Source organism: Syngnathus scovelli, chromosome 2 (genome assembly GCF_024217435.2).
Source record: "Syngnathus scovelli strain Florida chromosome 2, RoL_Ssco_1.2, whole genome shotgun sequence".
Taxonomy (NCBI): Eukaryota; Metazoa; Chordata; class Actinopteri; order Syngnathiformes; family Syngnathidae; genus Syngnathus; species Syngnathus scovelli.
Window position 1 is genome coordinate 19,304,846 of NC_090848.1, and position 121,896 is coordinate 19,426,741.

The 121,896-nt window shown below is 41.1% G+C and overlaps 6 protein-coding genes across 8 annotated transcripts in view; 4 read left to right on the forward strand and 2 right to left on the reverse strand.

Annotated features, from left to right (window-relative positions):
• Positions 1 to 1,815, reverse strand: part of krt18a.1 (keratin 18a, tandem duplicate 1) — a 4,893-nt gene extending 3,078 nt beyond the window's left edge. Inside the window, exon 1 of the mRNA XM_049754033.1 lies at positions 1,331 to 1,815. Coding sequence (XP_049609990.1) covers positions 1,331 to 1,729 — 399 coding nt within the window. The 5' untranslated portion in view covers positions 1,730 to 1,815. The remainder of the gene's footprint in view (positions 1 to 1,330) is intronic.
• A 34,700-nt stretch (positions 1,816 to 36,515) lies between these two features.
• krt8 (keratin 8) lies at positions 36,516 to 41,561 on the forward strand. Its single transcript, XM_049754023.2, has 8 exons — positions 36,516 to 37,011; positions 38,391 to 38,599; positions 38,860 to 38,920; positions 39,274 to 39,369; positions 39,522 to 39,686; positions 39,801 to 39,926; positions 40,002 to 40,266; positions 40,748 to 41,561. Exons 1-8 carry the CDS (start codon positions 36,616 to 36,618, stop codon positions 41,032 to 41,034), a joined length of 1,605 nt encoding a protein of 534 aa, XP_049609980.1. The 5' UTR covers positions 36,516 to 36,615; the 3' UTR covers positions 41,035 to 41,561.
• Positions 41,562 to 54,240: 12,679 nt separating this feature from the next.
• Positions 54,241 to 58,886, forward strand: krt5 (keratin 5). Its single transcript, XM_049754022.1, has 9 exons — positions 54,241 to 54,849; positions 55,826 to 56,034; positions 56,114 to 56,174; positions 56,278 to 56,373; positions 56,539 to 56,703; positions 57,059 to 57,184; positions 57,276 to 57,496; positions 57,588 to 57,640; positions 58,052 to 58,886. The coding sequence occupies exons 1-9, from the start codon at positions 54,364 to 54,366 to the stop codon at positions 58,282 to 58,284; spliced, it is 1,650 nt and encodes a 549-aa protein (XP_049609979.1). The 5' UTR covers positions 54,241 to 54,363; the 3' UTR covers positions 58,285 to 58,886.
• Positions 58,887 to 59,213: 327 nt separating this feature from the next.
• Positions 59,214 to 67,194, reverse strand: zgc:171775 (STKc_p38 domain-containing protein). Its single transcript, XM_049754042.2, has 12 exons — positions 66,985 to 67,194; positions 65,628 to 65,757; positions 64,621 to 64,679; positions 64,305 to 64,416; positions 63,879 to 63,908; positions 63,442 to 63,489; positions 63,040 to 63,154; positions 62,885 to 62,956; positions 61,714 to 61,793; positions 61,526 to 61,604; positions 61,055 to 61,228; positions 59,214 to 60,364 (listed from the first exon to the last, which is right to left on the reverse strand). The coding sequence occupies exons 1-12, from the start codon at positions 67,116 to 67,118 to the stop codon at positions 60,303 to 60,305; spliced, it is 1,095 nt and encodes a 364-aa protein (XP_049609999.1). The 5' UTR covers positions 67,119 to 67,194; the 3' UTR covers positions 59,214 to 60,302.
• Positions 67,195 to 71,329: 4,135 nt separating this feature from the next.
• plxnb1a (plexin b1a) lies at positions 71,330 to 111,433 on the forward strand. Of its 2 annotated transcripts, XM_049753970.2 has the most exons (39): positions 71,330 to 71,607; positions 88,449 to 88,511; positions 88,864 to 89,740; positions 89,846 to 90,088; positions 91,059 to 91,241; positions 92,431 to 92,559; positions 94,679 to 94,779; positions 94,874 to 95,006; positions 95,651 to 95,807; positions 96,318 to 96,426; positions 96,756 to 96,864; positions 97,106 to 97,861; positions 98,406 to 98,504; positions 98,627 to 98,749; positions 99,057 to 99,150; positions 99,276 to 99,445; positions 101,006 to 101,157; positions 101,225 to 101,330; positions 101,722 to 101,858; positions 101,956 to 102,129; positions 102,453 to 102,672; positions 102,756 to 102,998; positions 103,412 to 103,588; positions 103,780 to 103,928; positions 104,037 to 104,137; positions 104,211 to 104,428; positions 104,543 to 104,721; positions 105,244 to 105,310; positions 105,543 to 105,689; positions 105,961 to 106,135; positions 106,285 to 106,388; positions 106,574 to 106,658; positions 107,101 to 107,273; positions 107,419 to 107,579; positions 107,774 to 107,921; positions 108,291 to 108,355; positions 108,924 to 108,999; positions 109,179 to 109,253; positions 109,864 to 111,433. In XM_049753970.2, exons 3-39 carry the CDS (start codon positions 88,874 to 88,876, stop codon positions 109,966 to 109,968), a joined length of 6,510 nt encoding a protein of 2,169 aa, XP_049609927.1. In that variant the 5' UTR covers positions 71,330 to 71,607; positions 88,449 to 88,511; positions 88,864 to 88,873; the 3' UTR covers positions 109,969 to 111,433. The 2 variants fall into 2 exon arrangements, with proteins under 2 accessions (XP_049609927.1, XP_049609928.1); XM_049753971.2 differs by lacking the exon at positions 97,106 to 97,861.
• A 1,349-nt stretch (positions 111,434 to 112,782) lies between these two features.
• si:ch211-220i18.4 (SRSF protein kinase 3) lies at positions 112,783 to 120,833 on the forward strand. 2 transcript variants are annotated; one of them, XM_049754032.2, is made up of 12 exons: positions 112,783 to 113,032; positions 113,853 to 113,947; positions 114,401 to 114,509; positions 115,487 to 115,574; positions 115,675 to 115,762; positions 116,251 to 116,357; positions 117,143 to 117,305; positions 117,559 to 117,635; positions 118,210 to 118,317; positions 118,619 to 118,688; positions 118,778 to 118,870; positions 119,488 to 120,833. In XM_049754032.2, exons 1-12 carry the CDS (start codon positions 112,926 to 112,928, stop codon positions 119,670 to 119,672), a joined length of 1,290 nt encoding a protein of 429 aa, XP_049609989.1. In that variant the 5' UTR covers positions 112,783 to 112,925; the 3' UTR covers positions 119,673 to 120,833. The 2 variants fall into 2 exon arrangements, with proteins under 2 accessions (XP_049609989.1, XP_049609988.1); XM_049754031.2 differs by lacking the exon at positions 112,783 to 113,032 and having other exon boundaries at positions 113,508 to 113,947.
• The last annotated feature ends 1,063 nt before the right edge of the window (positions 120,834 to 121,896 follow it).

A 121,896-nucleotide genomic window follows, 5' to 3' on the forward strand; every position in this document is an offset into this window, starting at 1 on the left:
CCAAGTAAGCAGATACAATAATATACCACATTATTAGCATTTTGGACCAAAAGGAATGTAGAAAACAGATGTACTTTGACTTGCACTATAAAGTAAAAGTATAAAGTTAATGGCATTTAAGTGGATTTTGTATGTTCTTGTCCAAAGATCTTCATTCTATGATTTTACCATATCATACACTTTCTTATTAAAAAAATGTTCAATAAAAAAGTAGGTCAATTGTTTTTTAGTCCCATTGGAAAAGTGAGCGACACACAAGAGCTACTGACTTCATATGTACATTTCAACAGACTCATGGTTGGCACTGTTTACTTTGGGAAAGCGTACAGTAGATAAATGGGGGCATCCAGGTGGAAAAGCCCAAGAGCCAATGAGCAACTGCCACAGAGTCAACTGCTGCCAAACAGGATATTTAAGACAACAGGATGGGGGCACGTGATTTGCATAAAGATGGTGGTAATAGAGGTCAGGGTAGTGTGTGTTTGAGTGTTAAAGCTTGCGTGTGAGCGTCTGCAGTGGGCCGTTGACTTTAGCGCTGTGTGGTTGTTGTTGAAGTTAGAGTCTGTATTTTTTCAGATGGGGGTTGAATAAACCGTAAAAAAAAAAAAAAAAAAAAAAAAAAAACACAATGTTTTTACCAACCTGACCCCATGATATTTGTGTTGCTGCCTGTATGGAACTGTAGGTTCTCTTTGTTTTCCTTCCCAATTCTGTTTTACTACTTAAGGCTTTTACTCACTGGATTGAGTGAGTGAGTGAGTGAGTGAGTGAGTGAGTGAGTGAGTGAGTGAGTGAGTGAGTGAGTGAGTGAGTGAGTGAGTGAGTGAGTGAGTGAGTGAGTGAGTGAGTGCTAAATAGCAAATGGAAAATTGATACACAATATTGCACATTGCAGTGAATTAAAATAACTAAAGTGAGTGTTTTTATCCCTGAGGCTTTATAGTTATTTCATTTAATCTTCATTTTACGGTCTCTGTGACCTGTCCTGATCTTTCTCCCTGCTGTTTCCGGTCCAGCCCCCAGTTCCTGGCCCACAGAGGCAGAGGGGTTGGGGTTGCTGTTGAAGAGGTGGGGGGGGGGTCTTTGCCATGGACCCACTGGAGGCCAGTCTACACTGTCTGCTAGGTATTCACTGCTGATTATTAACACCGACCGCTTAAAGGTTTCTCACAAAAACACATTCTCACGATTCTTCTCAGCTAATGTCTGACACTTGGTTTCATTCATTCATCTCACCAATGACCTGGCAGCTCCATCCAGCATGGTTTTAGCTTAAAGGACATAAAGTACATTGCCCAAATTCATCCTTCCTTAAAGTACATTGCCTCACCTTCCTCCTCAGGTCATCCAGGATGACCTGGTACTTGCTGTAGTCTCTGAAGTCCGGTCCACTCTTGGCCAAGGCCTCCTTGATCTTAATTTCCAGCTTCTGGTTGGCCTGCTCCAGGTTTCTGACCGTCTCCAGGTAGTTGGCCAAGCGGTCATTGAGGTTCTGCATGGCAAACTTCTCATTGCCCGTGATGTTGCTTCCGCTCCCGGACACCTGGATGCTGCTGGAGAAGCCCCCTCCTATTTGTCCCATTCCCGCTACCTGCCCACTGCGCTGACTGGATGAGATGCTGACACGGTTCCCCCCGGCACCACCGTGGATGGTGGGGGCCCTGTATACAGAACCTTTGCCAGAGGACGTGGTGCGCACCGAGTATGTAGTTTGCTTGGAGGTTTGCATCTTTGCTGGAGAGACTCAAAGAGTGAGGCAGAGGCTGGGTTAGCTGAAATGGGATCTCACAGACACAAGGCAGAAAGAGAGGGCCGCTAAACTATATAAACCTTTTGGGCCCTCAGGTCCGCCCATCAGACCACTCCCCCTCACCCATAGTTACCTCCTCTTTTCCAACGGCCAAAACCGCAGCAGTGCTTCCAGCATGCCTCTGTCCTTTACAGTTTGTCCCAAGTTGGTATATCCATCGTAGCCCTGCCATTTTGAATAGTTTATATCTTTATGTTCATGTGTCAACATGTATCAACTGAAAAAAGAGCTATTCTCTATAGAGTCATTCATTACTTGTCAGTTTTGAACAATAAATAAACAATAAAGCAGCATCAGTCCTTGTCTTAAACTTGCCTTTTTTTTTACACATAAGATAAAATAATATTTTAAATTCTGTTACTCCGCATAAGCCACACACAAGTACACTGCAAACACCATTAAGTCCAAAAATTAATAAAGTATCTAAGAAAAAAGCTACTTCACTTGCAACTTTATTAGCATATATCTAATATACATATACTTATATTATAAGTGTTTACAAGATAACTACTTCACATGCAACTTTATTAGCATATAATTATTTTTTTGTTGAATTGGCCCAAATATATTTTTGTGTTGTTGTTTATCTTTATGACACACATTCTTCACTGGTATGGGATTGCGAAACAACCATTACTCAAGTTGTTTCTCGATCCCATTTAGTCAGCTGGGTCACATCCCGTAAATTCATGCCACACCCGCCAAAGGTCACTCAGTTTTGATTATGTCAGAAAATAAAGAAGTGTATTGCAATGAACTTCTGATCATCAAAATTCTCATGAAACAGCTCAATTTGGAGAAATACAAGATGTTTTAGCAAATACTTGCGACATTGAATATATTGATAAAATTCAACAAAATATTTTTAAAAGATTTTTTGCTGTAGTATTGATTCCATCCTATTTTTGCAGTATTGTATTGAAAAAACAAAGTCAATGCCATCATTGACAAATCGACTTCAGCTTGGCTTTCATCTTATTACTATTGATTTAATAAATTTGAAATCACGTCAGATCTATAGCAGGGGTGGTCCAAATCCAGTCCTCAAGGGCTGCTGTCCTGAATGTTTTACATGTCTCCCTCGTCCATCATCCCTTATTCAAATGATTAGGATTGTTATCAGGCTCCTTCAGAGATTGCTGATGAGCTGATCATTTGAATTGACAGTTGGACAGAGTTGATGTAAAATGGGCAGGAACAGTATCACTCAAGTATCATGATGCAGGATTCCAATAAAGATCCAAAAGGCAGGAAAGGGTTAGGGTTGAGTTTTGATCAAATGAATCTTCCACCCTAACTATACATATGTACATTCAACCAAAATGAGTGCGTGCTCGAGAACCCAACATCTTGTAATCTGCACATTTTTAGGCGTGTTTACACTTGATATGTTTTGCTGTTTAGTGTGCTTCATCCGGGTGAAGATGTTATCTCACATCTGAGTATGAACACTACTTGAACCAAAGAAATGGACTAGTCTTTGAACATGACTCCATCAAATCTATCCTTTTAATCTTTTCTATGGACTGGCAATTGCATAGCTGCTTTTGATTTCATCTGTGTGGAATTTCCAGTCAAGTGCTGGGTAGATTTGAAGGCTGCATCAAGAACTGGTTTAAAAAGATATAAAATATAGCTAGTGTAGACTTCAGATCACCTGCAATATTAAGAGAAACACTATTTGTTTGTAAGTAATATTAATCTTAATGTTTCTTAATTATCATTAAGCATGACATGAGTTATCTTGACCTCGTTTGAGCGTGATGTTGTTCCCTCCGAGCAGGATGTAGATCGTAATTGTCCTGCTCCCATGAAGGATATGGTCAAACAAAGAAACAATTGCACAGTCTCCTTAGTATGCACATCAGGACAATGACTTCTGAGCTTGGGTAAAAACATTCCAAACATCCCTCCTGCAGGTTTTTAACAAACGCACATTCCATTCAAAAGACCATTAAAGCTCAAGGATATGCAAGGAACCATGCTTGAATCATATAAAAATGTAAGATTATTTTTCAGATAGAAATGTCAGGCTTGACCTGGAAAACAAATATGAGGCAATTCCATCTTCTTTGGAATCCACATTGAAGTGAGTCAGCATCAAGTTATCCTGTGACTTGATTGCTGACAATGTGTCTTCCGCCCCATCATGTTGTTGAATCTCGCCCCACTGTTTTGTGTGTTTGTTTTTCCGGAAGGTACACTTGGCAGGACATTTAAGGCTAGGAAATACACGACAACTACCCTTGCGTTGCAGTAAAAAGTTAAACAAACGCGACTTACATTGATCACAGGCATCAGCCAAATCTTAGTACAGCCATCCTGAACTTTACCCCCTTAAGGTATTCGTCCCAAATATACTGTAGACAAAACCATCCCTGAGCAAACAAGCCTCAATTATTGCTAACCCAGTCGGAGGTTTGTCTTCATCTGAAGGTGGTCACACCTAAATGAGAAAACAGACGCTAAGATTCAGTGATAAGACAAAGTAGATGAGGGTATCCAGTTTCAAATTCACAGTAGCCTGTTTAAGATTACATATGGACATTATTTGGGATTGCGGTGCCTTGATTTTCTCATGCAAACCGACATAACATCTAGTTTGACGGGCTCTTCCAATGTTTTTAATATAAACAGTAATGATTAAACATGAAATGTTAATGTTAAAGATGACACATGAAATTAAATTTAGATACTTACTGAGTGCAAAAGCAACCTTAGATCAAGATTGTACTGAACTAATAATTCACCCATATACAGAGCCATAACCAGATATACTTTATTTATTATTGTTTTTCCTTCTTATTCCACTTCCTCCCAAAGTTTTATGTAAATCAGAACAAACTCCGATGAAAACATTAAGACTTGGAAAGTGGTGTTTCATACTGTAATGTTGCAATTGTCTGTTTCTATTTTTCTATTCTATTCATCTATTTAACAAAAGCAAACATTAGCAACATCTAACAATTATGTTGAATGTAGGACTTAATTCTATATTTGGTCACACAAGAATGTTTTGTCAGATTTTAATGATGGCAAGGACTTAGAAAGCCTCAAAGGTTCTGGCCCACTGTCAAGAATTTAGTCCATTATTAGGCAGTCATCTCCACATTATGAATGGTTTCCAGCTACTCACTAATCTCTTCACACTAAGGAGGCAAAACAATTTAGTTCCTGTCAACAAATAATGGATAGAATTGGACAAAGCTTAAAACAGAATCAAAAAGCTTAAAGAGTAAATGCTATTGTTTGGAATGTGTAAACATGTATTAAAGCATTTTACATGAGGTACTTTAGCTTGAGGCTTAACTGAACTCATGTTTTAATCAATTACAATCATTATATATCAGATTATTTTAATTATGTGAACTGGCCTTGAACACATTGGTGCACCAAAACACACAACCAACTGAAACAAACTTTCAGTAGGCCATTGCACCAGGTTGTGCTGTTCCCCAAACCATAGAAGAATTTTCACTCATTCGCAGGAAAAGGCCAAATAAGAAATCAAGGAAGGGAAAGGTTTTGTGTAAATTGATTTTTAACCTGTTGATCAAACAATGAATCCACTTGCATAGCTTGTGTGTGCGAGAGTGTGCGCATGTATGTTTTGGGGGGTTTTCAAGCGGGAGAAGCTGGTGCACTGGCCCATGAGTATCTTAGTGAAGTTACTTTGAAGTCCCCATTGAAAAGTTAAATCACGTGCTCTCACTCGTTTTCTCTCTTACACGCACACACACACATCCACACACACGAGCAGAGTTTCATAAAGTGAGCTGAGCTTCAATTAGGTCACAAAAACAGAAAAAGGGTTTTCCTTAAATAATATCACACCAAAAAAAGACAATGTTTTCATGTCTGTATTGGACAGTGCCGAGTGAAAAGGGTATTTGAATCCTTATGCTATAATGACTTCTCAGAGTGCTAATCAGTGTCAGGAAACAGCCAAGCTACATGCGAATTGATTGGACGTGTCTGCACTTGGCTGGAAATATTCACAAAAATATTCCTAAAAACTTTGATATTCTTCAGTGCAGTCTATAGATAGGCAAAGTTCTCTACTGATGGTTTTTGTCATGAAAAGAAAAAGACACCATCAAAACTTGAACATACTGTGAAGTATGATGGAGAGGAAATCATGCTTTTGGACTGCTTTAGCTCCTCAGGGCCTGGACGCATTGCTAACATAAATAGAAAAATGAATTCCCAAGCTAATGATTTGAGTAAACTGAGCAGAGAAAATACACAAAGTGAGATCTCTAAAGTTGTATTTAACTGAGGTCATGGAACCACGGTCACGCATGATGTCATGAGAGACGGATTAACTGGGTGTTTTGTGCTGTCTTTGACTTTGAGTGGCTTTATTTCAAAACACAGGAGCAACCTTAAGAGAAGAAGAATGTGATATGAAGAGTAAAAACAACACTACAAGCTACATTCAAATCTCCATCTGCGCCATACATGTCACTGGACTGGATTTTGTTTACTCTGAGAAGTCACACTGTAGTAATAAGAATAATAACAATAAACTATTCTTGAGTTTTAACTAACTGCTATAGCCACACCTAAGTGTGAGAGGCGTTCATGAGTACTTGGAATAAGAGTGGAGATGCTCATTACTTGACAGATGCTGAGTCAGGAAGTCACAAGGCAATTGCACCTGAAGTCTGAATGTAGCACGCTCCTTGTAAGTATGTGTGCTGGTGTAAAAGTCAGAAGCATGCTCTCACACATAAACACATTTGGTGTGGTATTTATACCCTGTGAGTGTGAAAGCGGTCGTCACTGAGATAATCCACTGCTGAGATACCAGTACTGTGCTGGTCAGTTCTTTTAAATTTCCCAATGAAAGAGAAAGAGGGAGAGAGAGAAAGAAAGAAATCAGCATCTTGGCTGACTTGGACAACTCAGACTGTGGAGTTTTTGTTCAAGGGGTCCATCCTTTCTCTGTTTTGACCTTTGAGGCCAGAACACCCACGGAAAGCGTTAAATCAGAGCAAGCCCTGACAATTCGGCAGCAATGAGACAATTGAGAAGTTTCATTCGCAGACCCAGTCAAAGGGTTGTCCAGTTTTTGACAAGGGGTCAGCTGCTAATCAAGCCCTTGGCTTCTCATAACTAGACACCTAAATCAGTAGGAGGACAAGCCACAGTAGAGAATTTCAGTGAAACTCCTACAGCAGGCCTTCAGTCACAGCTTCAATACTGTTACAGCTTTTATTTTCTGGGGGTGGTGGGGGAGGTCAGCTCCATTGTCACAAGGCTAACTTTGTAACTATGTGAGATTGTGAGAAAAGACTTAGATTGAATCATATCTTCTAAAAAACTTTGATCGTTTCTTACAATGTAATTTGTACTCTTGATATATTTTTTAAAATGTGTTTGTGCATTCTGCTGTGTGTTGCTATGAACAATGGCAGTGCTGGGTGGGGGGTCACCTTCCGCTCCTGAATTATCCTTCACATTTGCATTATCAAATTGATTAGGATGTTACCCAATCAGCAGCACATTGACAATCATATTGTAAAGCTGCACACAAACACAAAAGCCAAGAATCTCTGTTAATTCCTGTTTAAGTCTTGACATTAAATGTTAGGATAGACAGACTGGGCTCTATCGTTTGTATTTCTGGGTGGGGTGGAGGAATATTTGCATTTTTTTTTAATATGGATTTTCACCAACAATTACTGTGTTTTCAAAAAGTCAACTCAATGTAGTTTTTCCATAATCCTGTTCAATGATGAGCAAACACCAATTGACACAATACCTCTCAAATTGGCGACTTAATATCTCTCTGACAAGTTGTTGTCGTTGGTGGTGATGAATGAATGAATGAATGAATGAATGAATGAATGAATGAATGAATGAATGAATGAATGAATGAATGGACATTTGTGTTATTAGGTCATGCATGAAATAGTAAGTCCAACTCACATAGATTTATAAGACACCAAACAATCAACACCACGAAATATACAGTCAAAAACAGTCCTTCATGTAAAGGTATTCCTAATGAAGTGCCCGGTGATGGTTCGCTGCAACCTAATATCAGACTAAATATCAGAAGGAAAAGCGTGACAGCTGGAACAATGCAAATGAGCACCAAAAAAGCCACAACAACGGTTTGATTCAGACGCACTTCCTGGTGGTCGGAGGTTGCATGTCTGTCTGGGTGTGCATGAATTCTGGTCTTTTCAGGGTGGGGCACTGGAAAAAAGCCCCCTAAACTAAACACACACATGTGGAAGACATTACTTTGCTATATGATATTAATACCAACACTTTTAGACACAGGGTTTATATCATAAATTGAGAGGGAACGTCCTTCTGGGAATGTGTGCTGTGGAGCCCCTTGTGCATTTTATGTGCATTTTGGTCCTTTTGCTCAAACACACGCACTCGCACACACACACGCGCACACACACGCGCACACACACACGCACACACACGCGCACACACGCGCACACACACACACGCGCACACACACACACGCACACACACACACACACTCACACACACACACACACACACACAACTTTTTTTGTCTGTTGCTGTGGAGTCGCTTTAAAGCCCTGTTACATAACGTTATGGGCGCAGTGACGTGGAAAAGTGACCTTTTTAAACAATATGCCATTTGTTGAACACATTTCACTGCAATCTATCTATCTATCTATCTATCTATCTATCTATCTATCTATCTATCTATCTATCTATCTATCTATCTATCTATCTATCTATCTATCTATCTATCTATCTATCTATCTATCTGTCTGTCTGTCTGTCTGTCTGTCTGTCTGTCTGTCTGTCTGTCTGTCTGTCTGTCTGTCTGTCTGTCTGTCTGTCTGTCTGTCTATCTATCTATCTATCTATCTATCCATCCATCCATCCATCCATCCATCCATCCATCCATCCATCCATCCATCCATCTATCTATCTATATACTAACTGCCTGTCTGCCTGCTTGTCTGTCTGTCTGTCTAGCTCACAACCAGCTCAGACCTGGAATGTATACACAGTCTGTGCTGGATGCGTTCTGTGCAGAGGCTGGACGGAGTGTGATGATTTACACTTCCAGGTGGCAGTTGTTTGGTTGGTATGCAATAGTGGAGACGTGTTCTCCTGCACACGAAAGGGAAACATGAATTCTGAACAGGAACATTGTGTTTTCTTCTCGTGGCTGTACGGAATGACATTACGAGAGCACTGAGAGAAGATCCAAGCTTTAAAAGAAGACAAAGCCAGCATCTGACCTATAGGATGGTGTTTTCCTTAACGAAACACAGTCTACAGAGCAATGGGGTGGAAAGTTTTTTTTTTCTTCTTCTTCTTCCTATAGTGCTCACACAAGAGTGAATACATGGCCTAAATCTTCTTTTTCACCCTGTCAGCTTCTTTCTTCCACGCAGACATTATGGCCGCCGCGTCTCCTCTCTCCCATTGCAACCCGCGTCTTCACTCTGTAATTGCTCCCAGAACCTCCTCCCACTGACTGATGTTGAGTTGTGCAAGGAAGAGAAAAATTCCAAACCGAGTCCTCGCTGTGTTTCCACGGCAACGGGAAACACATCAGACTTCATTTTGGGAAGAAGGCCTCTGTTTCGGTAGGCTATTATTTTTACCCGTCCTTTGAGCACACACGAAAGGCCGGTTCAGAAGGCTCCTGGCAAACCCCTGCTGGTTTTGACACACCACATTTCACAAGTGTGTGCAAGACCACACCGCAGTAGCCACAGTTGATTTTTTAGGTGCTCAACTCCCGTGGTGCCGAGCTGCTGCGAGAGATGTTTTTGGACACAATGGGCTCGTTTGAGTGGACGGTGAAGAAAGTCCTTCCAGGCAATTCATAGTCAAGGACAAAAAGCCTGAAGTGAGTGGGTGGAAAAATGACCACTGTCTGGTCACAAGGAATGTACCAACTGGCCAAGAAGGTCTTGGGAAGAATCAGCCATTGATAGCAATGCGTGTGAGAGGGAAGTGTTCTTCTTCATTGCGCATGATTTAAAAAGGAGGCCAATGACAAGGCTGTCTCTTTTGTCATGGGAGATCTTCCTTTTTCAAAATTGACAACTCATCATTTCTTGGATTTCATATAATTGTGAAACATGTTCAGTGATAGTCAAATAGACTGAAGCTGCTTTGTTTTACAAGAGCTACTGACCCAAAGAAATGTGTTCCAGTGAAATCTAAGTTGGCAATGTATATCTTTATTCAAGCACTGAATTTCATTCAAACGGCTTCTACGAATTACTCATTTAAAAATAATGTCTATAATCTAATGAGACATTGTGAGGAAATGTGAGAACAGCCTCTTAAATGAACAGTATCCCTACGTATGACTAGTGGTTGACAGCAGATATATCCAGAAAATTCTGCAGACGAGACTTATATAACTTGAAAAGCAATATAGAAAGGAAAAGTCATCCCTATTTTTTGGATGCCATTGGTTTTCCCCGCCCATCTCATAAGTGCCTCTTGAATTTGGAGTCTATTTCAGGTGACTGACTCATTTCTACCATATAATCAGGTTGTGGCTACCCAACGGCCGCCTCACATGAAATGAGACGTGGATACGGAGCGGAGGCGGTTTGAGGGAAATCCTTCTCGCATCAGGGTATCCCCCCATTCAGGAAGTTCTTTTGTGTATCTTTCCCGTTTGTCGCCACCCTCAGATATCCGAAACGACCATATGCACGTCTGGAAAGCATTACATCCAGCGATGGCTTTCCACTCCCTTTTTTTTATTTCTGCCTTTCCATTCCTTTTTTTCCACGCCACGTCACTGCAGTGTTGTATGAATTTAATGGATTCCAAATGGTGCAAAAAGCAGTGCACTCTTTGTGCACCTCTCCAATTTGCAGGCAAACACGCTCCTGTGTGACTGACTACATACTGCACATACATATTGAAAATAAGTGAGACGAGTGAAGAATATAACATATGTATACCAGTAGCAGCGTATCTATATGAAGAGGCAAAATGACAATTTGGACGCCTCTCACAGTGCCGCTAGGATCTGCTCCAGGAATTTGTCTGTCTGGCAGCTATATGTTGACATGTCAGGAGGTGACCTGCTGACCTTTTGGAGCTCGGTGCTCCCTGTTTACTCCTTTAGGCCACTAGGGCATACATACTCTGTGTTAAATATAAAATATAAATTGTCAGCAAAGAAAAACTGTGCCATCTGGTGGGACATCATGTCAAAGGAAAACTCGCTACTACTACAACTACTATGACTATTTAGTTTCGAGTCTCCCACTGATTGCTGAATTCAATTTTCTTTCCCGACAGCTTGAGCAATGGCCTTTGCTGTTATTTTATTATGTTTAATCGCTTTGTCTTGCTACTTGACTTTTTGACTTTGGGAGTGGTGGCCGATGACCAATCACAGTGCAGGAAAATGCAAAAGTTGCAAGACTTTGGTGGCCTCCCACACTCTCTGTGCTCTGGCTTTTCATTAAGACTGTTTATCCCACAACTAGGGCTATGCGCCAAGTGCTAATTATGCAGTCTTTTTCTTGGTTGACTCTTATCGCCTTCCTGCTTTTTCTCCACGACTCCCCTGAAGTTGCAACTGCAGTTTACATTTTACAGTTACAGTCTGCCACTGCTCCTTCTTCCCAGGGTCGTCTATCTTTCACACACTTCGTGATTTACTCCCCCTCACCCTTTCGTCCGACCCAGAGCTGGTGTGCAACGCCTTTTTTTCTTTTTACTCATTCCTGCCTCATTCCCTTCTTCTCTTACCCAACGCCTCCCACACTCTTTTACCTTCAATCCTGCCTTTTATCGCTTTCTGACCTTCCAACTTCAGGGCTGTGTTCCGATCCAATGGCGCACACCCATCTCCCCCGCAGGAATGCACTGTTTGTACCTAAACACAACAAAAGCACTGATAAGGACATGTCTTCACAAGGACAGTTGAAACTGGCCCTTATCAGAGGGAGCCGCAGAGGAAGGAAGGCTGTTTTAGTCGTTAAATTGGTGGGGAATACCTGCTTGTTTAATGATTAATTCATTTAGCAGACACCTTAATGTAAAGCATCACCAAGTGGACTGTGGGTTCAACCTAATTACTAAATCAGTCGTGAAATTATTCACTTTTATGATAAAGCAGGTGCTTTTATTTCCCAATCCTTATCATAAGTTTTTTAGTCCAACACCTCTTAACATGTCTCGAATTTTTGGGGGATTATTTGACCAAATTTTCCACTATTGACTTACTTCTGACTTCTGATTGGATAAAAATTCCTTACCTGGCATGCCTGTAAATGTGTTCTCATGATGAGAAAAAGATGACCTTTTTTACCCTTTGGGTTCCAGTATGTGGGGAAATGTCCCATGTACAAGTGGACACATTCTAAAACCAGGTATGATGTCATTTCACCGATTTTATTTAGTCAGCACTCTGTTGAGATGACCCTTACCCCTGACTTATTTGTCAATGGTTTACTGGATAACTAGAGTGTTTAAGCTCCAGTGAACAGCAGCTGCATGGAGCTATTTAGTCATGGATGCCTGCGCCAGCCTCCCATGAAATGACTAGTATGGATGCATTGGAAACTCTGTGGCAACAATTTGTAGAAGTTGACTCACTGACCAAAATGGAGAAAACATGCTTCCCTCAAAAATAGGAAATCACTTCAAACATCCTGCATATTTTCTCGTTGATTGGCTTAACATCCCTGGGATCTCCTTCCTCAGATGTGCAAATCGTTCGAGCCAAGCTATTATATAACGGCATCAGGTTACACACCCATGCAGATGAGCTGCACAATGGGGGCTTGTTCTTTTGCCACTGTGCTCAGAAGACATCTGGACATTGTCATGTGGACAACTAGAGTGAATGTAATTCAGTAGAATAATAACACCAAATTGTACCGCTTCATAGTATCATGTATCTAAATAAGATATTGTCAAACAAACAACAAAACAACCATGAAACAAATAAAAGTTCAAATAAAACAATTCTGGTTGTTCTAAATTCAAACATAATAAAGTCATGGACTCGCCTAAAGTCAGCAGGAAATGACACCAGCTCACCCGTGAACCTCATGAGGTCATGTACGAAATACTTGGTTAAAAAAACATTATGTGGCTGCTCAATATAATAGTGATACCCAACAATGGCCTCCTGCCTGAAATCCCCTCGAGCAGTGGTAATCCTACATTTATTCACAGTTAATATCAAAATTATTGGTCGAGATAAATTTGTTGCATAACAATACATTTTCTCTGATAAATGGGTCACTTTTTGTCAGAAAAGACAAAGGAAAGTGGCAAAAGACTGTTAGGAGATCTTTTTGAAAGCAGGTTTGCTACTCGTTTTACATTTTGTGAAAATATTACATTTTGAAAAATTATCAAACATTCCAACTTTATGGTTCATTAAAATGTTCCAACACTATGGTTGATTAAAGTGTTCTCAATTATGCTCGGTCACGATAATCCCTTTGGAATGATGTTAATGAAGACAAGTTATCTTTAAAATCTATTCATGTATTTGTGTATTAAGTTATTCATTCATTCATTCATTCATTCATCCATCCATTCATTCATTCATTCATTCATTCATTCATTCATTCATTCATTCATTAGTTGTACAGTAATTTTCATCAGTCTTACAAAACTAATAAAAATGAGACTGGCACAAGTCTGTAACTTCACCTAGTGTGTCTTGGTTGCAAAAGGGGGCAGTATGGTGCAGGTGTGCCAGGTAAGCAGTGAAAAAAGAAATACCGTGCAATATTCCTTTCCATGCACATAGAGCCTTTCTTTACAGAGCTGTAACTCCCCTTTATTGCGTAACAGGCAGCCCCCGCCCCACTGTGTGCAAATATCTTCATGCGTCTGCTGCAACTTACTTTTGACTGCAAGTCTGTCTGTGCGTGTGTGTGTGTGTGCGTGCGTGTGTGCGAGTCCACACGCTCAAGTGTTTGTTGATTGTGAGATTGCGAGTGAGTGAGGGAAATAGAGAGACATCCAGCAAAGATAACCAAGTAGCTAAGATGGAGTTTCAAAGCAGTGGGGAGGGCGTCGGCGTGTTGTTGCACACTTGGGGTCTTATCAGTCGGCAGGGGGAGCGAGCAACAAGAGAAGTGTAGCCACTGTGTTCTAAAACAATGCCTGTGGGGAAAAAAAACAAACTCCATATCCCCACATGCTTTTTAAAAAAGTGTTGGATTGTTATCTTGCTGTGGCATACTCAGCGGGTAGGAAATAACAGCTCTGCTCATGCATCCCTCCTTGCTAAGCCTTCTTACCACCCAAAGCATTTATTCGTTTACAAACTACAATCCCTGTGTAATTTTCTTCCCAAACGTGTGTCTCACTATATCCTTTGTCCTTTCAATCGCAGTGTGATCTTCAGGTATTCTTCATCAGGCCACAACACATGTCGTCAAACCTGTCTACCTGGTTATGTTTTCCCAAACAATTTGCTCTCCGGAATGCACCCGAGATCTCGAGAACCGAAAGCAACTCTTGGACCGGATGCCTTTGACATCCAAGCAACAGTTCTTTGGAACATTGACAGGCCTAGGCGGCTCGGTGGCGCACTGGGTAGCACGTCTGCCTCACAGTTAGGAGGGTGCGGGTTCGATTCCACCTCCGGCCCTCCCTGTGCGGAATTTGCATGTTCTCCCCGAGCCCGCGTGGGTTTTCTCCGGGCACTCTGGTTTCCTCCCACATCCCAAAAACATGCTTGGTAGGCCGATTGATCACTCCAAATTGTCCCTAGGTGTGAGTGCGAGTGCGAATGGTTGTTTGTCTCTGTGTGCCCTGCGATTGGCTGGCAACCGGTTCAGGGTGTCCCCCGCCTACTGCCCGATGACGGCTGGGATAGGCTCTAGCACGCCCGCGACCCCCGTGGGGACTAAACGGTTCGGAAAATGGATGGATGGATGGATTGACAGGCCTGACGAGATCATTCCATATTACTCAAAGACCTGAATGATATCAAAAACATGAAGCAAAGTCAAATAAACTTGGTTAATACCATGTTTGAAATTGACAATATGACTTCATCAAAACAAGAACATGGAAAATTCTGGGTGATCTCTTCTAAGCTTCATTGTGCTTTCCCCTTAGCAGCAGGCAGTCAAAATCTATGAGATGGGATTTATATACCCCCACAGTGGACCCACTTGTCACAATGTAATTAATTCTCCCAAAAGAAACGTAGGAAATTGAGTGATGATGCTCTTCTATTTTCACCATTATACTGTGTTGTTCATTTAATTTTGCCCTACAGGTTATCACTGGAGGCTCCAAACTCAGTCCAAGCGCAAAATGTCACTTTCATTCTAAGACCAAACATCACATTGCTCTCTGCATGGTTCATTTTTTCTCCTTTAAGTCTAATCTTTCAGAACCAATTAACTGCATTTTATGATCAAACAGTGTAAGTTGAATGTTCTGCTTGATTCATTTCTGACTGCTCAGGGAAGCCCTGCTAACTGAAATTTAGGTATTAAAAGGTGATTTCAATGTAAAATTCCTCATTACTATCCAAAGTGAAATTGAAAAATTGACAGCTTGTACAAAAAACTCACCAACCTAATGTTCTAGATATGGCAAAAAGTTGTGCAAGGACTGGGCGTGAACACATTATGCAGGTGGAGATGCGCATCAATTATTTAGTGTCGTACAGGCATCTACAACAGGTGTCATGTGATAGTCTCCATAGGACATCACACGTGCATGCAACAACATGCAACAATGCACCCACACACACGCTATCAATTTCATCACCGCTGCATGGGTTTGGTTGTGTTCATTGGATGAACATCCTATCATAAAAATCAAATCAAGTTATAATGAAAAATATTTGGAATGGTCTCAAGAAGTAACCTGACCTTAGCTAACTTAAACTGACTCATTTGAGAATGAGAGTGCACTGATTGTGCACTGAAATAGACGACAATGATTTTGGCCCCATTACGGTTAGAACATGTAGTAAATAATTGCATGGGGGTCTCTGGTTTGCAATAGAACCATTGTGCAAGGTAATGAAGGTACGAACATGATTGAACCAGTTGAGGTATGCATGAACTACTTTGTGCTATTGGCATATAGTCCTTGTCATACTGCACCTAACAATGTGCAGCAGGCCAACACCGAACCTCTATATTAAATAGTGTTTAAATTTATTTAAAAAAAAAAAAGTTCTATTGGAGAGTGGCAAAGTGCTTCCAATAGGAAATGTTGTGGCAAAGGGATTTTTGAGAGGTACATTGGCAGACTTTTACAGTAAAAACGGCATGAGGAAGATTGGGAAATACCTCATAAATAAGTGTCCTGAGTCTTGGGAGACAAAAGTAATCACATACCGTGACGTGACGCATAGTGATGGAGGGTGTTTTCCACCCAGCTGAATATACAGTCATACATAAACCTTGCTCAACCTGAAGCAAAGCAATCTTGGTTGAACTGTAGTTTATGAATGAGTTTACACACTTTGCACTTTGTCACCAACTAATAAGTACACAACACCCATTTCCCCTTTTTTTCTGCTGGTTGTATCCTCCTCTTCCTTAAATTGAGCACAGCCAAGGTGCGGTCTACTTCTCATCCAAAACAAAAGACTGCCTGCACTTCCTGATACGTTAGCTCTACCAAATTTGGGCAAGGTTGTAGTTGTCCTTACATCATTACCCACGGACCTTTCACAATGAACAAAAATGTGAAAAGGCAGAGTAAAATTTGTTACAAGGAGCCACTCAAAGTTAGTGCCGTATTGATTATAAAGGTAAAGACCCAATGATTGTCACACACACATCTGGGTGTGGCGAAATTCGTCCTCTGCATTTAACCCATCCTCTAGGGGAGCAGTGAGCAGCGGTACCGCGCTCGGGAATCCTTTGGCGATTTAACCTCCCAATTCCAACCCTTGATGCTGAGTGCCAAGCAGGGAGGCAGTGGGTCCCATTTTTATAGTCTTTGGTATGACCCGGCCGGGGTTTGAACCCACAACCTTCCAGTCTCAGGGCGGATATATTTCATTGGAGTATATTTATAGTTTAGTTGGATTTTCCATAAAAGTACTTATTGTAATTATGATTTTACTACTGTGCGAGCAATATCATAGGTGCTACTGATATTCAATTTGACTGTTCATTTTTGAGTTTTTCAATAAGATGTTCACAAATGCTCTTTAAGATTTAAATGTGTAGTTATGTTTAACAATAAATGTGTTACTCTGTGGTGGTATGTAAGCACTGCTCGCCGCTTGTGGAGTTTGTGATCATTAAGTGCCGTCCTTTTTATCTACCGAGGGAATTTACCGCGATTCTGCTAGTCGCGGTATACATCCCGCCTTCCAACATCGAAGGAGACAGGATCGCGGCGCTTGGTGAACTGTACCAGGCTGTCAGTGAACAGCAAACAGCGCACCCTGACGGTTTCACCATCTTCGCTGGAGACTTCAATCATGCCAACCTGAAGTCTGTTTTCCCGAGGTTTCACCAGCATGTTCCCTTTCCGACACGTGGAGACAGCTTCCTGGACCTAGTCTACTCGGCGCAAAAGGGAGCTTTCAAAGCCACCCCCCTCCCCCATCTGGGGCTTTCTGACCATCTCACCGTCTTGCTTTTGCCCGCATACAGACAATTGGTAAAGGCATCCAGGCCGGTTCGGAGGCAGGTTCGAGTGTGGCCTGAGGGTGCCTCCGATGCACTTCGTGACTGCTTCGACACCACTGACTGGGACTTATTTAAGCAGGCAGCCACCTACAACGATTGGACGGACATAGAGGAGTATACTGACTCTGTTACCTCTTACATCACAAAGTGCATCGATGATGTGACTTGCTCAAAATCCGTCGTCACTCGCGCGAACTGGAAGCCGTGGCTGACGGGGGCTGTCCTCAGACCTTTGAGGGCCAGGGACAAGGCTTTCAGAGCGGGGGATGAGGCTGGCTTGAGGACAGCGAGGGCCGACCTGTCCCGAGGCATCAAAGAAGCGAAGAAGGCGTTCTCGTGCAAGGTCTCCACCCACTTCAAGGACAGCAAGGACGCACGTAGCCTTTGGCGGGGCATTCAGACCATCACGGACTACAAGCCCGCGCCGAGGAGCTGTGAGGGCGACGTCCGTCTGCTGAACGATCTGAACCGCTTCTTTGCTCGCTTCGACGCCCAGAACAGCACTTGCCCACTGAAGTCCACTCCCCCCCCCCACACGAGCAGCCCCTGCGCCTCTCTGCCGACGGTGTGAGGAGGGCGCTTGCCGCTATTGACACCCGTAAGGCGGCGGGCCCTGACAACATCCCGGGTCGAGCGCTGAAGGACTGTGCTGGGGAGCTGTCGGGTGTCTTCACGGACATCTTTAACGTTTCCCTGCAGCAGGCCATCGTCCCCTCGTGTTTCAAGGCTGCCACCATCGTTCCTGTGCCAAAGAAACCTGCACCGTCCTGCTTCAATGACTACCGCCCTGTGGCACTGACGCCCATCATCATGAAGTGCTTTGAGCGGCTGGTCATGGAGCACATCAAGTCCGTTCTCCCCCCCACCATTGACCCTTTCCAGTTTGCGTACCGTGCCAAGCGGTCCTCTGAGGATGCCATCTGCTCTGCCCTCCACTCGGCCCTCACCCACCTGGAGAGAAAGGACTCATATGTGAGGTTGCTGTTTGTGGACTTCAGCTCTGCCTTCAACACCATTGTGCCGCAGCGACTCATCTGCAAACTCGACGAGCTGGGCCTCAGTACCTCCCTCTGCAACTGGATACTGGACTTCCTCTGTCAGAGGCCTCAGGTGGTGCGTGTTGGCGACAAAATCTCCGCCAGCATCACGCTGAGCACGGGAGCCCCCCAGGGCTGCGTGCTCAGTCCATTGCTCTTCACCCTGCTGACGCATGACTGCACTGCGACCTACAGCGACAACCGCATAGTGAAGTTTGCTGACGACACGACTCTGGTGGGTCTCATCACGAAGGGCGACGAGACTCGGTACAGGTCGGAAGTTGACCTTCTGACCACGTGGTGCAGGGACAACAACCTCCTGCTGAACGTCAATAAGACCAAGGAAATGATTGTTGACTTCCGGAAGGGTCACACAACACACCTGCCGCTGATCATCGACGGTGCTGTGGTGGAGAGGGTGAGCTGCACCAAGTTCCTGGGGGTGCACATCAGTGAGGACCTCTCCTGGTCCGAAAACACCTCGTCACTGGCAAAGAAAGCTCAGCGCCGCTTGTACTTCCTGCGGAAGCTCAGGCGTGCATGTGCTCCTCAGGCAGTCCTGTCTACATTTTACCGTGGCACCATTGAGAGCGTCCTCACCAGTTGCATCGCTGTCTGGGGTGGTAACTGCACTGAACAGAACTTGAAGGCCCTGCAGCGCATAGTGAATACGGCTGGTAAGATTATTGGTGCTTCGCTACCCTCCCTGAAGGACATTTACACCTCCCATGTCGCCCGCAAGGCAACCTCGATTGCCAGAGATGTGAGTCACCCGGCTCACTCTTTGTTTGACCTTCTGCCCTCTGGGAAGAGGTACAGGAGCCTGCGCTCCCGCACCACCAGACTCGCCAACAGCTTCTTTCTCCAGGCTGTTAGGGCCCTGAACTCGCTACCCCCTTCTGCGTAGCGTGCGGCACTGTTGCGCTATTTTCGGGAATGTCTGCTGTACGCGCACTTGCTCCTTTTTTTTCTGCTCCTCCTATTTATTCATTTATTTATTTATTTATTTATTTATTTATTTATTGTTGTGTTATTTATTCATTATTTATTCAGCACGCTTTTGTTATACTTGTTTACTTGTTTGTCTGTTGTGAGCCATGTCTTGTCACCGTGGGATAGGGGGGAACGAAATTTCGGTTTCTTTGTGTGTCTTTGGCATGTGGAGAAATTGACAATAAAGCTGACTTTGACTTTGACTTTGGTTATGTGTGTGTGTTTCAAAGGCAAATGTGAGCAATGCATTTTCTTCATTACCCTTCACTTTTATGAAAGTGTGCTGCCAATTATCGTTGGGAAGATGCGTGTGAACCATCAACTGATGCTTGTCATACATTTCGACAAACTTTACAAGAAAGTATTCCAAGTAAACACTTAAATGTTGTTACTGGCATACTGTTGCATAAACATACCCGTAAGTGGTGTTTGAATTGACTGTTATCTCGTAAACAAAGAGATTAGCGTGGACATGACAGACAGTAGTTTTATCAGAACTGGACTCCAGACAAGAACTTTGTTGATAGAACGAATAGCTTTAATATATTCACCTAATTGCTTTACTAAGACACATTCATTAAGTGTATGTGGTCTTTGAAAAACTGTTTGGTTGGTCCACTGGACTTTTGACATATTTCTAAACATGCTAGTCAGATTGAAGTTGGTCAACATATGGGCCGTGTAACAGCATCCACCAAACCAAACAGATCCAAACATAACACAGTTTTTCCCTCAAAACATTTTTATACTGCTGGCAGTATAAAGTATATTTTTTTTCTTAATCAACTTCAGTCTGTAAATTTATTGAGTTTGCCAAAACATTTGGGCAATCACCTCTGGGTTTTAGGATAAGCTTGGTGCTAAGCCTGGTGGGATAGCAGCCCGAAATTTGGTTAGTAAAGCAGTTGACATTTCGCTAGTGTCTGTATGGATGTTTCCATTCTCCAAAAGATTCTCAGAAGTTGTCAGCACACATTTTTATGAAGCTTATATGCATTACTAAAATCATAAATAAAAAAAATAAAAAAATAAATACCACCGGGACACGATGAGAGCTATATGTTACAACAGGAAACTCACTTTATCTGGTGCCAAATGCTGTCCTACTTACTTTCAATCGGGCCAAAAGGAAAATTGACAGTTAGCCAGCAGGCTATTTATATTATTTTCCCTGCGCACACACACGTGAACACACAATATAGTTCATCCAAATGTAATACTGGTGGTTAAACCTGTTGGTCTTCAAATGTGAATCTACCTGCACTTATCACAGGCATTTTTACAATAGTGTGATGTACAATGCTTTGTGGCTGCCAAGTTGGGATGGTTTTACATACACGCACGCACGCACGCACGCACGCACGCACGCACGCACGCACGCTATTACAACTATTCTATTTTGGCTTAATTCTGTGCGTGCCTCTATGCGTCCTTGCATGTACTATATGTGATGCATTTTGGCTTTCATGAAGAAGATCCTACAGCACTTGCCCATGAGTACCTCTTTGTTATAACAGGTGAACTTACTTTGAAGTCCAGATAGGAACACTAAACCATATGTGTTCACAGACGCACACACATACACACCACTCCCTTATTGGTACTCACCCAACGAGACAGGCCCACTAATTCACTCCAAATGTCCGACAGAATTATTGACCTGGGTGTGGAAGTGTAGTGGGAATGAATCACACTCCCCTAACATATGATAAGAAAGAATAAAAAGCAAGTTGTAAGGGAGTAACGCTAAGTAAATAAAGGCATGGTAAAAACTTTACATTGCAAAAATATGAGTTTCATTCTTTGTGATGAAATGATGGATTTTTTTGGCTTACCATTATTGGACTCATAGACATCCAAACAAGTGCCCACCTTTATATTTGTTGTGTTGACCTTGAAAAGAAAAGATTGCACCAGGTTCACAAGTGTTTTCTTTTTAAATAACTCAGTATGATTGTGACTTGTGGAGTGAAGACAAGTGAGGAATTGGGCACCTCAAATTATTCCCTCACAGCCATAAATCAGACTCTGTGCGCACACTGAAGCTCTTGTTCCATTTCTTTACCTGTACTTTCACTTCATTGCCATCCTGCCTATCCTGTAATCTACGTTTGTATGACCTGCCTCAGTGTTTGCATTTACAAGGTTCCTGTTTTCAGTCTTTAAGCAAAATCAATTTCTGCCCCACAAATCCGCTGCTGTTAATTCAACACCCAGTCAGTTTTTTTTAAACACCCTGCCAAGTGTTTATATGCATCTGCACAAGGTGAAATTGTTGTCTTTATAAAATCTATATTACTACAGGGAGTTTTTAACATTTTTAATTGTCTTGCAAGTGTACAAATAAATTAACCAAGAGTAAATCTTCAAAACAACAAATACTCTTTAAAGTCATACTTAAAGATGAGTGGCGTGGCAGATAAACATCAAAAGAATGATATCTAACGATGCTTCATTCTATCCAGAGACTATAAATCTTTATTATTATAGTATACTGTTATCTTTGTTTTTAATCCATCTCTTTCCTTTTGTATCATTGGTTAATTTTGTACCGTCTTTCTTTATGAGTTTATATTTGTGGTGGGCAAAGTCAAGTCCAGATTTGTGTCTTGCAGCACATTATATAAAACACAGAAACATTCCTACATCAGAACATTGAGGAGTATTAGAGCCACACCGCAAAGAAAACAAAAGTTGAGATTAAGTTGACAAGATGATGTTTGAAGCTATCACACAGATATTCATAACTTTAATCTTTATAAAATTGCCTGGTCACCTATTACCAAAGCTGGGATGCGGCATTAAAAAAAATACATTTGATGAAATTCCAAATGAGACAACCGTAAAAAGCTTCATCTTTGGCAGTTTGACTGTACTCTATCTAGCACAAGTAAAGCAAGAGTCTGCATATCATCCAGAAGAAGCAAGTCTGCAGGGAGACAGTTTTATGTTGCACCAGTCACATGTTTGCACTCCCCAAAAACATCCAAAAGATTTAACTAGTTGTTTACTTGTTGGAAGGCTGATAAAATGTTATGTGGAATTCTAACTCCAGTGGCTATGGTCCTAGTTTGCTGTGTTTCAACTTTGCATTTTCATTATGCTTACGCAGTAAACCCACAGTGTATTTATGACCAGTCTGATCCTATCATAATGGCGCTAAATCTATCAAATACACATTGTAAAACAAACTGTTTGACAGAGGTAATGCTTCACAAAATTAATGCACCTTTAAACCCAGTGTTTTATTTTTTTTATATGATATCGTGATCACCATATACAAACAATCAACACAACCAGTTGCTCCTCTATTTGTTTTCACTGTGTCACTTTGTACTCTTCCCTGTTACGATCGCACAGCGTGGTTGATTTTCAAACTGAAGTAATAAACAGGTTGTGATAATATTGGTGGCCCCAACCCTTTTGCAAACAGCGTGGGTGAGGAAAGAAAACCTCCTTACACACCTCACACCACAGGATAAATCGCTCAGGATAATCGTTCGGAGGCGTCCGATAATTCAGCCCTTGTTGACTAGGGAGGGAAAATGCTCGAATTCGGCCCAACTGTCACTACGTATATAGCCCGCTTCAGAAAAGATAATGTGTTTACAGAGACAATGGAATTCTTTTTCATGGAATACTCAGCAGGGAATATTAATAAAATTCAAAATACCACACCTTAAAGCTTCCCTCTCCGCTTGCACATTTAAACACTAACATGCATGCCACATTAATATTAGATGGTCAACTCTTTTTCCCAAATATTTGATGAATGACAAAAGAGACCTGCTGCCTTTCATGCAAACGGTGCAGGTTCGATTCCTAACCAGTGCCTCAATATCCAACCATGACTGGTCCTGAGCCCAGTTAAAACATGAGTGGGCTGTGCCAGGAAGGGCATGCAGTGTAAAAATTGCCAAACAACTCATGCGAGTAACTTGGTGTGGCGACCCCTGATGGGACAAGCCAAAAAATTCAACAACAACGCAAAGATGACACACTGATTTGTTTTTATAAACATCTTTATACCTTAGTGGAGAGGTCTGCAATCAACTGAATGTCGGTCTTGTTGTCACTTGCAAAATACCTTGTTGTCTTTTCTGAAACAGAACCTGTTTCATACATGTATGTATAATGCATTTACCGACGTAAAGCCCTCCTGTCATGGAAGCGAACATGTTGTTTTAGCCTGACCTACAGCTGCTCTGCCCTGTTGTCTTCCCTTTAGCCATCCATCCTGCAAATCCTTTCTCCATTCCCTATCAGTGCGGCTCCGCCCTTCTGCAGGCGCTCCCCTCCATGCCTAATGACTTTCGCTCCCGTTTTCTTTCTTCCTTTGCCCCTTTTGCCCATTCAGCCACATTCCAATGCTCTGTAGTCATCATCCAGGCACTGACTGCAGCACAGGGGTTTACTTCGGTCCACTAAAACATGTTTTGGACAAAGACTCTCTGTTCTTACTGTGCACACTGTTCCTAGTACTAGCACAGAATGAAAGACCATTGATTTGAAAAAAAATGCCAAACTAAATGACAAACACTGACTGATTTCAAGGATTATCATTCAATTTGTACCGCGTGACAGTGTTGAAACTGTGGGACGCTTTTCCTTTTTCTATAGTAAACAAACAGCCAAAGCCTCATCTCCTGCTGCACATATGACAACTCTTTATGAGTCATTCTTGGTCAGGAGACTAAAACCAGATTGAAACTTAACTTTTCTGTTTTCTAATTACTTTTTCCAAGCAGTAGTCACGAGTGAATGACTCATATCAGCTTTATTTCCCTTTTGAGAGTGCCACACGATTGTGTAAATCTCAAGTTTGCCCATTTAATTGCAAGATAGTTTACAAAACGCTTTCGAAGGTGTTTTAAGGCTTCAGAAAATGAAAGTTATGGTTGTGAAGACAAATATACAGTTTGATTAAAGAGTTGTAGGCATGGGAAAGCTTGAAATGTGGGATAAAGTGGGAAGTCAGAACAATCAAGCAGGAAAAAAGGCTATCAACACAGGCTATCAGTGTCATACATCTTACTGTGCTAGTGCCAAGGTGACACACCTTTAAAATAGCACAATAGACTTGAAGGTACTGAGTTCCTTGCTTCTCCATTGAAAAAAAAACAATACTTTACTCAGTTTACTCAATTTTATTCAGTATGAAATAAAACAATGTGACTCCATGGATATGTCAAGTAGACTTTACTGTAAATCAACTGAACAAAATTGTATCTGGATCCAAATGATTTCATTTTGTGCAACCACTTGACAAAATAAAATTGAATAACTTCGACCACCATTTTTTTTCAGTCTACTGTCCTGACTTTCTCCTAATTCCATATAACTGGATCCAACACAACCATGAAAAATTCCGCACACTGTGGCAAACAAACTGAAACGTCCACAATGGACTCAGTTACTTCCATTTGCTCTGGAAGAACCTCCATGTCCAAAATAAAAATCATCCTTTTCCTGCTTTCATGTTTTCCAAGGCACAGCTTTGTTCTTTGATGGTGAACTGTGTGGGAGGCCATTTGGCATTTTTCACATTTTTCTCATAACACCGCTATCATCTTTCTCGCTCAGTGAAGGGAGACTTCGGAGTCAGTGTGTCCACATTGTAGCATGTTTTGTTCTATCATCAATGCCATTAAGGGTGTTACCAGTGATTCTGAACAATGGGCTCACAAGTCGGATTTATAAGGTGTAAGAGTATCACCATTCATTTTCTACACCCACTATCCTATCCTGCCATTCGTACAATCACCAAAAGATAGAAGAAAACTACAGCTCTTGAGAAGGATCTTGATGTATAGTATCTCATTTAAAGTCTTCTCACCACTTTATGGTATCCATGCAACCAACTTGGTGCTCCTGATCATCTAGTCTTGACCAACAAGGGTCCAGCACTTGTCACCAGAGGCCAAAAAAACCTTTTTATGTTTGTTTTTTTCCAAGTTGAACACGAGTTAATTTAGTACCTGCTGGTTCTGGCGGGTGTCCCCCTAAGCTATAATCAGTCACTGGGTATCACACAATTCTAGAATCATTAAAGAAGTGTGTGTTTGTGAAGGCAATAGTATTTAGAGGTAGTAGATTATGTTTCTTTTTAATTTGGTGGATTAGGAAAAAACTAAATTTAACCCATTTGAGTGTGAATCTAAACAGAAGATACACGAGTTTTCCACTTGAGTCAACATTGCAGAATAATGTGGATTCAAAAATGTATGCTCTCAGTTTGAACTAATTCATTTGTAAATCTAATGTCACTATGATTTTGGGCTTCAAAAAGGAAATGATGAAATCTGCAGAGGAGGGTGAGTTTTCCCTTTTTTAACTAATTTTCCACAATTGTTTTTCCACAATTGTCACATACAGAGGTGAGGTGTCAATCAAGAATAAAGATTGACTGGCTTTGCTGTAGCTCAGTGGTCTTATGGCTGCTTTTGACTGCTCTTGGTTACAATTGCTTCTTCACAGCTAGTTGTTTTAAATCTTTGGTGATTTTATTTTAAATTCAGTTATGCTATGTACCAGAGCCACCATTCCAAACTTTATGGGTGTTTTTTCAGCCAACTTTCAGCGATTACGTGTGATGTGTCCTGAGTTGTTTTGTCAGGGTATTTCAAGTCTTCTACTAGTAATCAGTGGCTAACGTTTAAATTCAAATTACCTTCATTACACCAATATGAATGAACACAATGGAAACACTGCACTCTTTATATGCTTGGTGCTTTTGTAAGCTTGCTTGAACACAGACACACCCAGCAAGTATACAAAGCAATCATGACACCTTGCACTGACTTTTTATGAAAAGACAAGAAATGTGACACTGAATCAGTCCTCATCAATTGTTGCAATCAGCTTGAAGATGACCTTCTGAACCCTTAAATACTGCAAATCAATGACACAACATTTGGTGGTCATATGAGACTTGTTCTGATGCAAATGGTCTTGTTTCCACGACATGAGTGATGTTATTAGCATGGATCATTCTTTTTGAATGACATGCTGGATTACTGCTCGTCAGAATGTGGTGGGAGGGTAGAAGGGACAGGCACGTCATTCGCTTTGCTGTCGAGGACCTCTATAGTGACACACTGTAGTAGCTGCTCTTATTTCTTATCCAATCATGTGTTGCACCAGATAAGAGCAAACAAAAATATGAATATTCAACAAAGACAAAAGTGGGTGCCACAGTAAGCATGTGATTAGCACATGGTGGTGTGGTTAGTCTGTTGCACAGCGAAGTAGTATTTGAATCTGAATTTCTGCACGGGCCTTCTAGTGGGGGGTTTGCGTGTTCTAGTGCTTTTGTTGGGTTTCACGTCTTAAATTATAGAAGATTCAGTTTGAGGTGATTAATTCTATTAATGCACACAATATATTCACAATTGGGGTTTAAATGTGAGGAAGCAATTCACATGGAGTGACTCATGACTCGTACTGTTTTCATTATGTGGCATTAAGACAGTTTTCTACAAATTCAAATATTACCCAAGTGCCTTAATAAATTGTCTGAGACTAAAATACCCCCAGGGTCAATAATATCAGCGCAATAATCTCCCAGTCTAAAGTTTTCTTGTAAAGCTGCCAATTTTGACTTGCTTTTCATGCAAACGACCCACTGCGTGCACATTTTCTGAAATAGGCAGCTCACAAATAAATGAATGGTTGCGTAATTTCACACATGATGGTTGGGAACGGCTCTCGAGAGATCTAAATATGAGTACACAAGCTATGAAATAGTCAAATTTGCAACGTATGTCCTCGGCTTTCAACTAATTGTCACTTACTCTGACATACACAGTTCATCTAAGGTACCAGTAGAGACAAAAGGCTAAAAAAAAAAACCTTTCCTTTGAACATTTACGTCACACAATCTTGTTTTCCGGGCTTGACTCCAGGGTGGTTTTCTTTTTCCTGACGCTTTTCAGAAGCACTTTTTGGATGTACTGCAGTGACATTTCAACTGCATACACTGGTACTATTGTTCTGTCCTGTGACTCCATTGATTGGGAATACAAGACTTTCGTCACTCAGGCTATTATTGAATATTGTGTCAATAGATGTAATCTGTTCAAGGGCTTTACTTTGTGAGATAATGTGATCTTGTCAGCTTCTATTGAGAGATTATCTGTGGTGTGTGATACTTGTTCTCACATGATATCTGCAAGCATAGAGTCACTATACCCAATTTTCCTGCGTTGGATGAAGTACTCCACACTTGGCCATCAGAACATCAATTCTACTGCTTGAAATAATGTCTTTTTGCTGGGGCAGATGGCCGAGTTTGGCTGTTAAGATGAGGCAAAGTCAGTCCACTTGATATACAGTACAGAAGCAAGTTCCAGATATATCTCATTACGTTAAAGAGATCGAGCAGATCGCCATAATGTATGAGCAAGCCTACACAATCCAGAAATTACAGTACGTGATCAGAATACCGGTCGGTAAAAGAAGGTCGCACTTAATCCAAATGTACATTTAGGTTCGGGTCTCGCTAAAACTTTGCTTCACCCCGACAAAAATGATAATAATATCAATGTTGTGCCCAATACAACATGCCATCCAAGTTTATGCTGACGTTGCCATTTTACGTCTGTTTTTTCTTTGTTTCTTTGATTTTATTCTGCTCCCGTATTGAAACTAAACATATAAACTGTTAAGAATCACAGGCTGTTATTGGTTGATAAGACACATTCTATAACATGCTTTTAACAAGTAATACTCAGCATTTTCATGCAGTTACATAACGCTACACTATACTTATGGTTTGTTTGCATTATTCTTGTTTGGGAAACCTCCATGTCCAGACAGGAAACCATGACAATAATGTATTGTTTAAAAATTGGTGTCACCTTAGGGATTTGTTCATAAACATCACTTGCTAAGGTTGGTTAACATCTTGCTTGCTCTGCACAAGAGACTTTTGTGAGAAAGAATTTTATTGGCAATACATGCACATCTTTTACCCCCAGGTACAACAATAAACAAACCATCTGAAGCAGAAACATTTATAGACTTCCCTTTTCTGTTTAAACATTTGCTGTTTATTTGTCTTTGTATTGTTCGACAGTCCCACAGGACTGTTTGGCTTATAACACAGACATTCCTTACAGCATATAAAGTGCCAAAGTGAACACATTAGTCTCCGCCCCTTCCACGTTTGGATGGCATATTATTTACTGTGAAATAAGGACAGTACTGCCTGTGACTCCATCACATTATAGTAGCTATGCTTCATAAGTCAAGGTTCTTTGTGTAGCCGTATCCATGGCGACCACACGCAAACTATTTCCATGGCAGTCACATATGCTTCTGGTTTGGTCATCAGTGCTCTGTGGTAAACCCCCATTGCCATGGCGACCGTGGGTGTGGTGAAGTCAGAAGGGTGGTGGGCGGGGAGGAAAAAGTGCTACGGAAGAGGGATCATGGGGAGACAAAAGTGGAACATGTGCTGTGTGAACAATAAATGATCGTTGTAAACTCACTATTTTTCTACAAACAGGAAATGTTACAGTTTAAAACAGTGCGGAGGAGTCCGAATCAAATTAGGAAACCAATGTTTTATTTTTACGTGGGCACTACTTGTACCATCAGGTTTTTCCATGGAACATGTTGGTTTTCCCTCCCGCATCTGTGTCCAAATCCAAGCTTTGATTTGATTGGCTCAAGACACAGCAAGGAATGGGCCTGGCATGAATCACGGCTCTGTGGCAACTGTGTAAAAAATTGCATCAATGTGATAAAGTTGTATTCCATGTGGACTTGAAAAATGATTGCTGACATGCACATCACTCTGATAGAACATTTTTAAAATAACTTATGTTACATGACTCATCATTCTTGTTGTATGCACTGCTTACTGACAATGTGCACATATTCTAATGAGTGCCCTGTGAAGGGTTAAAAGTCACTTCCTCTTTGGTGGCTTTTGTTGTCCTGGTGACAGCAACAACACAGGCCCACTAGTCTCGTGCTTTCACTCAGTGCATACTCTGTGGTAAAAGTGAGTCTAGCACTTGAAAACAACTGGGGGCGGTGGATCTAAACTAAAACTCAGCTAGCTAAAATCTATGGTCTGCACCTAAGCAGATGTACAAACTATGATAGCGGTTCAACTTAAATCCATGGGCAGGGTACAGTACACTTCTACAAAAACACAGACGTAAGCAAAGTGTGCATGTGCATGAAATGTCAACTAAGTAAGCATAGAAAGCAAGGGGGGGGGGGGGGGGGGGGGGCAAACGTTTGTGCTCAAGGGCCACATTTAAACCAAAGACAAGCACATGGCCCAAGTCATTTGTAGATGCCATTTAAAACACTCATATCTATCCACCCATCCATTTCCTATACCGCTTGTCCCCACGGGGGTCGCGGGCTTGCTGGAGCCTATCACTCATATCTACAACATGTAAAATACTTTATTTTAATAATAATAATAATGATAATAACAATATCAGTCACATTTAAATTTGATTATTTATGATTAACTATATTATGATTATTTACTAAAATACATTAAAACATGGAAAATACTTTATTTTAATAATAATAATAAAACATCAATCACATTTAAATTGTATTATTTATAATTAACTCTTGTTATGATTATTTACTAAAGTACATTAAAATGTGTAAAAGAAAAAATATTTGAACATAAATAACACAAATAAATAAATTTTTAGTAACCAATTTTAGTGGTAACAGCATGTCAACATTTGGTTCTCCCACCCAGTTTTACTCCCGACTGAATGATCAAGTTTGGGATTACGCTGCATGCTGTCATTACATCACTTGGAAGGGAAGGTCCGTTTTCATTCCTCCAAAGATACGTCACGCCTAAAATGATTTTGTCACTGTTGCAGAATTTCTACAGACATGTTGGAAAGGAGTGCCAAATTCTCAAGAATTGCAACTCTCCAGTACATGGTGGAGCTAGGTCTTATATTTAATCAAATTGTTGGATCCAAGATTTGTCTTGAGTGAAATCACTGTTGAATACAGAGAAATGGGTTGTGTCCATCTTAAAACTTGACACATCTTCCTGAAACCCAAAATCATCAATCATGACTATTATGTGTCATTCACTTCTACACAACAAGGACCCGTGAGTAGGTCAAATATTTTTTTTTCTTTCGTACGCTATCACGTTTCATGTAAATCGAGACAGAGGACAGTAGACTAGACTTTAGATTGTTTCTTCTGCAACGTCAAAGACTGTCTGCACCTCTCCAGTGCTGGATTTAAATGGAATGAGTGGAGTCTCTTTCAGTGGAGTCTCTTTCATATGTCAGTTACATTCCATACCACAGCGGCGCAAATACCCCTTTCTACCTGCGCTGTCTACGAAAATGCCTAAAGAAGAAAAACTTTGCTCATGTGCACAGTTAGACTACATTTTGCGCAAGACTTGCACCAGGCATGAAAAAGGGCCCTTGATGGTTCAATCAAGGCCAAAACTACTGTGATGGTCACCACCCAATGTTTTCCACTGTAATATTTATCCAAAACTTTCCAAAGAGCCGTTTGTTTGAGAGGAAAGAGTAGTAAAAGGGTTCCATGCCATCCAAGGGAGGGTCCATGCAACTTTAATGGTGTTCAATGTTCAAACACGCAACACAATGGGGCCTTAAAACACAAAGGCTTGTTATGTGCATGGTGATTACAGTGTATCCTGACAGGAAGGCCTGCCGGATAAACTGATGTTATTGTTAACTTGATAAAAAAATCCAATCAGGTTATGAAAAAGAAATGCACCTAGTTAACCCAAATGTGTTCATTGGCACTTGAAGCAAAAACACAACAATTTTGTTTCTCAGAGCCTGTTCTCATGAGGGGAAAAATATAATGCAATTACTTGAAAACATACATATATAATTTAACAGTTTCAAATTTTGTTCAGGGTGGGTCGGTGGGGCACTCATAGTTCGGAGGGTGTGGGTTCGATTCCACGTCCGGCCCTCCCTGTGTGGAGTTTGCATGTTCTCCCCGTGCATATGCGCACTCCAGTTTCCTCCCACATCCCAAAAACATGCATGGTAGACTGATTGAGCACACCAAATGCCCGAAGGTGTGAGTGCGCGTGCGGATGGTTGTTCGTCTCTGTGTGCCCTGTGATTGGCTGGCAACCGGTTCAGGGTGACCCCCGCCTGCTGCCCGATGACCGCTGAGATAGGCTCCAGCACGCCCGCGACCCCCGTGGGGACAAGCGGAACAGAAAATAGATGGGTAGATGAATTATGTTTATATTTTTCTTTTTGGTACATAGTATCTAGATAAACTTTAACACAGGCAGACACCTTTTGTTGTTCCAGACGAATTGTAGCCAATTGGAGGAATAACCCAACAAATACAGAAGATGGAAATGCAGAGAAAAACATCTTGGTGTGTTCAAACCGACTTTGTAATGCACATTATTGTCTCATTTAAGGCTAGACAATCTTGTCCAGTGTGACCCGCAGTGCATCGTGCTGTCCTTAAACGCTTGGTGTTCAACGCGTTTTCCACTTCTTTCTTTTTTTCCAAATGTGTTGCGAAAGCCCAAGTCACAAGGAGTCATCACATTTGTGTGGTGATTTGCAGCACACATACTCCTTCACCGGTCCGTGTGTGTATTTTGACGTTAAGAGAGGGTCACACCCATCAACACACATCTATGCCATCACCACAGATACTCACACACAACGGGAACTTGCGACAAAGACTTGGGATGTTTATGTATTGAGAGAGTAAAGGTCAGACTTGTCTCTTTGTAGCCACCCATGTTTCGTGCAGTACATTGCAGACTGTTGCTTGACCTCAGTCACAAGGAATATCAGCCCCCATGCTTGTGATTAGACAGATGATACACAATCATGCAGACTAATGTGTTGATGTTGCAATGAGCAACAGTGGCAACTTTAAACATGTGCCATTGATTTTAGTATCAAATTTACCAATGGCCATTAATCTGGTTTTTGTAATAGTACCATGTGCGCATTTTATTGGAGCTGCTCAGGTTAAGCAGTTTGTTCAGTCAGGCTGAAATTTGTTTGGATTAGAATTTGTTTTTTTCCATAAGGCAGTACGGTAACAGTGGTTAGCACGTCTCCTTCACATTCAAGAGGTCATGGAATCCCGTCTGCACTCAGTCTCATCCTTTTGTGCGTTTTTGTCGGGTTACTCCAACTTCATCCCACCTTTCCAAACATGCTTGTTTGGTTAATTGAATTCATAATTTGATGCTCCTTACAAAATTTTGCAAAACTTTTGATATTTTTTTTTTTTTGGGGGGGGGGGGCGTAGTTAAATGACTTCAACTTCAGATTTCATTCTCTTATTTAATCTTAGTACATTTAACAAATATTGTTCCACAAAATGTAAATATAACGTTGTCACAACAATGCAACAAAACTCTGAGCCACTTTTGAGTGGCTATTTGCACCCTATTAGTTGAAATATGCACTTCATATTGCATGATGTGAATTGTACAGACAATACTAAAACACATTTCCACATTACAAAAAAAGGTGGCATGTTTTGAAAAATATTAGTTTTGCAAAGTAAATAATGATTTAGAACATTAGAGATCAAACATAATCCATTAAAAATGCTGGTTGATCTTGAATTAGTTTGTATTTCAAAACAATGTTTTCTATTGGGCGAAAAAAAAATTAAAATAACCAGATCCTGGTTTGTATTGTTGCGACCTTACCAAGTTTAGTAACACTTTTAATCACTATAATTTGGCAACATTGAATTTTTTTTTAAAGTTTAGACATTCTCCTCCCTATTGTCACTTTTTGTACACAATCCTGATGAATTTCTTTGGAAAAATATTTTAATTGATTTTTAAAATTCCAATCCTCCACTCAGCAAAAGGAGGCCTGATAAGACTTATCGCGTCCTGCTTGTGTAATGTAGCTTGTTGCTTCATTCAAGAGCAGAGAACAAACCTGATACAATGTGGCTAAAAATACACACGAAAACATGGACCAGCATTTTACGCGAAATATAGGAGTCCACGTTTTAGACCGAGTTGTGACTCATGAGTGCTTGACAATTTTGTGAGATTCTTCCGAGCACTGCAAAACAAAAGTTCCTGTTTCTGTTGATTTCAACTAACCACCCACATGATTCAAAACCAGGTGATTACTTGCGTTCCCAATAGTCAAAGCTAGCAGCTCTTCCATTGATCTGTGATATCTCTGTCCCAATCACATTCACAACATGGTATCAGTGTTGCCAAATGTTCTTTTTGGGCATTGGTTCAGATGCCTCTTGGCTTTCTCAGCCTCGTGTCGAATGCTTCTGCTCTTACTGGCCTCCGCTGTGGTTCAAGGAGGACGGGAGTTTTATTTTTGTACATTTCCATGACGATGATGCCGGACGAGTGCCAATGGCGGGAAAAAAGACTGATAGAAAAAGAAAAAGAAAAAAAAGAGGAGAGGAGAGGAGAGGAGAGGAGGGGAGAGGGGTGATGGCGTTGGGGCTTGGACTGGTTCATGTAAGACATGACTCATCATGACGGGGGACTGAGGGAGGGAAGAGAAGAACGCAGGGCGGGTCTTGGTGGGTCACAGCCCAATGTGGAAATAAGTGAAGTTACATTGCTGGAAGTTATGAGTGATATACTGCAAGCATGCAAGAATTATAGCTAATAAAAACTTTATGTAATGGTGTTAAAATGCCCCACATCACAATGAGAATTATTTAATGTCAACTGGCCAAATAAGGTAACCATATCGTATGATGCAGTACAGTTTAAATTTACAACCACAATGGCAGATAGATTGATAGGTTAGTGTTTTTGGAAAGAAATGATTTTTCATTTGGTAATTTATCATTTCCCATGAGAGCTCACATTTTCATATAAAAAGGTGAATTCAATTTTAGACTTCTCAATGGTAAAATGTTAGTTATCACTGAAAGAGTCCACATTCAAGAACTTTATAATGCAGGACTGATTTTTCATTTTTATGCTGTATATTTTTTAAGGCACCATCGGCCTCAGTTCAATCTATGTATATTTGTTTTTATCATGAAGAGACCTTTTTTTAAATGCTAGAACCTAATGCTGTGGCCATTGAACAAAGGATTAGTACTACTATCCCTAAATTATAGTTAGATAAGGCATTGTAATGCAGATGCATGACTAGCGACAAATACAAGCTGTTGGCTATTGTCTTTAGATTCATGGTAAATTTCATTATGTTGTCCTTCATGCTCCATGTCCTTAAGGTAATGAAGACCAGTTGGTTCACTGTGCTACTCACCTGGTGTGCATTTGCTCAGTGTACTTTTGAGAACTTGACCGTAATAAGCAAAGAATTTTGAGCTCTAAAGCTTCCAAAACTGCTAACACCACTGCAAAATATCAATTCGCGGGATACCTCAGAGGTGATGGATGTTATTTGACGAGAAGTAGAGGGCACAGACTTTGCCAAAGCCAACAGGTCCACTCTTAGGTCAACCTTTATCAGAATCCACTCTAAATCTTTTACATCAATAGACAGCAAATATGCCTGCATTCTTATGAGAAAGGTCATTGCTATGAGAATGTAAAAACATGATCCATCATTGTGAGATGCTTTATGAGGAACAAGCTAAAAGCAACAGTTTGAATGTGAATATCATTTTCTCATTAACTTTGTCAGCATATTGATTTTTGTTTGTAGCCAAGACTTTTTTTTTTTTTTTTCAAAGTAGAGCAGCACAGGACAGTCAAAGACACATCACACGCAATCTACAGAGTGGTGAATTTAGCATGAAATTTTAGTATTTACAAATATGAACAATTCCAGGAGAACGAGAATGTTAGTCCCGATTCCACTTTGCTCTTAATTATTGATGGCCAACCTGTCAATCTGCAATCATTTTAAAGCTGGTGATTTCATGAAAAAACAATTTTATTTCCAGCGCCATAGCGTGAGAGCCGAAATGAGTGAAACTCACACTCATGAGTGTTGCCACCTCTGCTGCTAACCGCGGTTAACCCCAGTTTACTGTCCTAGTTAAGAAATGTAATAATGCTTCTTAAAACATTGCCTGTACAGTTACATATTGTGATTGTTTAATGGAAACCAGTTAATTGGAAAACGTCAGAGATCAACCAGTACCTTGCCTGACCTTTAAGATAGTATAGTGTCAAATGATGATAAAGAATTATAACAATTTATTATATTTTAGAATTTCTATAAGGTTATATCCAAAAGACAATCTGTTGGTTTAAAATAGGTGATCTTTGTAATAATAATAATAATGATGATGTGTTTCTCGGATTTATGAAGTTTAATAGGATAATGTTAATTTGTAGGTGTTTATATCAGATAAATATAAAGATGCTACAACACAGACAGAAAACTGGCTTAGTATACTTCTGTTAAAATGATACAGGAGATAAAACTTAATGTGAAGAAACTTACTCTTCCTTTTTGTATCTTTAAATAGCTGAGATATGAATTGGTAATAAATATGACAGCTACTATTCATTTTAGGAAGTCAACAACAAAGTGAATACCTGGGAGCTCCAACTGAAAAACCTGTCTTGCGGTCTACCTTGACATGTAAAACATGACAGAGTTCCTGCTGTCATATTGAAATCCATGTTAATTTGCGAAGCGTAATGGTAGTAATATTGATGCTACTAAGTGTAAGAACAGGCTAAAGCTTGAGTCCTGAAACTACACTCTGTTGGATGCTCTGTATTAACTTTTGTGTCATTCATTAAACCAAAGCATCACCCATACAGCTGCACGGTGCACAGTTCTACGCATTTGGGAAGCTTTACTGATACTGAAACAGTTTAGACTGCGCAAAACACAGATGACAGTAGAAACAAAGCAAAACATCAAAACCCCTGACTATTTGCTCCCAAAGAGGTTTCTCGAACAACATGGAGGCCTGCAGGAAGGTCAGGTAATGGTTTTCAGTGGCTGACAATATGTCATACGAGTGTATTATTACAGTCCTGCCTCCAGGCCCTTGCCCAGACTTGCAGCCAATGGCAGTCCACCCCAGTCCCCTCCCACAGCAACAGGCGCTTTAAAACTCCTCGCGAGTCTCATCTCTTCCTATCCACTCTGGTCTCTCTTCCCTCTGCTGGATTGCCTGCCTCAACAACTTTCATCCAAAAGCAAAGAAACTCAAACTCACAATGGCAGCCAGTTACAAGAGCACTTCGTACAGCGTGAGGAGCTCCTCTGCCCCGAGGAACTTCAGCAGCCACTCCTACACCGGAGCAGGAGGGCTGACCGCCCGCAAGAGCTACAGCGTCAGGAGTTCCTATGGGGGTAGCACCAGGGGCTATGGAGGGCCCGGCATCATCACCAGCACCAGCAACTACGGCCTCGGCTCCGCCATGGGTGGATCTGGCATGGCTTTTGGGGGTAGCATGGGACTGGGTCAGGCCCCCATCTCTGCTGTGACTGTCAACAAGAGTCTGCTGACCCCGCTCAACTTGGCCATTGACCCCACCATCCAGGCTGTCCGCACCCAGGAGAAAGAGCAAATCAAGACCCTCAACAATCGCTTTGCCTCTTTCATTGACAAGGTAAGCAGAAAAGTTGTGAAAGAGTTCAAACAGAGTAGCGCACACTCATCTAAACCTTCTGTCTGCACATGCATTAATTTAACAGAGTGATCCACTCATAGAAACAGGCTCCCTAACACAAAAGACAGCAAGGCGGCTAGCAAAGGGCGTGTCAGGCAGCAGCAGCACAAGTTACCTTGGGATTGGTTTCCTCCCTTTAGCTGGGGTGGGGCCCTTTCTTACTTCCCACTGGCCCTCCACCACTGGACTTTAGAACGGAGAGTGGAACTACCCCCCTCCCCTCCACACACACCATTTTATCTACAGAATGCATGTAACTCTAAGAACCGTGTGCTCACTTAAAGCCACAGCAGTGGGTTAATATTTAAAAAGCCCTGCTGGTTTCATGTTCTGATCAACAGCAGCTGTGAAACTGCATAGTGCAACAAAACAATTTACCATCTTTATTAGTCAGTCAAAAAATTTAAAATGAAGGCCTAAAACTCTCATGTCTACAAATTAGATTATCGTATGGACCCTAATCCCAACCAGTTCGGGCACACCTTTAGTTTAGTTAAATATTTACTAATCTCTCTCTCTCTCTCTCTCTCTCGCTCTCTCTATCTCTCTCTCTCTCTCTCTCTCTCTCTCTCTCTCTCTCTCTCTCTCTCTCTCTCTCTCTCTCTCTCTCTCTCTTTATGTCTCTCTCTCACTCTGTCTCTCTCTCTAACTACAGATGAAATTTTGCTCAAACCCGCCATCCGTTGCCTCTCCTTTCATTTGCCTGCAAAAGGCTTCATTTACAAAAACAGGAAGGCACAGGGGTGATAGGTTAACCCACTGTGTTCCTCCATCACCATATTTTTCCAGCCAGATTAACATCACCCCAATCCCCACTCTTCCCCCCTCCCCTCATCCCCTGTCGGGATGCATGCACTACGTCAGGCCTTCCTCTCTAAAAAGGCAACCTGCAAAGCTCCCGAGACAGATAAGATCAACAAAGACTATAGAAGGGGAACAGGAGGCATGGCGAGTTTGATGGATGTTAAAAGGTGACAGGAGTATTCATAATATTAGTGGTATCTGTAAAAATATACTATTCAAACCTGAGTCCCATTTTTATTCATAGAAAAAAAAAGACATTGAAAGCAGTTGTCATTATTTAGGACTGTAAACTATTTTAAGGCTACTCAATCACATTTTGTTGTCACATTTTTCGAACATATATATTTTACTAAGCCTGTCAAACCCATAAAAATAAATAGAGAAGAAAGAAGAAACAAAACAGTATGTGTGTCTATACAAACAAACAGTGCATGCACGTTGTCATTAATTGTTAGCTCATGTTGCCTCATTCATCATGTCTTGGGCCCCCCGCCCCACCACCACCTCTCCCTCAGGTGCGCTTCCTGGAGCAGCAGAACAAAATGCTAGAGACCAAGTGGAACCTGCTGCAGGGCCAGACCACCACGCGCTCCAACATCGACGCCATGTTTGAGGCCTACATCACCAATCTGCGCAGACAGCTTGACAGCCTGGGCAACGACAAGATGAAGCTAGAGGCTGACCTGCACAACATGCAGGGCCTGGTAGAGGACTTCAAGAACAAGTGAGTGCCTCCACAGATAATTCAATAAAGCATTCACTTCTACATGGCTGTATATTGCACAGCCGCAGCGTGCTGGCCTGTACATTTCTCCAATGCCAACACAATGTGTTGCTGGTATTCATTTGTTTCCACAAATCAGTCTAATTCAACAGACTTCTTCTCCAGGAGCTGGTGGGATAGATTACTTGCACCTCCTAGTGTTATACTTGTGTATAACCCGTGAACCACGTGGCATACTAAGCGCTCCTTTTGTCTGGCAGGTACGAAGATGAGATCAACAAACGTACAGAGTGTGAGAACGACTTCGTCCTCATCAAGAAGGTCAGTTGGATTCAATTCATTGACATTTTTTGTATCACACAGCAACAAAAGTTGACTTGAGGCACTTTTCAAATCACTATGATGAGGCCATTGTTGTCAACTGAAAATAATATATTTTTCCTTGTCATCAAATTCAAATAAGTGTATAATTTTAAAAAAAAATGCATTTAATTATATGCAGGACTAGTATGGTAATTGTGTAAAAATATGCAACATTCATTGTCTTTCATTTAATTCCACTGTTAGTCTTTTTTTTTGTCATGAAATCCCTTCCTGCAATTCTCCCATAACAATAGATTGTTTGAAATGTTGCTTCAGTGTCCAAACTGAATACAGTCTTGTATTTTTTATAGGATGTTGATGAGGCCTACATGAATAAGGTTGAGCTGGAGGCCAAGCTGGAAAGTCTGACGGATGAGATCAACTTCCTCAGGTCCATCTATGAGGAGGTATGGATACAAAAAGAGTGCTGCATCTTTATGCGCTTGCCATTTGTTGATATTTCTACTTACTGCATTGCTTTTCTTACATCTGCAGCGTTAGATGCCATTCCTCAGGATGGTATCGCTAAACATTTATTTTTGTTGTTGTCCTTATCTAGGAGCTGCGTGAGCTCCAGAGCCAGATCAAGGACACATCAGTCATTGTGGAAATGGACAACAGCCGTAACCTGGACATGGACGCCATCGTAGCAGAGGTGAAGGCTCAGTACGAGGACATCGCCAACCGCACCCGGGCTGAGGCAGAGACATGGTACAAGAGCAAGGTAAAAAATTACGTTTTGGCCATTTTCATCATATTTCATTAGTATATGAATTAACAAAGGGTGTGTTTGGTCAACCACACTCATCCAGAGCCACCCTTGTTTTTGTCCCTTTAGTTTGAGGAGATGCAGACATCCGCCAGCAGATATGGAGATGACCTGAGGGCTACCAGGACAGAGATTGCCGACCTCAATCGCATGATCCAGAGGCTGACATCCGAGATTGATGGCGTTAAGGGACAGGTATGGATGAATCTTTTGCAAATAAACCAAGTGATCAGAAGTATATTCAACGTCATTGTTTTGACCCTCTCCCAGCGTGCCAATCTGGAGGCTCAGATTGCCGAGGCCGAGGAGCGCGGTGAGCTGGCTATTAAGGATGCCAAGTCCCGCATCCAAGACTTGGAGGATGCCCTGCAGAGAGCCAAGCAGGACATGGCCCGCCAGATCCGCGAGTACCAGGACCTGATGAACGTCAAGTTGGCTCTGGACATCGAGATCGCCACCTACAGGAAGCTGCTGGAGGGCGAGGAGGACAGACTGGCAAATGGCATCCAGTCCATCAGCATCTCCAAACAGACCAGTAAGTGTTGCTTGATAGGGAAACAAATTAGTGAATCCTATGCTCAGTGGGGTTATGCAACATTTGCGTATTTTGCATAATTGTGTATTTATGCGTGTAATTCCATGGCTACTTACTGAGACAGCATTCACAGGGCAGACTCAAACAAACATGCCCGAAGTTCAGACATACAATCAGATATACGTATTAGTCATACAAAACAGATTCTCTGGTTAAAATTAGTAGTTGAAGTTAAATTTTCTTTAAAGTTTAAGTGGTTTATTTTTAACCTTTCAGCAGAAAACTGAATTGTTGTTTTGCTAGTCAATCTTGCCTGTATTTGCAGCGTAACCAAGAGAAAGGCTGCAAAATTAAGAGGGTAGACATTTGGGAATAAACTAATAGCATTTCATGGACCAGGTTGTAAATGTAGCGCAAAACTTCTGATAATGTTTTGGCCAGCAAACAGGCCTTTCAACCCTCTCACTGTATGTTTCTACAGCAAACCCACTCAGCTCCATAGACACAAGACAGAACGTCTACTCAAGCGGTTACAGCAGCGGCTATAGCAGTGGCGGTGGCTACAGCAGCGGCGGCTACGGCAGCGGCTACGGCAGCGGCAGTTACGGCAGCGGCAGCTACGGCAGCGGCAGCTATGGCGGCAGCACCAACTTTAGCGGCGGCAGCGGCGTCGTCACCACCCAAACCAAGAAGAACATGGTGATCAAGATGATCGAGACCAGGGATGGCAAAGTGGTGTCTGAGTCCTCCGAGGTCATTGAGGATTGAGCTAGTGTGGTTTTAACGCAACTCAGAGTGCTTTCAGCTCCCTTCTCTGGTAGTTTTTACACTTACATTTCAACTCCCACCTAACTTTTTGTAATTAACATGTCTGACGCTTGCCAGTCACTCTACCATAGAGCCTTAAAAAAAAAACAAGCAATAAAGTATCCTTTCGCTACCAATTACCTGAAAGGGACCAAAGAATCTATTTTGTATGTGTGATACTTGAGTGTTGTCTCGGAAAGTGATGTTAAAGTGAAGGTAAATCCGAAATTTGAATATATGCAACAGCTACTCCACTCACTGAGGACTGCTTCCCCTCTGGTGAACGGTGGAGCTGTCGAAGGAATGTGAACGTGCTGAAGTGTCCATGATCTAACTAATGTCTAAAAAAAACAATTGCTACTGTAGGTAGTGCATGTCTTCCCCATGCGTGTCCTGTAACCGTTTGACCTCCCAGGAGAGTGCCCACATAAAAATGTAGTCCTGAGGTGCTGTTTTTGCTACCACACCAAATAAATAAAAAATCTCAACATGTTGTGTTGGTTTCCATTTCAACAACTCACAGATTGCTCCATCCATCCATCCATCCATCCATCCATCCATCCATCCATCCATCCATCCATCCATCCATCCATCCATCCATCCATCCATCCATCCATCCATCCATCCATCCATCCATCCATGTAATAGCCAATCCTGTGGAGGTTGTCAGGCTGGTCCACTGTTCCACAGCCGAGACGAAAACCAGACTGAATCCCAATCTAAGAGTCTGCTTCCAGACAGACCTTCCTCTCCAAAAAGGGGACCACCACCCCGGTCTGCCAATATAGAGGCACCCATTCTCCCACGGAATTTTTTGCTTAACCACCTTGGTGACTTAAACCTCAGATAAGACTGCCCACCTTACTAGACTCCCCAGACTCTGCTTCCTCAAAGGAAGGCGTGTCAGTGGAATTGATGAGGTCTCTGAAGTATTCTCCCCACTGATTCACAAAGTCCCAAGTTGAGGTTAGCAGCGCCCCATCTCGTCTACACACACCGTATTAATGGTGCACTGAGAGACCGGATAGTGTGCCATAATCCACAAGTGGATATCTTCTTGACTTTCTTGCAATGCATTACTTTACACATGACAATTTCATGGTTGTACTCCAGTGAGTTATTCTACCATGTAGACCACATAACTCTCGTGCGTTGAATTTAAAGGGAATAAGGGGAGGTTTTTCAGACTCACTCTCAGAGTGTTTGCCAAAACAAGTGGTACCACTGTGTGTATAGAAGGCAAGTGTACAGTCCGTAATCAAGGGCTGTTGTTGAAAAGAAAAAAAATGCCTCCAGTTCAAGCCTGACAAATATACAACATGTTTATGTCAAAATAGCAAAGTTGAGATTTTAGGCTTCAAATACTAAAAGAAAATCTGCACAGTCCAAAACACTGCTTTAGTTTACAGATTACAGCGCCACTCTTGGCATTTACAAGAGGATTCTTACGAAGAGGCCGGAGTGGCTGCTGAGGAACCACCTTATGGCTGTACATTTATCTTTCTTTGGCTTTGTTGCTTTTTGTCTTTAGAGTAGCCTCTATAAAGGAAACTCAAAGCGGTCGGTGCAATAAAGATACAAAGTCCACGCTGTGTTTGCCAAACTGTAGTAAAAGCCATCAGTCCATAATGACTGCTTCCACCATGAGAGAAATTCTTACAAAACACATTAAATGTTGGAGCATTGAATCTGATTAATTTGCGTTTTATTTATTTTCTCCAGGGGGTAAACAAACCAGAAAAGTCTTTCAAATGCACACACACTAACCTGCGAATGGTAGGACCACATTTGAATTAGCAACAACTTGCATGTGCACCTGCAGGGATACCAATGTTGTGTTGTTATGGAGCAAGAACAATGGTGCTAAATTTTCCCAGTGGAAATAAAATTTGTCATTGTCGTAAAATATATTGTATTGAAATATTGACACTGAAAATGAGTTTGCTGAAAAATAATTAGGACACATACTGCATGACATCGCTGTTCATGCAAAATGTGTGTTTGTGTGTGTGTGTGTGTGTGGGTGTGTGTAACTAAAATACATTGATGTTTAATTGTATTTATATATATATATATATATATATATATATATATATATATATATATATATATATATATATATATATATATATATATATATATATATATATATATATATATATATGTATATATATATGTATATATATATATATATATATTTATTTATTTTCACATTTATCTTGGCAATGTATTTTTATTTTTATTTATTTCTTAAATTTTCTTACATATATGTACACTACCGTTCAAAAGTTTGGGGTCACCCAAACAAACAATTTTGTGTTTTCCATGAAAAGTCAAGGCATTGACAAGGTTAGAAATAATGATTGGTATTTGAAATAAGCTTTTTTTTACATCAAACTTTGCTTTCGTCAAAGAATCCTCCATTTGCAGCAATTACGGCATTGCAGACCTTTGGCATTCTAGCTGTTAATTTGTTGAGGTAATCTGGGGAAATTGCACCCCACGCTTCCAGAAGCAGCTCCCACAAGTTGGATTGGTTGGATGGGCACTTCTTGCGTACCATACAGTCAAGCTGCTCCCACAACAGCTCAATGGGGTTCAGATCTGGAGGATCACATTTGTGGGGTCAATTAAACGCTCAAAATGGCCAGAAAAAGAGAACTTTCATCTGAAACTCGACAGTCTATTCTTGTTCTTAGAAATGAAGGCTATTTCATGCGAGAAATTGATAAGAAATTGAAGATTTCCTACAACGGTGTGTACTACTCCCTTCAGAGGACAGCACAAACAGGCTGTAACCAGAGTCGAAAAAGAAGTGGGAGGCCGCGTTGCACAACCGAGCAAGAAGATAAGTACATTAGAGTCTCTAGTTTGAGAAAAAGACGCCTCACAGGTCCCCAACTGGCATCTTCATTAAATAGTACCCGCAAAACACCAGTGTCAACATCTATAGTGAAGAGGCGGCTGCGGGATTCTGGGCTTCAGGCCATATCTGAGACTGGCCAACAAAAGAAAAGGATTAAGATGGGCAAAAGAGCACAGACATTGGACAGAGGAAGACGGGAAAAAAGTGTTGTGGACGGATGAATCTAAGTTTGAGGTTTTTGGATCACAAAGAAGAACGTTTGTGAGACGCAGAACAAATGAAAAGATGCTGGAAGATGCCTGACGCCATCTGTTAAGCATGGAGGAGGTAATGTGATGGTCTGGGGTTGCTTTGGTGCTGGTAAGGTGGGAGATTTGTACAGGGTAAAAGGGATTCTGAATAAGGAAGGCTATCACTCCATTTTGCAACGCCATGCCATACCCAGTGGACAGCGCTTGATTGGAGCCAATTTCATCCTACAACAGGACAATGGCCCCAAACACACCTCCAAATTGTGCGAGAACTATTTAGAGCAGAAGCAGGCAGCTGGTATTCTATCGGTAATGGAGTGGCCAGCGCAGTCACCAGATCTGAACCCCATTGAGCTGTTGTGGGAGCAGCTTGACCGTATGGTACGCAAGAAGTGCCCATCCAACCGATCTAACTTGTGGGAGCTGCTTCTGGAAGCGTGGGGTCCAATTTCTCCAGATTACCTCAACAAATTAACAGCTAGAATGCCAAAGGTCTGCAATGCCGTAATTGCTGCAAATGGAGGATTCTTTGACGAAAGCAAAGTTTGATGTAAAAAAAAATCTCATTTCAAATACAAATCATTATTTCTAACCTTGTCGATGTCTTGACTCTATTTTCTATTTATTTCACGTTTGGTGGTGAATAAGTGTGACTTTTCATGGAAAACACAAAATTGTTTGGGTGACCCCAAACTTTTGAACGGTAGTGTACGTATATTCATTCATTTTTATTTTCACTTTTACTCATTTTCAAGTGACGCATGACGACTAGGGGGCGGCATCTTACCATGAAACTGGAGTTCTCTCTGAGTTCTGTCCTTCACCTCAGTAGGATGAGAAGTTATACACACTGTCTGGACATGACATTTGGTACACTTGCAAAACCCCTGTCGACATTAGGCATGATGAGGTATTTGTTTGTGTGTGTGCGTATGTGTGTGTTTGTTTGTTTGTTTGTTTGTTTGTTTGTTTGTTTGTTTCATCATTTGCCTATTTGTTTGTCAGTCTAACAACTTTCTGAGAGCTTTCTTCATCTAAAAATGTGATTGTTATTGTGGTTTAAGTGTGCATTGGTGTTGAATATAGTTACTCCAAAAAATTTGTAACGCTTCTTTATATGCTGCAGTGAAACCACAGCAAATTCAACATAATGTTAAAGGAATGCCTTTGTACTAGTGCCAATCAACACTGATTTGTTTTTTGTAGTGAAGTCTTGGCAAATATACAATTACATTTTGCTTGATTAACGTTGGCAAAAAGTGAAGCAATAGATTAGCCTTGGAAAGGTTTAACCCTAAAATATATAATTGCATATGTAATTGCAAAAAGACGAAGACCTTTAAAGAAGAATGTCGTCAAGGGTGGAGTAGAGCATGTCAAGGCTTGAATGTACTTAAATGTAATTCTCCTTTCCAGAAGAAGACAAAGTGAATCACAACATCTTATCCACATAAGTAAAGGAATTCTGAATCGTTATAAGTCGGTTCACCTATTTTAGGTGTAACTGGAATATATTAGAATGAATTTAAAGTGACACAGACACGGAAACACCAAAATAGTTAGTCATTGTAAATGAGCTGTACGCTAATCTATTGCATTGTATGTATAATATGCTAAAAAGAAGTGTGCTAAATGTTCAGGCACTTAGGTAATTTAGGTAAAACGGAATTAAGGGACACTAAATTGTGAATTAAACAATGCCATACAACAAGTAATTGCTCTTTGTTTGTACATTTGTCACAAAACTTAGTGAGGTGGAAAAACCATATAGATAGACAGAAAGCCTTTATTGTACACAACAAACAGTCTGGAATGTCTGCTGTACGCGCACTTGCTCCTCTTTATTTATTTATTTATTTATTTATTTATTTATTTATTTATTTATTTATTTATTGTGTTATTTATTCATTATTTATTCAGCACGCTGTTGTTATACTTGTTTACTTGTTTGTCTGTTGTGGGCCATGTCTTGTCACCGTGGGATAGGGGGGAACGAAATTTCGGTTTCTTTGTGTGTCTTTGGCATGTGGAGAAATTGACAATAAAGCTGACTTTGACTTTGACTTTTGACATAGTGCAACCAGATTAGAGGTTTTTTGCAACTATGATTAAGAATTCCAAGAACCAGGAATGTTGTCATTTTTGAAAATCAACATTTGTTTGGATTGGTGTAATTAGACCCAGGCGTATAGGAAAGTCGCAACAACGACAATTGCGGGTGCCAAATTGTGACGAAGCTTGCAACTATGCAATGCAATGCATCGCATGCGACTATATCCAAAATGCAACATCTTTAATCAATATTTTCCACAGAAACCCCACAGTGTAAAGATTTTATAACAATCTGAGTATATTAACATGGCTAGATAGTGAACTATGAGAGAAAATGGTTATAGTTATAAAAATGAGAAACAATGCATCCAAAGGCCTTGTCTTGGATGAATGCAACAGCTGCGTGACAAAATCCTCACTTGGCCTATACTTTAAACATTGTGGAAATGGCGAAGCCGAGAAACAACATGACACCCATAAATCCATGTCATGTCAATTTGGCAGTGTGGTAAATACAGACAGTTATTTATATAGCTTTGATACAAGCGTTGTAGAAAATGGATGGGTGGATAGGTAATAAATGCAATCATATATTATCTATCCACCCATGTTTTCTGCTCTGACTAAATTCCAACATAGCATACGTAGCTGTAAAACAAACAAGCTAGTAACGAATGACTGGATCATCAACTGCAGTCATGGGCAATTTGTGGCCTGCGAGCCGCATATGGCCACACCCGATGAATGAACGTGAATGCGCGTCCTGTGACTGGCAACCAATCCAGGGTGGAGTCTGCTTTTTGTACTTGCAGCTTCCCGTGAACCAAAACCCGATAAGCAGTAGAAAATGGAATGATGGAAGGAAAATACCCTCATAAGGTGCTTGCTTTTTTTTCAAAAGTCACTCGTCAAATAAGCTCTCCTCTTACAGTGTACGTTCTTCACTGACTAGTGCCTCTGGGCAAGGCTTGTGTTCTTTATGCCGCTGCTTGCAAAAAGCAGGTCGAGACAAGAGAGCATGATTGCTCAGCGCCGTTACATTTGGTGGTAGTCAGGGCCTGCAATGTGCTTTTGAAGTGGTACAAAAATGATAATGACAGAAAAGGAATTAAATGATCAATGATTCACTAAAGGCGACTGTCATTCAGGCAATTTTTTGCGTTCAAATAATGAAAGAAAAAATCAAAAAGGACTCTGAGTGAGAGGCGGCTTGGTGGCGCACTGGGTAGCACGTCCGCCTCACAGTTAGGAGGGTGCGGGTTCGATTCCACCTCCGGCCCTCCCTGTGTGGAGTTTGCATGTTCTCCCCGGGCCCGCGTGGGTTTTCTCCGGGCACTCCGGTTTCCTCCCACATTCCAAAAACATGCTTGGTAGGCCGATTGAAGACTCCAAATTGTCCCTAGGTGTGAGTGTGAGTGAGATTGGTTGTCTGTCTCTGTGTGCCCTGCGATTGGCTGGCAACCAGTTCAGGGTGTCCCCCGCCTACTGCCCGATGACGGCTGGGATAGGCTCCGGCACGCCCGCGACCCCCGTGGGGACTAAGCGGTTCAGAAAATGGATGGATGGATGGACTCTGAGTGAGGCTGGGTCTCTGTCAAAATCAAAAACAAAAACATAGAACCAACTCTATGACAAATTTGTCAATTCTTGCTTGACCACACCATAAAAAAATGTCAGGGATTCCAACTACTCTTTCAGTGAGAATAGATTTTCACAACAGTTATTGTATTGGGTCTTGATACATTGTGTGGGCACAGTAAAAAATGTTCATTCTCTATAATGTGTCTCTCTATGAGCAGTACATAGATGTCATATGTCTACATTGCATTCAAACCATACAGAACTGCTCTGTTATCATAGTGTGCATCTGCAGGGTAGTCACTGACTCAAGATAAATAGCACACCAACTGTTTTTTCGCCTCAAGAAAAAATTCCACGACAAGGAAAGGGTTCGTTTTGATGGTATCCAAAAGAAAAATCACTTGTTTGGAGCATCTGCATTTTTTTTATCAGGAGAGGTGCAGACTCTGCTTTCTTGTCTTCCTCCATAATGCTCGAGAGTAGATTATCAAGAAAATCAGATTCAATGTGCAGTGCCATGTTCGTGTCAGCTGCCATGGACCTGACCGATTGCTTTGGACAGGAAGGCTTAAGTTCTACACAAAGCAATCAAATGCGGAAGACTTAGTGTCTGTCAACAAATACTTAATACAAGTTAAGTATCTACTATCCATGTTGTCAAGATTTTTCCTTAAGTAAAATGGCCTAAAATAACATTTAATCCACCGTATCATCAAGTGATTATATATAGTACAGTAAATAGGAGAGATGACAAAACACACAGGACAATGCTGTTCAAATTCCCTAAAATGGAGCATGCCGTGGTGTTTTGTATAGAAAAAAAGAAAATACGTTGCTGTGTTTTTTGTTTTGTATGTTTTACCCCCCTCCTCATAAAAATGCACACATATTAGTATGCTTTATTATTGAAACGTCCCAACTGGAAAAACATTGAGTTGTTGCTTCAGTAACATTTCTTGCATTTGCGTGACCATTTGTTACATGGCAGAATTCAAAGTTTAAGGTATTTTATCCATCTATCTTCTCCGTCTTCTTCTGCTTATGTGGGGTCAGGTCGCGGGGGCAGTATCCTTCGCAGAGAGGCCCCTCTCTGCAGCTACTTTGCTGAGCTCATGCCCGAGCCACCTCATGTGTCTCCTCTCGATGCGGTTCAGCAGAAGTTTTACTCTGATCCCTTGCCGGTTTTCTGAATATTGGTCTACTCGGCCTGGACATAAAACCACTACAATAATTAAAATAAACAAATAAATAAAGTGGGCGTGACACTGTGGCGCACTGGTTAGTTCGTCCACCTCAGAGTTCAGAGGTTGTGGGTTCAATTCCACCTCTGGCCCTCCCTGTGTGGAGTTTGCATGTTCACCCCGTGCCTGTGTGGGTTTTCTCCGAGTACTCCGGGTTCCTGCCACATCCCAAAAACATGCAAGCACTTCAAATTAACCGTAGGTGTAAGTGCAAGTGTTCGTCTCTGTGTGCCCTGCGATTGGCTGGCAACCGGTTAATTTGGTTGTCCTGATGACTGCTGGGATAGGCTCCAGCACGCTCGCAACCCCTGTGGGGACAAGCAGTATGGATAGATGGATATGAGTAAGTACAAGTTTAAAAATCTGTATCACTCTACTGCAGTTAAGAGCATTAACATGATATTATGATTAACATGTACTGTATTTATTTTCTCTTTTTAAATTCAATTGGTGTTTCTGTAGCTTTAGTTACAGCTCACAGACATAAGAAAACATGTCAAATGAGGTAAGATTAAGAGAATGTGAATGAAGGAGATTTTGATTGTGTTCATTTCTGCTAAGCTTGGAGGTGTGGTTTTACCTCGAGGTGGTTTGCATTCTTCAGTGACAGTTCTGGCCTATTAGTGGCCCCTAAAACCAAGCCCTACCTAGTGCTAAGGTTGAGTGGAAATCCAAGATGACTTTAAATCAGTAATGCAAGACCATTCTAATGATAAGTAAAAAAATAAATAAGTGGAAGTTGTCAAAAGATTCAAGATTCAAGCGTTTTTATTCGCCATGTTTGAGCGTGCCAAACAAGGAATTTGACTTCGGTACATCACAGCCTCTGTTCAACATTTAGGTGACTAACAACACTCAGGACATGTGAAAAATGACAAATATTGTCAAACATCCCCTGATCTTAAACTCCCAGGAGGGCAAGGAAAAACTCAAAACTCCAGCTAGGGGAAATGAGAAACCTTGAGAAGAGACCACAGATGGGAGGGTCCCTCTTCCAGGATGACCAGGCTGCAATGGATGCAGAGAGAACACATAGTATAAACAGTGTAGACAATTCAAAAAAAGGTGTGGAGAGCAGGATGTTACTGCACAGCAATGACTCTGAGACTCTAAGAGTGGTGAAAATCTTTTGTGTTTAGGTGGGAATGAGAACCTCCTTTTTGGGTTCTCAAACATGATCAAACAAGTGGCTCACAAGAGATCGTTGAACCATCACAATTTAAACGTGTGACCTTTGGAGGTTTTTGAAACTACCACTGTGAAGTCGTCAATAAAAATGAAGAAGCCATCAAACAACAACTAAAGTGAATGATGGCTGGATCCTTTTCAAAATCTACAATCAGGAGTCACCATTGTGGATGCAAATATAGAGGGTTTACAAAAAGGTGCAAACTAAATTAGGTATTAGAGGTTGGGGGTGGAAGGGACTCGACATTACAAGTGGATTGTGTAATTTTTGTTGCAATTTTGAACCTATACTTCTGCTTAACCCTATAATCTTCTCACCCATCCATTAATTTTGTGCCATGCTTGTTCACATTAGTGTCACTACAGATGACTTTAGGTGGATTATATTCCGGACTGGTCACCATTCAATCAAAGAGCAGGTATAAACAAGGCACCATTCACACCTATGGACAATTTTAGGTGGAGTATACCCTGGACTGGTAGGTATAAACAAGCCACCATTCACACCTATGGACAATTTAGACGGACCTACCATGCATGTTTTTGGGGTGAGGATGTATGCCTAGAGAAATCTCACCTATAGGAAGAACATTGAAACTTCATGCAGGAATGTTGATATAAAAATTCAAACTGGGATCTCCTGTTTGTGAGGCATACATTCTCACCCCAATTTCGCAATGCTTCTCTCCCTGCTCAAATTCATACACAAATAAAACAATAAAATGTTACCAGCGGAGCTGAGAAAGAAACTCTCAAAAATGTTAAGGCAAAGAAATGCACTATTGTGCAATGGCCAATGGTCACGTTATCTCAAGCCAATAAAGCACGCCGTTCACTTAGTGAAGACACAAATGAAGTCTGCAAGAGTCACAAACATTCGCAACAGAGTGTGGCTGCAGAAACTGAAGCCTTTGCCAAAATGTCATTTGCAGATCAAGTATAGAATAATTTAATCCGCCCACTAGTCAGTATTGTTTCATTTGAAAAAAAAAAATAATAATAATAATCAACCCTTAAGCGGTACAATGCACACGTAAAGAGATAGGTACGTACTAGCTTGTCTCTTTGCAGACGTGGCTCTAGTTTTGAGGGAAAAAAGCGGGGCCGCAGGCAGCTGCAGTGAGTGTTACATAACGAATGAGCATGAAGCAAGTTGTCTCATGCCGCGGTTCTGAGCAGGCAGAGGCATGGTACTACTGTACCAATGGCTTAATAAATAAGCTCCCTCTTCTTTAAATGCATAAAGTTCCCATGATGAGTGACACAGCCTACTTCTCAGATCGCCTGGGGGAGGGCGCTACCCATTTTTACCCATTGTGCAACATAGCTTGCAATGCATCAAACATAAACTGCATGCAATGAAAACTACTCTTGTAGTGTCTGATGTATCTTTGTAGTTTCCAGCACCTTTGAAACATCCCACAGATTACTCTACTAGTTCACAACAAAAATATTTGTTGCATCGCAACAAATATAATCAAAATTCATTTCTGTATTGCATTGTGACAATTGTTGCCAGGCATAATTTGTGAGTCCTAGTCTATTCATTCTGCTGCACCACATAGTAGAGAAAGGACAGGGAGGGAGTGGTGGCAGGAGTTTAGAGAGAACAGAACTAGCGTAATTAAGCATTTAGTGTACATTTTCAGAAAGCATGTTCCTAAAGCAATTACATTATTATTATTATTATTATTATTATTATTATTATTATTATTATTATTATTATTATTATTATTATAGAGCACAAAAGTAGGGGGTACTAACGTAATGACAATTCTATGGGACTAGAACTTACTGGTGCCCTAAAAAAAAAAGAATTTCAATTTGCGACATTTGTGGGGCCAAAAGTATAACGATGGGAAAATGAATTCCCAAATGTCTTTCCCCACCCATTCACTTTTAAACATGTTGAAATAAAAGAACCAAAGAAATATTTGAGCTAGGCTCATAATTCTGCTCTGCATGTTCAGCTTTGCCATTTTGCTCTTGGCAACTGTGGTCAAGGGTGTGGTTTACAATATTAGTGATAGTCAAGACAAGCTTACTCATTGCCAATAGACTTGCATTTGTATCCCACAGAAAAACCCTTATTGTGTTGTGAAAAACAAACCCCAGCTCTAATAAAGATGGGAAATTGCTTGAGTATATCTCAAATAAACATCTTCACTATTAGGTCAGTTGGCAAGGTAAGGCAGCAGAAAACACATTCACCCGATAGATTCAATCCATGCTTATTGTATCGGTTTACCAAGATTTACTATATCAGCGTAAACTCCCGTTTCTATGACAGTTCTCACAAAGACGAACATTAGCCTGCAAACATTCCACTACATGTGCAAACAGGACAGCTTGAGATGTTACTCATATGGTTCCAGCTATATTGGATTCCGCATTATAAAAAAAGACAATCAAGTCAATAGGCATTTTGACATTGACACAAAAACAATTTTCTTCATTGACTGTTTTTAAATGTTTGTAACAATGACATGAGCATGTCTGCTCTGTCATCATGTGCATTGTTTTTGTATGTAAATGCATACCTATGCAACGTGTACTTAACAGCTTTGAACGAGCTTAATGGCCTTTTAAGCGTTGCAGTTAAATGTTTGTATGAATTTTCAAAGTTGTGGATTGTGATAAGCAAGTGAATTAGCTTATCTTAAGGACAAGTGCAAAAGCTTCCAGATTTAGACAATTTTATGATCCGAGTGCAGACAATTCTTTTCCTTTTCGTTGTTTTTTTTTTTTTTATATTCTTCACTAACAGTGCAAAATTACTTGTGAGCAATGCATATGAACACGGTTATATATCTTATCACAAAATTGAATCAATGTGTGAAAACTTTCAATGAGAGCATTCTGGATATAAAACGAGAAGTCACAGAAAATCTTGCAGGGTGTGACTTGCCCTCCAGCACTTTTAAGGAGGTCTATTTGCAAAAGAAAGACTCTGAAGGCAACACCTCATCTAGAGTGAATGTGATGCGTTGCAACAAGTAGAAACAGGAACTCTCGTCTTCTTTTTGCCTCTGATGTTAGGTTATGCGTAAAATTACATAATTTGAAAACTACTAAATGAAAACTATTTGTGGTGACCTGCTATTGAAATATATTTAGAGTCCTCCTTATCTATTGATAATTAGAACTAAAGGCAGGCTTATAAATGTATTCGATTTTTTTAGCAATGTATGGAAATTTTGGGTTTGATTCTACAATGAGAAAGTCATTCATACCTAGTTTGTTTGAACCAGAAGATTGCAATTGGAGTTTTGATGCAAATAAGAATAAAGGCAGTTGTTGGAGAAATGCGAGTCTACTTCCTGACTACTGTTGCGGAGCTCTTGAGAAAGGCACTCTGCACAGAACTGTTTGTATACCCTTTCCCTCTGTCATCTCACCTTGCATGCCTGCATGTGTGTGATCTGTTCATGTGTAGCATGCAACCTTGAGGGATGATAAACAATATACAGTATTAAAGGATCTATCCAAACATTTTTTATTCTGTTTAATTGTTCAAGAGGAATGTGTATGACGACAATGTTATTGCACCCGCTACTTATAGTATAACTACAAAAAAGATGTTTTAAAAACAGTATAACTAAAAGTATATAAAAGTCATGACAAAATCCAAGGCAGGCGAGAGTGTCCAGTATTTGCTAACAGACAAAAAAAACGTGCGCCAAGCAAATCATGCAGGGGACTTGCTTTGGAAACCTTTGATGGGACAAGATGGGACAACACTATTGACGATTTTGCATGATTTTCCTAATGTAGTACAATTGCAGGTTCTTTATCTAGCTAGGTGTGTCAAGACAGCTCCTTTTACAAGAGTGGCACAGTTGCTTGTTTGACAGCCCAAATATATCCATGAAAGTGGGCCTTACTGCAGGTGCGACCTCCACATTCCTTGTGATTGGAGCACGGTTGGGAGGTGTAGAGAAGGCGGAGCTCTGTCGGTACCTCCTTCATTGTTGGAGGTTCTTAAAAAGCCATCAGGCACAAGAAACAGGTACTTAGAGGGACGACTCTCCTCTTAGTGGACTCCTCTGCTCTGCCAAGCCTCTCTCTCTCTCTCAGCTCCTCCTTTTCTCTGTGACTCCTTTTCTTCAAAATGTCGACCGGGCGTAGCATTAAAACTGTAAGGACCAGCTATGGGACTAGCGGAGGAAGTAATTTTGGCACGTATGGTAGCGGTGGCGGTGGTGGATTCACCTCACGATCTGCAGTTAGTTATAGGTCAGTCCCAATAGCTTCCTCAAGTAGCACTATTCTTAGATCAAGCATGCGTGGTGGTGGTGGTGGTGGTGGTGGTAGTGGTGGCAATTTTGGTGGCAGTTTTAGTAGTTATTCCATAGCTGCTGGAGGTGGAGGTGGAGGTGGTTATGGGATCGGTGGAGGTGGTTTTGGGATGGGTAGTGGTCTTGGTTATGGCGCTGGTTTTGGTGGAAGTATTCCAGCTATTACAAACGTCCAAGTCAACCAGAGCCTGCTGAACCCCATGGAAATTAGCATTGATCCCAATATCCAGATTGTCCGAACAAACGAGAAAGACCAGATCAAGACTCTGAACAACCGCTTTGCCACCTTTATTGACAAAGTAAGTGGTTCTTTGATGTTTGAGAGTCATTCGGGGAGAAACCCACATAACTTGACATTTGTGTGTTTGTGCAAAACTGAACATTTACTTTATTCTGAAGCGCCGCCTCTTTAGATAATGACCAGAATGTGGGGATATCTAAACTATGTTAATGACTACATACTCTTATCTCAAAACTGTTTTTCTCGAAGTAGAAGCTGCCAAGAAGGCCACTTCCCATTTAATGTTTCTATGACCATAGGTGCTCCCCTGCCATCTGCCAGACAGTGAGAGGCAGAAACATTATAGTGGTCATATCCAATGTCCGATACTTTTAAAGTCAAGGGAGATCATGTTACTGGTGATTGGACTCAAGGCCCTCAGAGTGAAGCGGCACACCTGATCTGTAACTACTAGAATTCATGTAAAAGTGAAGGTTTAAGCTGATGTGGATTTAACTTGTTGGATTCACATATGTAGAAAATAATGCACTCATCAGGAATAAATTAGTTCGGTATCAATTCAGGACACGTGTGGCTGGAGCCTATCAGGGAAAATATCAGTAATCACCGCCACAATACTAGAGGTGTTTTTTTTTCAGGAATCCTCACGGATAGGCACTCGATAAAAGTGCGCGGCCCTGAGGCCCAAAAAGCATAAACGCATAAGGGAGTGGTTAAATGAGGTGTGGAGGCCAAAATGAAGGGATGGGCTTCAACCTCATCGGGGCACGTTCATTTCATGTTCATGCTCCCAGGAGCAAAATGTTCAAACATGTCTGTTCAGATCATCTCACACGCTCAATTGATCTCATTACGTGTCCACTACATTTTAACTGGGTGGTATGCGAGGGTGCACCGATGGTTATTCCAAATCCCAGTGACAACCATATAATTATATTAAAAGGCCTTGGGAATTTTCCGTCCGAAACACTATTTGCACGCCATAAAGAAATGCCACCGCCTACCCTACTAAGTGAATTCGTTTTTCCCATTAGGTGCGCTTCCTGGAGCAGCAGAACAAAATGCTGGAGACCAAATGGAATCTTCTGCAGGAGCAGACCACTACCCGCTCCAATATTGACGCTATGTTCGAGGCCTACATTGCCAACCTGCGCAGACAGCTCGATGGACTTGGCAATGAGAAAATGAAACTGGAGGCAGAGCTGAAGAACATGCAGAACATGGTGGAGGACTTCAAGAACAAGTGTGTCTAATTTGTTCGTGTCTTAACAGTATTTGATAAGCACAGCCAATTATTAAATACCTTGCTTTCATTGTTTCAGATATGAGGATGAAATCAACAAGCGTGCCGGAGTGGAGAATGAATTTGTTCTCCTTAAGAAGGTGGATGATTCTTAAAAATACATCTAAAAATGGAAACTGTACATGTTAAAAACAATTACCTTGGGTATCACTTTGTCTCCATCATTACCTCATCTTCATACAGGATGTTGATGGTGCCTACTTAAATAAGCTTGATCTGGAGGCAAGGGTCGATGCTCTTCAGGATGAGATCAACTTCCTCAGAGCTGTCTATGATGCCGTACGTAAAACAAACTCAATTTAGTTGTGCTAATGAGTCTAGGACATAAGGACTCATTTCCCTTTGGTGGGGCAACAGAGAGAGATTCTCTCACAACCTTTAAGTTAACCTTGACCAGCTGAACTTCACTAACCTCAATGCCAAATTTGTTTTGCATATTTACAGGAGCTGCGTGAACTCCAGAGCCAGATCAAGGACACTTCCGTTATCGTGCAGATGGACAACTGCCGCACTCTGGACATGGATTCCATCATCGCAGAAGTGAAGGCTCAATACGAGGACATCGCCAACCAAAGCCGTGTAAACACAGAGGAATGGTACCAGCAGAAGGTAGTTAGTGAACGCAATGTCAAATGCAGACCTCTGCCTAGGCCAAGCAATAAGACTCTTCCCTTCCAATTGATAAATGTTATACTGGACCAGATGTTACTTGGAATTCGAAGAGTAGATACCACAGGTGAAGATGTTCACAAAAAAAGAATTGTCCAACGGAAAATTAAATCCAAGGTTTGGGTCCATAATGTGCCATCGCAGTCCCGTGTTTGGCAGTAAAGAACATTATGAAAAGTGGTTAACAACTGCCAAACCAATGCAGGAAATTGAAATTCCATATTTCTTCTTTTAGCCTTCTGTCAATAAAAACACCATGTTAGTGGCTGTAAGATTTCCACTCTTGTCCTTCCAGTACAAGGAAATGGAGGCCTCTGCTGGCCAGTATGGAGATGACCTGCGCAACACCAAGAACGAGATCGCAGAACTCAATCGTATGATTAGTCGCCTCCAGAATGAGATTGACGCAGTCAAGGGACAGGTATACGTTTTCGATTCAAGTTTACTTCTGGGTGAAGTTTTATTTTTCAACCCTTTTCTTGAACGTATGGTGGCTATTTTTCTATTTGCAGCGTGCCAACCTGGAGACTCAGATCGCTGAGGCCGAGGAGCGCGGCGAGCTGGCCGTAAAGGATGCCAAGGCCCGAATCAAGGATTTGGAAGATGCTCTGCAAAGAGCCAAGCAGGACATGGCCCGCCAGGTCCGCGAGTACCAGGAACTCATGAATCTCAAACTGACGCTTGACATTGAGATCGCCACCTACAGGAAACTGCTGGAAGGCGAGGAGCAAAGGTACTTGTTTTGACTCCTTCCCTCCTTTAATATGAATGCAGTCCATTATTAGAGTGCAGCACCTGAGGTTGCTTTATTAACTTCTTTGCAGAATTGGCAATGTAGATGCAACCATCCACATACAGTCATCCAGCGGAGGCATCAGTAAGTATTGATGTTCAATTCTTTCGTTTTCAAGAATCACGCTGAAGCCAGAGTTTTGAACATGAGCCCTTATAAATAAAAGTTAACATGCTAATGGTAGTTGGTTTTGAATTATGTCAATGATGACGCACCTAGGCATCAAACGAATGTCCTCTCATATCCAGGAGTATTGGGTATTTCCTGGTGCATTTTTTTTTTGTTTGATATGTGCTTGATATGGAATATTGATACAATTGCTGAATATAAAAGGATTAGTTTTTCTTTTTAATTTTCCTTATGTTCAAGTTATTTATTTGCTGATTCAGAACATGACGTTTGAAGACAAGTTGGAAATGAAGTAATGTAGTTTTCCTTCTGTGTCATGGCACATTTACATTCTTTCTGTTTCATTTGTCCCATTGTCATCACCAGGTTCAGGAGGCGGAATGGGATATGGTGGAGGCATGGGAGGTGGCATGGGAGGTGGCATGGGAGGTGGCATGGGAGGTGGCATGGGAGGTGGCATGGGAGGTGGCATGGGAGGTGGCATGGGCATGTCCATGAGTGGAAGCACTGGTATGGGAGGCTATGGCAACATGTCCCGCATGAGCAGCGGCGGCAGCACCATGATGACATCAAGAACAAGCCTCAGCTCTCGCCGTTGAACATCCGCCTGAACCCATTGTGTCCCTTCCTGTCCGTCATCAGGCCACGACTCGGAAAAACCTTCCACATATTAACCCATCTCTTGTTCTCTTTACTTCTATAAGTCTTCGGTTTAATTAGCACATACTGTACACTCAGGGAGTCAGAGGTTCCATCAAAATCCAAGCAGAGGCAGAGCCATTATTGGAACACCAACACAAAGCAGAGCATTCATATGAGTCAGTCCTTTTTTGTGCTTGTGGCTGTTTGCTGTTAGCTGCATGCTGTCTTGTAGACAAGCACATATTTGTAGTTGCATGACAGAGAATCCCTGCAATGCAACCAATCAATGCACGCTACGATGTTAAGCACAGGAGGAGGGCCGGGTCTCTTATATTCCCAATGAAGAAATCCATTACATGGTCCTTTTAACTGCAGTCTTACATCTCTTAGCGTGTATAAAGCAGCCACACACCATACATCACTTTCACACAATTTCTAGCATCTATCTGTCTAAGAGAGAGTAAACTAGCAGTTATGGTTTGTATTGCTTTTGCTTGACTCTGACTGGGTCAACCCAGTTGTTCTCCACCAAGCCTGGAATAAAACTGAGTTCATCTAATTTACAATGCCTGCTTTGTTACATTAAGAAGGGGGATTTTCATATAATTGTGGTATTTTTGAAATGTAAAGCACTGAATAGTAAAAACTTGAATCTAAAGATGGTCATTTGAATCATCAGTGTCATTTTCACCGACAAGTCAGATCATGAAAATAACAGGGTTCCATAAAATATGATTGTGAATTCAAGTTTGGTCGAGCAATTTCACAGGCTCCATCCTCTTTGAAGTGCAAATTAGTCTTTGTCTCACGTCACTTCAAGTCATTTTAAGATGTTTTTTTTTTCATACACTGATCACGTTAATGATGTCTCCATAACAAACAGATGATAGATTATACACAACACTTTTTAATCAGATATCTCACAGTGCATACATTTTTAAAATGATCAATTGTACAACACTCCAAGTAAATCTTATTGCTGGTGAGCAATTTTTACCCCACGTACCCTGGTACTCATATGGTCCTTGCTGGCTACCTGCCTGCCTAGTTCCCATGAGCACCACATTGGTGCCCCCTGCTGTAGTCAAATCTTTTCAGATCGTGCCGTATCTGGCATCACCTGACAGAAACCTAAACAGTACAATTGCAAACATGCAAAATTTCACTAACACAAACCAAGCCTGAGGCAAAGAAAACTATTTCACACCCAGTTATGTTATTAAAGTTCAGGACTTAATCACTCCATGAGAAACGGAGTAGGGTGGGGTGGGGGGTATGTATTATTATAGTGGTTGCTATAATCGTGTATCATACTGAGAAGTAATTTCCAATACTTTGTATTTTGTCTGTTCCCATTCAAGCAAAGTTTGGAATATTTGCTCTGAGATTGATTCAGAATTTTATAAATTAACCAATTTGATTTGGCACATGATAATATACTATCTCCATTTGTCAAAAACATAATACATGCCAACACCAGTTTATATCGTTTTTTCACGCTTAAGGCTTGTTTGAATTGATCTAATGCTGCTTTCTAGTGGTCAAAAGTAATATGACTACTACCACTTCTCCCTTTGCCCAATTTGTTTTGCACTGCAAATACTAGTATTAATGCAGTGGCCTGAGAATCACAATATTTGTACTGCAGGACTAATCAAAGCGTTAGACTGAGACTCATACATACAGCACTTAAAAGATAAATAGGTAAATACATAATAATACTAGTAGAAAATACAATAAATATATCAATGACTAAATACACAATAGCAACAGCAGGATTTTTTATCTCCCGGGGATAAAGGGGGCTTCACCGATAATTAGAGGGCTGACGAAATGAATTATTCATCATCGACTGGTTAGCACATCACATGGGCATACTTGGTTCATAATCATTTACATTTAGCTATTATCTGATAGCAAAAAGGCTTAAGGGAGTATTAAAAATTAAATACAAGGTTAGCGCCGGTGCATCTCCCTATATGGCTGTCTGACTGGGATCATCTGGGTCAAAAGTCATAATCTCCATGTGGATGAGACCTGAGAGGATGAAGGGAAAAATAGCATAATTCTTCACTTCACTGGTTTCTTTTATATCAAGCAAATTGTTTTAGGTTCATTACCTGACATGTTTCGGCGGTTTCTTCCGCCTTCATCAGAGTGTCACAGATGTGATAGTGACGCGTCTATCAGCTGATGGATGAAGGCGTGGCTCACCTGTCAGATTTGACAGGTGAGTCACGCCCTCTGCTGTCCATTCACCTCTCCAGAATGCTGTTCCAGGTTGTAGAGAGCATATAGGCTCCCTCATCCCTGTTGATGGCCATTGAGATCCGCAAGCGGCGCCCGAGGACCATCAACAGGGATGAGGGAGCCTATATGCTCTCTACAACCTGGAACAGCATTCTGGAGAGGTGAATGGACAGCAGAGGGCGTGACTCACCTGTCAAATCTGACAGGTGAGCCACGCCTTCATCCATCAGCTGATAAAGACGCGTCACTATCACATCTGTGACACTCTGATGAAGGCGGAAGAAACCGCCGAAACATGTCAGGTAATGAACCTAAAACAATTTGCTTGATATAAAAGAAACCAGTGAAGTGATTTAAAAAAAGGAAAAACAAGATGAACTTAGTACAATTAGCATAATTTTTGTTCAGAGTATTACTTGGGAAAACACCAAGTCATCCCATACACTGTTAAAAGACTTTTTCAACAGAAAGACTTACTCTTCCACTCTGCAATGGTGAGCTCCAGGCTCTCAAAGGAATCATCATACGGCTGAGAGTCGGGCTCGCTCTCCGGGTCATGGTATTCCTCCAAGAAGGGGTGCGAGAGTCCCTGTGTGGCTGTCAACCTTGTGTCTGGATCCAGCAGCAACATACCCTCCAGAAGCGAGACAGCTGTATTTAAAATTTCAACATTAGTAATCTATCTACAGTTAACTCAGAGCCCTAATGTTATATTAACCCAAGGTATCATCTTGGAATAAACAAATACAAATTACATTTGTCTCACAGCGGGAGACAAAAATTGAGCTTTCCCTGTCCACGCACATTGTTGAGAAAAAAGTCACCTCATCAAAGCGTTCTACTGACCTGAAACAGTTTGCATGTGGCCAAAAAAGAGAACTACATTAAATAGCTTATTAATAACCATATTTAGTATCTGTAGTTTTGAGTCAAAAGATATCAATCCACCTTTTTCGTCCATGGACGGAAAGACCTCTTTGAAGTTTTTCTTCTTTTGCGCAGGGAGACCTTGAACATACGACTGTGCCTGGAAAATATGCGCTCCCATTTCAATTTCTCAAGTTGTTGGCATATAAAATGTCTTGGAATGTGTGCTAGATATGGACTCTGGCATGCACGGCAGATATAAAACTCACATCTTTACTCTGCATCTTCTGCACCAAAGTTGAGTCAGGTGTTCCAGTCAAGCGGAGGATCTTTTTCAGTTGATCAAGACCTGAGCAAGATGGTTAAAAAAAAATCTCATCTAGCTGTGAGAACAAATAACATACAGATGCATACCAGCAGGATTAAATTGAAATGCTTTGATGCATTGTATTAATTGCAACTGTATTGGATTTTAAATTTATGACAACTGTTTATAATCGTGTCATTTTGAAAAAAAACTCGGGGAGTTGTCACTTTTATTTTGCACTTTTGTTAATTAACTTCTAATGAATTCTAAATTAGTGAGTTGTTTGTTCTATTTTGAGCTGATATATTCAAGATTCAAGAGATTCAAGATTCAAGAGTTTTTTATTCGCCATGTTTGAGCGTGCCAAACAAGGAATTTGACTTCGGTAAATCACAGCCTCTGTTCAACATTTTGGTGACTAACAACAACACTCAGGACATGTGAAGAACGAAAGATATTCTCAAACACCCCCTGATCTTAAACTCCCAAGAGGGCAAGGAAAAACTCAAAACTCCAGCTAGGGGAAATGAGAAACCTTGAGAAGAGACCACAGATGGGAGGGTCCCTCTTCTAGGATGACCAGGCTGCAATGGATGCAGAGAGGACACATAGTACAAACAGTGTAGACAAAAAAGGTGTGGCAAGCGGGATGTTATTGCAGTGCAGTATTGCAGCATAGCTCTTTTGCCTTTTGTCAGAAATGAACAAACAGTCTTTCTTTACAATTATATTTTTTTTCTCTAATTTTATGTTGCAAATAATACTCGTACTAGTACAGTGCAAGTGATATAAGGTATATGTATCAGTATGGGCGAGTACTTAGGAATTAAGTACTGGAATCAATTTAAAAAACTAAGTGGTATCAAACAAACCTACTTTTTATATTTACTGTTATCAAAACCATTGATTATTTTCTTTAATATCACAAAAGACACTGGTTGTCTGGGGTAAAATGCCAAATGTTAATTTATGGTTTGCAATAGATATTCTCCTGTCATGCATCCAAACAAGACAATCATTGAATTTAAAGATTCACTATGAGACCTAAGAGTTTTAGTAGTATTTTCTTTAAACATTGTACAGTTAGTTTTGGGTTTGTGTCTCTTGTAATGAGTCATCCATTTTGAGGATACTGTCGTGTCCAGGAAAAAGAATCTGGCCGGTGATCATCTCGGCCAGGATGCAGGCAGCTGACCAGACATCCACTGTCACATGTAGCGAGAAATATATTGCTGTGATAAAATTGACAGTGAACAAAGTGAAAAAAATGCTTGTTTCCGAAGCCTACCTGTCTGACTGTAGTGCATCCAGTTCAATATGACCTCTGGAGCTCGGTACCAGCGGGTCACCACATAACCAGTCATCTCAGTCTCTGTGTGCCTCGCAAGGCCAAAGTCCAATATCTGATGAGGTCAAACAAATAATTTGTGCATTGAGGGCACTCTTTTTGTTCCAAACGCAAGTCTGTCTGTCCGTAGCGCCTCGATTAAATACACCATCTGCGCAAAAACATAGACCCCCTGTTGAAAAGTCTACCACTTCGCCTAATTTTCACTCAAAATCCCAAACACTGTAAACTAGACAAAAATGAACGTTCACATTTTTTTGCACCAGACGCACCGGCACCAGTCTACCGAAATAGAGTCATGTTGTTGGCTATTCGGTTTTCAATCATTATACTCAAGTGTACCTTTAGTTCACAGTTCTCGTTCACTGCCAAGTTGCCAGGTTTTAGGTCCTAAAAACAGAATCGCTTTTAATAAAAAATAAAAAATAAAGAACAGCAAAGCACACAATGTTGGTGAATTTAAGTAAAAGAAAAAAAAAAAAAAATTGCTAACAAACCACTCTCTGGTCCATAAAGTTCAAACTAATAGCCTCATCCCTGAGTAAATACACCTACCAGGAGGGTAAATGTTATAAAAAAAACTTCAAGTTTTATTACCCCTAAGAAATGTATGTGTTACTATTTTGAGCTTTAGTGTAGGGAAGCCACTGATGGCAGTTCTAGATTTGAGCAGTAGTCCAAAGGTGTTGTTACCTAAGCAACGCTGATGAGCGTTCAGATTTTTGTTTGCCATCAAACAATATTCCACACAGTGTATGAGTATTTTTGTCCATACTAACCCGGTGGATGATGCCAGCAGAATGAATGTACTGGAAATAGGGAAACACAAATCAAAGAAAATTATATAAAAAACATTTTTTTTTTAAACATTCGTTTCAACCCAAAAATGAGCTGTGTCAAATGTAACTTTGAAATGTATATTTATTTCAGAGGTAACTGTAAATCATTGATGTTTGCTTGAAAAACATGAAGCCTTCGCTATAATTATTAAGTTAAGTTCAGAATGTATATGTAAAACAAAATAACTACTACCAATAAAAAAAAATATTTTTCAGCTGTGTTGAATGACAACATAAACTTAGCACAGTTTGCGTTCCCGAGCGAACAAAAATAATAATTTGAAGTTGATACACAAATTAATAAAAATTAAGAAAATAGTAAAAACCCTAAGATGTCTGTGCGTCAACACCGAATCACGCACTTACCTTAAGTCCTCTTAGAAGCTGGTAGAACAGGTATGTGATAATGCGATCAGTCAATCTCCGCTTCTTCATGATGTGGCTCAGATCTTGCGCTACAAAGGGCATCACCATGTAACTAGAAGTTTGTAAAAAGAGACAAAGAGCTGTGATAAGAAAACTATACTTCATAATCAAGACAAACGATAGACAGCCATATTAACATGTCAACACTTGCTCCTAAATATCATGCTTGCACGGCAGCTACACACACTCTCAAAGGGTCTCGGCAAGCTGCAACAACTAACAGAAGAATGTTGAGGTTGGTTGCTCGCTCACTCACAAGGTTTGGAATTTCTCCATGGAAGAATCAGGTGTGAAGACGTCGAGGAGACATATCACCTTTGGCGGGGAAAAAGGGATATTCTGCTTAGATGTGCAATACATTGTCATACACATCTATTAAACATAGCATAAATACTGCAAAAAAACTCAATGTTCTTTTCACCTTTCAGCTCTTACTCAGATTTATCTATCCATCCATTCTCATATCTACAACATCTCAAGGTCGTGGGGAACTGATGTCGGACAAGTAGACAAATGTTCACAGCCACATTGGCTCTGTCCCGGAATGGAAACTGAACCTGCACCGTAAGTTTGTGAGACTACCACTATAACATTAGGGACTTATGCAAATTCAATTAATGTAGTATGTAAGACAACAACAAATGATTTAAGTGAAATAACATTTTAGATTAATTGCTGCGTTGCTATTTTCCTTGACCTGTTCCAAGGAAGAAATTTATGGCACAAAAGCCTTATTGTACTGCTTTCACACTGAGTTGGTATCAGTTCCAGTCTGTTTTTCATGGTACTCAGTTTTGAGTACCATGAATTGAGTTTCTTTGAGTGCACTTCTTTGGGTTTTCTCGCAATGAGGATTGAGGTCATGCTCAAAGAAAGTTTTGCTTTTGTTTGAAAACAACAACACCCAAGGACAATTATGAACCAATCTCTTCTCGTTTTTAGCCTCCTTCCTGGATTAGCAGCAAAACTGTATACATGATGAAAGCCTGCAGTCACAAGCAGAAATACCGCATGGAACATGCGGGTTCTAACAACAAACAGCACTCCCAGCTTGCCCTAGATCTTGGATGAGATTATAGGCTTTTGTTGAATGCTCAACAAAGTTAGCGTGTCCTCAAAATCAACTATGCCTGAATGAAATAGATGAGAACAATTGCAATTGGTACGGATGTGCTGGAACCTAAAGCTCATCAACCAGCCTTGAGGAATGTACTCGCACTCTGTAGAACCAATGAGTGAATTATAAAAAGAAAAAGAACATACATTTTCATGCTCAATGTGGCGAAGCAGCCTGAGTTCCCGGTAAGCTCGTTTGGTGTGGATAAGGGACTGGAAAGGGCGATACAGCTTCTTAATGGCCACCTTCTCCTTGGTCCTCTGGTCTATGGCAGAGCTACCACAAACACATTACAGAGAGGACATTAGAGACTCTCAAAACCACTAAACACCTCTTTATCCTATGAAAGTTGTCATTGGAAAGATATGTCGCATTATTCAGACATCCCATCCATTCATTTCCTAAAATGCTTATCCTCATGAGGGTTGCAGGTGAGATGGAGCCACAGATGACTTTGGGTGGCACATCCTGGACTGGACAATCACAAGGCTCATCGTGCCATACAAGCATACTTACTCACATTCACAATTATGGACAATTTCTATCTTCATTTAAGAGCAATATTCACACTTGTGAGGCTCTCATGCTAACCACAGTCACCACAGATGCATAAAAATACATTTTACAGACAAAAGAGTTATATAACAACATATATCCATGATTTCTAAGTAGAAAAATAGAAAAAAAAAAATCATAAAATGCCATTTTAGGCTGAAGTGCTTCATTTAAACAGCCACAACAAGGGCATACTAGAAGTACATGAAGAATTAAAACTGAAGGTTGAATAGTTCACAAACTTTGCTACAAATTGAGAAAGGTCAGAAGTAACCTTTACTAATGTGCAAATCTTTATTTGGTACATATGCATTGTGGCTACTTTATTTGCATGACATGGACAACGTATTAGTATGAAGCTGCGCTGCAAACTACAAGCACATTAAAAACCATCCTGAGTTACATTATAGTATTTTGTGCAGGTGTGGCTCGTGTAGTTGTTGAGTTCAGGGTCGGTCAGTCGTTTATCATTAGCTATATGGCATCCCTATGGGCTTAGCGTGCCGGTGGAAGAGATTCTTGCATATCACTGGACCTGCACTGACTTGCTGACTTGCCTGAGGCACACAATAGTGCTCCTGTTTGCAGAAGATAGATAGCTGCGGGTGCAAAAGTCTGATGAGTGGAATGCATGCTAAAAGCATATGCAGATTGTGCCTTGACCATACTCTGGGTTGAAGAGGCTTTGGCCATTTATCAACAGGGATGACATCAGTTTTATGGGCACGCAAAAGGGCTGAGATCATACTGAAACTACTTGAATGTCATAAAGTACATACCTGTGTTATGCACCATACGTGTCCTTCAAGCTCTAACTACATTAAGTCAGCAACATGGCAAACCTTGTCAAGTGTTAAATAACAGTAATCAGCTTTATATGCATAATACAAATGTAGAAACTACTGTGATATGGATGATGGGCTGTCACGCGTCCCGGGTTCAACTCACCAAACTGTGCCATAGGCACCAGAGCCAACTGCCCGCAGCGCCGTGTATCTTTCCGGGACTTCCCATGTTGTCTTCTGGATCTCCACACTCTGGAAGCCCGGCCTTACCGGAGAGTTTCTCGGTGGAGAGTCCATGACTCAAATGTCTATTCCGGGTAGTACACAGTGTCTGAATGGAAGCAGTCAGGTGAGAGCGTTGCAAACGTTGGAGGAAAGAAGCCGCGCCTCTCTGCTCATCCTAACCATACGCCCTAGTGACACATAAACTTCTCCTTATATGTCTGGACCTTTTATGTTGCGATCCTGTACAATTTCACCTATGCACCTGTGCAAGTTAATGATGAATTTTTATTGCTTGCACTCACTACAAACTCTTTGCTTGAAGAGGAAATGTCCATCGTAAATGTGAGTTTACCTGAATTTATGGACCCTTTGGGGTCACGGATCGGAATGGAGCAGGGCGACCAAATGCAGCTTGGACCAGGGTTTATTGAAGGGAAAAGGTAGTTGGAAGAGAGGATAAGGGGAACAAACAGAACCGGAAAACTGACGTAACTTAACGAACCGACCGACAGACTGGCTAACCGAAACAGAACTGACAAAGACATGAACCAAAAGAAACAAGAACGACATCAACAATCCGACAGGGGAGCGAAGGGCAGACAGGACATAAATATGAGACAGGTAACAAGAGGCAGGTGACTGATTAGTACATTGATTGTGCGTAGACACAGGAAGGGAGGGGCGAGTACGGCGCGGACAGAAACCATAACAACCAACACATAATAAAACAAACGGGGACGAGTCGTGACATTTGGTGGACACATTAACCCAAAGGCCAGTGAGTAAAAAAGGCACAGTTGTTTTTGTGTGAGCGATGAAGTTCTGGGCTAACGACATCTGTTAATAGATTGACCATCACGGACTACAAGCCCGCGCCGAGGAGCTGTGAGGGCGACGTCCGTCTGCTGAACGATCTGAACCGCTTCTTTGCTCGCTTCGACGCCCAGAACAGCACTTGCCCGCTGAAGACCACTCCCCCCCCCACACGAGCAGCCCCTGCGCCTCTCTGCCGACGGTGTGAGGAGGGCGCTCGCCGCTATTGACACCCGTAAGGCGGCGGGCCCTGACAACATCCCGGGTCGAGCGCTGAAGGACTGCGCAGGGGAGCTGTCGGGTGTCTTCACGGACATCTTTAACGTTTGCCTGCAGCAGGCCATCGTCCCCTCGTGTTTCAAGGCTGCCACCATCGTTCCTGTGCCGAAGAAACCTGCACCGTCCTGCTTCAATGACTACCGCCCTGTGGCACTGACACCCATCACCATGAAGTGCTTTGAGCGGCTGGTCATGGAGCACATCAAGTCCGTTCTCCCCCCCACCATTGACCCTTTCCAGTTTGCGTACCGTGCCAAGCGGTCCTCTGAGGATGCCATCTGCTCTGCCCTCCACTCGGCCCTCACCCACCTGGAGAGAAAGGACTCATATGTGAGGTTGCTGTTTGTGGACTTCAGCTCTGCCTTCAACACCATTGTGCCGCAGCGACTCATCTGCAAACTCGACGAGCTGGGCCTCAGTGCCTCCCTCTGCAACTGGCTACTGGACTTCCTCTGTCAGAGGCCTCAGGTGGTGCGTGTTGGTGACAAAATCTCCGCCAGCATCACGCTGAGCACGGGGGCCCCCCAGGGCTGCGTGCTCAGTCCATTGCTCTTCACCCTGCTGACGCATGACTGCACTGCGACCTACAGCGACAACCGCATAGTGAAGTTTGCTGATGACACGACTCTGGTGGGTCTCATCACGAAGGGCGACGAGACTCGGTACAGGTCGGAAGTTGACCTTCTGACCACGTGGTGCAGGGACAACAACCTCCTGCTGAACGTCAATAAGACCAGGGAAATCATTGTTGACTTCCGGAAGGGTCACACAACACACCTGCCGCTGATCATCGACGGTGCTGTGGTGGAGAGGGTGAGCTGCACCAAGTTCCTGGGGGTGCACATCAGTGAGGACCTCTCCTGGTCCGCAAACACCTCGTCACTGGCAAAGAAAGCTCAGCGCCGCCTGTACTTCCTGCGGAAGCTCAGGCGTGCATGTGCTCCTCAGGCAGTCCTGTCTACATTCTACCGTGGCACCATTGAGAGCGTCCTCACCAGTTGCATCGCTGTCTGGGGTGGTAACTGCACTGAACAGAACTTGAAGGTCCTGCAGCGCATAGTGAATACGGCTGGTAAGATTATTGGTGCTTCGCTCCCCTCCCTGAAGGACATTTACACCTCCCATCTCGCCCGCAAAGCAACCCCGATTGCCAGAGATGTGAGTCACCCGGCTCACTCTTTGTTTGACCTTCTGCCCTCTGGGAAGAGGTACAGGAGCCTGCGCTCCCGCACCACCAGACTCGCCAACAGCTTCTTTCTCCAGGCTGTTAGGGCCCTGAACTCGCTACCCCCTTCTGCGTAGCGTGCGGCACTGTTGCGCTATTTTCGGGAATGTCTGCTGTACTTGCTCCTTTTTTTCAGCTCCTCTTATTTATTTATTTATTGTTGTGTTATTTATTCATTATTTATTCAGCACGCTTTTGCTATACTTGTTTACTTGTTTGTCTGTTGTGAGCCATGTCTTGTCACCGTGGGATAGGGGGGAACGGAATTTCGGTTTCTTTGTGTGTCTTTGGCATGTGGAGAAATTGACAATAAAGCTGACTTTGACTTTTATGTCAGTAATTTCCCACCACTACCGTAAATAACCGTATTTCACTTATAGTTGAATCTTTAATTCAAATCCATCCGTCCGTCCGTCTATCCAACCATCTATCCATCCATTCACCTGTCCCGCCGCCATCCGTCCGTCCATCTATATGCTAAACTTTGAGCAGGCCAACCTCAATGAGCCACTTAAAAAAAAAGCTTCACATCCTGCTGTGTGGTAGCTTTGTAATACCTCAAGCAAATTGCTGAAAATAATGACTTTTAATCAAAAGGACAAACATGCGATGTACATAAGTAAGTTTTGTACAGAAATCAAGTCAAGTTTATTTATATAGCCCTTAATCACAGACAAGTCTCAAAGGACTTCACATGGGCAAAGTTGAAAAAAATATTCTCAACATCCCCTGATCTTAACTTCCATGAGGGCAAGGGAAAACTCAAAACCCCAACTGGGGAAAAGTGAGAAACCTTGAGAAAATACCACAGAGGGTTAGGGTTATCCAGGATGACCAGGCTGCAATGGATGCAAAAAGGGCAACATTGAACACACAATATTAAACAATCCAAAGAAAACGTAGAGGTCCATATTCAAAGTGAAGAGCTGCGGGAAGGTACCCTCGTTGTCAAACTTTCTAGCAAATATTAAATCAATTTGGCACAAACCTGACATGGTGACAATAACTGACAACTGTTGAATTTCAGGCGTAATAAAAAAATAAATGAGCATTTTCACCAAACGAATGATAAAATGTCTGGCCAGCAGAGGGTGACCTCAAGCAATCTTAAAAATAGCATACGAGAGGCTCTGGGCTTCTATGGTAATTGGGAATATACTGGCCGAGAGGGCTTCAATTTCCTTCTAAATAGTAATTACCTCAAATAAGAAAAACCTTTAAACCTTTTTACTTTAACGATATAAAACACAGCTAACAAAATGTACTGTACATGTACACATGTTTATTACCATTATTATGTTCAAGGTCAATTGTCAGCTTTTTCTTTCCGTCTCCCCCCCCCCCCCCCCCCCCTTTGGTCTTTTAAGGTTTCTATATGACCCTAGAAGCTTATGATGGAATAAACCAACTGTAAGACACAAAACCCAAATACTTGGGTCTGACAAATCAACAACAGAAACACATCCAGGAGACCCTTTCAAAATAAATGAATTTTGTGGGGCCACTGCATGCTGACTAGTTGAATTTATTAAAATCTATAACGAAACAATGCAACATAATTTTCATAATAATTGTAAGTATGGAATAAAATTATATATATATATATATATATATATATATATATATATATATATATATATATATATATATATATATATATATATATATATATATATATATATATATATATATAATGTAATATAATAATATAATATATATATATATATATATATATATTATACGTACAAGCAAATTGGCGAAAAATGTAATTTCGGTGTAAAAATGGGTGTACATTATATAGAAGATCTATAATGTAGAATGATTTTAATCAATATGATGAAGTTCTTCTTTGCGGTGATTCAAGATTAAACACACCAAACTAAATTGGCCCATTTACATAGTCTGTCGTCTGGCGTTTTATTTTGGGAGGACTTTGTGTAGTTTCTTGTCCCGCCCTATCATATTGGAGAGGCTGGAGAGGACAGTCGCGCAACCAGCAACCTGCAGGAGGAAAACGCATTTCTCTGGTTGATGAGTATACACGCGCAACACTTTTTTTCGGACACTGGAGTTTTTGTTACACAATTTTGCAAGCAATTAGACTTGAATAGTCATAAAAATTGAGCGTGCAATCGAGGCATATAGAACCGAGAAAGAGCTGCAAAGCTTGTTGCGGTGGATCTACTTCGCTGCTTATGAGAGAAGTGAGCCGCTCATCGCATCATCCCGGACAGCCGATTTCAAGTAAGTTCACCGGGTACTTTCGTTTGAATTAATGGATTCAATTTATGAGGAAAACAGTAACTTTTAGCATCAGTATTTATCATTTTTCCAACTCTTGTATCAATACTTTTTTTTGTGTGTACGTGTGGTTTTCTAGCCCCGGTTTGCCATACTTGTTTGACACTTTTAGTCAGGTTTATTTTGATTTTTGGGAAAGTTTGCCTTTTGCAGACAGATCCCTCAAAACACGTCACTGTTACTGCATCTTTTGCACCCACAAGCAGCTCCACATCCCTGGAAGGAGTCCCTCCTTTGTCAGCTGACAAAGGAATGCGCCAGGCGCGTGCACCAAATGCCGAATGCCTTATGCCTTGTTCACCTGCTAACGCCGTCTGCTCCTTTTGCAAATGTGCACAACTGCTCTGTTGACGCCTCAGTTGCACACCCAGAAATCATAGTTTACACTTGTTGACGTTGACGTGATGGTTCATACAGTACAGTCAGTACCCGAGTGTGCGTCTTTTTACCTTTGTAATCTGGAGCGTGCCTCTTGGATTAATCATGCGTCCTGGAAAAGGCTGCTTAAATACTGCTGGGAATTGCATTTGTATCATGTTAGTTTAAACAAATCAAATAAAAAATCAAACATGAGATCAATCAAGAAGAAGTTGAGCAGCTCTGTGTTTGTTTGCAATTTGTCAGTTAATCGAAAATGTATGCTTTTGGAATGTGGGAGGAAGTTGGAGAAAACTATTAGAAGCACAGGGAGTACATACAAACTCCACAAAGACCTGTAACCTCTTGGCTGTGAGGCAGCACCTGTCCGTACCTTTAACAAAATAATAGAAATTGTCATCCCAAATTATTTTCTTCTTTATCAAAGGTTGTTAGCACAATTTATTTATCCAAACTACCACTAATTATGATGGCCCCCTTCTTGATTCTTAGTGTAAAATTAAAAGAACAAAATGAAATGACTTGTGGGCAGTAGTGCAGCCAATTGTTAAAAATATAAGTATCAACATGTATTTTCAGAAAGAAACGGCTGATCGTGACGATGCACCTGCGTCTTGTGTACTTTAGGCTAACATTTTTAATCGACTGCCAACTTCAGAGGAGTTGAGGACTAAACTGCTTCAATTTATTTTGGGAGAATTTTGGTATTTCAGAAGCAGAATTGAATTTTCGTCCAGGAAGACCCTGGGCTATTCTATTGTGCTGCTGTAGCCACCTCAGAGTGTACAGTAGCTCTTATTCAGCAGAAGGCACCACCCTAATAAGTTGTTGCCTCACATGCAGTCAAGAACAGTAATCCTGGTTATTTGAGCAGGCCCAAAAATTCCCTTTACAGCCTTTGAAAATATTCTCATTCTGACATATGCCAACCCTGGCGTCTCCTCAGTTTGCCCTTTGCTCTGCTCCCTCATGCTCAGGGTGTTTCCAGCTTCCAAACATTCTTGGATAGCTGGCCATCTGCTAACCGAGCGTCGCTTCCAAAAGTGCGATATCACATTACCCACTCTTGACTTATTTAAAGGATATGAATGGATGTGTGAATGGATAAAGGATATGTGCATGTTTGCGTGACTTTTTTGTGAATTGGATTCAGTCCACGTCTGTCACATTTGCCATTTCAGCTGCTTTAACGGCAATGAGATTTTCACCAGAATATGACAATTGGCTCCTCCTCCTTCTCTAAAGAGCTTGTCACATTATTCCACTGTGCAGTTGTCAATAGGTGGCATGCAGGAAGTGCTTTGCTTACCATCTGGACCTCCAACCCCTTACACACATGCAGCAGTAGGTTGAAAGGCACTTAAACTGGCAGCTGGTCACTGAAAAGTGATGCTCCGCAGCTGAAACGACCATCTTCTAGGCCTTTCTATAATCATAAAAGTAAGACTGGAAGTATGAACACAGCAGTCAACTGGCTCTAATAATTTATAGTTACCAAATCAGACTGGCAGCCTTTGAGCAGCACCAGGACAATGGATAATGAGGAATCCTAACACTTCTGAAAAGAGACGCCATGTAATGGCATGTTTGCATCTGTTCAATCTCAGGTGTCACTGAGGGGCATGCAAAATGTTTTTGTGGTTCATTTTGTTAGAAGAGCCAGCAAATACATTTTGGCATGACGTGCAATATTTCTATAGGAATTGTGGTGATCATGTCGAATTTGATCAATCCGACTTGTAGGCTTTGTTTTGAGTCCACGTAGAAATAATATGCGTCACCATTTTAAAAGGGTAATTTCATCTGAAAAACAGAACAGGCTGCTGTAAACAAGTGACCACAGGAAGCAAGTGAAACATTTGCATCCACACAGCCTTGGTAGCGTCGCTCCATTTAGCTGTTAAGTTGACTGAAGTAGGAATTTATCATGAAGGACAGCAGAAATGTGCTTTTATCTGCAATAATGTACACATGGATATCAGCACCTTGTTTATTTAAACAAAGTAACTGTGATTTATAGCTCAATTCCTTACCCACAGTTCAATACATAATTCACTCTACACTAATAGTCAAATAGTCTTGGTCGAGTTGGCTTCACAATTTCTTGAAGTTTTCAAATGTCCACTGTGACGATGTGCATGCTCGATTTGGATATTAAAAGTATTTGGGGTGTTAACCTACCAGCCCTTGTAGCAGCTGGTGGTCTTGCATGGTGCATTCTTCTCTTATGGGTGTTTGTACTACAGAAGGGTGTGGGAGTGAAGAATTTGCTTTTACTGGAGCACGAGCGTGGCCACCGGCATCGCTGGTCAGATAAGCAAACCGTATTTTCTTCCCCTGTTCGTACCAAAATGCAGCTGAAATAGTTGATTCAGATATACACACTCTACTCTAGCTGCTCCCTTGATTGGATATGGGGCTTTAATTAAGCCTGTGAGGGTGTTTGGCTGACTCTCTTTGGCAGCCTAATGAATGCCTCTTTTCACGAGCAGCAAGCTTCCATCCACTGTACTTAGATGCAAATCCCCAATAACCCCTCATGCTGACTGTACACAAAGGAGCACCGCGAAAATCACTCACAGATGTAATGTGCTTGGTTGCAGACAGTCATTGTTCGAAGTTTGTCAGCATTTCTTGAACTTTTTAGGATTGTCATAAATGGTCTTCTCTATTTTAAGATTTAAAATCATTTGATTATTCGTGCAATGTGTTGTGACCTCGTTTTAGTCGAAACGTCTTGCTGTATTCTTTTCATAGGGACGACCATTATAATGAATCCATAAATTGATTGTTAATTTTGTGTGGATTTTATTTTTAAAAATGGAGTGCAATTACTCAATTGAAAGAAGAGCAACTGAGCGCACTATGCATAACTTTATAATGCCCCCATATAGTTTCAATAATCTGTAGTGGACAGTGGACACTGTGTTGGGGTTGTAGTTCATAAAATTCTGTGAAATGTTCTGTCCTTTTAGGTCCATACAAAATCTTTGGTGTTTTTGCTGGTCTGATCACCATGCCTTTGAATTCAAACTAGAAACACTTTTATATTTGGTCAATTAAATTACTTTGCGATTTCATTGAATCAGCAGGATAAAGCCCTTTTGTATTTGAATCTAACGCAAGATGGGCAAGATTAAATCGTAGCAATGTAATCCACTTCTCAAAATTAATCTGTTTACAGCAGGACAGAAGAAAGAGTAAGAGGAGGGTGTGGTTCTATTGTAAGGAAGCAGCCCCAAGGCCCAACACATGTTTTTGCATTTCCACCATCCCTAGTCCCTGTACCCAACTCCCTAGAGATTCATTCTCAGTTCAGCCAACAACCTAGACCCCTGAAAAAAACATCCTAATTTCTAACCCCCTATATATAGTACACCACACACAGTTTATTCTCTAAAAAGTCATCATCAAAATCGGGCGAGGGTTACTGCTGCCTAGCAGGCAGCATGCTACGCTTCAGAGAATGTACTCAGATTCATAGCTATGACAAATAATACTGACTTGCTACGAAAACTGTTTGCAACAAAATATATTTCTTTGTCAGATGGAAATCAAGAACTGTATTTAACAGTAATTAGCAATTCAGCATGCTCAATGTCTGTACAATCAGTCATTTCCCTGTGCAAGCTTAGTTGCTAGAAGCTAGAAATGTAAACCTGCTTCCCCCTAAGCCTTTGGCCCTAATACCAACTGACAAACCCCAGGACAGTTGCTTTTGCTGAATTATGCCAGCAATCTGACTCACAGCTGGAGAATTCTGTTCTATGAAGAAGTGCGTTCACTGCCTTTTTATGACCTGGTGATACAGGCAGCTGTCAGTCATATTCATTACAGGACATACATGACATGCCATACAACAAATACATGCAAATAAATGATATTTTCTACCAAGCATTACCAGTAGTCAGTTTAATCGATATCATTTGCACAACTGTCAAGATAAAATCCTGGGAAGTGATTGATCAGGCAAACCCAGCTCAACTGCTTTAGTCTCCTGTCAGTATAGCGAATGGATTTAGGATTACATGTTTGTACACATACAAAGCAAGTCTTCGGGCCTTTGCTAAGTCTGCTCCACTCAAAGCCGACTTTGGGGCCTGCAGGTGATTGCTATTATGAGGAGCATCATTTGATCCTTATGTTTATTAGCCGCAAAGGGGATTTGAGGGCATCAATCTAGATGCAGTAAGATAGTACTTCGGTCAAATCTCTTTGGGCTTCTTAGAAGAAAAGGATGAATAGGAATCTTCTCCCCTCAGGGCCGTCTTAGATTCTTGGTAGAAGATTTTCCTGGCGTCAACTCCAGCTGGTCACTCATATTACTGGAGCTCCACATTTAGTTTTGGGGTGTTTTTATAAAGTGATAAACATTGTTCTAGTAAAACAACGTGTTTGTTCTTGTACTTCCTGTAAAATATGCTGACAAAAAAGACAGCGTAGCGCTGGAGGGGAACATTTAATAGTGGCTGTTTATCAGACAAAGCCGTTGACTATTTCTTCGTGTTTCCCTTCTTGAGAGGATTCTTGTACTGTTTACATCGGAGAATCAGCTTATGTTGTTCTTTTTTGACGCTGTGATGTTGGGGGGAATAAAACCCTCCTAAGTCTCCCACTGATTAATAAAAAAGCTGTGGGGAAAGTAATAAAGTTGACGATTAAACTGTAAAACCTCGAGGCTGCCACCCAGTATAAAACCAACAGAGAGTTTTGCCTGCCTTAATTGAAAATTCCTGCAAGAAGCATTTTTTGTATGTTCGTTTTTAAACAAACATTCAATGCAACACTTGTTTAAATTAAGTAAATGAGGGACATAAAGAATGTGATTAATATGATTATTTTACAAAAAAAACACGGTCACATAAATCTCTAAGAAAATTATGATGAAAATTGAATTCCATTTGAGGAATGTTGACATTTAAGAGCAGTCAACTGAATGGTAGAAAATGCCTCAGGAATGGCTACAGTTTTGTTCAGCTCAGTTCTTCATGTTTTATTTGTCACATTTGTGTAGGGTAACATCAAAACCACGCCATTTTTTTGTCAACATTCTGTCGTTTTACCTTTGCAGAGTTACAGCAGTCGATGCAGTCTGAAGATTATTTACTGGTTTGGAATAGGAACATTATTGATGTACATCTTTCACTATCACACCCATACAGCCTGTGATGACAATTCAAACCAGATCAATTTCTATAATCCTAAAACTACCGTGGCAAACTGATCTAAACTGTCAAAGCATATTTCATGCTATTTTCAAAAGCGGAACCTTAAGTGAAAACTGACATCCCACTCATTCAAGCAGAACAGCCATCCCCATACAACTGATGTGATTGTTATTTAATAACTTGTCAAACCTTTCCTCTATTTCAAAGATATGTAGTATGTACATATATCCCTTTACGTATAAACTGTCAATTAAAAGAAATTTAGGTGCTATTATGACCTGTTTAAAAAAAATGTAGTACTGTCGGCAGCAAACTAGTGCATGACCACTTGGCGACAGCAAGAAGATTATGTGTTTCACTCCATCTGACTCAGGTATTTTTGCTTAGTTTGCATGTTCCTCCTGTGGGGATTGTTTGCTGATACTCCAACTTCATCTCACAAAACATGGACATTCTAAATTGCCCCTAGGTATGATTGTGAGATGGATCTCTGTATTTATTCCCTATTTCAATCATGCAAGTGAATAAGCAAAATAAATCTAAGCAATATTATTAACCTCTCGTCCCAAATCAGCCTAGGCTCCACTTTATCGATCAGAAATGGTAATAAATATATAATTCTGACACAGTTCCTTCATTACAGTATTTGTGTTACATTCCACTTGTCCATAAACTGCAATTCAACAGGAAATACTAATCCCATTTAGTAAGTTTTTACACTTGTGTGGTCGTTGGTATCATGAGAAGCATGAGGTGCCTCTGCAGCACGGCATTTATTGTATTACACATTTATTGTATTACACATTTCATTCTTCTTTAAAGTTGTTTTGCCTCTATTAAGTTTCACTGCAACTAGCATATGAGGTGTCATAAACGCTGATTGACAGCTGAAATGACTTGAAGCCATTTAATGCATTTTCCAACTACATGTAATACGACACTCATTGCCAAAAAGACCTCCAGTAAATCTTCAAGTTGACTTCATGATGTTCTCGGTTCTCAACAGATGGTAGCGGCTCTCTGTGTGTCTATCTCCAGGTGGGGCCCTCCCTCTTCCACGCAAATCAACACCATGCTTATTATTCTAATATTGTGTTTTCACATGAAGGCGGGTGACAGAAGCTTGAAAAATAGAGAAGAAGTTACTTTTATAGTGTGTATGAATATATGTGTGTGTGTTTACACTTTGTAGGGGGCAATTTAGCAGCTGGACAAACAGATTTGATGCAATTACTGCTCCACTAGAAGACCACTAAGGAGTCTGAAGAAGCACTTGAGTAACTTGAATCCCACCAAATCCATTTGAAGTCATAGGACATACAAAAATAACTTGTGTAATTTTAATGAATCCATTTTTTGATCATTTCATTTGAGGCAAGTGAGATTTCAAGAATATCCCTTTTTTTTTCCCCAAAGGCCCCATTTACATTTAGTAATTTAACACACTAAACCAATCCATCAAAAATAAGTTAATGTGTAAAGCTGTAATGTTTACTTTTTTTTTTTATAGAAGAATTATACAACCACTGAGCATGTATCCCCTTATCTATCATGTTTTTGTTCTTTGGCTGAATGAAATTTCCTCCCCAACTCATCTTACTGAGCCAAACCTTGACAGGCCATATCTGTATGCCTCTCTCTCCTCCCTCTGTCCCGCCCAGCTGCTATTTGTTGCGTCTTTTCTTTTTCCTGGGTGCACAGTTTGACCCCAGTTGCCCTTGACACTTGCATTTGTGTGGCGTCAGCCAATCAATAGAAACGACCATGGCCCAGTGTCAGATGTTGAGTCTGCTAATTGAAACCAACAACAAGCCACAGTAGATGACAATGAGCATTTTTGGGCGCATGTGTGTGTCCTGGTGATGAATGAGGAGGAAAGAAAATCTGCCACATTCACATGGTGATCGCTAGTCATGAGCCTTTGTTGGAAATGAAAAGCAACAATAACAAAATTCCAACGACTGTGTGAAGGACGTATTTCGTTTTGATTAGCAGCTTGTGCTGATACTTATTATCGGTATATGGTTAAAAGCCAACTAAAAAGGTTTATAACTTGTACTGTACGTATTTGCATTCACATTTGTTTTGAAGATGAGTGAAGACTCAAAATAAAGGAACATAAAAGCTGATAGCTCTTATTCTGATGTATAATACCAAATGCCTTTTCCAAAACAATGTTTTTCCTGAACAGAAAAAAAGTGTCAATGTACTGTGATACTAAGTTCTCATCAGACTGACAATTTTATTGTAGATTCCAGTGAGGATACTTTGACGGTGTCAAACACAGTTATATTGAGTAAATCTGAGTAGACATGAATGTTGTTAACGTCTTAGATGAAGTTAAAAAGAATAATATTGACGTTTTTGTAGCATTGAACACAAAGAGAGAAGCCTGGTTTCAAAGATAACACAATTAATCCAAAAGATCACTCAGACTCTTCTCATTAATAATGCATCTCTGAGCATCAGTTCTGACTGTGAGAGTGCATCCAAGCCTTTATTCAAATACTCAGCATTCATGCCAGGCCATGAAGTCCGAGCCAGTTTTACTGCTATCTCAAGTTTCCTGGCATAATTATATTTGCAAGTTATTCAACTTCTGAAGAGGCATTTCAATTTAACAATCCATGAACAACATTGATTATTATAAAAATTAATAATACTCGCATAGCAGTACCAATGAAATGTTTATTTTGTAAAAGACGTTTTAGAATGCTACAGTATATATAGTTTGTCACGGACTCACAAGTCAATTTTTTGCGGGTGTTATCATTAATAATAATAATAATAATATTGCATTTCTGTCACCTCATAGACCTTCAATGTATTTCTCCTCTTTTTTGACTGTTTTAGTTAAATGCCCCAGAAATGATCAATCATTGATGATGCCAGGTGTCTTCATGCCTCATGGGACATTCTAATTTGCTCGCCAGTCCTTATGTGGACTGCTCCACACTAAGTGTGTCATGCATCCACGCGCACATGCACACACACACACACGCGCACACGCACACGCACACAAACACCCTCTGCATCCCAGCCCCTCCTTGCTTCTCGAGATCAGAGTTAAACCATATTGCTCTCCCAAATCTCCCTCTCGCCTTGGCTCTTTCTTATCTCTGCTCACCTGCTCTTCCCCCACTGGACGAGAGGAGCGGAGGCCTCATTTAAAAAAGCAACGGGGTTCCCTAAGCCATTAGCCATATTAGTGTTGGGTCCGTGCCCATGCCCTTCCCGAACAAAAACATCTTGATGCTTCGTGGAGCAGTTTGGTAGGAATTTGTCAGGCCTGACCGATTTGTAGTGCTACAGCATGATGAAAACGTAGTCTGGCACTCTGGCCTTTTCTGATGCTGTTTTTGATACTTTCATTTTCATAGTTGGTCTGTAGCACAGCCTAAGATTTGAACAACCAACTCTCTTAATTGGATATAGTTACTATCAATACTATCAGTAGAGGCCAACTACAAAAGACTGTGACAATGGGAGCCATTCTTTATAAAGAGATGGCAGGTAAATGAAAAGGGTGTTGTCTTTATGATTGATGACATCGGGAATCATCTGCCTGCTTTCTTGCAGGTTTTATCAGGTGCTTAACCCTTTGGCAATAACTCCTTTGTCTCCAGATCACAATCACACACCTCTGAGCTTTAACACGGCCAAGCTCCTCTCATCAATCATCTTTGATTTTCTGCCAGCGATTCAGATAGTAGGGCAATGTTGAGTGTGAGTATTACTACACTGTGCGTGCGTGCGTGTGCGCGTGCACGTATTGAACAAGATGGATAGAGAGCAGTCTATTAAGCATTTGACAATTGAAGACCTCCCACTCAAAAACAACCTGCTTAGATTGTCCTCCCTCTTCTAGAACCAAAGAAGCTGAAGAGGGTGGAAGCTGGGTTTGAAGGCGTGTCTCTGGGGGGTGGTTTTTTTAACTTACTAATGAAGCTGTCTATCACTCAGCTTGCTGACAGAAGGCCAGAATATCACACCCACCCGCATCCAGCCCAAAATGTCACTCATTTGTCAATAGAAAAAGTAAGAAGAAATTGGATTCAGTCAAAGTCATTATAGAACATGCAAAGTGGCTTTGTTCATTTAGCCCCGACAGCACATCATTTGCGGTGTGCTGTGATAGTGTCAAACCAGAACATTTTTATTCACTCATCATTTTTGTCCTTTATCTTAAATCCTAATGCGATTCATTGACTGTCATCCAATTTCTGTACTAAATTCCAGCGGTGTCAAACCCACTAATCATTCTTCACTTAAAAGATGACCACACTACAACCAGGATGTATGAACCAGTAACTTCCCAAGAAGCCTTCGGTGGCTCCAATGTGCTAACAACAGTGAAAGGTGAATTAGGAACGCTGCTCACTGGTGCTTGTTGAGGGATTCAACAGGATTATATCTGCATGGGTAACCTGGCCTCAGACCAAACATTGTCTGGGATGAAACACAGTGTATGACAGTAAACTGTTAGGATCAAATGCTTGGTTGTCTTCTTCTCTTGTTCATTCCTCAAGTAACATATTAGACTTCTTCTCATAGTCCAATTCCCCAAACATAAAATACCTTGCTGAAAATCAACTAAGCTTACCATGCAGTGACCATCCTTGCATGGTCTAATACAAACGTTCTGCAAAGACACATAGATGATTCCCACATTATTATTTTATTCCTTCCCAGACTGAAAGAGTAGACAGTCTGCTGGTAGAACAACTGTCCTTTCATCAGACTGCCAGTGGGGTTAAAAGTTCAGACTATCGCTCTTAGAAGCCCAACGCCCAGATTGGCACACCTCAATTATAAATAAATAAAGCAAATCAGAGTAAAGTAAAATGCTTCCGACAGCACATAACAGTTTAATGAGTTGTCTGTATGTATGTGGTTTTGAATACTATGCCCTCAAGCCAAATTGATTTTTGTCCTATTGAATCAGGTAACAATATTGAAACATTCTCAATAAACAATGAATAAGACATACATGGCTTGTTGGTTTAAGCATTAAGTATTGTAAAAGGAGGTTATTGTTAATCACCCCCTAACCCTAACCCCCCCCCCCCCCCACACACACACACACACACATCTCATAAACTACCTCAGAGTTCTACTAAAATTGTGGATCGGTAGTGCATTCAAATTTTGTTCATCTCAAGAGGCTGCAGGTGCATTTAGAAAATGCTTGGTATCCACATAGGCGCTTAAGATAGCAGCCATGGTGGACAGAGAGGAGTGGAAGGGTCAAGGATTTTGCGGGAGGGGTGAAACAGAGGAGGCTGACGGGCTGCTTCCACATGTGTTATAAGTTAAAGGTTTGCCAGGATTCCTGTGCTGTAAAAGCTGCTCATGAATAAAGCAAAAATCATTGGCTCAAGATTGACACGACTAGGCTCCTGTGAGAATTGATATATATTCGTCGGGCTCTATCAAGAGCGTATGGGACTGCTTTTCATAGCTAAAATTGAGCTGAGGCTCGCCAGAAAGCAGACCTGGTATATTACCAATAATGCTCTGGTTCTGTGTCACTAGCTGTGTGCCTGGTCATGGGACCTTTTTTCATTGTCATGTCTGGAATTCAATAAAGCAGCGGAAAACCAGGCTGGATGTTTCCCAGAGCCCATCCATAAAATTAACTGACCGTATAATGTTGTAGAAACAAGTTAAGTAGCATCCTTGCCTTTGGGGACACGTGTTGGTTGACCGCAGACAGTGTGACAAGCTGATTAAAATACCCACAGACCAAGAGAGCGAAACGTCCACTCTGCATTCGCTCAACCCAGTCTGGTTGTCACGACAACGGAGGTTGACAAAGGGCTCCCTCAGACGATTGAGTGCACTGAAAGAAGAGGTGGGCGCGTGTGTGTGTGAGAGAGTGAGAGAGTGACATGGTGTGATGTTGGGTGTACAAGCAGTAGGTGGTAATGTATGCGGACCATGCACAAACAAATGAAGTCGGCAAGCACGCCTCCTTAGCATTCTGCGACACAATGACCCTACCATCCTGACCCCGATGACATCATGCTTCATTTGAGCATATGGCCAGACCGTGTTGAGAACTTGGACTGGTTACAGAAGTTTTTTAGTTTCCTTTGTGTTTCCCAACAGAATAATCCCCAACATGGCTTGAAAGCAAAGCCTTAAAAACCACACCACCCATTAAGCATGTTCCAAACCAGTTCCATTTAGATCTCAAAGCTGCCCACTTGTTCTCTAAAAAGTTAACTTGAATCTCAGCTGTTGTTGTCAATCACGCTCACCTTGCCCCTTGTTGATATTACATGAATCCCATCTGTCTTTCTGGTTGGAATTTCTTCACCTGACAGCTTGCAGAAAGAGTGGTTATGTATTTCCATGACAACAAGTAGTTATGTATTCCCTTGCCTCATAAGGGTTCAAAAGGTCTTGGTCATTTCTCAGTTAAGTGGTTTCTCCACTTCCCTCTGATCAGCGTTTTTGTAGAGTGGTACATGTCTCTCAAGGGAAAGGAATGCAGTAATACCTGTACACAGTCGAACCAGTAGAAAAAGACTGCTTGGTTTGATTACTGAATCTGCACATCTGCAGCATGTTTTTTTTTAAGGGTCATCACGCCACAATCCTTTTTATTATAATTATTATAATATTATTTTTGCAGATTTTTTTTCAAACCAATTTAATCAAATCGTCCTAAGTGTCAGCTACAGATCTTATTTCGTTCGGTACCCAGTAGCTTGGCTTAACACCTGCTTTTCCCTGGGAGAGTCTCTGGAGTGAAAGGATCGTGCTATAAATTGGCCTCAGTGAGTATATGTTTGTGTGCACTTGAAAAAGTGTGTTTGTGTCGGTGCACTTATGTGATTTCGTGTGTCGGCTCGCTTTCCAAGGGAAGTGGCTTTTATCCTGTGTCCGCTTGGGCCGACCTCTCGGCCAAAGAGCAGTGAAAGGGACACTATTCCCTCCAGCGGCAGCATACAGAGAGCCCCTTCAGCGCACCGGAGGGGCAGAGAGAGACCCTTCTGTATCTGCATGTGAACTGAGGACAGAGAGATGACCATTGACAGTAATGGCGACGGAAATGGAGAAGAGCCAAGCATGGCTACATCTTCGTTTCAAAATGTTAACACGTTAACTTATCTAACTGCCTCCACAAATGCAAAGTCCCTTGGTCAAGATGCACTTACCATATGAAACTGGAATTGGAAATGAGATGAAGCTGCCACTTTTTAAGTTTGAAGTTTCGGTTAACTGCTAGTTTATTGGAGTTTGTTCAGGCATAGTGTTAGTTGCGTACTCTTGACACTGAAAACTGGTCATATGCTGTAACTTTTATTGAATAAATCCAACTGAGTATCGGCTGTGACAGAAAGTGCTCACAATGGACAATCCTGACTGAGAGCCACTGACTGGTCAGACTGTACATTACAGTTAGTGGTTTTCTGCTGAAAGTGTTGCTAAGGCCTTTTTCAAATGGACGTCCACTTTCAAAATGATAATGGTAAATGGGCCCTGTTATTTACCTTCAAAGTACTCAAAGTGCTTTAGCAATGTCCTCCCATTCACATCCTGATGACATGTCCAGGAGCAAATGTGGCCTCCCTATCTTGCTCAAGGACACTTTGGCATCACTCATGTGTTTGACAAAGCATGCATAGTTTGTCTGTACATCTAATCCAATGTTTTTCAACCTGTATTTTAAAATCTCAGAAACATACCACCTAATAAAGTCACAAAGTCCATACACTGGTAAATTATTGCGCCTTCGAGCGAATGGGTGGATGGGGTTGTCCTTGATAAATAGCAACCTGTCCAAAAACCCATTGTTCCGCCACAGATGTCAGACCAGGCAGCTCTGTGCCCACAACAGAACAAGCCTTCCTCACCAGTTTTCATGCACACAGAAGATTGATTGGTAGCCAATTGAACAGAACAGAAAAAAGCTATAAAACAAATGGAGGTCAGACATTGCTTATCCGAGAAAATCAGTCTTATCTTGTTGCTTTTTTGTTGCTGTAGTAGTAAAAACAGTGTTTCAGACACACCTTAGAGTTGTGTGACATTGTCCAGCCTCTGTCACTAAAGTGACAGTTGCCAGATAACTCCTGCAACGATGTAATGGTAGTAGAAGAGTATCTCTGATCATATCGCTGGGTGCCAGTGTCCAGCGATTGGTTATCTAATTTGTTTCCGTGAAAGAAGTGTATATAAGCAGAATGCAGTTTTTATGTCCTGCTCCATTTACTTTAGCAGCGCCTAACTGAAGTGCAGCCATAGTGCTTTTGATTTATATTTAATATTATTTTTTGTTCCTTCATTAACTTTGTACAGTGTCTCTTTGAGACCCTCATCGAGAGCTGCTTAAAGCTACACATTTAAAAGAGCCCTGGCTCTTTAACTTTAAATCGCATTGATTAAAATTATCTTGGGTTTTGCCAAAGAAAAGATTAATTGCTAATCTCGGTAGCAAAGTAGGTTTTTCTTTTGCACCCACCAAATATTTGTTGGGTTTCTGAATCAGACCACCTCAACTGTGCAGTTTCATAAGAGCAAAGGGGACTGAGGATTGCAGTTTCTGCTCATCACTTGTCCAGCCCATATACTTCTACTCGTTGGGTAGGATGTTCTCAGTCCCTTGTTACAGGCAAAATTTCTACTCACTTCCCAGTTTTCTGTAGCTCTGAGCTACATTTTCATTTTCTGTTTAGAGCATGTTATGCCAGACAGACAGACTATGGCGTAACCAGTGTTGACAAATGTACAACAGATGCCAGGCACAGAAAACCTCATCCAGCTTTTATCTTTTAAGTTAATTCTGGCTGTTTTGCACAGCCTTATACTGTATCTTCTCTTTATCTTCTCACTAAGTGCCTGCTTTTGCTGATGTCAACCAGCCATGTTAGTACTTTAATGTACTCTATGGGTTGAATACACACATGCTACATACAAATGTGCAGAATCTTGGGCCCACACCTAACCTAAGCCGCCAGAACCCAACAAAACAATGCCATAGTCTACTGCTGACCCCCGCATATTTTATGAGGTCGTAGTCATTCAGTGAGCTGTCATGGCTCATTAAGGGCTTTAGTGATGAACTTGCACAGTGGAGTCTCTCACTGATTTATGAATGTGAACACATAGAATAGACACAAGAATAGGTTAGTGGAGATTACAGATGAACACATAGAAGTCCATAGAAGCAGTTGCTGGACTATGAAAGCATATAGCTAGAGTAGTACATGAACCACACTAAATTAATTAATGCAGCTACAATCCCTGAGCAACATTGAGTATTTTAATGTTGTTGGGCTGTGCCTCCTGTTGTTATGTATATATCAGTTGTTGTGACTTAAACTTTGAGGTCAAATATAAGGACAATTTGTTTTTCCTCAGAACCAAGATCAATGACTCGCTTCATTCAATGAATGAAGTGGTACACACAAATTTTGTTCGACCCTGTTTAAGTTTGGCTTGAGTCGGAGTGTTTTTTTTTTTTTTTTCTACAGGCGGGAAACTTTACAAGTTTTACAAGGCACACACACACACACACACACACACACGCACACACACACACCAGTGCAACATCCATCCATCCATCCATTTTCTGAACCGCTTAGTCCCCACGGGGGTCGCGGGCGTGCTGGAGCCCATCCCAGCTGTCATCGGGCAGTAGGCGGGGGACACCCTGAACCGGTTGCCAGCCAATCGCAGGGCACACAGAGACAAACAACCATTCGCACTCGCACTCACACCTAGGGACAATTTGGAGTGATCAATCGGCCTACCAAGCATGTTTTTGGGATGTGGGAGGAAACCGGAGTGCCCGGAGAAAACCCACGCGGGCTCGGGGAGAACATGCAAACTCCGCACAGGGAGGGCCGGAGGTGGAATCGAACCCGCACCCTCCTAACTGTGAGGCGGACGTGCTACCCAGTGCGCCACCGAGCCGCCCTTACCAGTGCAACATCCCAAACTAAACTTCTGCTCCATCCTTTCACATATCCCTCCCTCCATGTTCCCAATAGTGTAGTTCCACATCACAGACCCGTCACATGGCAGCTTCACGTGGACCCATCGTAGCGAATCGGCAAAAGGAAGTTCCCATGGTAATGGGGTCGTTTGCGTGCTATAAATAAGTTGACCGCGCATGTTTGCTGGTCAAAGAGCAGGTGAGGATGACAGCATAGTGGGGAACTTTCCCAGCCAGATTACGTCAGAGTGGCTAGAATATGAACGAATGAATGAATGAATGAATCAATGAATGAACGAATGAATGTATGAATTCTAAACGAAAATACTTATTGGGTATGGGAGCAATAAAACAAGAACAATGTTTTTCCTTTGTCCGGGCTCAAAAGGGCCTTGGGCCTGTTGAAGATTCTGTAATACACCAATTCTTGTTCATGCAGTATTTTTAATCAGCGCTGTACAGGATGCATGGAGGTTTAGAATTATTGTATTTATTCAGCTCATGAATAAGTGAACGATCCTTAGACACATGCACCACCACAACCCTCCCCCGTCCCCTTTTACCAGTCATGCAGCACAACTCTTGCAGCTGCTCTTGGATGGCCTCGGGTCATGTACCCATCCTAGATACTCTTTCATCTTCTTCCTTATAGATCTGCCTCTGCTTTGTCCTTATTGTTGCACCAGTGAGCACAAAAGAGTTAGGTGAGATACTAGTTCCATGTCTAACGTTTTAGCTGTCATGTCACATTGCTAAATAAATGTCATGGTGTTTAAATACATACGTTTTGTGTCATACATGCAATTTATTCTACTGTCATTGTTGAGTGTCTTGCTAAAAATACCACTTGATAACAATAAACATCAATGTAAATGATGGTCCTTGTAATTGTCTGTCTCTAAGTGGTTAAAAAGTAGGGTAAAACTCTGTGGTGTTTGGGAGTTATTCATTCCTTCCTCTGACCTTTTCTCTGCGAGGTCAGTGGAAGGACTGAGAAACCTGCTCAATAATTAAAGACATTTTAGCACAAATGGGGGGGATTGCTCTCAGCGTCCACAAAGTACTCTCTCAGAGGTGTTGACTGATGACTCTTGAGATAGGAAATGTGTTGTTTTGAATCTTCAATCTGTGTGTGTAATCTGATAGAGGTGACAAGTATGTAAATGTGATTATGTGGTCATCATGTAATTGCCCCTATCTTTTTATGAATGCTTATGTCTCATTTGTCTCTCTTTTTAATGTCTGAACCAGATGATTAATTTAATTTATTTATTTTTCTATCTTGACAGACGGAGAAGAAATGGGATATGATTAGGCAGTGGGAGTCTTCGGCTTAGCAAAGAACATAGATGGTAAGGCATTTTCAAATGAAAACTGAGACTGCAGTACCACCAACATTAAGTAATCTCTTATGCAACTGCAGCATTTGTTTAGCACTGTTCTTAGCTGCAATTTTAATGAGCATTTGCATACATACATTTCCATGATGATTTATTTAACGATGGCACTGAAAAAACGAGTTTGAGCGCATTCACTGTGGTGGCCATAGTATATCATTCAGTTCAGAATGTGGTTTGGTGATGTGTTTCTATCTGTCAGGTTCGACCATCATTTTCTCAATCTGAAGAAAAAAAACTTTTAGCATACAAGTTAAATGCAACAATTACTTAAACATGTGTAACCCTGGTGCATTTCCCTCCTCAGAATATCTGCCATGCTACATGGGAAGGCTCAGCACTCCACCCTACTCTTGTTCTTCATCACCGTCATCACTGTTGCCTTAGTCCATGGTCACTCTTACCCAAGTTTTTCCCGTGATGACACAGAATTCCAGCACCTGGTGCTCCATCCAGACCCATCCATTGGAAAAGTCTATGTGGGGGCCAGAGACCACCTGTTTCAGCTAGATGGATTAGATGGACTTCGGTTGGAGCAAGAGGAGAAGACTGGTCCTGTGAGTGACAGCAAAGACTGCATCCCTCCTGTCACAGAGTCCAATTGTCCCCAGGCCAGGACAACCAGTAACCATAACAAATTACTGCTGGTGGATCCGACAGGATTGGAATTGATCACCTGCGGCAGTGTATACCAAGGGACCTGCCAAAAACGGAGCCTGACCTCAATCAGTGAGGTTCTTTTCTCCACAGAGAGGCCAATGGACACTCAATACGTGGCAGCCAATGATCCGTTGGTTTCAACCGTGGGGCTTGTGGTGGGGCTTCGGGGTGGGGAAAGGTCTGTGATGTATGTGGGTAGGGGCTACACCGCCAGTCAGCCACCTATTTCCACACGACACCTTTCATCAGAGCCCATTTTTTCCTACGAGGAGACGGCAAAGCTCGCCGTAGCAGGTCGTCTGTCCGAATACGACCACCATTTCGTGACCACGTTCACACGGCGAACATATGTGTACTTCTTGTTTTACCGCCGAGACATAAAGTCGTCATCGAGGGAATATCAGACCTATGCGGCCAGGGTTTGCCTCGATGACGCCTCTTACTATTCCTACGTGGAAGTTCCTCTGGTTTGCCAATCAACATCCTCACCTTCCAGAGTTTACAACCTTCTCCAAGCAGCCCAGGTAAATGTATTGTTTCTCCTTCAAACGTGTCACTTTAGAATAACAGTTGTTGCTTCTGCCTTTGATATCCTTGAATTTTGTCCCCCTTCAAATTATGTGTAACAGGTGGGTCAAGGTACAGACAGGGAGGGTGAGGACTTGTTGGCAGTCTTCTCCACCCGTGTCAGCTCCACTAACCAAAATTCCTTGGATGGCTCAGCTCTGTGCATCTTCCCTTTGGATGCACTTGACAGACGCATTGACTCCATAAGGGATCTGTGTTACACCCAAGATGGGATGTTGGACGATGGAAGAGAGGTGGCCTACATAGAGTATGAGGTCAAGTCTAGCTGCGCCAACTTACTCAGGGTATGCACACAGCCAATAGCAATAGCATAACACGGACATTTTTCTTGCTTTTTATCACTAATCCTACTCCCTCCGAGGATTGCACTCTATACTGTTTTTTGTTTTACTGTATGTTCTCTGACAACTTGGACATTGGCTAATAACTTAATGCAAGCCATCAGCATGAATCATTTCCTGCCGCCTACCTGAAGTAGATTGACTAAATTGGTTTCAGTGGTCAGAGAAAGGGTAAATGTCGTAAAATTCCAGCTAAGCAACAAATTGTACCCGGAGCATTAGTGGGATTAAACTGCATCATTGTATGCGGCGAAGTGATTTTTAGGCAAGTCTTGTAATTAGGCCATGGGACTGAAGCCCAGATGCCCCAGAAGTAGCTTTGGCCAGCTGCAGCCGTTTAGTTCATCCCCACCGCTCTCCACAGATGCCTACATTTGGCATCCCTCAGACCATTGAATGGGATCATTAGAGGTCAGTAAACCAAGGCAACTTGGTTCAGCTGTGCAGCAATGTATTGAGCTCTAGCAAGGAGGAACGAGGACAAAGACAAGGGCTGCCAGTAACATGGTCACAGAAAGAACTGAAGAATTGTAGAATTAATTCAGCGCTAAATGAAACTACAGAGACGAAAGGCCAGATGACGATAAAATGCTATTTTCCATGAGCAATGATTAAGCAAGGTTTGAAAACATAGACATTTCTCGCTTAGTTGTGAGGCTTTTCAGACCAGAAACATTTATTAAGTGTTACACACTGCTGTATGCTTGTCCCAATGATTGAAGAAAAAATTTGTCTGTGCAACACTAACAGGAAGTCATCGCCAAAGGTTAAATTAGAGGACATCCAAAACAGGGTCTTCTAAATGTTTGATGACAATTGGAGATTAATTAAATTCCTGATTACTCAAATCTTTTTCTTCAGTGAAGGACAAATCAGCTTGGTATACTTAACCATAGTCATGTGTATGTTGTAGAATACTCTTCAAGCATATCCCTGTGGCTCTGATCACACTCCGAGTCCAATGGCAAGCAGGGTGCCGGTAGTGGCCAAGGCTGTGTGGCAAACCTTTTCTACCCATCTCACTGCTGTGGCTGTTAGCGTGAGGTACGACCACAGCATTGCTTTCCTGGGAGACTCCAAAGGGACACTTCACAAGGTAGTGCATCACATTCACAACTCAGTACTTACCTAGTACGTATAGTTTTTTTTATAAAGTTGGATAAGTTGTGGAATGCCCATGGCAGCCTAACAAGCGCCTTAGACTTTCTGTGATTCATTTCTCAGGAAATTGAGCACACTTTACACCTGTTAAAACATCAGCAACCAATGTCAGCTATTGTACAGATCTTGAGGATTCCAATCATTCCATCTTTCACAGTATTCCAATATACACAGACGCGCATAGCTCTATAAATATGTGTCCAATTTTTGGCATGTGATTGTTGGCCACTTGAAAGTTATGCATTTTTGAGCTAATACTATAAAATGGAAATATATTTTTCTTTGCGTTGGAAGCTACTACTATAAGATAGAGATATATTTTTCTATGTGTTATCCAGAAATAAAATTCCAAGTGTAAGACCACTTTTGTAACTGCTGAGTATCACCACCTGAAGAGCGCTATTGACACTCATTTGATAAGGAGTCTTAAAACTGATGTGCAATATTTAAGGAATGCAAACAGATTGATTTTATAAAATCTGCATGAATACTTCTAAACCACCAAACACTACAGAGCAACCTTCGCTGCCATTATGTGTTGAGTGCATCCTCATAATGGGTATTCTGCTCACAGTAGTCACGTGCCTCCGGATGGAGAGGCAAAAGAAAAAAAAAATACCACTTCTTCTAATCTCATAAACATGAGGTAATATGAGAGTTTGAAGGCTGGGGAACCACTTGAAACCAGAGGTGTCTTCCTGTGCTTATATTGGATTTTTCAATGTGCTAATCACATTCATAACCACTTTGGTTGCGATCCTGCACAAGTTTAATTGGGTTTAGGTTTGAGCTGCGTGTTGCACAAGAAGTTTCTTTTATTTTACTTCATTTTAATGCTGTAGTTTTTTTCCAAACTTTACTTTTAATGTATACACTTAAATTATGTTTATTGCTGCCAGTCATATCTGTTTTGCATTTGCTATTTGTTATCTTCGGAAAATAGTTCTTGTATTTTCTTAACTGTGTGCAAAACAACTAGTAATTAAAACTCTCAAATGTTTATCAATGTGCTACAACAAAAGAATACTGCACCTCATGATTTAAGTGTCTCGGTCATTGAGCGATTACGGATGTTCTATCCATCTACTGTGCATTGTCTACCAACCTCTGATGTTCTTTCTCAGGTGTATCTGGGCCAAGATGGCCAAGTGGAGGTGTATGCCAATGTGACTATCCAGCCCAACTCCTCCATTAACCGTGACCTCTTACTGGATCAGAAAGGCGCGCACATCTACATCATGACCAAAGCCTCTGTAAGTTGCGTAAGAGGATAGGTACACCTTCAAGAGTACCGTATTTTCTGGACTATAAGTCGCTCCGGAGTATAAGTCGCACCAGCCATAAAATGCCCCAAAAAGTGAAAAAGCCATATATAAGTCGCTCCGGAGTATAAGTCGCATTTTGGGGGGCAATTTATAGGACAAAATCCCACACCAAAAACAGTCATGAAATAGCAACAACAGGCTAAACAATAGCAACAACAGGCTAAACGATAGGTATGCTAATGTGACAAATACAAACAAAGAGCTGAGAACGGGCCTGACGTAACATATAGAGTGATTAAGCACAACTATTACATGAATAACATGTTTATAAAACCATCGGTGTCACTCCAATTCATTAAATAGCAACAACAGGCTAAACAATAGGCATGCTAACGTGACGAACACAAACAAAGAGCTGAGAACGGGCCAAATAATAATAAATAATAATAATAAATATAAGAGGAGCAAAAATAGAGCAAGTGTACATGCAGCAGACAGTGGACTTGGATATGGTGCTTTAAAGTGTTAATTGCTTTATTTGATGTTTTCTCTATTTTTTATGTTTTGAATATGTTCAAGATAAAGATATAAAAGCATGTGAAGTGATCAACTATACTAAAATTAACATGGGAAGTGGTCAACTATACTTGTAAGTAAGTGATGTCTTAATGATCAAGTAAAAATTTGTGAAAAAAACCCATATATAAGTCGCTCCTGAGTATAAGTCGCCCCCCCACCCAAACTATGAAAAAAAGCGCGACTTATAGTCCGGAAATTACGGTAAATCATAGTATTCAGCAAGTCTTCTTTCACTTCTTTCCTGTTACCTTTTTCAAATAACGATAGTTAATCGTCTACAAGAGCTACCCGTTTGTTGCACACTTCTATCAATTTCTGCAGGTGTTTACATTTTTAAATGGTCATTTCTACAACTGTCCAAGGAAATCACAATGCCATCACTGGTGAGCTATTTTTAGAATGGGGTTCTTTGGGGGCTTTCAGGTGGGCACCATGTGGCTAACCCCTGGTCTACAGTTTTTAGCGTGGGGACCTGAAATTTATTTGTCGTGATGAGTAGGTATGTTTCCTTTGGTCTTTAATCATTTGAATGGGTGGAACTTTATTTGTCAAATCTTATTGATTTATGATGTAAAATCGCTTTCTATTTGAAGCTGCTCCTCTAGCCTGCCATGACGCATATTTTGAGGTGGGCGAAATTGGCATCAACAAATTGAAATTCTTGTACTTGTGCCCTGTAGTATAAATCAAGCCCTATTTTTTCAAGGTTGGACACTTATCCAGTTCATATGCATTTTGTTCCCTTGGATCCAGAGAAAGTTTTGGATCTGGATGAAACTCAAATCCCCTTTTGGGTATTAAAATCCTAGACTTTCGCTGCTTATTGATTTTGCAGGTGAAAAAATCTTGGCTCTCTTGGAGTGCTTTTGTTTGAAATAGTTTAACAGCTGTAGCCTTTCCAGAGTGGTGGCCTGTCCATTCAACCACACACCCAGATGTCTCAATGCACAAGCCTGAACATGGGCTGTCATTCATCAGCACACAATTGATTGTTTGTCACATTTGTCCATGCGTTGGTACTTCCTCAAGCTGCGTTGACCGTAGAAAAAAGTAGCATGAAGGATTACAAGGCAAAGAGCATAATGGCTAAATGAGAGCAGCTGGCAATCAAGGTCAAAGGTCACTCACCTTCTGTTGAAAACAACAATCAGCAGGAGGTGTGGGGGTCAGACAACAATAGTATTAATCAGAGAAAGTGGCCCTTTTTGTGAAGGCACACTCCCTACAGAGTGTCTGTGTGGGAAGTTGAGATGGGGTTGTATGGGAAAGTGCCATTCAGGAGTTGGTTTATCTGACTAACATCAAAGTAATTACTGCAAATACTCATGCCTTTTATTTTTTATTTTTTTTGCAGCCACATCCTTTTGCTATACTAACCCTAACCCTATACATCATTATAGATTTGCAAATCTTTAAAGAACGTTTTGTAGGATTAACCTTTCCAAGTTGTTTCCTCAAAGGTTTATGTTTATATACATACTTGAGGTTTTGAATGAATGTAACTGGATTGGACATATTTGACCTTCAGGTAGAGAAGCGTCCTGTGGCAGAATGTGGAGATCATCTGGACTGCCAGTCTTGTCTGTCTGCCAATGACCCGTACTGTGGCTGGTGTGTCCTGGAGGGACGGTGAGTCTGTTTGTGAAGAAATGAGCCACAGTGAAGTCACGTTCTCTTGTTCTTTCCTTGTATTCGTCTCTGACAACTCACATTGCTACTTCAGGTGTGGACAACGTTGGGAGTGCCAGCGAGGGTCAGTCAAGGGGCAGTGGTTGTGGAGTTTCAACCGCACGCAGCAATGCCTAAGCATCCAGCATCTCAACCTGTACAACATCAGCCACGGGGAGAAAACAAACGTAATTTTGGGGGCGAGGAAGTAGCATTAACATGAATGCTAGCCCTAAGTATAACTCCAAAATATCCAAACCTAGGCTGCTCTGAAGCTTTGCCGTTTATCCTTAATGCTCCACCATGTCTCATCTAATCTTTAATCAATTACTTGTAGTGACAATTTCATTGTTATTCAAGTACCGCATTTTCCGGACTATGAGGCACACCTAAAAACCTAAAATTTTCTCAAAAGCCGACAGTGCGCCTTATAGTCCGGTACGCCTTATATATGGACCAAATTCCTAAATTTAAACTGGCCCGAAGCAGTGTGTCATGAAATCAATCATAAGTGGCCCGCTAAAGACTATGACTCATGAATCAAAAAGACTATGGATCATTATTTTGTGATTACAAAGTAATTTGTTGCGTCTAAAGTTGAATTAAAAAAGATAAAATGGAGAATGATTTGATATTAATGGTGCACCTTATAGTCCAGTGCGCCTTATATAAGGACAAAGTTTTAAAATGGGCCATTCATTGAAGGTGCGCCTTATAGTCCGGTGCGCCTTATAGTCCGGAAAATATGGTATTACTTTTTTTTTTTTCATTATGCCCATTTTCAAAGTTGAGTTACAGTAAAAGTACTGATCAATATTTTCCTCTCCCACAGATAACAGTGTCAGTTGAAAGACTACCTAGTTTAGGAGAAGGCAAGGCCTACTCTTGCTTCTTCCATGATACAGAAACTCCTGCCTTGTTCACTAACACGGGTGTTGTATGCCCCACCCCTGATGCAAGTAATCTACCCGCCATTGGGCATGGAGACGGTGAGCTTCAGCTTGTGTCCACATGTATATGGCCATATTTTATAAGCACATTTCACCACCCCGACACAGGGCTTAAAATATACCAGAAAAGTATCTTTAAAAAAAAAAAAAAAAAATGAAAAAAATTCAAGCCTTTGAGGGAGCAATATCATGCAAAATCAACTTTTAGTTTTTAGTCATGTTAAAATGCAAATTCAATCTCAGAGGTGGTGCTTTTCTCCATTTATTCTTCTTGGAGCATTCTTGATAATTCCTCCTCTCTAAGCATCATCCAAGAAAACGACCGGTTCTTCACGTTGTGATGTCACAAAGTAATGAATTTGTAGTTACTTATAAGTGCAAAATGCAGAAAAAAACCTTTTTTTAAATTTTTTTTTTTTAAATGTAGGTTCCTTTGAGCATTATCCTATTTTATTTTCCCACCTTATACATATATCAGTTATTAATCAAGTACACTTTGTTTAGTTAATATAGCAATTATTCTAATTAAATGGTTCTGTTGTCATCCAGAGTTCGTGATGGTGATACTTTCCTTACGTTTTCTAAACGTAACGGTAGCAGAGACAGAATTTACCTTGTACGACTGTGGCCTTGTGCAGAAGCTCTCTGAGCGGAGGCCGTGAGTATCAACGCACTCGCGCCCGCAGACATTCACACACATGCTGCATGTGTCACCAGAACACAATGTCATAAATCATGTGCTGTCTTGCCTGAGTGAAACCGTTTTATTCAGCAACAAGCACAATGACATATTCACGAGACAACGCTTTCGATGATGCATTTGTTTTTGTAACTGTGTTATGGATAGCATTTTCTTCTTTGGGTAGTTATTAGTGATTGAATATATTAACTCCCATAAAGTGTTATAAACCACATGTTGTCATAGATGTGTATATAGATGAGGTATTTTACTTTAACATATTTTGTGTAATATTATTTTCCTCTCAGATGTCAAGGGTGTGTTAGCAGTCGCTGGGGGTGTAACTGGTGTATCCATGAGCATGTCTGCACCCACAGACACACGTGCAGCCAAGGAGTCACCATCTACAATCAAAATGTGAGTCAACATTTATGGCTATGCCCTGTCTTGTATCACTGACTTGCATCACGCCATACATGTACGTTTCTGTGCCTTGTTTTATTTGCTCCGCCTATGTGTACGTTTTTCATTTCCGGTCTTGCTTTGTTATTATTTTGGATTCTTCAGTCAGTCTTCTTGTTTATCCTAATTTTGTACCCCCCCTGCCTTTTTTTCTTGCCCTTTCCTGCTTGTTCGTTTGCGCTTCTCCATCAACAAGTTCAAACCACCGACACCCACCATTCCACCACCCACCAGAAAACAGACTACTTTAACTGTGATGACTCCGACAACAACAACAACATCACCAACAACAGTGACAGTGACGCAGCTGCCACTCAGCATGACTCCTGCTACGACCACTGCAGCTGCCACTGCAACGACAACCCCTACCACTCTTAACAGCGAGTCCACGGACACCACACATCACTTCATCGGGACCTTCAACCAGGCCACCAGTCTACACTCAGATGCCAGCATCACAGACAGCTTTGTCTTTGACATGCTCACTACTACTGATGGAAATGTGGCCACAACTAGACATTTTTCAGAGGAGGAGACTGTTGATTGGCTGATAGAAAGTGGCGAGAACGCTGGCAACACGTCTAACACAACAGTCCTTAGCAGTACAATTGGGCCCGTAGACTCTGAATTGGGCCTCTTAGAACCCTCCGGTGAGGCAGCAGGCGCTTCCTCTGGTATGAGCTCAACCACATCCGGTGAAGTTGCAACTTTGTCAGACATTGCTGGCAGTGACTTGACTGAGGAAATCTCAGTAATAAGCTCTGATAGAAGTGATACTTCTCCATGGGAGTGGGAGAGGCCCGAGGGTGGAGTAGACAGGGACAGAGTCCCCTTTTTTCTGACAGGTGCAAATGAAAATCTCACCTTTACACAATCACCTGACGTGGTTTTTGAGCCCAACTCTGACTCTGATGAAAGATACCAGGCAGATTCCTCTCTTTATTACGTAATGGTGAGTTCAGAAGCTGTTACCAATAAATTTAACTTAAGCCTTATAAACCTCTAATATTTAATAATTGAAACAATTTGTCCAATTGGAAATCAAAAGAAGAAACTGAAATACCGAGTTGACATAAATTCATGGATATCGTTACCAATGTTAACTATGTAACTGTCCACAGAAACACGAGTGTTTAAAAATGCAACTATTTTGATTCAACACTACAGACAGAATGTAAGGAGATGCAGTTTTGTGTGAAATCCAGTACCAGTGAACTCAACGTGACATTTATTTATTTATTTATTTATTTATTTATTTATTTATTTATTTATTTATTAATTATGTTTTTATCTTATTTCTGGTCACTGAAAATGGACCTTTTTGGTACAGTCTGGCCAAAACATCCATTTCAGCACCATCATCTCATCAAATAGCCTCACAATAAGAAGTATTACCCCAACATATTTCTTTACTGCCTGCCAATCTGTATTATTATACGGACTATTTTTTCCTATTTTTAACCAGGGCATGTGTTTCACATTGCATATTTTTCCAGGACTGTCCTTGCGTGGAGAAAGTTCAGGACTCCTTCCTCCTTCCTGTCAATGTTGAAAGGAAGATCACACTCGTTGGACAACACCTCAACCTGTTTCAGGTAAATAGTTTAACCTTACAACTATTTTAGCAGGTGGTTTGTTGTTTAGGTATATCTGTTTCTCAATATGTCCCTCTCAAAGTTTTAATTAAATTTTTCATTCGAAAACTGCTCACATTTAGGATGAAAATCTGGACTACGAGTGCGTGCTGGATGTTGAGAATCAGTCAGTAGTGGTTGAAGCGTCTGTGGAACCGGATGCCAAGCAGCCCTCAGTTTTTTTGATAACCTGCAAACCACATCAGGTCATCATTTTTTATTTGCCAAATTTTTTTTTTTTTGCTATGTACAGCATATACTTAATACCTAAACTTCTAATGGATATGTTTCAATGTATCTAAATCTAATCTAAACAGCAAAACCAAAATAAAATAATAATAATAAAAAAGAAATTATCATGAAACTACTTTCAATATACTGTTGTGTTTGCATACATTTTACACCTTTACACCCTCCCAGACAGACCGATCACATTAATGCCTTGTTCCTGAATTTGCATATTAGCCTGTATAACTCAAAACATGCTGCATTGTTTTATTGCTTATTTTTCAGTTTGCTTATTCTGCTTCGATGGAGGAATACCCAGCCATGATCAACGTCAGAAGGAAAGATAACTTTCTCATTGACAGTGCTGATGACCTTTTCGGTGGGGGCTAATTTCTCATGTGGCACAAGTTATCAAACACCTTGGCAACCTTCCACACAGAATGTTCCAAATATAACAATTATTTTTTTCCCCTCACTGACCTCCCTTTCTCTCCCTTGCTTCAGTGACTCTGTACAACTGTTCCGTGGGGAGAACCGACTGTAGTCGATGTCGTACGGCCGATCCAAAGTACGGCTGCGTCTGGTGTGGGAGTTCTTCCACCTCCCACTGCGTCTACCATGAGTCCTGCACTGATGATGTCAAACACACTTGTCCTGCCCCTGTCATTCATTTTGTAAGGCTTGTTTTATCCTCTTTGAAAAAGAATACAAACGTCAACAACTGTTTTCAAGGCGTTTATCGCATACCGTATTTGCCGGTGTACAGGTCGACTCGGTGTATAAGTCGACCCCCTAAAATTCGACGGAAATTTACGATTTTATGATATATCCTTTGTATAAGTCGAGCTCAATTGTTGCATTATATTAAACTTCAAAATTCAATATGCGAAATTTATTGACGAAATGTGTTCAAATTCCGGGAGGCCGTGCGCATGCGGCTGTTTATAAGCACCGCGGAGGAGATCGCGGCCGGCGAGCTCGCGCACGCCGCCCGGCACCAACGGGAGGCCGGAAATAGCTCCAAGCCGAGCGGATCGGCACTTTATAAGCACCGCGGAGGAGATCGCGGCGCCTCATTGGACTTCCAGCGGCCGGCGAGCTCACGCACCCGCCCGGCACATCCGGGAGGCCGTGCGCACGAGCCAAGTGGCCGAAAATAGCCCCCGCCGAGCGGATCGGCTGTTTATAAGCACCGCGGAGGAGATTGCGGCGCCTCATTGGACTTCCAGCGGCCGGCGAGCTCGCGCACCCGCCCGGCACATCCGGGAGGCCGTGCCCACGCGCCAAGTGGCCGAAAATAGCCCCCGCCGAGCGGATCGGCTGTTTATAAGCACCGCGGAGGAGATCGCGGCGCCTCATTGGACTTCCAGCGGCCGGCGAGCTCGCGCACCCGCCCGGCACATCCGGGTGGCCGTGCACACGCGCCAAGTGGCCGAAAATAGCCCCCGCCGAGCGGATCGGCTGTTTATAAGCACCGCGTAGGAGATCGCGGCGCCTCATTGGACTTCCAGCGGCCGGCGAGCTCGCGCACCCGCCCGGCACATCCGGGAGGCCGTGCGCACGCGCCAAGTGGCCGAAAATAGCCCCCGCCGAGCGGATCGGCTGTTTATAAGCACCGCGGAGGAGATCGCGGCCGGCGAGCTCGCGCACGCCGCCCGGCACCGACGGGAGGCCGGAAATAGCTCCAAGCCGAGCGGATCGGCACTTTATAAGCACCGTGCAGGAGATCGCGGCGCCTCATTCGACTTCCAGCGGGCCGCGCACTCGCGCACACCGCCCGGTTCAAATTTTCTAAGTGCAACGCACAATGAGATGCATGAGAAACGGCCTTGGTTACCATCACATTTGAAGCGATGAATACGAAGTTAAATTTTATGACTCGGTGTATAAGTCGAGGTCGATTTTTTTCGGTAGATTTTGGATCGAAAAAGGTCGACCAATACACCGGCAAATACGGTATATAATATTAATTTTAATTAATTTGTGTGTCTTTGGCATGTGGAGAAATTGACAATAAAGCTGACTTTGACTTTGACTTTGACTAATGCGTGCAAACATGTATTTGCTACTGAATTGTTTCCACCAGAGATGAGCCTGGTTGCCTCTCTTCTGGATACCCATCTTGACACATCTGAGCTATTATATTATTAAGAGGAGGCTGGTGTGTGTTGTGGTTAATGTGATCATGTGTAAATGAGAAAAGCTGTCGATGCGTCTTTTGTCTTATGTTTCAGTTGGATCCTGTGTCTGGCCCTGTCGAGGGGGGAACCTTGGTGACTATTTCAGGCTCCAATCTTGGCCAGAGGGCTGAAGACATCCTCAACTCTGTCACACTTGCTGAGGTTCCCTGCAGTGTCATCCACAGCAGATATGAGATCTCCTCAAGGTGAGTAACGTATGCCAAAAGATGAACTCGGATATGCACGTTTGCTTCTTACCCCTGTGTTGTGCAGGATAGTGTGTGAGACCACAAGCAGCAAGGGAGAGAAGAGGGGACAGGCCTCTGTCAAAGTAAGGGGAGGAGGACTTGGTGTGTCTGGCCAGACCTTCAGCTTTCAGGTAAATACAAGTTTGTGAAAATATGCTTGAAATTATTATTTTAAGAATATTATTGTGTTGCTACGTCTGTTTTATTTCTTTATTTTTTTAATTTTTTTTGACAAGGTGACACTTAGAATTATATCTCGTGAGTAATCTGCTTTTCAATCAAGCAGCTCATCTTCTTAGTTGCATTAACAGGAAAAGGATGCCAGCCTCTAATTAATTAGCACAAAGTGATGAGCAAATTTATGGCTGTAGGCTGCGAAACAACCCTCCGGTGTTTCCCGCTGTCTCGTTTATCTTGACAGTAAATCACCCACATGGCTGTAAATTAGTGGATTATTGAAACATGCAGTTTTATTTTCTTTGTGCTTTCTTCTCATGCTGTATTTTTATTACTCATTGCCAGGATCCCATACTAAGCGGTCTCTCCCCCCAGAGAGGGCCAAAAGCAGGGGGCTCTTCTGTCACTATCAAAGGTCGCAGCCTTAAGACGGGCCACCCAAATGATGTCAGCGTCCTCATCGGAGGAATACCATGTATGGTGTAAGTGCCACACTGTCATTATTCATGCATTCTTTATTTTTGATGTGTAAAGCTTTTTGTTTGACCGGCTGTTCAATCGCAAGCTGTCTTTGTTTAGGATAAGCATCGAGGAAGATCAGATCTGCTGTCTGACAAGAGGCAGTAACAGGACAGGCGAACATGGCATCATAGTGCGATTTGGAGGCGCTGAACGCCATCTACAGGGTGTTGTTTATCACTACACGCCTAACCCTAACATTTCCTGGGCCGCACCGTCCAAAAGTTTTCTCAGGTGCTTCACACTTCAAACAAAAGACATTTAGAATGTTGTTGTTGTTGTTTTACATTAAGTAGTGCACAGAGACAGGATTTGAACAGATCTACACTGTTGTATTAAAACTAAATTGATAATTTTATTAATTGTCATCACATTTTGAATAGTTTTTTCATATCCAAGGAATATAATACAATGAAGCTCCATGCAAAGATTTCATGATTTTCTCAACTTTTATTGAGATGAAGCATTGACCATTGAAGCATTTTTTCAAGTTTAAATGTCAATTTAATGATGATATATTTAAGTTCATCTTTCAAGCATTTCCTTTTTCCTTGCAGTGGAGGCAGAATCATCAGAGTGTCCGGTCAAAATCTTGATGTGGTTCAAGACCCCAAAATTCGGGTCACCCTCAGCCCGCCTGATTCTCTTCCTCCCAGGAGGAGGCGTAGCACAGTTCGGTTGAAAGAAGGACGAGATAAAAAGACGCCACTCAAGCGACGGCGGAGGATCATCCCAGAGGCGGACTGCTCTCAGGGTGCACTTTGCCATGTGAAGCAGGTATGTGTTAAAAATCCTTCCCTTTTCTACAAATAAATATTTATTGTATATTGTTTCTTTATTCTGTCCAATCCATACTGCAGTACGAATCCCACTGTGCAGTGAACAGTTCCTCCCTCATCTTGTGCCCGACGCCGGCTGTAGGACCGGAAGCCAGGAGAGCTAGGGTCAAAGTTCATTTCCTGCTGGACAGTCTTCATTTTGACTTCAACACTGTGGGCAGTGAAGCATTCAGCTATGAGCCCAACCCAAAGCTGTACATGCTGAATCGCAATGACCCTGACAAACCGTACCACCACAAACCTGGCAGCATCATCTCTGTTGAGGTGTGGAATGATGACACAATTTACAGACTGTGAATTAGCTGAGGTAGTGGTTAGCGGTGGTTAGTTTGGATCTCTGCCTCCAGTGTGACTATTCCGTGTTTTCCGCATGCTGTGGGTCTTTCTCTTCTCCCACTTTCTAAAGTATGCATGTTAGGTTCACTGAGGATTCTAAATTGTCCACAAGTGTAAATGTGAGTGTCTGAATGTTTTGCAAATTAGTTCAAGGTGTACACTGTGTCTCAACTGAATTCAGATGGGATAGAGTCTAGAACATTCATGATTCATTTATTGTTTTGTGTTTAATTGTGTTCTATTTGACATAGAGCTAACATCTTTTCAGTGGAAACCTATCATTGCCATCAAACTCTGAGATCTTGTGTGAGTTTACATTTTCCGCAATCATTTCACCTTAGGGAGAGAATCTGGACCTGGCCATCCAAAAACATGAGGTCCAAGCTCGGATCGGGGACGGCGTATGTTCAGTGAAAACCCTGACCCATAACCATTTGTACTGTGAACCACCAGCCAAGCAGCCATCAGTACGCAGCAGCCAGAAAATGGAGGTTATGGACAGTCTGCCTGAGTTCACTGTAAGTAAACGAGTAACTCAACTCCATCTGTCCAGACTTCCACCACAGATTTATTATGAATCTTGGAGTATACGCATCAAGCAGTATTGTGCAATCGTCATCATTTTGCTCAGTGCTTTACACAGTAGACAACTTGCCCTGTATGAATGGGCCATGAGACTTAACAGTTTTTCTGTAATTTTGTTTTCTAGGTCAAAATGGGGAACATGAATTTCTCCTTGGGTAAGGTTCAGTATGACAGCCATGCCATGTCCATATTTCCCTTGGAGGCCCAAGTGGGAGTAGGGGTGGGAGCCTCAATAGTGGTTCTTATTGTGCTCATAATCGTCCTCATTTACAGGTAAATATCAATATCCATGCTATTCGGTAGGTTGCCCACCTTGAATTCTTTTTTTTTTTCATGTAGCCCGGACTTTGCGTCATCATTATTTTATTTGTTGATTGCCAGGAAGAAGAGCAAACAGGCCATGAGGGACTATAAAAAAGTCCAGATCCAGTTGGAGAATCTGGAGACCAGTGTGCGAGACCGCTGCAAGAAGGAGTTCACAGGTACGAAGGTTGACATTCTGGTATTGTTTCAAAAGCTCCCATTTTTTAATTTACTTTTTCTTACTCCCATCAGACTTAATGACCGAGATGATGGACATGTCCAGTGATTTGGTGGGATCGGGGATTCCCTTCCTGGAATACAAGGCCTATGCAGAGCGCATTTTCTTCCCAGGCCACCAGGAGTCACCACTGAGACAAGATTTGGATGTCCCGGAGAGCCGGAGGCAAACTGTTGAACAAGGGCTAGTTCAACTGTCTAATCTGCTCAACAGTAAACTATTTCTCACCAAGGTCAGCCTCAGTCCTGCATTTGTATTTTGGGTTACTTTGTTACATATAGAGCAACAACCACCAACACTTGTTATATTGTGTAGTTAATGCAGACATTCACTACGTCCCTTGCAGTTTATTCACACACTGGAAGCCCAGCAGACCTTTTCTCCAAGGGACCGGGCCTATGTGGCCTCACTGTTGACTGTGGCCCTCCATGGTAAACTGGAGTACTTCACAGACATCCTGAAGACTCTACTTAATGATCTGGTGGAACAGTATGTGGCGAAAAACCCCAAGCTCATGCTTAGGAGGTCAGATGTCTCTTCAGCATTTATGAATGTTTATTATTGTATATTTAAAAATTATTCAGGCGATCAATCTAATGCATAAATTGGATTAACCAGAGTCAAAAATTCAAAGATTTTTTTAAGAAGGCAGCAGTTTGTTCCAACAGGTTGTGTGAAGGAGATGTGCAACTAATGCAGGAGATTCCTGGATTTTGAATTTCTGTATTGAGTCAGCTCTATATGTGTTTTATTTAAGATTTTTTGTATTGCATTTTTGAATAATGACCTGGCCTGATTGGTTTGCTGGTGTGCTTGACCTTTTTTAATTAGAATTTCATTTTTAGGAAGCACACTCCAGCAATAGAAATGTGGATTCAACTAATTAGTCATGCACTACAATTTTGAGATGTCCTAGAATTCAAATTCTTTATTTGGGACCTTTATCAGATATGAGATTAAAATGTGATTGATTAATTAATTAATTACAAATCCTGTAACTAGTAATTAGATTTTTTTTCATCACCCTGCATGTATTTTTTCTCCTAGAACTGAATCTGTGGTTGAGAAGCTCTTGACAAACTGGATGTCCATTTGCTTGTTCAACTTTTTGCGGGTATGTAGCAGGATAACAGCGTGTTAAAGCTTCACATAGGACATTTGTTTGCTTCTTCTTTTGAGTACATGGAATACAGCTGGAAATTATTGCTTCTCATGATTACTGGATGGTTAGTCATGGCTCTCTTGAAGTTGGAAATACATTCCATTCAGTACAATCAGTGAATGAGTCTTGAATTAATTCGGTTGCATTTTGACATTGTTGACCCTCCATATTGATTCCTGGACAGGAATCAGCAGGGGAGTCGTTCTACATGCTGTTCCGGGCAATAAAGCACCAAGTGGACAAGGGACCCGTGGATGCTGTGACAGGAAAAGCCAAGTACACTTTGAATGACAACCGGCTGTTGCGAGAGGATGTCGAGTACCGCACCTTGGTCAGAGCACATACTTACAGTATAATTAGTGTGCACTCTTCCTTTTTGTAATATTTATTCTAATCGTAAGAATTGTTACAAATTGAGGCTCAATCCGCATGTGACTATGGGTCTGTTTTGATACTTGATACTTACTTTTATGTTGACTCATCTAGTGTTGCAATTAATTCACCAAATTATCAACTCTTGAAATACCTTACTTTAACATGACAAGGTAGGGATTTCTCTTCCCTTCCTCAGAAAGGCTCAAAATTCCATTCTGTCAATGCAGACGCTAAATGTTGTCATGCCAGCGGCTGCTGCCAGTGGAGGAGCGTCAACTCCCACGTTGCCCGCCAAGGTCTTGGACTGTGACACCATCTCCCAAGTCAAGGAGAAACTTTTGGACCAAACTTGGAAGGGGACATCTATCTCCCGGAGACCACATGCTGACTCCTTACACCTTGGTAAGTTTTGTGTGCATTGTTAGCAAAATAGTATACACTACACAAAAACACTTGAGGTTCCTGCCCCTATGGAAAGTGCAAATTGCTTTCATTTACACAAGTTCTCATATGAACAGCTTTATATAATATGATTACTATTTTCCATCCAGAGTGGCGCGCTGGTGTGGCAGGTCACCTAATCCTGTCAGATGAGGATCTCACTTCGGTTGTGCAGGGCTTGTGGAAGCGCCTCAATACTTTACAACACTATAAGGTCAGTCTCAGCCACACGTACATGTTGTAAATGCACATCAGCCTAACATAAGCCTACTGAATACATATGGACAATACTACAAGAAATAGAGCTATAAATAAACATGATGATGCTGTTTTTACCTTTTCTTATATATGCTATATACTGAAAATGGTGTGGGGGGGTTTCCCCCTGCAATGGTGCAGGTCCCTGATGGAGCTACTGTTGCCCTCATCCCCAGAAGCACTAAAAACCACCTCCATGACAGCCAAGATTACATGCCTGGAGAGAGTGAGTCTGTTACCACACGGAAACAATTGTATACAAATATCCATCCACAAAGGATGCAGCTGCCTAAGATAATAGGATGAATAGTAAGCACAAGAGGTCGCTGTTTGACTGTATGAATAATTCATGTTAAACACTTCTGAATTATGACATTGTCACATGATTAGATTGGCAATAGTAGTTACCTATCCACCTATAATTTTTGGATACCTTGTGACTTTTGACACATGAGTAAACTTTCATAAGGTTTTATATATTTGCAATTATATCTTGTAAATCACTGTACAGTAGTTGAATGCAATTTGCTTACGCACATTTTATCTGTGTTAAATGTTGGAATACTACTACTTTCTTTTTATTTATTTTTTTTAATTCAATTTTTTTTCTTTTTTTTCTTTTTTTTTTTTTCTTTTGTTTTTTTTTCTTTTGTTTCGGCTCCCGTCAGAGACTCCTATGCTGGATGATGGTGAAGACGGCGGCGTTAAACTGTGGCATTTGGTAAAAGCCAGCGAGGAATCGGAGCTGCCCAAACACAGAAGGGGCAGCATGAGGGAGAAGGGCGGTGAGCGAGCCAAGGCCATCCCTGAAATTTACCTCACGCGACTCCTCTCCATGAAGGTAACTGAGTGAACCTTCACAAATGCAAAGCGCTCAAGAGTTAAATATTGAGAATTTAGTAATGGTTAGCTTGCTGACTGAAGTATTTGGATGTATATTCTTTTTTTCTTCTCTCATCGATTTGTCTTACTTGACTCTTTGTCAGGGCACACTGCAGAAGTTTGTGGATGATTTATTCACAGCAATTCTCAGCACCAGTCGTCCCGTCCCTTTGGCTGTCAAATACTTTTTTGACTTGTTGGATGAACAGGCCCTGCAGCACAACATCACCGACCCGGAAACTATCCATATCTGGAAAACCAACAGGTAATGGCCAGTTTGACAATACATATACGTAATAAAAAAACAAAAAAGTTGAGAGGTGTGTAATAATGTTGAATTACTAAATGAAACCTAAAAGTATTTTCTTACTGGTTACACTTTACAGAACTGGTTTGTTTATTGCTCTCTTCCTTAGTTCTTTCAATACAGCTGATGCATGTGATTGTCTCACCAAACAGCTTACCGCTGCGATTTTGGATCAACATCCTAAAAAATCCGCAGTTCATCTTCAACGTGCAAACCTCAGACCACGTGGACGCTGTGCTGTTTGTCATCGCTCAGACTTTTATGGACTCCTGCACAATTGCTGACCACAAACTAGGACGGGTGAGCTCATCATAGTTCGGTAATATACAACTGCTGCAGAGCGCTTTCTAAAACCACTACACTCGTACTATGTCACTGCAATTACTGCTTATTCACTGGCCACATATTTAGGTATACCTGATGAGAGCCACCAGGCATACCTAGAACAAAAATCTGTGAATGTGCTGCTCTAATATGACATTACCTCAGCACAAAACTCATAAGTTGATAAGTCATTGAATGTTTAGTGTTGTATGTAAGAGTAAAGTCCTTTGATTATTATTCTTAGTATTATTTGAAAGGTCTGAAACCCAGCCCCGGAAGGAGACATGTATTACCTACCTGAATGCTTATTTGAGAATGAGGACACAATTTGTCTTCCTTTCACAGGACTCCCCCATCAACAAGTTGCTCTATGCCAGAGACATCCCACGCTACAAACAGATGGTTGAGAGGTAGGAAATGTTGGGCAGGCAGTCAGCCCATTGACCCGGGGCACTCCGCAATGGAGGAGAGGGAGGCCTGGGACAATCTGTCAGGGCCAGACAGTAGGTAGACGAGGCCTGCGAGGCTTCCATGCTTGGATGCGCTCAAAGCAGACACGCCGTACTCACTGCTGTCTGCTGCATATTACACTGGTGATGGGTTGAAGCTTCATTAGACAAGAGTTTTTTTGATGTAACAAATATGTCTAGTTTATTTGCCCTGTTAAGTTGTTATTTTAGCAAGGGTGGCTTCTGTCGAGAACAGTGACATTCTCTTTGTTTTCGAAACACACATTTAAGGCACTGTAAAAATAACCTTGATATGAACTTTCATCACCTTCCTCATGATTGTCAAAATTATTTTAATCATTAAAAAAAAGCATCATCATATCCTTCCCACTATCAGTCACGATTGATAGTCTTTATAGAAGGTACAATTGATGAAATGATTATTTCAGCACTCAACTGGCTGAAATTGTCTTTCTTCGTGAATAAAAGACTTTCTTATTTTTATATTCTACCCTTTTGCTTTCTCCAGGTACTACGCCGACATCCGCCAGACTATCTCAGCAAGTGACCAGGAGATGAACTCAGCTCTGGCAGAGCTCTCCCGTGTATGTTACCTTCCATGTCTTCCCATGTTGGAAAATGTTGTCCTGAGTTAGAACCTGTGAATCATTCATAGTGGTATCCTTTTGAAAGGGATGTTGAGTTTAAAATGAATTATGAATGCAAACCAATGCGGCTCTTTCACCCCCGTTGGTTCATCTCTGTTTTCACCCATCTAACGCAGAACTATGCCGGTGAGGTCAACTTCCTGGTGGCTTTGCATGAGCTGTACAAGTACATCAACAAGTATTACGACCAAGTGAGTGTCACAAAATCATCCAATGTGACAATTCAATGTAGACGGTAGATGGTACATTCACATGAGATGTGGTTATTTTACTGCATACTAAAGAATAATTAAAATCAATGAATTTGATATGCAATGACATATATGACCCTTTTTTCAAAAATGATATTTAAAAGCAATTTAATATTTTGCCTGAACCATACCCAGGTTAATAAGGTTTGTAATAACCCAATTTGTTTGTCAATCCGTCACGACTTCAGCGAGTTACGAGAATTTAAGCGAGTCAACCACCTGCTTTAACTCAGACTACAGCACAGCGCATCAGAGCAGTTGCCTGAAGAAGAAAATAGATGGATAAATATCAAAGGCTATGTGAAACAGCCAAAGTTATTTGAGTCATACTAAAGCTGTGTGTGTGTGTCACACATTAAGGTGACAAAGTGGGGGTGAGACCCTGTTAACCTTGGGTTGGGAAGGACAATAATAAGAATTTAACATCATAAAAGTATCAGCAATGCATTAAATGTAATAATGAATTTTCTTCTCAATACCGTAATGCAATTCTCTTGACAATACGATATATTTATTTTGAATTTGACATATTTTTTCCCAATGCGATTAGATTATCTCAGCCCTTGAGGAGGACTGCACAGCCCAGAAGATGCAGCTTGGTTACAGATTGCAACAGATTGCTGCCGCCGTCGAGAACAAAGTCACAGATCTATGACCAAACAGCCAGATACGTTTTCCCCTTTACCCACAAAGACTTTGAAGGGAAATTATCCCGCCTCTTGAAAAGCGGAACAATTTTTTACACAAACAAAAAGTGGAGCATTTGAGAAAGGGAAACGGTAAGGAAGGATGTTTTCTTCCCTTGGTGGCTTTTAATGAGAAACCACACAGAACATTCCTAAAAATGTACAAAGTACATGCTTTAGTCCTCAGATGACACAGTAGATGAAGAAAAGGGCAAAAAGGTGTGAGAGTACTTGACTTGAATGCCTAGTCCAGCTGTTATAATTGTCTTAACAAAAACACATTAACCTTTGATGGAAATTGTCCTAGACAAATGTGCTTCTAGTTTCCTTCAGTTATTCTTTCAAGTCTTACTTAATCCATTGTGGACCCAATTACCACCAGTTCTTATTGGCTATACTGTGCTCTAGTTATTGTCACATTTGTGTCACAGAAACACCAAATGAGTTAACAAAATCACTTTTAAAGGTTTTATCATAAGTAAGTTTTCACTCCAAGTTTTTCCGTCCAACATGTTATCTGTATTTGGGCCTCCCCTTCTCGGAAATCAGTAATAACAAGATACATGCATTCTTAAAAAGTCTCTAAAGAATTCCCATTATCGGTGCCTATGAACAAGATAATTTTTTGATTGTTTTGTTGTTAAGGAAGGCAGCTTCTTTTTTTACTAACATAAGGAATTCAAGCAAATGTCATTGCCGTTTTTTTCATTGTGTCATTCAAACATTTGTGACTTGATTGACAGACATGGCAGAGACAGCTTTTTGGTGTTGCTGTGAGCATCCTTACATTAGCATTTAACACCTCTGTTCCAAAGTAAAGACTCACTGAGCCGTTACTGAAGCTTTGATCTACTCAGTTTTGTTCATGATTATTTTGGTCATTTCTCATATCATCAAGTTCTTTGCAACATTCATCCAGGTTTTTTTCTATAAACTAAAGTGGACTAAGAAAAATGTGTATAAAACCTGTCCCCACAGAACAGCTCATTTTACATCTTATGTTAGCTTACTGAAGGTACCTTTGTTCCTCTATGAACTATGTTGCTTTTAAGTTTTTAATTTATTTTTATTTATTGAATAGCTTATGTTGGTAAATGTGATTGAATTTTGTTACTGAGGTGCCCTTCCAAGTTAATTGTATTTTATTTTTATTTTCAAAACAAAAAAGAGATATATTTTAGACATTTGTTTAAGATGTGAGGTCTTGCTGTGATTTAAACAAAAACTCAGCAATTTTCACTTTATGTGGTACGGAATAATATTTCAAGTTCTGTTCATGTACATACACGTTAGTGTCGCTTGTAGCTTGAGTGCGAATGCAAAGTTGCTGTTAATTGTTGTGACTTTTTTTTCTGTAGTTGCACACTCTACCCAAGTAATCCTGACCTAACAATGACTGAATGTGCTGCAATAAAGTGTTCCCGGTTCTAACAATTGTTTGAATTATTATAATCCATCAGATTAACAGTTGTTTTGTGAGCAGAATAATACATAATTTTTTGGGCGGAATGTTTATACTGATTTTAAATGTAGCGACTCAAGTAAAGAATAAATTACCCAGTACAGATACAGACTGATATCAATAGTTTTTTTTTTTTTTTTGCCAATAAACTCATTTTATATATTTTTGGATCAGAAAAATTAAACTTGCATTCATTTTTAATATCAATTTGTTAGGGAAAAATTAATGGCAGGTGGAATGCCAATTTTTTGTTACCAAAATTTAGATGCTTCCACGTGTTGGTGGGATGCCAGCAAAAGAATTGGAGACAATTCAGTACAAAACTCTTCTGTCAAATATCACAAGAAAATAACCCCAACCATCCAAGGAAACAATCTTTCTGCCAGTGACATCATCAGGCTCCCGGAGCTTTCGATCTAAATGAGGGCATTCCAAGATCTGCTAAAAATAATCAGAAAACAAGGCTGAAATTACTAGTTCATCTAGAGACATTTTTAACTCCAAGCAACACCACCTGCGCTTTGAACCGATGCGACCACTGTGTGGTCGGCTGGGACTCTAATGCACTGACCACGGCGCTATAAGGTTAGGATGCTGTGTTGGTGATTACCACAGTCTTAAAAGCTAGGTTGAAAACCACTAGGTAGCACTGCGATCTACATGAGCATTAATCTGCTTGTGTTTTGGAATGTAAGACTAGAGGCAATGGAAAATGAGATTGGAAACATTGCTTGCAAGCATATGCACACACACACACGCACGCACACACACATGTTCTGAGAAGTCTCTTTAATGCAAGCCCAAACTGAGTTGTACTGGAGCCTATCCCAGCAGACTATTTATACAAGAGGCTGATACTGATATTCACTGGTCGCCAGCCAATTAGATAGACCATTCACACTTCAATTTCCTATGAAAACCAGAAGAAATGAAAGAGAGGTCTTGGAAAAAAAGTAATCTATGTAAAAATGTTCCCTGATTTAGAGTCACTAAACTGGAGTAGTGGAAGAAAACTTATACAGGCATTGGGAGAACTGTGACAATTTCGGAACTGTAAGGCGTATGTGCTGAAGTACATTTAAACTTAGTAAGTGATTTATTAGTGAATGACAAATTAATCCAATCACAAAAGTCCATCAGATACGGGAGGTGGATTTTGTGTCTCCAGATACATTTACATAACACGAACTGCTATACTATAATTGGCGTGTTGGACGAAGGGGATCCCGTTCTCGTGCCAGGTTTCTGCGTGTGACCCATATGACCTCCCGGTCATGCTAGCGATACACAAGCAAAAAAAGCAACAGCTGTAACTCCTTGAATTCTTTTCAGTCAGGCTGGACTTTGAAAATAAGCAACAGATAGACAGTAACAGAGAAATACAACACTGAATGTATCCCAATAATAAATTTGGGACCAGGACCAGAAAGTGTCTCACTTTCCGTATATGGCTCAGTGGAGTTGATGACTGTTCATCTTTTTCACTTCTTGAACTGCTGTTGTTTATGCAGGTCGGACAGGATGGAGAGGAGTTGCCGTTCGCGCTACACCGCCCCTCTTCAACATCACGCGTGAGTTGCAAGTGTTTTGTTGAGACTGATTTAAAAAGTGAACCTTCTGCAGCAAACAGTATACTGCGGTTGTAGTAATAGTAGTGGAATTTTATGAAATTCAGAACTTCACAGAGAAAGAATGCCATTATTATTTTAGACGAGTTTCAGACCCGCGAGGAAGACCTGGATTTTTTATTTTTGATCAACATGAGGTGCTGTCTAAATCCAGTTTTGGGTGTGCTTTTTCTGGCTGATTATTCTCTTGTAGCCAAAGTTACAGCAGGCAGTTTTTGGCTACAAGGTGCTACCAATTCATTAACATCTGAGCTGTAAATAGTCTGCTTTTAGAGATGCAAGTCTGTTTGAACTTTGTTACAAGTAGCAATGTGAGCCCAGTCCTAAATAGGTGACACATCAGCACAATCAGCAATGTAGGGTGTGATGTGTTTGCATTTGTAGCTCTGTCAATCAGCAAGATCAGAAAAAAGGGAAAAAAAGTGTCCATAGAGTGTTGTCTGATAACTAACTCTGATCCAGGCTGCTTCGGATAGCTGAGTTGTAAGGGAGACATTTGGCCTCATTTTCCTTAAGTTCTAAGTGAATAACACAGGCATCTTAATAAAAAAAAAAAAGAAATTGCAGGCAATAGGTATCTGTAAAGTTGCAGCTCTAAAACAGAGTTGTTTGGCCTTGATGGAGGTATGCTATGTATGTACGGAGTTGTTGTCTTCACATTCTTGTGTGTGTGTGTGTGTGTGTGTGTGCGTGCGTGTGTGTGCGTGTGTGTGTGTGTGTGCGTGTGTGTGTGTTTGTGTGTGCATGTGCATGTATGTCTCAGGAGTAAATCTAGGTTATCTCTTAGTTCCGAGGCCCTGGGATCCCTCAAGCAGCTGGAGCTCAAGGACGCTGAGAACCCAAGAGAATACTGTTATGGTATGAGGACATTTATTAACTTCCACCATTATACACATAAGCTAATATAATAATGTGTGTAATTGGAGGACACCACAGAGGAAGCCACTGTTGTCCAAAAAAAATTTATTCCCAAGTATATCGTTGTGCTGGTCTGATCTTTGACAAAACTCCAGTTTCTGTTTGATGTAGTATTAGTGTCCGTCTCTAATACCATAATAGCTGTTGTCAGGATCTTTACACTATGATTGATTGTTTATTAATATGGCCGGCCTCTCACTCAAAATCCGCTGGGGCTAAGCTCCAGCTCAACCCTGACCTATAAATGAGGACAAGCTAAATAGAAAATTGATGGATGACATTACATAATACAGTATTATATACAGTATGGAAAGACATGAGATGCAATACCAGAAATAGCTTGAAGATAATGTTCCATGAGGAATATCAGTTTTCCCTGTCTTATTTCCTCAGGTGGCTATCACCATGTACTGATAGGCGACACGTTCAACAGAAGATACAAGGTGCTCTCCAAGCTTGGCTGGGGATACTTTGCCACAGTGTGGCTCTGCGTGGACCTCAGGTAGATCCAAACTTGTACTGATTAGTTTAATATGATATGATACGATATATAATGTTTAAATGATTACTTCATATAACTACAATAATATGCATTACTTCATTTTGAGCAATTTATAAATCACGCATAGATATGAAATGATCCGCTCTTGTTCATGCACCATGTCCCGCATAAATCATTTAATCCATCCATCCATTTTCTGAACCGCTTAGTCCCCACGGGGGTCGCGGGCGTGCTGGAGCCTATCCCAGCCGTCATCGGGCAGTAGGCGGGGGACACCCTGAACCGGTTGCCAGCCAATCGCAGGGCACACAGAGACAAACAACCATTCGCACTCGCACTCACACCTAGGGACAATTTGGAGTGATCAATCGGCCTACCAAGCATGTTTTTGGGATGTGGGAGGAAACCGGAGTGCCCGGAGAAAACCCACGCGGGCTCGGGGAGAACATGCAAACTCCGCACAGGGAGGGCCGGAGGTGGAATCGAACCCGCACCCTCCTAACTGTGAGGCGGACGTGCTACCCAGTGCACCACCGAGCCGCCCTAAATCATTTAATAATGTGTAAAAAAAAAAAGGGGGGGGGGGGGGAAAGTGCATTAAGAGGATCAGGTAAATATTTTTTACAGGATTTCTTAAGAACAGTTACTGACTACTCGTACTGTACTCGTTGGACAGTACGATATCATACTACCATCAGCAATTAAACAGACTTCCTTTAACTAAAGTTTAAGGAAAAAAAGAGGATAGGGCTCATAAATCTTGAGTATTAACTGCAGTTAAAGTCTACATGATTTAAATTTAGATTTCAAGATGTACAAAAATGTTTGCACTACATTTACATCTTACCTTTTGTGCTTACAAGCACTGCATGGCTACGTACGTTATCTCTAAAAACCATGGAGCGTTTAATTTAAGCATATCTCTTATAAAAACTACTGCTACTAGTGATGACAGTCCTCTTTTGTGCTGTTTTCAGTTTGGGTTGGCATGTTGCAGTGAAAGTTCTGAAGAGCGGAGCTGCTTTCGCTCAAGCAGGACAGGATGAACTTACTCTTCTACGATGTGTCAGTCCAACTGTTTTCCTACAACTTTTCCATTGCCTCTTAATTGTGTAATTTGATTACTCCCACTCTCTTATTCCTTGCCACATTGTCTTCTTTGTAGACCGCTGGTCCCACAAGCCAACATCCACACAGTCAAAGGATTGTCCGTCTGCTGGATGAGTTCAAGCTGGCTGGAGACAATGGCGTTCGTATCCTCACTCATACCAGCTTGATCCATTTGTTGAAATTGTTAAACACGACCCTTGATTCTTTTTTATTCTGTTGAAAGTGCACTCATTTGCAATCACGTTACTTGGCACTGAAAGGCCACTCCTACCACACACTGGTAGAACTGCCTGGTTCATTATTTCTGTCCTGTGCCGTTTCTTCCTATCAATTAGAAATGAGGTGAGATGAGATATGGGAGGCACATCATTGTCAATCAACAGTAGAACACTATACTTATAAAACCAAGTATAACAGTTAAGAATGTTAGAAGGTTAGTTAAAAAAATATATTTTGAGTTTCACCTAATAAGAGATTGTTTCTATTTCCAGTTGAAACTGCTTCCTATTATGAATAAAATGCTGGTAAAGGTGCATTTTACTTTGTAGAACAGATTTTGATGATAGTTGTTTCATATCAGAGGTTTCACTGCACTTCTGGTCATTGAGTTGACCTTAATAAGAGCTGTTGGACACGTGTCTTGTAATGGAGGCGCTCGGACCAGACCTGAGAAGCTTGCAGATGCGCTCTGGGAACACCCGACTGTTGCAGCCATTTGTCAAACAGATAGTCACCCAGGTACATTTTAATAAAAGGTTTTCGTCTTATTTGATAATTTTTTCCTATTGATACACAAACAATGTATGTATGTTAAAAAAAAAAAGGGTGACACTACTTTGCGGATTTTCACATATCGCGGGTGGTCTTGGAACCAATTATCCGCGATAAACGAGGGATTACTATATATATATATATATATATATATATATATATATATATATATATATATATATATATATATTATAGATAGATAGATAGATAGATAGATAGATAGATAGATAGATAGATAGATAGATAGATAGATAGATAGATAGATAGATAGATAGATAGATAGATAGATAGATAGATAGATAGATAGATAGATATACATTTACTATTATTATTATTATAGTAAATAATCCATCCATCCATTTTCTGAACCGCTTAGTCCCCACGGGGGTCGCGGGCGTGCTGGAGCCTATCCCAGCCGTCATCGGGCAGTAGGCGGGGGACACTCTGAACTGGTTGCCAGCCAATCGCAGGGCACACAGAGACAGACAACCAATCGCACTCACACTCACACCTAGGGACAATTTGGAGTCTTCAATCGGCCTACCAAGCATGTTTTTGGAATGTGGGAGGAAACCGGAGTGCCCGGAGAAAACCCACGCGGGCCCGGGGAGAACATGCAAACTCCACACAGGGAGGGCCGGAGGTGGAATCGAACCCGCACCCTCCTAACTGTGAGGCGGACGTGCTACCCAGTGCGCCACCGAGCCGCCCCCATAGTAAATAATAATAATCTTATTTTATGTTGCCTTTAGGTTCTGCAAGGTTTGGATTACCTTCACACTCAGTGTAAAATCATCCACACAGACATCAAGCCAGAGAACATCCTGCTGTGTCCAAAAGAGCAGCCCCAGACTGGACCAGTATTTAACAGCACTGTGTCCAGTGGACTAAAGGGAAATGAGGCTGACACCACAGGCACTGTTTGTTTATTTTCTTGCTTGCTTCAATGTGTTTGTCGTTGATATATACTATTCATTCATTTATCCATTCATTCATGGACTGACTGGGAGTATGAATGTAAACTGGGAAGCTAAAAATAACTTACCGCAAATGGGATAAAGTTGTCTGAATATGAGTTTGAGTAGTGTTCAGTGTTCTGTATTTGAATTCTATTATTTAATATATTTAGATTAAATCAATCCTTATTTTCCCTGTCATTTTCTTCTAGGAAAACAGGACCTGATTCCCTGTGTGTTTCATGATGCCACAGTGAAGATTGCTGACCTAGGCAGTTCTTGCTGGGTGGTCAGTCACTTCTATTGCTTTGATTCACTTGAATTTAATTTAATTTCATTTAAATCTCTAAAGAAATTGTCTAGAAAGGGGAAGGGAAAAAAGAGATGTGAAAATGTAGAGTATCTGTACCATACATAAATATCCTGCGCCGAATCAAGAAAAATTGATGATGATTGGGAAAAAAACGAGTATCCATGGATTCAGAGTAGAAAGAAGGTGGACTTTAACAAAAGAATGAAATGTGAAGTGGTGAGTGGATCAGTCGAAAACTCCCACTATGATGACAGAAGAGCCTCTTTAGTGTGAGTTTACCAGAGCTTCATTAGCATACAGTGTGGTGCTGCGATATTAATAAGCTTACCCATGTAATGCGGTTTTTAATTAAAGTAGAAGTAAGAAACAATTTGATACATTATTTTTGCTCGAGGGTCCCTGCTACTATTGTAAATTTAACGCTCTGGTGAATCTAAATGGATATCGGTAAACATAATTTAAGACTTAAGCGGTTTCATATGATTTCTGACTTCCCAGTACATAATCTGTTCATGATTTTTTTTTTTTTAACCTTTGTTTCTTTGAGCAGTACAAACATTTCTGCGAAGAGATCCAGACTCGTCAGTATCGCTCACTGGAGGTCTTACTGGGCTCTGACTATGGCCCACCAGCAGACATCTGGAGCGTCGCCTGCATAGTGAGGAACCAATTTTTTTGTCACTAAGTGAAATTTCCAAATCAGATGTTAAATCTTTATTTATTTTTTTACCTTATTATTTGTATTCCTTGTGTACACTCCTTTTTGTTATGAAGTTAGCAGTTACACTAGTGGTTAAAATATAAGGTAATAAATAGTGCTTTTGTAGTTTAGGTTTGGTCCACCAATCATGGTGGATGCCTCATTCTTTCTGTTGAGGAAGAGCGCTGCAGGTTATTTTGAATGAATGCTCACTAGATTCACACTATTTCTGATGCAATCTCTCTCTTCATTTTCTTAGGCCTTTGAGTTACTCACAGGAGACACTCTGTTTGAACCCAAAGCAGGCACCTCCTTCTCTCTGGAGGAAGGTAGGTGTCCATTACAGTTAATTAGTGCTATGAGATTAAATGAGATTATGGGGAGCACCGGCCATATAACGCAATTTGTATATGCTCAGATCACATAGCCCAGATCATGGAGCTGCTCGGTAAAATCCCACCAGCCGTCGCTATGTCTGGGAAATACTCTGCAGACTACTTCAACCACAGAGGTAAGATCAAGTGCATTTGATTCTGTGACATTTAATCTTGCATTGTAATTGTGAACTTTTATTTGAAGTCATTTTCGTTTAAGGATTTTATGACATCATTTCTCAGGTAGGGCAGCGCAATGGTGAGTGGTAATTTGCATAATCTTCCTGAAGTACTCCAGTATCTCCAGCACCTGCTTTTCAAAAACATGCATTTGAGGTTACATGTGATTGTGTGCAAGGTAAATGGTTGATTGGAATTTCCATGCATATTGTCCCTTTTCTGTACAGTTTCATTTCAGTGCAGTTTCCAATTCAGGCTCATGGGTCACTGGAGCCTGTCTCAGTTGACTACTAAGGCACCCAACACTACACCCTGGATTGGTCGCCAGTCAATCACAATGCATATACTGCATTACACAATCAAAGTTATTGACACTACTTGGCTTCTAATTTGCAAATATTTCAATGAGGAGGCTTGTTACCTTTTGGTCGATGGGCCGCTAATTTTTGAAGGAACTACTGAACTACCATGACGCACCACCTTGTGTCTTTTACAATTAAATGTGTGCAATCAAAATAGATGGAAGAATAGCAATAAGACAGTATCATTAGTGTCAATGTTTGTCATTACCTAGGCGACTTGCGACGTGTTGGACCACTGAGGATCTGGAGTTTGTATGACGTTCTGGTGGAGAAATACCACTTCCTCTTGGACGAGGCCACCACCTTTTCTGACTTCTTACTTGACATGTTGGATTATTACCCAAAGAGGAGGGCCACTGCAGCACAGTGCCTCCTTCACCCTTGGCTGAACTCCTGATGTAACTGGCTGGAAAGACCAGCACTTCCACAAGCTCTCACAGACTTGATGGCAGATTCGTGATGGTGACGTTAGGCCAATGTCAGATTTAGCACAATTCTTCGCCATTGCAAACTCGACCCACACCAATAATCTGATTTGATCTAATCCATCCATCCATCCATCCATCCATCCATCCATCCATCCATCCATCCATCCATCCATCCATCCATCCATCCATCCATCCATCCATCCATCCATCCATCCATCCATCCATCCATCCATCCATCCATCCATCCATCCATCCATCCATCCATCCATCCATCCAATTTCATCACCAGTTAACAAACGTTAATATGATTTTATATGTTTTTAAAACAACCTCCCAAAATGTTGATCGTGATTATCATATAAGTGTACATTGTTTTTTGTACAAAATTCTCTGTTGTGGCAGTGAGTATTTTAAATGGAAAAAGGTTTCTGGGCCAGGAGGTGAGTTGTGGCCATGTCACAGAGGAAGCTCACCGAGAACCAGCCGCCATGAATAAGACTACTTATATAACGAAGTAGAATCAATTCATATAACGTGAAGTGAATGATGTAGGCTACTCACGCAAAGCAGTTGGAGCCAAAGTTGTGGCAATAACACTGCCTCGTCTGTCACAGCCTCTTCTGAACAAATCCCCGGGCTTGTAGTACTTGTCCTTAAATGAACACAGATGTGAGAACCAAACAAAGTACCAATGAAATGGGGTAATCTAGTATAGTTTGGGTTTATGGGTCAAAAACCAGTAGAATATTTTCTTAGAAACAAAAAGTCCTACAGCCTGCAACTCGAGCTTCGAGCTTGATCCACAGGAGTGTTTTAATTTGCTTGATCAGATATTTTTTCTCTCAAAATTTGCAATTTTGTTGACTGAAGAGATTATATTTTCAGACTCATAAGAAACTACTACCTTTATCTAAAAAAAACATTGTGACTTCATTTACTTAAGTTTGCAGTTTTCCTTGAAATTACAACCTTATTCACATCAAAGTTTAGTAGTATTTATATTTCCACAAAGAATTATTTGTTTTTTTTATCTCATACCAGCCTACTATGTTCTCCTTTCCAAAGTTGTATCTATGTTCCGGTTGTTCACACAGCATTATTATTTATTTGTTGGTTTATGAATACTCCCTTGTACTTGGTCAGTATCGTCCAAACGTAATGTCGCAAGGCAACTGTTGATTCGTTTAATCTTTTTGGGGAGACAAAAAAGTAGTACATTGTTAATGCTAATAGTGCAAAAAAGACAAAAAATCAAGGAAAACAAAAAACGAAACTTAACTTTTATGTGGTATATGGAAGCTTCTGTTCAGGAAGCAAACATTAACACTAAAGATCATTACTCATTGGTGGTAACATTTAATAAAAAAAGTCACCAATGACAAAAATGTCCTTCCCTGCACACCTTTCCAGCCCTCTACTCGCCTGAGAATGTAAGTGTGATTTTATTCTGAGGTTCACCTGCTTTAATCTCATGCGACTGTTGAGTCAACTCCAGTACATTCCTTGTGATGGGCCGGTTGACACTGGATGGCATTTATAGTCTCACATCACTTTTAAGAAAGGCAGAGGGAACGAGCGACAGAAAGCGCAAGAAAAAAAAAAAAAACATTTCTGAGGTGTCTTCATTACAGGTCACACATTTCTCATGAACAAGCAAATAAAATATCAATTTCGCCCAAGATGCCCGTATTGATATATCATATCATATCATATCATATAATACCATATCACATATTATATTATATTATATTATATTATATTATATTATATTATATTATATTGCTTGTCATCATTAAAAGAGTCTGGGGGTTTATTATGCTTACATTTGAGTGATGCATTTAATTGCCATAGATCATCATACGTACAAACGTGGAATAGATTGCACGCACATACATTCACCACATGGCTGAATTAAATATACAATTTAATGTCGCTACTTGCTGATATATTTTTTTTTTCAAAGTCAAAGTCAAAGTCAGCTTTATTGTCAATTTCTCCACATGCCAAAGACACACAAAGAAACCGAAATTTCGTTCCCCCCTATCCCACGGTGACAAGACATGGCTCACAACAGACAAACAAGTAAACAAGTATAACAACAGCGTGCTGAATAAATAATGAATAAATAACACAATAAATAAATAAATAAATAAATAAATAAATAAATAAGAGGAGCAAAAAAGGAGCAAGTGC

Coding starts and splice junctions, on each gene's coding strand:
- krt5 (XM_049754022.1), top strand. CDS start 54,364: ATGTCGACCGGGCGTAGCATTAAAACTGTAAGGACCAGCTATGGGACT. Junction 56,175..56,277: donor AATTTGTTCTCCTTAAGAAG/GTGGATGATTCT, acceptor ATCTTCATACAG/GATGTTGATGGTGCCTACTT. Junction 56,374..56,538: donor TCAGAGCTGTCTATGATGCC/GTACGTAAAACA, acceptor GCATATTTACAG/GAGCTGCGTGAACTCCAGAG.
- krt8 (XM_049754023.2), top strand. CDS start 36,616: ATGGCAGCCAGTTACAAGAGCACTTCGTACAGCGTGAGGAGCTCCTCT. Junction 37,012..38,390: donor TTGCCTCTTTCATTGACAAG/GTAAGCAGAAAA, acceptor CCTCTCCCTCAG/GTGCGCTTCCTGGAGCAGCA. Junction 40,267..40,747: donor CAGCATCTCCAAACAGACCA/GTAAGTGTTGCT, acceptor ATGTTTCTACAG/CAAACCCACTCAGCTCCATA.
- plxnb1a (XM_049753970.2), top strand. CDS start 88,874: ATGCTACATGGGAAGGCTCAGCACTCCACCCTACTCTTGTTCTTCATC. Junction 91,242..92,430: donor CCAAAGGGACACTTCACAAG/GTAGTGCATCAC, acceptor GTTCTTTCTCAG/GTGTATCTGGGCCAAGATGG. Junction 108,356..108,923: donor TACAAACAGATGGTTGAGAG/GTAGGAAATGTT, acceptor TGCTTTCTCCAG/GTACTACGCCGACATCCGCC.
- si:ch211-220i18.4 (XM_049754031.2), top strand. CDS start 113,716: ATGCTATGTATGTACGGAGTTGTTGTCTTCACATTCTTGTGTGTGTGT. Junction 113,948..114,400: donor CCCAAGAGAATACTGTTATG/GTATGAGGACAT, acceptor TTATTTCCTCAG/GTGGCTATCACCATGTACTG. Junction 115,575..115,674: donor AACTTACTCTTCTACGATGT/GTCAGTCCAACT, acceptor TCTTCTTTGTAG/ACCGCTGGTCCCACAAGCCA.
- zgc:171775 (XM_049754042.2), bottom strand. CDS start 67,118: ATGGACTCTCCACCGAGAAACTCTCCGGTAAGGCCGGGCTTCCAGAGT. Junction 64,680..65,627: donor GCCACATTGAGCATGAAAAT/GTATGTTCTTTT, acceptor TCCCCGCCAAAG/GTGATATGTCTCCTCGACGT. Junction 63,155..63,441: donor ACGAGAACTGTGAACTAAAG/GTACACTTGAGT, acceptor TGACCTCATCAG/ATATTGGACTTTGGCCTTGC.